We start from the raw sequence: 144,179 nt of genomic DNA on the forward strand, positions 1-144,179 counted from the left end.
GTATTATGTCTAACTGCTGAATGCAATGAAATTTCTTGGGGTTTCATCGTTTCACAGAGCTATGGGATTCCAGGAGGCAATGCCTATAAGGGGTTTCAGAGTCAGATATTAGATGAACCCGTCCGTTGTTCGGTTCTCTTACCTCATCTGAAGTAGGTAATTTTACTAATGATTTTATTGAGCATTCGCATTCAAAGGGATGAGAAAGCCAAGGCTGTAAGTGATTTCTACAAACCCCTGTCCGTTAATCAGTTCACTTGCCTCATTTGACATAATTCTATACTTGTGCATTGGGCAATATGTAGCTCAGAATGCAATTATGAAGATATAACTCATTGCAAAAAATCTGGTGTGAACATCACACGACTTTTCTTATCCTATTGAATGATGCTTATTTGGGTGTTGTTCTATTGTAACTTTTACAATATCTCTAACCGTTTAGTCAGTATCGAGGCAGTACGGAAGTGTCAGTCGACATCGATCGATGGCCGGTCGACTGTGAGTGGACACACCTTTATAGCAAAAATTTTCGGGCCTATATTTGTAGTGCCTCAGTGGTGTAGTGGTCATGGCGCTCGCCTGGTAAACAGGAGGGCGTGGGTTCAATCCGAGCCGAGGTATGGAATTTTATCCTCAATATAATTTGAGAATTTGACCACAATAATAGTAGTAGCCTACTGCTGGATTAAAGGGACTTTTCAGCCCTATGCGAGCAGTATAAATAAGCACTATTATAATTATTATTATTATATTTTTGAGATTTCGCCCGAATCCCGATTCCGAGTTACCAAGAAAAGCACACTCTTATTTCACCCCCACAGGGCTCCTCCACTGGTACGTTCTACTCTTAAACACGAGTATGGTAAGTGACCCATAACGTCGCCACTGCAGGCGGGGGAGGGGAGCAGACAAGCCAGCTGACAAAATGATTAATCCGTGCGAAATCGTTTCACGAAATCCGAAATAAATCTATTTGACTTCTGATTTCTGATGCTTAGTAAGTTAGTATACTGACCCATAGGTATTAGTTATTATAGGCACCAGGCCCGTTGCTTCTTCTTCCTCGCCTTTTCTCGTGTTCGGACGGTTTCGGCGTTTTTCATCAGCCTCTGACGAAGCCTTAGCTTAAGATGATTGCTCTGTGGCATGATATTTGATGGTTATGCTCCAAATTTTAGTCTCGCGTCTACGGTAAAGGAGAAAAATGAAGTTCGAGGGGGGGGGGGCAGGCCCCCTTGCCCTCTCCCCTAAATACGGCCTTAACTCTTAGGTACCTAATGAGCGCCGTTATGCCGTTGCGCCAAATCGGTTACTAAGCCGTGAAATCTATCAGCACCTACCTAGTTTTCTGAACAAAGTGAGTTATGGCTAAGTTTTAGTTTTAATAAATTATTATTAGCCTACGGCTGGGATAAAGGGACACTTCAGTGCTTCTGTCCCATCCAAGCAGCATACATTAATTGATTAAAGGAACTTTTTAACTGAATTAGGAATTTAGGGCACTTTTTTGGCTGCATTGGGGATAATGGGTGCTTTGAGCAACATCGGGGGGATTTAGGGCAGTTTTTTGTGCCAATTTGAAGGATATAGGGCACCTTTTTACAGATTCAGAGGATTTAGAAACATTTGAGCTGAAATGTGAATATTCTTTTTATAGATCATGTAAGGGTTACTACAGTGATGCCACGTTCGAATATTTGCACCGGAAATTTGCAATACCACAAGCGTTGCATTTGATTTCCCGTCCCTGCAACAAAAATTGCAACGTACAACCTAATCAGCGCCGTTATCCCGTTACGCCAAATCGGTTACTAAGCCGTGAAATCTATCAGCGCCTACCTAGTTTTCTGAACAAAGTGAGTTATGGCTAAGTTTTAATTTTAATTATTAGCCTACTGTTGGGATAAAAGAACACTTCAGTGCTTCTGTCCCATCCAAGCAGCATAAATTAATTGATTAAAGAAACTTTTTAACTGAATTAGGAATTTAGGGCACTTTTTTGGCTGTATTGGGGATAAAGGGTGCTTTCAGCAACATCGGGGGGGATTTAGGGCAGTTTTTTGTGCCAATTTGAAGGATATAGGGCACCTTTTTACAGATTCAGAGGATTTAGAAACATTTGAGCTAAAATGTGAATATTCTTTTTATAGATCATTTGTAAGGGTTATTACAGTGATGCCATCACGTTCGAATATTTGCACCGGAAATTTGCAATACCACAAGCGTTGCATTTGATTTCCCGTCCCTGCAACAAAAATTGCAACGTACAACTCCGGATTTGATAACAAAATAAATAAAGAACATGCACAGGAAACCAGGAGACGAGAGAGAGAGAGAGAGAGAGAGAGAAGACAAAGTCTCCAAATTAGAGGTCCGATTTATTTAACTTTATTTTTGAAAAGAAGAAGACGAACTGTTTAGAATTTTAGGATATTGTTAATATCGTGGTAATAGGTCCGATGTCGGGTATTGGCCGGATTTAGTATAAAGTCCCGAAACGAGAAGTCCGAGTTATTTTACATTCATGAAATAATGAAAAGAAGAGCTATGGCTGGCTGTATTTAGTACAGAGTCTGTACAGACGGCCAAAACTAGGAAGGTGAATTAAGCTGTTCCGGCCAAATTAGAACTTTGATGAGCCTAATCGTTTGCTAGGATTATTTTTTAGTCCAATATTGGGTGGTGGCCGAATTTCGTACAACGTTCCAAAAATTACACAGAAGTCCCACTTCTGTGTAATTTTTGGATTCTTCATTCATTGAATAGAAGAAGAACTATGGAGAATAATGTGGGTGTAATTGTGTCCAAATTTAGATGGAGTTATTATTTTGACGGACACAGGGAGACAGTCTGGGAAGTCCAAAATAAGTCCAAATTAGTCCGAAAATTAAGAGATCGTTTGGATTTATGAGGACAAAACAGTCCTGATGAGTTTGTTCCGGAAATGAATGAAAGGTGAACAAAAGAGACAAAAACCTAGTAGATTCGTAGGTAGGTAATTAACCCAACCTATAATAGGGCTGTTTGCCCCTTACACCTTACCCCGTATTATTGAATACCGCTGTGTACTACAATGTTGATGATGAGCCAGCCTAGTTAGCTTGGTTGGTATAGTGCGTCTTGTAAGCGCTAGGCCGCAGGTTCGATTCCCGCCCGGGGCGGATTTTATCCTGATGGGATAATGTTCGTTCTCGGAACGGCTGGCTTTCACTCACCAAATCATCAATGGTGGGAGTAGTATGACGTTCTCGCTTAATAGCTTTATTCGGAACTCTCATGTCAACACAGAGTCTAATAGCCTTCGGGTCGATTTCGGGACGATAAGGCCCTAGCAGTTACAGATCCCTCTGTTAAACCTCTTCAAAAAAGAAAAAAAAAATATATTTCTCCCTATACATATTAACACATTAACACACGAGCTTAGCGAACCTAACCTGCTATTAATTACGGTGAATCACGAATCACATTGCTGAGAAATCGCCTCTAGAATAGGAAGTTCTAAATCAGATTCATAATAAGTACTTAGGTAGGTATGTACTATGTAGGTAAGTAGCAATCTATACTGCAGCAACCTGTAATTTGATTATCTTGATCTGCAAGTATAGGTACTCTATGTACTCACCTACCTACACACTTTACCTATGTATGTCGCTAGGTACGTACAGCTATAGATTATGTAAATCTTTGCCCGTGAGCGTTAGATTTAAACCTAGGTTATACCTAGTAAGTACTACCTATGAGTATTCTCGATTAATCCTTGCAATTTGCAATGCAAGAATCAACTGTTAGCTAATCCAAATTAAGTCCAAGTGATTAAATTAAGAATTGAAGAATTTTATGCAAAAAGGACCCAGCCTCACTTGGCGGAAGAATGAGCTGGGAAATAATTATGTTGATATCTCCACTACTCATCAAGATACCTTCGTGTAGGATTCTGTTAAATCACCCCAATATTTTTCAATGGAAATCAAAGACTTTAGCTGCCAGAATAGTTAGTTAGCTTGGAGGTAGATCGTCTGCCTTGTGGGTAGCGGGTTCGATTCCGTTCTCTTCGCTTACGGGACGAGAAGATCTCAGCTCTCTCTATTGAACCTCAAAAAAAAAAAAAAAAAAAAAAAACGCAAATGTTTACTCAAAACTCGATTTTCGTGAGACCCTCTTGAATAGAACCTTTCAAGTCATGATAACGGTTATCATTCGTCTGTGTACTGCTTGTTGCATACCCGCCCACTATTTCTCATCCTTATCACAGTACCTATATCCGGTACACCCACTTTTTTTCTCAGACAAACTGATTTAAAGAAAAAAAAACCTTGTTGAAATTAAAACCATTACCTACAGATTACGGTGGAAGAGTCCCCCAGGAGAACCCTGCCACTCAAACCAAAGCCGTAAAAAAAAATAAAAAAAAAAACAGACTTTAAAGTCAAATCTTCAGAAAAAGAAAATACTTTCTTATTACCTTGTATAGGTTTCCTATACGTAAGGGTAATAGAAAGTAAAAATCTTCAGGAGTTGAAAAACTATGTCTCGGCCTTGGCGAGTGGCGACAAACGTTCAATATTTGCCGTCACAAATTTATATTTGTAAGACCATACAAACCGGCACCGAAAAACTAATTAGGTAACCCCCCTGTATTGTGCAAAATTCATAAATCTCAAAAAAAAAAGAAAAAAAAAAAAAACACGACGCTCTTAACACGAGTTTCGAAACTATTCAATTTTGTCGAATTCCAAAACAAACATTACGACGGACAAAAATTCTTTCAAACTTCTGAAACTTCAAACAGAAAATAATACTTCAAACAGACCTATTGATGATGTCCACGGAACTGTTTTTGTGGTCGAACCTGAAAAATTTCACCTGTAGCTAGAGGTAGGTAGGTATATTGAAAAAAAAAAAAAAAAAAAAAAAAAAAAAACTTCCCCAAATTTCAAAAATTAAACTTACTTCCCAAAATTTCAAAACTTACCATTAAACCATCTATAAATTTGTAACTAATACACCTAAATTTAATTTATTAAATCAAATTAATTGAATACCTTATTATTTATCCGGCCGGCCCCGACCAAGAAAAGTCCCACTATGCCCACAGAGTTACACGCGAATTTTCACCCCTCCAAAACATTTCAAACGATAATTTACACACTTCGGATTCACGATTCACTTTGAAAAAGTGAGCAAAAAATTAGCAAAAAATGATCAAAAAAGAAGCAAAAAATTGCACACGTTCACGTAGGCAGAACGCACACGATTTGAGAAATTATTTTAGACGTAGGATTAGTGTGAAGACTGGAAGAGTGAATGAATAACTCTGAGTTGCTTGAATTGCAGACTAGATGCTTTGTCTCTCCATGTCTCCAGAGGAACCAGAGGAAGGAGGAGGGGGAGGAGGGAGGGATAGGAAGAAAAAAAAGAAGAGAAAGAGGAGGATGTGGAAGGAGAAGAGGAGAAGGAGAAGATAGGAGGGAAGAAGAAGAAGTTATGGAGGAGGAAGAGGAGGAGAAGGAAAGGGAAGAAGAGGATGAAGATGTGGAAGAATAAGAAGACAGAAAGGAAGGAGAGAGGTGTGAGCAAAGGGGAGGGGGGAAGAGGAAGAAAAATAAGAGGAGGTGGAAGACTTTTTTTTTCAGCTCTTATGGTCAATTTTATTTTTCCCATATCATGTAAGTTGTAAGTGGCACTTTTAACTACAAGCTACTAGCCAATAGCATAGTCATTCACCCTGGTTCCGAGTTGTCTTAGATTAGTTTGAAGATATGCGTTTAAGCGTTTAAGGTAATGCGTTTAAGGTAGGTGAATAAGGATTCTATGCCATCAGGATCGTCACTCAGGTTCGGTCGAAGAAAGAGGGATGGGACGTACGAACAGGGGTTAATGTTGGGTATTAGAAGATGTGAACAACGGTAAAAACAATATTATATTTTTAATTTAAATTGACATGGCTTGTTCTTCTTCTTGCCTTTTATTTATTTGGTGGTTGGTGGGATTCTTACTTCTGTGAGCTCTTCCAGCCGACCACTTCTTCCTGGAAATTTGAACTGACCCAATGCCGCTTCCCCTTTCTTCCAGTGACAGAAACAGTAGACTATCTCCTGCCCGCCTGTTTCGACTTTATCCGAACTCTGCCGTAGATATAACCTAATTCTATCTATTCTAAATCACCAAACAAAATTATATCAATAAAGAGGTGCTCTCTCAAACTGTTAGTACAATGGAAAAACTTGTTTTGATAGTCTGAAAGAGGTACTAAATAAAGCACTACTATATTTATAGATCTGAACGCCAGTCCCCTTGTCTACGACGAAATAGACAACCTAGATCTACTCACGGAAAAGATCAACCAGTACATAGTTGACTACAACACTCAGAACTCGAACAAACCCATCGATATTGTCACCTTCCTGTATATTATACAACATATTTCCCGTCTTTGTCGGATTCTGCAACAACCTAAGGGCCATGCCATGCTCATCACTATAGGTACGTATTGGGTTGAGTGGAAGATTGCCCTCGGCAGGGTTTATTATTTAACAGTCCAATCATACTTATTTACAAGAAAATTTATAGGTACATATAATGTAAGAAATAACAAATCAGAAAACAAAGTTTGATCAGGGGTGGGGTTGATTCATTTCTTGAGATCTACTATCTACAGTAAACTTACGATGTCCTGATTGATTGTCCAGCCTTTGAACCTATCTCAAGAGCGCAATATTTTGGCCCGATGAAGGTTAGGTGGTACAAATAATATAAGATCTGTCGACAAAAAATAGTGATATCCCCCCAAAAAACATTTCGTGTAAAAGCTACTTCAATTTTGTAGGAGGCAGTGGTGCAGCGGAAGTCACCAAACTGGCGACCTTCATGAACGAGACATTTCGTGTAAAAGCTACTTCAATTTTGTAGGAGGCAGTGGTGCAGCGGAAGTCACCAAACTGGCGACCTTCATGAACGAGTACGTCCTGTTTGAGATTGAGATTCTGAAAACCTACGGACTGACGGATTGGCGTGACGATCTGTGCAGACTAATGAAGAAATCGGGGGGCAAAGACGCCAAACCGATGACATTCTTGTTTTCGGATACTCAGATTCAGAACGAGGTCTTTGTCGAACACATCAACATGCTGCTGAACACAGGTAAGGCCCCTCACTATCAGGTAGACCGGATCAGGTCCGCCTGTTAGGTCTACCTAATAGTGTGTGTGTGTGCTCATCAAGTAGACCTTACAGACGGACCTTTTCAGCCGTACCTGTTATGTCTACCTGGTAGTGAGTGGCTGGCCTAATATATTGAAGACCAAGTAGCACAAACAATAGCGATACATTCCTTCGCACCACGGGTGGTTTTTGAAAATACAAATACAAAGATTGGATGAACATGAAAAAATTTAATTATTTTTGTTTGTAATAAACTAGATGAAAGAGGGAATAAGAGGGAGTACCTCCGTGGTTTAACTTTCAGATGAATTCCCTATAATAGCCAGGTCAACCTCGGATTGAATTCAATCCTGACACAATCCACGGTGGAAAACCTGTAAGGTATCTCACGGTGGTGTAACCAACACCGTGAGATACCTTCCCCACGGACAAAGAAAGTAAGTAGGTGAGCAACAGTAACGGCCAGTCCTCTCTGACAGTAAAAATAAGATTCATTGACAGATAAGGTTTGTTCTTGGAACGGCTGCGTGTTGTGCACAGGTAGGTAATAAGTATTTTCGTTCTTAAATAGATGAGTGTTTTATCATTGTTTTTATTTTGTAGCACGGAAACGCTACAACATGGATCTAACGAAATCGTATGGTGTATGTCCTAGCATGTCCATTGTCCACCATTTGGAGGGTGCAGACTTGTGAAAACAACTCAAGTTCTGGATAAAATCCTAGCATACAGCGAGATATAATCTTGGTAGTCCAAAGGGTTATGCCTCAGATGACAAAATGAACGAATTTCTCGAACACCTAATTAACTCTTTAGGTAAGGAAAGTAGGTACCAAAGTTTTTCTATCTATGTTCTATTATTTTTAAGTGATGCTCATCAACACCTAGGTTATAAGCAGTATGCACTACAAAAGATTTTTACTTTAAAGAAAGATGACGTTCCATTTCAATCTACACATACAACCTAATTCTATCTATTCTAAATCACCAAACAAAATTATATCAATAAAGAGGTGCTCTCTTAAACTGTTGGTACAATGGAAAACTTGTTTTGATAGTCTGAAAGAGGTACTAAATAAAGCACTACTATACTTGTAGATCTGAACGCCAGTCCCCTTGTCTACGATGAAATAGACAACCTAGATCTACTCACGGAAAAGATCAACCAGTACATAGTCGACTACAACACTCAGAACTCGAACAAACCCATCGATATTGTCACCTTCCTGTATATTATACAACATATTTCCCGTCTGTGTCGGATTCTGCAACAACCTAAGGGCCATGCCATGCTCATCACTATAGGTACGTACCGGGTTGAGAGGAAGATTGCCCTCGGCAGGGTTTATTATTTAACAGTCCAATCATACTTATTTACAAGAAAATTTATAGGTACATATAATGTAAGAAATTATGTGTTCAATTTAAGGGACTTTGCTAAAGTCATCATGGGTAAGTTGTTTGTTAGTAATTGATCAATTATCACACTGGGCTTGCATACCGGAGGTCCTAGGTTTGATTCCCGACAGAGTCGAAGTTTTTACGGGTGTATACTTTGCCCAAAGAGTGGAACTTAGCCTCGTGAGGACAATTGAGTAGCTTCTTTGAATGAGCAGCTGAACATTGGTGGCATTATTTGGGTGTGGTTCTTTATTTACTGTACCTATACTCATTATTAATAATTAACCAAGTCTTTGTTTAGACCGCGAGAGGAAAAGGACTTTTCAGTCCATTGCTGTTAGTATAAACAAGGTATATTCTATTGTCTATTGATCTATTCTATTCTATCCTATTCGATTCTATTCTATTCCAATCTTTCAGTCGCACCGAGAAGGAAATCGACGATGCCCGCATGATGTACATCCCCGTGTCCAAACATTCCTCCGTTCTGTTCTTCTGCTGTGCCGAACTCTCCAACATCGACCCCATGTACCAGTATTCGCTCAACTGGTTCATCAACCTGTACGTCCAATCCATCGAAGGAAGCGAGAAGACAGATCAGCTGGATAAGAGACTGAAGATTCTGATGAATCACTTCACGTACAGCATTTATAAGAATATCTGCAGATCCCTGTTTGAGGATCACAAGCTGGTGTTCTCGTTTGTGTTGTGCACAGGTAGGTAATAAGTATTTTCGTTCTTAAATAGATGAAGTTTTATCATTGTTTTATTTTGTAGCACGAGATTGCACGCTACAACATTGATCTAACGGAAATCGTAATGGGTAATTTCCTAGCATGGTCATTGTCCATCCTACTGCACTATGCCCTCGTCCGAATCGCAGAGCAGAAGTCAAATAAGAACAAGCAATACGTTTTGAGCACAAATTTAGTTGCTGTGTGGTCAATACGAGAACACCGAGAAAGTAACTCATTGGAATCAAAATAATAGTTGAATTGATTCATTTTCTTTTTTTTTTTTTTTTGCTGATAACCGATGAACAATTGTCGTAACGCAAGCAAAGACATGGATTATGAGTTAAATCTTCATAGCTTAATCCATCACCCTGATGACTTTCCAGGAATCCGAATAGAATCAAACGAGATATCTGCACGCAAACCATGTTCAAATACTTCCTGAACGTAGCTGATACTCGACCTTGACGATGGACTCACGAAACGCATCACCCTCCTGTCCTTCGGCATCAAAACCTGTTCACCGACCATCATTCAAATCTCCAAATTGCCCTCAGCTCGGAGACTTTGAAGGCTTCGGTGAAAACGAAGAACTCCGAATGGAAGAAGTTACTACGACATTCGAAAACCCACCCCGAAAAGGAACGGAGTCAGCTACGTGCAGGACAAGTCGGACACATTTGTGTGCTGAATATTCTCAAGATTTATTCCGCCCCTGATAAAGTCATTTCAGGTACAGTTAGAACCCTAGATTATTTCCAACTCCAAAAATCCATTTGTTTTTTCTAATCTTTCAATATCTCTCATCTTATCAGAGGAAAAGATCTCAAATAAGAAAGTGATCATTTCAACTACCCCCCGGTCCCAATTAGTTTCCCCGCCCGCCCGGCAGCTGATTTTAATTTTATCCTACACCGGATGATGTTCGTCCTCGGAACAGGCTGCTTTCTCCTATCCTGTCCTTTCTTCTCTCTTCGATTTCGGGGGACGAAAAGACCTCCAGTCAGTGCAGTTCCCTACCATCAAATAATAAAAAAAGTTGACCTTGGAAAAGCTCATACTGGCATTACTGGATGATTTACGCAACCTCGTTTGCAAGTCAGGAATTCCAAGTCCTTTTCGCTTCGATTTCCGGAATTTCAGATCTAACGTTTTCCCAAGAACCCTGGGCGAGCAATACATCGTGTCCCCCTCCGTTCAGTCTAAAGCAATCCTACGACGGACAGCAACTGCCTGTAGGCCACCTGATTTTCATTCCTGTCCGCCGGGTCTGATCCGATGGACCTTCCTACTCAAGTTCAACTGGATCATGAACGCAGCGAAGCCGCTTGACTGTGTCTTTGGACAAGTAGTAGGACCTACAATATTATGAGAAAACTTTGAACTACATCTTTCTGACCCCCATGAGTTTACGGTAAAAGCCAGCAGGCCTAGCAGCGTACGATTGTTCAGATTGTCACCCATCAGGATACCGACCACGCGAGACACCCTTAACTTCAGTGACCCATCAGGAAATGTTGCATCAACGATCTATCGTCACACCGCTGGCTCCAACCTCTTCTATCCCCGACACCAAACGAATGCCCCTTGAATTGACTCGTTAAAACTCGTGTAATGTAAACCCATCTTTTTTGTTCCCTGGTTTAGGTCAAGGCGAGATTGCCAAAAATTACCTACAATATTATGAGAAAACTTTGAACTACATCTTTCTGACCCCCATGAGCTTACGGTAAAAGCCAGCAGGCCCAGCAGCATACGATAGTTCAGATGGTCACTCATCAGGATACCGACCACGCGAGACATTCCTTAACTTCAGTGACCCATCAGGAAATGTTGCATCAACGATCTATCGTCACACCGCTGGCTTCAATCTCTTCTATCCCCGACACCAAATGAATGCCCCTTGAATTGACTCGTTAAAACTCGTGTAATGTAAACCCATCTTTTTTGTTCCCTGGTTTAGGTCAAGGCGAGATTGCCAAATCGTACATAGACGAGGGCCTTAAGAAGGGACTCTGGATTGTGCTGCAGAATTGCCACGTTGCCAAGTCCTGGATGAAAGAGCTGGAGCGGATCTGCGCCGAAGTGATAGTTCCGGCGAATACTCACCAGGAGTTTCGACTTTGGCTGACCAGCTATCCGTCCACCACGTTCCCCGTGTCTGTTCTTGAGAACGGGATCAAAATGATCATAGAACCTCCCAAGGGTAAGGAAAACTTTTCGTTAGTTTTCTATGTCTGTTGTCCATACTAGGATTTCTCTCAATCCAGGGATCTTGTAAAGTTAATGACCAAATTTTCTCTTCCAATTAAAATAAATTGATCCCTAGGGCAAAGCTTGACAGATGGAGTGTGCCTCAAGGCATGTGATGTGTTCCAATCTACTTCGTACAAATACAAGACCATTTACTTCAAGTAATAAGAAGCAGTATACTAGTATTTTCAAAATCGTTTGAGATAACCAGGATTTCGTGTTTGAGCCTCTTTCAGTCTTTCCGAAACGCTCAATAAAATTTTCCATTTACATTTTAAGTTTATCAGGATAATTGTGTTTGAACCTTTGTCCACCGGAAGATCCCGTATTCTTTACCTTACGGAAGGGAATACCCTGTACCCTCCTTGATTTGTGGGAGAAAACAACAGTTTTCCCTGAAATTCTCTTTTACCCGATTCCAGGAATCAAAAACAACCTCCTCCGATCTTACACGAACGACCCGATCAATTCCGACGACTTCTACAACGACTCGAAAAACGTCGCAGCGTGGCACAAGCTCCTCTTTTCGTTGTGTTTGTTTCACGCCGTGGTCCAAGAACGTAAACAGTACGGCCCTCTAGGCTGGAACATACCGTATGAGTTCAACCTGAGTGATTTGAACATTAGTATGAAACAACTGCAGATGTTTCTCAACGATTATACGACCATACCGTTTGATGCTTTGATCTATTTGACTGGTAAGTATAATGGTTAATGGAGCTTATTTACGAGTCTTCTTCTTTTTCTTCGCCTTTTCCCGTGTACAGACGGGGTCGGCGTTTTTCGTCAGCCTCTCAATCAGCCCCAACTAGAGTGATTGCTTTGAGCTGACAATTGGTTTTGGCTACAACTTTTACGAGTGGATTACAAGTATACTTCTCAAATGAGACAAAAGAATCCGTTTACGCTGACAATAAGCAGAACTACTCAAATCATTGAGGATTTCATGCTTTGTATCAAGAAGGGACTCTGGATTGTGCTGCAGAATTGCCACGTTGCCAAATCCTGGATGAAAGAGCTGGAGCGGATCTGCGCCGAAGTGATAGTTCCGGCGAATACTCACCAGGAGTTTCGACTTTGGCTGACCAGCTATCCGTCCACCACGTTCCCCGTGTCTGTTCTTGAGAACGGGATCAAAATGATCATAGAACCTCCCAAGGGTAAGGAAAACTTTTCGTTAGTTTTCTATGTCTGTTGTCCATTCTGAGATTTCTCTCAATCCAGGGATCTTGTACAGTTAATGACCAAATTTTCTCTTCCAATTAAAATAAATTGATCCCTAGGGCAAAGCTTGACAGATGGAGTGTGCCTCAAGGCATGTGATGTGTTCCAATCTACTTCGTACAAATACAAGACCATTTACTTCAAGTAATAAGAAGCAGTATACTAGTATTTTCAAAATCGTTTGAGATAACCAGGATTTCGTGTTTGAGCCTCTTTCAGTCTTTCCGAAACGCTCAATAAAATTTTCCATTTACATTTTAAGTTTATCAGGATAATTGTGTTTGAACCTTTGTCCACCGGAAGATCCCGTATTCTTTACCTTACGGAAGGGAATACCCTGTACCCTCCTTGATTTGTGGGAGAAAACAACAGTTTTCCCTGAAATTCTCTTTTACCCGATTCCAGGAATCAAAAACAACCTCTTCCGATCTTACACGAACGACCCGATCAATTCCGACGACTTCTACAACGACTCGAAAAACGTCGCAGCGTGGCACAAGCTCCTCTTTTCGTTGTGTTTGTTTCACGCCGTGGTCCAAGAACGTAAACAGTACGGCCCTCTAGGCTGGAACATACCGTATGAGTTCAACCTGAGTGATTTGAACATTAGTATGAAACAACTGCAGATGTTTCTCAACGATTATACGACCATACCGTTTGATGCTTTGATCTATTTGACTGGTAAGTATAATGGTTAATGGAGCTTATTTACGAGTCTTCTTCTTTTTCTTCGCCTTTTCCCGTGTACAGACGGGGTCGGCGTTTTTCGTCAGCCTCTCAATCAGCCCCAAGTTTAACTTTTTCGTAAAATTCAAGTTTCCCTTAAGTTTGTACCAGCGTCCATTCCATTCCAGGTTCTCGCCATGGAGGTGTACGATCGGGTAATCAAAATCGTCGGCCCGAAGAAGGCCAAACTGGCGGAGGCCGAGGCGGACTACGCGGTTCAAATGGAGAAGCTCAACTCGAAGCGAGCGCAACTGGCCACCGTCCTCGGGAAACTGCAGGCGCTGCGCGACGAACTTGCGCAGAAGTCGAAGGACAAGAAAGAGCTCGAGGATCAGATTGAGCTGTGCAAGCAGAAGTTGGAGCGGGCGGAGAAACTGATTGGAGGGCTGGGAGGCGAGAAGACGCGATGGAGTGAAGCATCGGCGAACCTCTCCAAAGCCCTCGTCAACTGTATTGGAGACATTCTCATATGTGCAGGTAAAGTAAATTTTGATGGTGGTCCACCTTTGAATGTTAAATTTTGGACTTAAGAGGTAGACCTAAACCTTACGAGTGCAACCAATTATTCATAGTACAATAGTTTGTTTGATAATGGTAATCTCATGATAGATATAATGAGTCCTCCTTTTTGGCTTTGATTCGTCGCTTACTTTGAAACCACTTGTGTTGTTTCCAGGCATCATCACATACTTGGGCGCATTCACCGTTGACTTCCGCAACGATTTGATCGAGCAATGGAAATCGCTGAGCAGTCAAGAACAAATGCCGTTCACTCTATCCTTCTCCATGATCACCACACTGGGGGACGCCGTCAAAATCCGTTCCTGGAATATCAACGGCCTTCCGGTCGACAACTTCAGCATTGAAAACGGCATCATCCTCTTCAACAGCAACAAGTGGCCACTCCTGATCGACCCTCAAGGTCAGGCGAACAAATGGTTAAAGAACGTCGAGAAGGGGAACCTCTCCGTTGTCAAACTGACGGATGCAACTCTTCTGCGAACTCTGGAGAGAGCCATCCGCACGGGTACGGCTGTACTCTTGGAAAACATCCAGGAAACGATCGATAGCTCTCTAGAACCGGTTCTCCTTAAGAGCTACTATAAAATTCAGAACCAACTCATCATGACCTTGAACAACAAGGAGATTGAATACAACATTAAGTTTCGACTGTATATTACAACCCGGCTGAAGAATCCGCATTATATTCCGGAAATATTGACCAAGATTACGCTCATCAATTTTATGATCACACCACAAGGATTGCAGAATCAACTGCTGGGTAAGTTTGGCAGGAACATGGAAGACTTTTATTCTCAAATACTGTTGGTCACTTTTGGATTTACTCAGAATCTCGACAAGTGAGAAGCTTGTTTATCACTAAACGTATGAGTCCAGCCACTCACAATCAGGTACACCTGACACCTGATGAGCACACACACATACACACTATCAGGTAGAACTGTCGTCAAAGATTCAATCAGCTTACATATTACATTTATTACATGCTGGAAAATCTCTCCATTTGCAGGCATTGTCGTTGCCAAAGAGAAACCAGATCTAGAAACCAAGAAGAATGAACTCATCATCGAGAGCGCCAATAACAAGAAGATCCTGAAGGAAACTGAAGACAAGATCCTCGAAGTCCTCTCTTCCTCCCAGGGCAATATTCTGGAGGATGAATCTGCCGTTCAAATTTTAACCTCCAGCAAGGTTCTGTCCGCTGAGATTACTGCCAAGCAGGAGATTTCCAGGTAATTTCTAAGCAATCTCCGTAGCCAAGTGAGTATCACACTGGGCTTGCATACCGGAGGTCCTAGGTTTGATTCCCGACAGAGTCGAAGTTTTTACGGGTGTATACTTTGGCCAAAGAGTGGAACTTAGCCTCGTGAGGACAATTGAGTAGCTTCTTTGAATGAGCAGCTGAACATTGGTGGCATTATTTTCTTTATTTACTGTACCTAGATACTAATTATTAATAATTAACCAAGTCTTTGTTTAGACCGCGAGAGGAAAAGGTCTTTTCAGTCCATTGCTGTTAGTATAAACAAGGTATATTCTATTGTCTATTGATCTATTCTATTCTATCCTATCCTATTCGATTCTATTCTATTCCAATCTTTCAGTCGCACCGAGAAGGAAATCGACGATGCCCGCATGATGTACATCCCCGTGTCCAAACATTCCTCCGTTCTGTTCTTCTGCTGTGCCGAACTCTCCAACATCGACCCCATGTACCAGTATTCGCTCAACTGGTTCATCAACCTGTACGTCCAATCCATCGAAGGAAGCGAGAAGACAGATCAGCTGGATAAGAGACTGAAGATTCTGATGAATCACTTCACGTACAGCATTTATAAGAATATCTGCAGATCCCTGTTTGAGGATCACAAGCTGGTGTTCTCGTTCGTGTTGTGCACAGGTAGGTAATAAGTATTTTCGTTCTTAAATAGATGAGTGTTCTATCATTGGTTTTATTTTGTAGCACGGAAACGCAACAACATGGATCTAACGAAATCGTATGCATTGTTCTAGCATGTCCATTGTCCATCCTACACTATGCCCCTCGTCCCGCATCAGTAAAAAGACACAATACTTTTCAATTTAGTTGCTGGGTCATTTTTATTTTGTAGCACGGAAACGCTACAACATGGATCTAACGAAATCGTATGGTGTATGTCCTAGCATGTCCATTGTCCATCCTACACTATGCCCCTCGTCCCGCATCAGTAAAAAGACACAATACTTTTCAATTTAATTGCTGGGTCAATACGAGAACACCAGAAAGTAACTCATTGAAATATCAAAATTTGTAACTCATTGAAATATAATTGAAATCAAATATTGCAATTTTTTTGTCAAACCCGGAACATTCTGTAAGGCAAGCAAGAGCTGGCAAGTTCTTCATCCTTAATCCATCACCCTGTTGTTTCCAGGAATCCAAAGATCAAACGAGACCCTGGACGAAACCCTGTTCAAATACTTCCTAACGGGTAGCATCGACCTGACGATGGTGCTGGGTCAATACGAGAACACCAGAAAGTAACTCATTGAAATATCAAAATTTGTAACTCATTGAAATATCATTGAAATCAAATATTGCAATTTTTTTGTCAAACCCGGAACATTCTGTAAGGCAAACAAGAGCTGGCAAGTTCTTCATCCTTAATCCATCACCCTATTGTTTCCAGGAATCCAAAGATCAAACGAGACCCTGGACGAAACCCTGTTCAAATACTTCCTAACGGGTAGCATCGACCTGACGATGGACTCACCAAACCCATCACCCTCCTGGCTGAGCAACAAAACCTGGACCGACATCATTCAAATCTCCAAATTGCCTCAGCTCGGAGACTTGAAGGCTTCGGTGAAAACGAAGAACTCCGAATGGAAGAGTTACTACGATTCGAAAACACCCGAAAAGGAACGAGTCAGCTACGTGCAGGACAAGTCGGACATTTGTGTGCTGAATATTCTCAAGATTATTCGCCCTGATAAAGTCATTCAAGGTACAGTAGAACCTAGATTATTTCAACTCCAAAATCCATTGTTTTTTCTATCTTTCAAAGGGTATCTCATCTTATCAGAGGAAAAGATCATAGAAAGTGATCATTTCAACTACCCCCGGTCCCAATTAGTTTCCCGCCCGCCCGGAGCTGTATCTCATCTTATCAGAGGAAAAGATCATAGAAAGTGATCATTTCAACTACCCCCGGTCCCAATTAGTTTCCCGCCCGCCCGGAGCTGATTTAAATTTTATCCTACACGGATGATGTTCGTCCTCGGAACGGCTGGCTTTCTCCTATCCTGTCTTTCTTCTCTCTTCGATTTCGGGACGAAAAGACCTCCACAGTTGCAGTCCCCTCCATCAAATCTATTAAAAAAGGTTGACTTGGAAAAGCTCATACTGGATTACTGGATGATTTACGCAACTCGTTGCAGTCAGAATTCCAAGTCTTTCGCTTCGATTTCCAGGAATTCAGATCTACGTTTCCAAGAACCTGGGCGAGCAATACATCGTGTCCCCTCCGTTCAGTCTAAAGCAATCCTACGACGACAGCAACTGCTGTACGCCACTGATTTTCATTCTGTCCGCCGGGTCTGATCCGATGGACCTCCTACTCAAGTTCAACTCGGATATGAACGCTGCGAAGCCGCTGACTGTGTCTTTGGGACAAGGTAAAGTAGGACTACATAATTCTTAGACTTCCTAGTCAGGGGGTCAAAGAAGGACAAGGTACTTAAGGTAGTCATCGTGAGGGCAGTGTGGTTATCATGAACGAAATTACCTATGGACATGAACGCTGCGAAGCCGCTGACTGTGTCTTTGGGACAAGGTAAAGTAGGACTACATAATTCTTGGACTTCCTAGTCAGGGGGTCAAAGAAGGACAAGGTACTTAAGGTAGTCATCGTGAGGGCAGTGTGGTTATCATGAACGAAATTACCTAAGAATCTTCAGTCTCTTATCCAGCTGATCTGTCTTCTCGCTTCCTTCGATGGATTGGACGTACAGGTTGATGAACCAGTTGAGCGAATACTGGTACATGGGGTCGATGTTGGAGAGTTCGGCACAGCAGAAGAACAGAACGGAGGAATGTTTGGACACGGGGATGTACATCATGCGGGCATCGTCGATTTCCTTCTCGGTGCGACTGAAAGATTGGAATAGAATAGAATCGAATAGGATAGGATAGAATAGAATAGATCAATAGACAATAGAATATACCTTGTTTATACTAACAGCAATGGACTGAAAAGACCTTTTCCTCTCGCGGTCTAAACAAAGACTTGGTTAATTATTAATAATTAGTATCTAGGTACAGTAAATAAAGAACCACACCTAAATAATGTTCAGCTGCTCATTCAAAGAAGCTACTCAATTGTCATCACGAGGCTAAGTTCCACTCTTTGGCCAAAGTATACACCCGTAAAAACTTCGACTCTGTCGGGAATCAAACCTAGGACCTCCGGTATGTGTGTCCACACAGAGTCGACCGGCCGTCGATCGATGTCGACTGAACCGTCCACACTGCCTCGATAACATTGTTCTATGGTAGCAGCACGTCTGCAATTCTGCATTGTAAGATGCGGATTCGCTTCCCGCCGGGGCAGATTTTATCCTGAACGGATAGTGTTCGTTCTCGGAACGGCTGGCTTTCTCCTGTTCTGTCGTCCGTGTGTTGCAAGCTGGCAGAAAGGAATTTTTATGTCCTCAGGCACCATCTGAATTTAATATTCTCCTCTTTATTCAATCCCTACCCGTTAACAAAACACCCATGATTCCAGTAACCTTTTCTATTCTGCTCCTTCGCACACAGGTATTCAATCCTACAAGACGGCTGGCTTTCTCCTGTTCTGTCGTCCGTGTGTTGTAAGCTGGCAGAAAGGATTTTTTATGTCCTCAGGCACCATCTGAATTTAATATTCTCCTCTTTTGCAGGTATTCAATCCCTACCCGTTAACAAAACACCCATGATTCCAGTAACCTTTTCTATTCTGCTCCTTCGCACACAGGTATTCAATCCTACATTCAATCCCTACCGCTGAACAACACCCCGGAGATTTTCGGCCTCCACGAAAACGCCGACCTCACCAAGAATTTCAACGAAACCCGCCTAGTCCTCGGGAACATCCTTCTGTGCGCCCAACAGGGTTCAACCCCGGGGGCCCAACCTGGGGATGCCGAGGCTAAGAATGTACGAATCATCGATGAACTGCTGGGCAAATTCCCGGAGCAGTTTGACGAAGAAGCGGCGGGAAGGAAGTATCCTATCCTGTATAACCAGTCGATGAATACAGTGTTGAAACAGGTGAGAAGTCAAGAGCACTGCCTCTCAACCCGGAGGTACTAGGCTCGAATCCCGGTCAGGGCGGAAAATTTCTAACCAATTTTTGGCGTGATAGCGCCTGTACTAGACCATACGAAATATAAGATGGCGCCATCCGAAATCCAAGATTATAACACCTAAAGAAGTCAAAGAAATCAGTCCTAAAAGAACCCTGGCCTTCGTAAGAAGTCTAGGGCTCTTCTAGAAAAAATTTCGAGTCCCGGTCAGGGCGGAAAATTTCTAACCAATTTTTGGCGTGATAGCGCCTGTACTAGACAATACGAAGTATAAGATGGCGCCATACGAAATCCAAGATGGCGCCATCCGAAATCCAACATTATAACACCTAAAGAAGTCAAAGAAATCAGTCCTAAAAGAACCCTGGCCTTCGTAAGAAGTCTAGGGCTCTTCTAGAAAAAATAAAGGGAATGACACAAAAGATCGAACCAGGTCGCAGTGACCAAGGGCGTTTATTAAAGCCAATACCAATAACAAAGATTGCGCGCCATCGGAACGGGTAAAATACAACTAAAGTAACCCGTTGATTTTATGAAATCTGAATACGTGTGCCAATTTTATTTAATCTCTTTTCTTCAGGAACTCATTCGATACAATCGTCTCACTGTTATCATTAAGAAATCGCTCCAAGAAGTCCGCCAAGCAGTCAAGGGGTTAATTGTCATGTCTAAAGAACTAGAAGAGATCAATACGTCAATCATGTTTGCATTTTATTTGTTCTTTTTTCTTCAGGAACTCATTCGATACAATCGTCTCACCGTTATCATTAAGAAATCGCTCCAAGAAGTCCGCCAAGCAGTCAAGGGGTTGATTGTCATGTCTAAAGAACTAGAAGAGATCAATACGTCAATCATGTTTGGAAAAATACCGCAAGCTTGGGCATCCAAGTCTTACCCTTCTCTTAAACCACTGGGAAGCTACATAGTAGATCTACTGGCAAGGTAAAATAGATATTCAGGTGATGGACAAAAAGTAGAATCTGTAGACCAAAATCACAAACTCACTACTAAAATATGTACAGACTTTGGTACGTAGCTCAGTCAAAGTTAACCGCAACTTGGAACTATTCCAGGGATATAATACCATCCCCCCTATATTCTTCTCATTTTTTCTTCCTCTTCTTCACGCTTATCACGGTTGACATCGAATCTGGAGGTTGGTGTTTCGAGCCCAAATCAAGTAATAAAATTTATCCAAGTCTATTAATAGGAGTAAAATCTGTACACCAAAATCATAAACTCACTAAAATATGTACAGACTTTGGTACGTAGCTCAGTCAAAGTTAACCGCAACTTGGAACTATTACAGGGACATAATACCATCCCCCCTATATTCTTCTCATTTTTTCTACCTCTTCCTCACGCTTATCACGGTTGACATCGAATCTGGAGGTTGGTGTTTCGAGCCCAAATCAAGTAATAAAATTTATCCAAGTCTATTAATAGGGAAACGACATTTGTGACGATCAATTTAACAGGCTTGACACAGTCAAAATTCCTTTTCCCCCTCCTTTCTTTTCCAGATTGAACTTCTTCCAAGTCTGGATCGACACGGGTATCCCTCAGGTGTTCTGGCTATCCGGTTTCTACTTTACGCAGGGAGGAGATAAGAAAGGACAAGTTATAAGAATAAAGAAAAAAAAAAATAGAAGTTATAAAGAGGAGGAGACAAAAGGAATGGAAAGTTTTAAATAAAAGAGCAGAAGGAGGACGAAGATGAGGATAATGAAGCAGAAGAGAAGGAAGAGGTGAGAAGAAGAAGAAGAAGAAGAAGAAGAAGAAGAAGAAGAAGAAGAAGAAGAAGAAGAAGAAGAAGAAGAAGAAGAAGTACAAGAAGAAGAAGAAGAAGAAGAAGAAGAAGAAGAAGAAGAAGAAGAAGAAGAAGAAGAAGAAGAAGAAGAAGAAGAAGTACTCAAGAGAAGGAGGAGGAGGAGGAGAAAAAGAGCTTGTACAGAAAAACTGAGAGGGTAGACATCCTGTTCAATTCCCGACACAGGACACCACATGCAAAGGTAGGTCAGGAATTCAGGATGTCCGGCATTTGTACGTATACCGTACTCCGAAACCCAACACTCGTAATACGAGAAAAAGAAAAAGAATTGAAGTCTACGAACATAAAAATGAGAACATCACAACAAGAACAAGACTTTGTTCAGGGCAATCCTTTTGTTTCTCTATTTTCCAATTAGCATTGGAAGTAATTAGATTCCATTGTCTGCGCCAGAACATACAATCCTAAAATACCCCCCCTCTCCTTTGCTTGTTTATCCTTCTCTTACATTAGACATTGTGCTTTGTTTGTCCTTCTCACTCCTACTCCAGTTAAAGCACGAGCGAAGAGTGAAAAATCTGTGAGGTTTGCACTTTGAAACTTGACCATGATTGTTTCTTTTGTCTGTTTGTCTCAGAAAACCAGCCGTTCCGAGAACGAACATTACCTACCCGTTCAGGATGAAATTCGCCGTGGGCGGGAATCGAACCCACGCCCTAGCGCTTACAAGGCAGACGCTTTATCAACCAAGAACCAAGTTAGGCTGGCAGGTGGCAGTGTCTTTCTTGCTATGTTGGGATAATGTTCGTTCTCGGAACGGCTGGCTTTCTCCTATCCTGTCTTCCTTCTCTCTTCGATTTCGGGACGATAAGACCATAGCAGTTACAGTTCCCTCTGTCAAAGCTCTTAATAATAATAATAATAATAATAATAAAAATAATAAAAAAAAATAAAAAAAATTGCTGTTCTAGTAATCTAGTCGAAAATTAATACCTATATTTCGCCTTCAATAAAAATAGCAACAACTGTATGCAATATGCTCATATTGAAGGCGCAAGATAAGACTGTCTGCAACACTTGCTTTTCCCCCGCGAAAAATTCAAAACCGGTAGACCTAAATATTTTGGATTTTGAATGGGATTTGGTTTGGACTTTGGAGGACTTGGGTCATTTTTGTCTAGTTTTGCGGCACTTTGGGCTCTTTTGAAGCAGGATTGGATTTCTAGAGGCGTAGAGTATAGATTTTGTTCTTTCCTCAGTGTTTTCGTCAGGTAAGAAAAATCTCAGGATAAATCTTTTTGATTATAAATCTCTATCTTGAGGTGATCCAACTTGGTAGGTAAGCTGTGATCTGCCTTAGCCTTAGCTCAAGTTAACCCTTCTGTGGTCTGTAGATCCAGGACCAAGAGGTCTATCAGTATACCACTTAAATGAATCTGGATCTTGGTCCCTAGCTTTAATGATTGGATTGTTCTTTTAGTTTTCTGTACCTACTTGCCAAAATTGAAGCAAGAAAGAGGATAGGATAGGAGAAAGCAAGCTGTTTAAAGACCAAACCTTGTCTGATTAGGTCACAAAAACCTTTGTTTTATTCCTACAGATTTTAATAAAAATGAGGTAAAATTGTCTACTCCTCAGACTAAAAATTGAGAAATCATATCTCATAGATTTCAGGTACATTGTACAGAGTAATACAGTTAAAAAATTTATTCAGTCAACAAGAGCTATTTCTAGTCATTGAGTTGGCACAGAGCAGCCACTCCTCGGTTAATCCAATGTTCTTGTGGCAGACTCGTAGGAAATACAATCCACATGACAAAGTTGGTCGAGTGACCAGTAGTTGACAGGATGCCTCGTCTCTCACCAGTTTTGTAAATTGGGCAATCATAGGATGGTATCTTTTTGAATTCATTCTGAAAATTTGGAAGGAATATTGGGTATCAAATTTTGAGCCTAGTAATCTCAGAAGGTTGTGGGTTGATTCCTGCCGGGGCATTTTTTTTTTTTTTATTATTATTATTATTTTTAGTACTTGGAAATATCTTGGACTAAAATATTTACTTGAATATTCTTCAAGCTTTCTGACAGGCTCATTTTTAAACAAAACCATTCTTATTGTATTGTCCCGCCTCTGTGGCCGAGTGGTCAAGAGCACTGACTCTCAACCCAGAGGTGGTAGGTTCAAATCCTGGCCAGGGAGGAAATTTTCTAACCAGACTTTTCCATTCTTGGATAGGCATGGATGTAAATGTAAAAGAATATGCCTTAAAGTAATGTGAAAGCAGTACCAAGGTATATTTTTTTTTTTTTTTTTTTTTTTTTTTTTTTTTTTATTGAAAAAAAGCATGTTTCCTGTCTCGCAGTACTTACCTTCATTCCTGGTTTGAACCAAATGATTGGCACTTGATCATAGAGGATATTTGGCAAGGACTCCCCTAGCTCCCGAGTTACACGATCCCATCTGGCACCCTCTAGGAACAGGCCCTGAGGATTGTGGAAAGTGTAAGAGTATGAATACCTTCATATTTGTCAGGGATAGTATTTGAGGTTTCAAGCAAATAATGAATGAGACTTGATAAAAAAAAAAAAAAAACTCCAACAAAGGAGTAGAAAAAAAAGATCTGATAAACATAAACCAATGAAAAAATAAGAAAATTTCATTTAAAAAGAGTGTTCTAACCTTTAATTAATTTTTACCTTGATAATGGTGTGTGCTTTTTAGTCCGTCCTTCCTTTATTATTACTAATAATAAAAGGTATAGTGGACGGACTATTGTATTTGCTTCGTTAATACAATGTAGGTGTTTAAGGTGCATAAATATGGTAAAAGTTACCTCACAAAAAGCACTGCAATCTTCTTCCTTGAGTTTAGCCTTACGTTTGCAAGAAACATAAAAATAATCAGACACTTTTGAGTTGATTAAGAAATCCATAAAACCCACTTTCTTAAAAATACAGGTCGATAATTATTAAAATCGATAATTATTATCGATTCCCTTTTGTCATACTCTTATCTTACCATTCCTCAAAGTTGCCAAAATACCGACTGAATTGTTTACACAGGCATTTTCGTTGTCCCTTTTGTCATACTCTTATCTTACCATTCCTCAAAGTTGCCAAAATACCGACTGAATTGTTTACACAGGTATTTTCGTTGTTGATTATTTTCCAGGTATGATTATCCAGCTTTCCAGCTCAAAAACTGAATTGTTCCAGTCATCACATTGCAGCTCAACAACTACACACCATCTCCCAGAGTCCCAGATAATAGAAGCTACATATGCTACAGTATTGATAAAGGTATGTACTTTTAAGCGTGCTAAGGCAGTAAGGATTTCTTGAATTTAATGGAATAAATTAGACAGAAAAAAAAAAGAAAAAAAAAATAGGTACAGTAAACTCCATAGCAACATGATTGATACTCTGAAAGAAAGTAGATAAACTCTGTAGCTACATGATTGCTTTGCCGAGTAAACAGGTACATACTCTGAAAAATTAAACAAAAATATATTGAGTATCACAATTGGTCCTAGAAATGGACCTAATGGGATTTAGACCATGGAAGTCACTTTCTTACCGAGCAATAAACACCGATGTCCAGTTTGGTCTTAGGTTGATCCGTTATCTCATACAGAGTGACCTCAAACTCAAGGCCCACCTGGTCTATGGGTACTTTACGACGACGCGAGTAGTTCTGCAGAATACCGGTCAGAAAGGACTGCGTAAAGTAGAAACCGGATAGCCAGAACACCTGAGGGATACCCGTGTCGATCCAGACTTGGAAGAAGTTCAATCTAGAAAAGAAAGGGGGGGGAAAGGAATTTTGACTGTGTTAAGTCTGTTAAATTGATCATCACAAATGTAGTTTCCCTATTAATAGACTTGGATAAATTTTATTACTTGATTTGGGCTCGAAACACCAACCTCCAGATTCGATGTCAACCGTGATAAGTAGGGGGAAAGGGAATTTTGACTGTGTTAAGCCTGTTAAATTGATCGTCACAAATGTAGTTTCCCTATTAATAGACTTGGATAAATTTTATTACTTGATTTGGACTCGAAACACCAACCTCCAGATTCGATGTCAACCGTGATAAGCGTGAAGAAGAGGAAGAAAAAATTAGAAGAATATAGGGGGGATGGTATTATGTCCCTGTAATAGTTCCAAGTTGCGGTTAACTTTGACTGAGCTACTTAACAAAGTCTGTACATATTTTAGTGAGTTTATGATTTTGGTGTACAGATTCTACTTTTTTGACCATCACCTGAATATCTATTTTACCTTGCCAGTAGATCTACTATGTAGCTTCCCAGTGGTTTAAGAGAAGGGTAAGACTTGGATGCCCAGGCTTGCGGTATTTTTCCAAACATGATTGACGTATTGATCTCTTCTAGTTCTTTAGACATGACAATTAACCCCTTGACTGCTTGGCGGACTTCTTGGAGCGATTTTTTAATGATAACCGTGAGACGATTGTATCGAATGAGTTCCTGAAGAAAAGAGAAGAAATAAAATTGGCACACGTATTCAGATTTCATAAAATCAGCGGGTTACTTTAGTTGTATTTTACCCGTTCCGATGGCGCGCAATCTTTGTTATTGGTATTGGCTTTAATAAACGCCCTTGGTCACTGCGACCTGGTTAGATCTTTTGTGTCATTCCCTTTATTTTTTCTAGAAGAGCCCTAGACTTTTTACGAAGGCCAGGGTTCTTTTAGGACTGATTTCGTGATTTCTTTGACTTCTTTAGGTGTTATAATCTTGGATTTTGGATGGCGCCATCTTGGATTTCGTATGGCGCCATCTTATATTTCGTATGGTCTAGTACAGGCGCTATCACGCCAAAAATTGGTTAGAAATTTTCCGCCCTGACCGGGATTCGAACCTAGTACCTCCGGATTGAGAGGCAGTGCTCTTGACTTCTCACCTGTTTCAACACTGTATTCATCGACTGGTTATACAGGATAGGATACTTCTTTCCAGCCGCTTCTTCGTCAAACTGCTCCGGGAATTTGCCCAGCAGTTCATCGATGATTCGCACATTCTTAGCCTCGGCATCCCCAGGTTGGGCCCCCGGGGTTGAACCTTGTTGGGCGCACAGAAGGATGTTCCCGAGGACTAGGCGGGTTTCGTTGAAACTCTTGGCGAGGTCGGCGTGACACTCCCTTAGTCAACGTACGAGTATTAAAGTGCACTCACCCATTTGCACAATCCTTCACACGCCAGTGACACATTCTTAATCACTTCCGGATCAAACTCTCTATTGTTGGCGAATCTACTCCGTATTACTTTCATGATGGCAGGATCAATATTATCCTTGTTATACTCCTGCAATGATTGCAGGAATTTGGAATCTCCCAAAAGTTTCAACGAAGGCTCCCACCAGTCTTCAATCATTTTGCCGGAGCCACTCGGATCTGGCTTCTTAACAGACTTAACGCCTTTCATCACACAGATCGCCTCCAGCACGAGCTTGACAGCCGAGGGAGGGTTCTTCATGGACTTGACAATTGTAATGTCCGCTGCCTTCAACGTTCCCAAGGCACTTTCAGCAGCTTTTAACGCAGGAATGGCTTCAGCCAGGTCGCTTTCACAGTCATCCTTAATAGCTTGACTGGCGGCAGCTGCTTCATTGGCTAGTGCTTCATCAGCGCCCACAATCTCCTTGGTGGCTTCTACTTGCACCGTGTCTTGTTCTATCTTCACCATGAGCTTCTCAGTCTCCACAGACGTCACTTCAAGTTGTGGCTTCAACGCTGTGAGCTCCTCCGACATTTCGCTCACTTGGCCCGCAGCAAACTCTAGCTTTGTGAGTCCCACATTGTATCTTTCTTTGAGGAGCCTGATCTCATCCATCTTGTTTCCGTACAGTTGCTTGAACGTCTTCAGCAACTCCATGTAAGCGATCGGCGTAACGTAGTACTTCCGCTTGAGCCTTTCGTAGAATTCGTCAGCGCTCTCCTCGACCGTTTTGTGGAAGGATTTGCAAAGTGACACGCAACTTTGCTTCAGCATATCGTCGATAGGCATCGTGAGGAAGCTTTTTTGGGCAACTTTCTCGAGCGCATCTTCTGGCCAGGATGTGAACCAATCGATGGTGCTACAGTTGATGAGAGATGGAAACTGGCGCAGTCGGTTACGGAATGCTTCCCCTATCGGAGAGAAGATGAGAGCAACGTGCAGGTTGAGTTGAACCCTCTCGATGAAGAAGTTGTATAGGGCGAGAGGAGTGGTGTCGATTTTCTTCTCCGTCTTCCGAGCGACTTCGGCCATTTGATCTTGAATGGCGATCTTGTCTTCGGATGGCAACAGGTTGGGTATATCACCTGAAAAGTATTTCAATAGCATTCATGTGTTCGATTGCTTTAGAGATTTTGAAACAATCAATGATCAACTTATTTATAATTTTTAAATTGGTACATATGCGAATGTCTATGCTTAAATCCCCGAATGATTCGCGAAATGTTAGTTATAGATCTTTGTATTTGTATTTTCAAAAACCACCCGTGGTGCGAAGGAATGTATCGCTATTGTTTGTGCTACTTGGTCTTCAATATATTAGGTCAGCCACTCACTATCAGGTAGACATAACAGGTACGGCTGAAAAGGTCCGTCTGTAAGGTCTACTTGATGAGCACACACACACACTATTAGGTATGCAAGAACATGGGAATGTATTAATGGATACTGGATAACTATCATGCTTTCTTTGAAAAGTCTAAAGGTAGAAACACTACCATCACGTCACGTGAGCTCATTGGGATTCCGAAATATGTGCCCAGTTCAAAATTTTCCCAGAATATTGTAGGTAATCTCATTGAGGACAGTTACGTCACGTGACGTGATAGTACAGTTTTTCTACCTCAATATTCCAAAGATCCAAAACAGAAATCCAAGCTCGCTCTCTAGGCTAGAACTTCTAATTGACCTAGTTAGCTTTACGGTAGAACGGGTTCGATCCGTACCGGGGCGAACTCTATCCTAATCGGATGAGGTTCGTTCTCGGAACTGCTGGCTTTCTCCTATAGTTTCCTCCTCTCTTGGCTTTCGGGACGATAAGGCCTTAGCAGTTATAGTTCCTTCAATCAAACCTCTTCAAAAAACTTCGATTTTGCAACGATAAGATTTCCGTCGCGTTACAGTTCCCTCTATGAAAAAAGAAAAAAAAAAAAATACATAGATTTGATTTGATTAGTAAAAGATCCCAAACTTCCCAGCCTACCTGTAGGTCCTACAAACATCATGGGCACGTCGTTTTGCAAGTACAGGTTGATGAAGAAGTTCTGCATACACGTCACATTGGTCGGTATGATGAGGTCGCTCGGTCGCAGGTTGGGTGGAAAAGTTGGCCTCTCTACCGTTTCCAGCCAGGTCATCCATTGGCCGTTCTTGCGTTTGTCGTAGAAGTAGTCAAATATGGTGTAGGCGTCCGGATAGGATTGGTGTTTGGTGAATTTGAACTTGGCCGGCCTTGGGTATTGCTGGCCTACATCGTCCTCACCTGAAAAAGAACCCAAATCAATTGAGATATTATTGCTTTCTATTCATTATTATTGTCTTTATGGTGAAGTCATAAGAGCTTTTTAATCTTTGCAATTTTTGGAGATACTCGTATTGAAGACAAATATCCTATGATTTATTGGTATTCTGTGCTTTTATTTGGCAACCAGCCAGAGGCTGGCAGATTGTTTATGTATGTTTTTTAAAAATATATAATCTCTTCTTCTTCTTTTCTGTCTCAAGTGCAATTTTTCTCAACCCCTTGGAGGTCAAGTATTAGGTATGTGGCCTATTTCTGTTTGTGAATCAAACCCTCCTTCTGCCCGATTGCCGTCCAAGGATCTTCCCTTTTAGTCTTGACTTGAGAGTATTTCTATACCTTTAACAATATACCATGGTTACTATCTCAATAGCGAAGCGCTTGCACTCCGGTGTAGGATGTCTTCGGCCAGTCTTTCTTCCGACAGTATACACAGAAAAAGCATAGGAGACATACGAAAACTAGTCTTTAAATGGATCATATCTTAGTGGTGTTCAACAATAGCCAGTCGTCTTACCTAGAATCTGAAGACAAATATCCTATGATTTATTGGTATTCTGTGCTTTTATTTGGCAACCAGCCAGAGGCTGGCAGATTGTTTATGTATGTTTTTTAAAAATATATAATCTCTTCTTCTTCTTTTCTGTCTCAAGTGCAATTTTTCTCAACCCCTTGGAGGTCAAGTATTAGGTATGTGGCCTATTTCTGTTTGTGAATCAAACCCTCCTTCTGCCCGATTGCCGTCCAAGGAACTTCCCTTTTAGTCTTGACTTGAGAGTATTTCTATACCTTTAACAATATACCATGTTTACTATCTCAATAGCGAAGCGCTTGCACTCCGGTGTAGGATGTCTTCGGCCAGTCTTTCTTCCGACAGTATACACAGGAAAAGCATAGGAGACATACGAAAACTAGTCTTTAAATGGATCATATCTTAGTGGTGTTCAACAATAGCCAGTCGTCTTACCTAGAATCAGTTTCCGATAGAACACATCAAACCGTATCTTGGCCTCATCAGTCATCGTAGCTCCCATCGCCCAAGGTACACAAAACAGAAGCGTACATAGGAGCCAAATCCGGCTCACACTGGCCAACTGTTCCGACACGATCATACACGAGAAGAGCCGAACGAAATTCTGGAACAGGTGTATGTCGGAGGTGGCGACGAAGGTCGGCAGAGTTCGGATAAAGTCGAAACAGGCGGGCAGGAGATAGTCTACTGTTTCTGTCACTGGAAGAAAGGGGAAGCGGCATTGGGTCGGTTCAAATTTCCAGGAAGAAGTGGTCGGCTGGAAGAGCTCACAGAAGTAAGAATCCTACCACCAACCACCAAATAAATAAAAGGCAAAAGGAAGAACAAGCCATGTCAATTTAAATTAAAAATGTAATATTGTTTTTTACCGTTGTTCACATCTTTTATCACCCAACATTAACCCCTGTTCGTACGTCCCATCCCTCTTCCTTCGACCGAACCTGGGTAACGATCCTGATGGCATAGAATCCTTATTCACCTACCTTAAACGCATTGCCTTAAACGCATGTCTTCAAACTAATCTAAGACCAACCAGGAACCAGGGTGAATGACTATGCTATTGGCTAGTAGCTTGTAGTTAAAAATGCCACTTACTTACATGATATGGGAAAGATAAAATTGACCATAAGAGCTGAAAAAAAAGTTTCATCTCATTTCAAACTTACCCATCTCAAATTGCTCTTCATTTAACTTCTCCTTTAGTTCATTTTGATACGATAGGAAAAACGTAGTCCAGCTAATACACTTCAGTTCGAAATAGATCATACCCACTCGGGACACGGTGGCTGGAGAAGCAAACTCCAGGTTTTCACACTCGAATATCAAATTCATTGTGTTGGACATTTTGATGATCTCTCCGTTGATCAGGCACAGCTTCTTGTTGTTCCACCAACCACCAAATAAATAAAAGGCAAGAAGAAGAAGAACAAGCCATGTCAATTTAAATTAAAAATGTAATATTGTTTTACACTTGTTCACATCTTTTAATACCCAACATTAACCCCTGTTCGTACGTCCCATCCCTTTTTCTTCGACCGAACCTGAGTGACGATCCTGATGGCATAGAATCCTTATTCACCTACCTTAAACGCATTACCTTAAACGCTTAAACGCATGTCTTCAAACTAATCTAAGACCAACTCGGAACCAGGGTGAATGACTATGCTATTGGCTAGTAGCTTGTAAAAAATGCCACTTACATGATATGGGAAAAATAAAATTGACCATAAGAGCTGAAAAAAAAGCTTCATCTCATTTCAAACTTACCCATCTCAAATTGCTCTTCATTTAACTTCTCCTTCAGTTCATTCTGATACGATAGGAAAAACGTAGTCCAGCTAATACACTTCAGTTCGAAATAGATCATACCCACTCGGGACACGGTGGCTGGAGAAGCGAACTCCAGGTTTTCACACTCGAATATCAAATTCATTGTGTTGGACATTTTGATGATCTCTCCGTTGATCAGGCACAGCTTCTTGTTGTCATCGAGCACTTTGAGGATAGAATTACAAACATCGAATAGATTGAAATGGAACGTCATCTTTCTTTAAAGTAAAAATCTTTTGTAGTGCATACTGCTTATAACCTAGGTGTTGATGAGCATCACTCAAAAATAATAGAACATAGATAGAAAAACTTTGGTACCTACTTTCTTTACCTAAAGAGTTAATTAGGTGTTCGAGAAATTCGTTCATTTTGTCATCTGAGGCATACATAACCCTTTGGACTACCAAGATTATAAATCTCGCTTTATGCTAGGATTTTATCCAGAACTTGAGTTGTTTTCACAAGTCTGCACCCTCCAAATGGTCTTGTGTTGCCCTCTGAATAGTTAATCACTTCAGTGAAAAAGAACTTAGTTCGCTCAGTACTTCGCGCAGTAATGTATGAAAAGGTACCCTTTTTCAGGGACTTGAAATTACCTTCAATTCGGAGAAACCTCCGAAAATCAGTTTCGAAAGTCATACCTGTGTTCATATTCTCGATCCACACGGCATCTATGGGGCCGTCGAACATGATCCACTTCCTATCGGGCGTCGTGCTGACCGCCATCTCCCGGAACGTCTTAGCCAAAATGCCGTCTCTCCATTCGTGGGACGCCGAGTCGAATTCACCGTACAACTGGCCCATGGTGATCGATTTCGGGTTGATGATTTTGTACCCCGTTTTGAACTCTTTCATTGTGGCGGACTTTTTGGCGGCTATGTCGGTGAGAGAGTCGGCCAGGGTTTGGTAGGCAGTGGTCTTGCCGCCAAACGATTCGCCGACCACCATCAGACCGTGACGGACTGGGGAAGGTGGAAAACGATTGTAACGAAAAACAATGATTTTTTGGAAAGCTCTTGAAATTATACACTGCAAATTGACACTACTAAATTTTTATAACGCTACTGGGACCCAGAAATCATGGAATATTTACCCAATTTACCCGAAATAGAATATTAAGCCACACTCAAATTTTACCCTACCAAATCCGATCCTAGTCTTATTCACACGAATAGCCCACCTAGAGGCTTAGTTGTTGGGACCAAACACCAAGGATTGTAACGAAAAACAATGATTTGTTGGAAAGCTCTTGAAATTATACACTGCAAATTGACACTACTAAATTTTTATAACGATACTGGGACCCAAAACTCAGAAAACATAGAATATTTACCCAATTTACCCGAAATAGAATATTAAGCCAAACTCAAATTTTACCCTACCAAATCCGATCCTACAGAAAACATAGAATATTTACCCAATTTACCCGAAATAGAATATTAAGCCAAACTCAAATTTTACCCTACCAAATCCGATCCTACAGATACCTCAATACCCTTTACCATCCAACAAAGTTCAATACCTCCAACAAATTTAGAGTTGCTACGAGTCCTGAAATCAATTAGCCTTGGCAAGTTACCTTCGAATATTTTCTTCAAATGCGGCTGCACTCGGAGCGGATCCTTCGTTTCCGACAGGATCTCCAACAGTTCGTCATTCGACAGGAAGAAGAATCGCGGAAAGAAGAGCCTCTCACAAATTTAGAGTTGCTACGAGTCCTGAAATCAGCGCCATGGAAGCTGAAATCAATTAGCCTTGGCAAGTTACCTTCGAATATTTTCTTCAAATGCGGTTGCACTCGGAGCGGATCCTTCGTTTCCGACAGGATCTCCAACAGTTCGTCATTCGACAGGAAGAAGAATCGCGGAAAGAAGAGCCTCTTCTTCTCCAGATAATCGTTGAGGCCCTTCTGTATCAGCTCGAGCATTAGGTTGCACTTGTTGAAGTTCTTCAGCATGTCTTCCATTTCCGTGGCTTGGAGGATGTGTGGATCTTTGTTGACGAAGAGCATGATGGTCTTCCAGATTTGGTCGACGGTTTTGAAGTTGCGTGACTCCTCGGGCATCTGACGCATGATGTCTTCGGAGCTGAAGATTGGCTCGAGGTACATCCATGTGCCTTGGACCTGAAAGCAGAAAGGAGAATGTTTTGATATAATTTAAACCCGTTAGCTTAACTCCATACACAAAAAGCCCACTCTGAGGCTTAGGTGTTGGGACAATTTGCCCCAAGGGATAATTTAAGCTTATACAAATCTACAAATTTAAACCCGAGGGCATCTTACTTACTGACTTCCCCGGTTTTGTAGATGACCAAGGTCTTAACATTCAAAGTATAATCCCCTCCTATGATCTTACGTAATCTGCACCTGGTTACATCGTGCATGGTACTCTCATGGTACTTCCTTGTTTTCCCTGCTCTCTGTTTCAATATTGGAGACTTGATCCTTCATAGTAATCAATTTTATCCCAAGACTGGACACGTAGCTGTGAGAAATACCGCAAGTCCGCAACCTCAGCCTGAAATCTACCCTTAAATCAAATTGTCCTTAAGAAGTTCATCTCTAAAGCTGAAGACATCGGTTAAGTCGTCGACTCTGTGTGGGCACAGCTTTGATGATCGATCAACGGCCGTCGACTCTGTGGACACAGACTGCTTTACCAACCTGTAGCCAAATGTCCAATATATCCTGCATGTTGATGAGTTTAAAATGTAGTCCAGCTAATACACTTCAGTTCGAAATAGATCATACCCACTCGGGACACGGTGGCTGGAGAAGCGAACTCCAGGTTTTCACACTCGAATATCAAATTCATTGTGTTGGACATTTTGATGATCTCTCCGTTGATCAGGCACAGCTTCTTGTTGTCATCGAGCACTTTGAGGATAGAATTACAAACATCGAATAGATTGAAATGGAACGTCATCTTTCTTTAAAGTAAAAATCTTTTGTAGTGCATACTGCTTATAACCTAGGTGTTGATGAGCATCACTCAAAAATAATAGAACATAGATAGAAAAACTTTGGTACCTACTTTCTTTACCTAAAGAGTTAATTAGGTGTTCGAGAAATTCGTTCATTTTGTCATCTGAGGCATACATAACCCTTTGGACTACCAAGATTATAAATCTCGCTTTATGCTAGGATTTTATCCAGAACTTGAGTTGTTTTCACAAGTCTGCACCCTCCAAATGGTCTTGTGTTGCCCTCTGAATAGTTAATCACTTCAGTGAAAAAGAACTTAGTTCGCTCAGTACTTCGCGCAGTAATGTATGAAAAGGTACCCTTTTTCAGGGACTTGAAATTACCTTCAATTCGGAGAAACCTCCGAAAATCAGTTTCGAAAGTCATACCTGTGTTCATATTCTCGATCCACACGGCATCTATGGGGCCGTCGAACATGATCCACTTCCTATCGGGCGTCGTGCTGACCGCCATCTCCCGGAACGTCTTAGCCAAAATGCCGTCTCTCCATTCGTGGGACGCCGAGTCGAATTCACCGTACAACTGGCCCATGGTGATCGATTTCGGGTTGATGATTTTGTACCCCGTTTTGAACTCTTTCATTGTGGCGGACTTTTTGGCGGCTATGTCGGTGAGAGAGTCGGCCAGGGTTTGGTAGGCAGTGGTCTTGCCGCCAAACGATTCGCCGACCACCATCAGACCGTGACGGACTGGGGAAGGTGGAAAAGGATTGTAACGAAAAACAATGATTTGTTGGAAAGCTCTTGAAATTATACACTGCAAATTGACACTACTAAATTTTTATAACGCTACTGGGACCCAGAAATCATGGAATATTTACCCAATTTACCCGAAATAGAATATTAAGCCAAACTCAAATTTTACCCTACCAAATCCGATCCTACAGAAAACATAGAATATTTACCCAATTTACCCGAAATAGAATATTAAGCCAAACTCAAATTTTACCCTACCAAATCCGATCCTACAGAAAACATAGAATATTTACCCAATTTACCCGAAATAGAATATTAAGCCAAACTCAAATTTTACCCTACCAAATCCGATCCTACAGAAAACATAGAATATTTACCCAATTTACCCGAAATAGAATATTAAGCCAAACTCAAATTTTACCCTACCAAATCCGATCCTAGTCTTATTCACACGAATAGCCCACCTAGAGGCTTAGTTGTTGGGACCAAACACCAAAGATCGGTTCCATAGGTGTGCTAAGGTTCACGAATCTACGGTCCTAAAGAGAAAGTTGTTTTCTGTTGTAACAGCTTTCCTAAAACTCGAAAAAGAAACACTGGTAACAGCTTTCCAACTCGAAAAAAAAAATGCTTTCTTCTTTGAATACGAACCTAGAATCATCTCATAGACCTGAATAATCTTCTCAATATACCAATCCGTGGCCTGAGCATTGCGTTTGGCGAGGTTGATTTTGATTTGCTCTATCAGTTCATCTCGATCCGTGGGAGGTAGTTCGATACCTGTAAAAGTCATTGGTGAGCTTTATTTAGAATTTCAGTAGAATTTTATGAAAGTTGTCTTTCTCTTTATGTAGGATTTGGCTAATCTCAAGTTTAAGCAATTTCATGTTAGTTTACGGCTAAAGAAGTGGCCGTGGCCACGTACTGGAGACATAAGATCTGACAATATGGTGATCCGGACACGGAAAGTAACTAAGTACGGCTAATTTGATAGTGTTTACGTGAGTGCAAGCTCAGTACTGGTTTACCGGCATTCTTGTGAAACGCCAAACGATTGTGTCTTGCTGCGGTTGAGACTGAGGACACTCCGCGGTCGAAGTGAGGTCCTCAGCTGTCGATTCACCCGTACATTCCATTTACTTACCATTGACTCCAGGGAAGCGTAACTCCATACACAAAAAGTCCACTTTGAGGCTTAGAGGCAACTGCCCCAAAGGATTGGTTAAGCTTCTACGAATTTACAAGAAAACGTTAACAATTTGAAAATGTAACCAAAATAGTCGAGCTTCTTGCTGGAATGCGGATTGACGGATTTTTTAGTCGCATTCGAATCTACTTACCAGGGAACAGATCCTTATAAATCCCAATAAACAGGGGCAAATCCTGGACGAGAAACTTGGGCATATTTACATCGATGATCGCTCGCAGGACGATCACAAATTCGTCTTTCTCCGGATACTTGATCTTGAGGGATCCTGCTGCATTGAGAACACTCTTGACTGCCCGCATACCGTAATCGTAGTGACTCTGGGACGAGAGCTGTTCTGAGCATAACTTGTATGTGTAGACGATCTTTTCCGCCAGGATCTTGGCGTTCTGGAAGCCCATCGAGTACAGCGAGATTTCCCCTGGAAAAAATCGGTTGGAAAACAGTGGAATGACCAGTGGAAGCATTACCAGAGAAAAAAAAATAATAAATGTACCTAGATTTGACTGAATTAGTAAAAGAGGCTCTAAGTCATGCTGTGATAAAATCAGAATTAATCATGACACAAGTTTTCTAGTAGCAGGGAGTTGCGCGACTAGATAGCATCCAATATAAGATTTCTGTATCATTTTCTTTTCAATTAATAGACGGCGCGGTGTTACGTGACTCCTTGCTACTTTAAGTCGCGCGACTACACTCCCAATGTACGAGAGACCTTAATATCTTGTGATGCTCACCTATCATGGCGTAATCCGGTACCATCATCGCCACACTCCGGAAGAGGACTTTCAAATTATCCGGCAGCTCGGTCCGGCCTGCATAACCCGGATTCATCGTGATAAATATCATACTGGTCGGATTCAAGCTGATCTCGGTGCCTTCGAACATGAACTTCTTCAGCTTGGCAATGGTGGCCAGTTGTATGCTCTGCACTTGTTGCGCCACCACTGAGAGAACTTCGAGCTCGATCCGGTTGAATTCGTCGAAACAGGCCCACGCCCCTGGAAAAATAATGGTGCTTGAAAGTAAAAATTCCATGCCTGGGCGAAGATTGAACCCAAGTACTCCTGTTTACCAGTCGAACGTCTTAACCAAAATTAGGAACTGTAACTGATAATGTATTTTCGTCCCGAAATCGAAGAGAGAAGGAAGACAGGAGAAAGACAGCCGTTCCGAGAACGAACATTATCCGTTCATGGTAAAAACCGCTTTGGGCAAGAATCGCCCCCGGCCTAGCGCTTACAAGACAGACACGTTACCAACCAAGCTAACTAGGCTGACAGTTGACCTAAATGACAACCTAAATTTTGTATCCCTTGTGAGTCAAGAAACCAACTTTGTTCAGGCTTCTCTTGGACCTTCACTTTTCACTTGCCTAAGAAGTTTCCAAAGAAGAGCGACCTCAAATCGTCCGCGGAGATGGTCTTGTCGGTGATTTTGTTCTTGAGAAATTCGTCCATCTTGGTTCCGATAATATTCTGGCACGCGTATTTCATCATGTCCAGAAGACTCTGTTTGTCTGCCTCATCCACTAGGCGGTCACTGAATACGCGAAGAATTTCATGGGTCCATAGCTTGTACATTTTGTCCGGGGCTTTGCAGTGTGAAGCCGGTAACTGGGTTAAACCTAGAGGGAAAGAGGGAATTATGATGAATAGGGAGGGAACTGGAAATTATGATCAATAGATGCAGTATTTTGTGGGTCTAGAGAAAGGGAATTATGATGAAAAAGGGAATTATGATAAATAGAATAAACGTGGGATTTTGTGGGTCTGGATGGGCCTTTGGGAAAAGAACTTCAATTGAGCTATCGATCGCTTAATATTCGCAGGATCTTGTGGATTCCTAAATGTGTATTTTATAATGATCCAACTGAAGTTCGTTTGATCAATTACTAACAAACAACTTACCCATGATGACTTTAGCAAAGTCCCTTAAATTGAACACATAATGTGACTTGCTGGGGATAGGCAGAAACACCTTCGTACTCTCGCTGTACACATGAAAGGTGGCAGCCACTATATTCTTGCTCAGTTTGACAATGGAGTCGGCGAAACCTTTGCTGAAGTGCCAGTCCAGAACGGAGGTGAAGATTTTGGACAGGGTGGCCTCATTGAAGCTGTCGATGGAGATGATGTTCATGTGACGGAGGAGACGGCCTGTGGAGGTGTGGAAAATATGGTGGAGGAGAAGAGGCGAGATTTTTTTTGAGGTTTTACAGAGGGAACTCTAACTGCTAAGGCTAACTCTAACGCTCGCTTTCTAATCAGTCATTTACTATTCTGTATCATCAGGCACCTCACAGGTGGACCTCATCAGGTCTACCTGAGTGTGTGTGTGCTCATCAGGTAGACCTGACAGGCAGACCTGTTCAGTCATACCTGTCAGGTAGTGTCAGGTTTACCTGATAGTGAGTGGGCGCTCTTACCTGTTATAGTGTTCATAGTAGGTATCATAGCTGTAATGTAGATAATATCTACCAGGTCTACCCTGGTCACTGTTTGGAAATCGTAGAGATGCTTGTGGTCTATGATTTGGCGTAGGAGCTCCACCGCTGGTTGGGCCCCATAAGTTTCCTTTTGGGGCATGTTGAGATCATCTGGGAATGGATCGAAAGTAAAGATGTTTTGTTATCTCTCAGATCAACATTGTCAACAATCTTTACTTTCGGCGTCCGTGAGACAGACACCTGTCTTACAGTGATGGAAGGATAGGGAGTTTAAAACCCTTTTGACGTTCAGAAACAATGTCTGGCTCCACGAATATTTAGGTTTGATAGAGGGAACTGTAACAACGGAGACCGTATCGTCTCAAAATTTTTTGACGTTCAGAAACAATGTCTGGCTCCACGAATATTTAGGTTTGATAGAGGGAACTGTAACAACGGAGACCGTATCATCTCAAAATTGAAGAAGAAAAACAGGATACGTGAAAGCCAGCCGTTCCAAGAACGAACCTTATCTGTCAATGAATCTTATTTTTACTGTCAGAGAGGACTGGCCGTTACTGTTGCTCACCTACTTATTTTCTTTGTCCGTGGGGAAGGTATCTCACGGTGTTGGTTACACCACCGTGAGATACCTTACAGGTTGTTTTCCACCGTGGATTGTGTCAGGATTGAGTTCGATCCGAGGTTGACCTGGCTATTATAGGGAATTCATCTCGATCCCTAATCGGTAAACCCCAGCGATAAGTGTACCACTCACCAATGAAGACAATGTACTTCTTCCCCATAGCAGGTCCGTAGACGCCCTTCCGTCTCCCCTTTTGACGTTCAGAAACAATGTCTGGCTCTACGAATATTTAGGTTTGATAGAGGGAACTGTAACAACGGAGACCGTATCGTCTCAAAATCGAAGAAGAAAAACAGGATACGTGAAAGCCAGCCGTTCCAAGAACAAACCTTATCTGTCAATGAATCTTATTTTTACTGTCAGAGAGGACAAACACCAAAGATCGGTTCCATAGGTGTGCTAAGGTTCACGAATCTACGGTCCTAAAGAAAAAGTTGTTTTCTGTTGTAACAGCTTTCCTAAAACTCGAAAAAGAAACACTGGTAACAGCTTTCCAACTCGAGAAAAAAAATGCTTTCTTCTTTGAATACGAACCTAGAATCATCTCATAGACCTGAATAATCTTCTCAATATACCAATCCGTGGCCTGAGCATTGCGTTTGGCGAGGTTGATTTTGATTTGCTCTATCAGTTCATCTCGATCCGTAGGAGGTAGTTCGATTCCTGTAAAAGTCGTTAGTAGAGCTTTATTTAGAATTTAACATTTCATGAGATCCCCACGGATAATTTCAGAGAGATCCCCGAGAAACAATCATGAAAGTAGAAAACCTTGGTTTGACAACGGGATTAAAGGGACTTTTCAGTTCTATTCCAGCAGGATAAACAAGATATATCCTATCCTATTCTATTTACATTTTACAGCAATGTAAGCTCAGTACACTCCATTTACTTACCAGGGAACAGATCCTTGTAAATCCCAATAAACAAGGGCAAATCCTGGACGAGAAACTTGGGCATATTCACATCGATGATCGCTCGCAGGACGATCACAAATTCGTCTTTCTCCGGATACTTGATCTTGAGGGATCCTGCTGCATTGAGAACACTCTTGTCCACACATAGTCGACGGCCGTCTATCTATGTCGACTGAAACCGTCCACACTGCCTCAACAAGATAGATTCACCTCGTCCATCGACATCGGTCAAGTCGTCGACTCTGTGGACACAGACTGCTTTACCAACCTGTAGCCAAATGTCCAATATATCCTGCATGTTGATGAGTTTGCTTTCCCACGCGTTCAATCCGAGGTTGACCTGGCTATTATAGGGAAATCCTCGTTTCATCTCGATCCCGAATTGGTAAACCCCAGCGATAAGTGTACCACTCACCAATGAAGACAATGTACTTCTTCCCCATAGCAGGTCCGTAGACGCCCTTCCGTCTCCTGTCCAACTTAGCCATGATCATTTCCTGTGTAATATTGGACGAGGTTCGTGCTGAGAAGTTGATGATGTTGGGCAGATATTTGTCTTTGGATAGGTTGAGTAGAAGGTTGAGAACGATGGTAGATTTACCTGTTCCTGGAAATATGCAAGAACGTGGGAATGTATTAATGGATACTGGATAACTATCATGCTTTCTTTGAAGAGTCTAAAGGTAGAAACACTACCATCACCGCGTTGAGACCTTTGAAGGGGCCTTCCATCCTGAAGAAAAGATCATCGAGGTTCTTTATTCAATAGAATAGTTATTTTACTGTAGAAAATTACCCGAGGGTGTTTAAAATATAACTTAAGTCTAAATTGAAACCAATTCGGGGGAAAATTTGGCACCTTGTAATTGGATTTCGGGGTTCACTCAAACCGTGAATTCGAGGAATTTTGTTGGTACTTATATGAATTGCAGATCAATTACCAAGAAGTAATACAGGTCACTTATCAAGACCATAACGCTTTTAATGATTTGCCAACATCTGTATTGGAGCTAACCTTACTTGTTGCGCCACCACTGAGAGAACTTCGAGCTCGATCCGGTTGAATTCGTCGAAACAGGCCCACGCCCCTGGAAAATAATGGTGCTTGAAAGTAAAAATTCCATGCCTGGGCGAAGATTGAACCCAAGTACTCCTGTTTACCAGTCGAACGTCTTAACCACTACACTACCAAATCAGGTTTTGTCCTTCAAACGTAATATCGCATGAAATTGGGACTATCCCGGTGTCTATTAAGGGAGAGCTAACCTATTTCCTAAAAATCCTCACAATATTTCCCTCTGATAGTCAACTCTTCAAAAACACTACTAATCGATTTATTACATTACACTAACACATACAAATGCAGAAGGATCCCCAAATTCATTAAGGGAAAAGACTCTTCTATAGCATCAGCATTGTACTAATGCTTGTTCAATATGGGTATCGTGCCCTTACCTTATGGATGGCTAGAGTTTTTCTTAGCCAAGATTCTCTAGAGTAAAAATACATCTATTTTATGCGGAGTTTAAAAGTTCCGTCCATTTTTACTATTTACTAGTTCCGTTTTTAGTCGAAGGTCAAATTTAAGTTTTGTAAGTTTATCAGGAATCTGATGTGTACGTACTACCTTGTTTATACCTTGCGACCATATGTCCTTACCTGCTGAGGCCACGCCTTTGAAGAACTTGCCCATGGCCTTATAGTCAAGCGTATCCGAACAGCTCTCTTGGCTTTCGGGACGATAAGGCCTTAGCAGTTATAGTTCCTTCAATCAAACCTCTTCAAAAAACTTCGATTTCGCAACGATAAGATTTCCGTCGCGTTACAGTTCCCTCTATGAAAAAAGAAAAAAAAAATACATAGATTCGATTTGATTAGTAAAATATCCCAAACTTCCCAGCCTACCTGTAGGTCCTACAAACATCATGGGCACGTCGTTTTGCAAGTACAGGTTTATAAAGAAGTTCTGCATACACGTCACATTGGTCGGTATGATGAGGTCGCTCGGTCGCAGGTTGGGTGGAAAAGTTGGCCTCTCTACCGATCCGAACAGTTGAACACAATACACTGTTTCGCCACCGCCTTGGCCAAATCCTTGCTGGTCTCCGTCTTGCCTGTACCGGCCGGGCCTTCGGGAGCGCCCCCCAGGTGTAACTTGAGGGCGCTCATCAGCGTCCGGTAACAGCGGTCCGTGAGCGGCGTTATTACGAGGCGGTCCGAGTTACCTGAAGTAGATAGGAATTTTCATTGTGTTTCAAGCTGTGTCCACATATAGTCGACTCCGTCGATCGACGTCGGCTGAAACCGTACACAACATAAATTCACCTCGTCGATCGACGACGTCGACTATGTGTAGACAGAGCTTTAGAGAAACCGTGCACAGAGCTAGACCTTTTGCATATGACACGGCCATCCAGACCGCTCTTTTCTGGATGGACAAGATATGAGAGATAGGTATGCTGGACAGTAAGACCAGCCACTCACTCTAAGGTAGACCTGACGACAGATATACCTGATCAGGTCTACCTGATAGTGCGTGTGCTCATCAGGCATCAGGTAAACCTGACAGATGGACTTTTTCAGCTGTACCAGTCAGGTCTGCCAGATAGTGTGTGTGCTCATCAGGTATCAGGCAGAACCTGACAGACGGACCTTTTCAGCTATACCTGTCAAGTCTACCTGATAGTGGGTGGCTAGCCTAACGAAATTCCTTTGTGCAGAGTTAAGTACGTACGACTATTTCATCCCAATACGAGTAGTTACCTAAGTATTCGTAGCCGTATTGCACCGTGGTGGTAATCATACAGACGTTCACGAGGTTGTTGACACCTGACAGACGGACCTTTTCAGCTATACCTGTCAAGTCTACCTGATAGTGGGTGGCTGGCCTAACGAAATTCCTTTGTGCAGAGTTAAGTAGGTACGACTTTTTCATCCCAATACGAGTACTTACCTAAGTATTCGTAGCCGTATTGCACCGTGGTGGTAATCATACAGACGTTCACGAGGTTGTTGACATTGTAGTAGCGCAGTTGTGACATCCAGGCAAAGTCTTCTACTTGGGTGACTTTAGATTCGACGAGGGAGGCAACCACTTCCTTAGCGTGAACGTCGATGACTATGAGGGCGCAGATGGTAATGCGTTCACTCATGAGGAGCTTGCCACGGACCTGGAGGAACATGATGGGTTAAAAAATCACATAACTAACTTCAACTCTGACAGGTATGGCTGAAAAGGACCGAACGTCAGGTCTACCTAATGCCTGATATCTTACCTACTTTCCAAGCGTATGACTTGTTCTGCTGCTGTAGCTAAATGAACTTTGTGCAATATTTTCAGTACATACATCACTATTACATTTAGGGACCCCTAAATTTCCGGGGTTGGGGGGTCCCGGGCCTGATACCCCCCTAAATACGGGAGCATATGCCTTGTTCTGCTGCTGTAGCTAAATCAACTTTGTGCAATATTTTCAGTACATACATCACTATTACATTTAGGGACCCCTAAATTTCCGGGGTTGGGGGGTCTCGGGCCTGATACCCCCCTATTGTCAGATAATCACCTTGATAACCATGATGTCAATCTGCTTCACACTCTTGTCCAGCATTGCGTCCAGCTTCCTGCCTTGGATTCAATGAGGAACAGAACCTTTTCACCTGGGAAGGGAAGAAAACGCGATTATTAGATCCAGTTTTCAGATTAGGTTTAGTTTTATTTAATGGTTTTACAGCTCCTGAACTACTGAACAATCTGGATAGTACTATTAGTATTAGCACTATTAGCTGATGGCTTTAATCCTCAGTTATTCTTTGGATGATGACTCTATCCATTAATCAATCTATTCTTTGCTTGAATTAATCTCAGTGCATAAATATTTTGGACTAGAGACTAATCAACCATTACTATTTAAAAAATCACATTAAGTATTAAAAAAAAAAACTGAAGGTGTTTTCATCCGTCCTACTTTTTGACCAGATGCTTTTTACTCGAAATCTACCTTCAGCAATTTATCGAATTCTGCCACTCTCAGTTCGAGTGAAGTTTCGACGGACTCTCGTTTGGTGTTGATGGCGCGTATAGAGTCTTCCAGCATATCGCCAATCTTGGAGAGCCAGCGGAAGATTTTGCTGTTCATCTCGATGTCGGTGGGCTCCAGACGGGACTTCTCAATGAGGAACAGAACCTTTTCACCTGGGAAGGGAAGAAAACGCGATTATTAGATCCAGTTTTCAGATTGAGTTTAGTTTTATTTAATGGTTTTACAGCCTCTGAACTACTGGACAATCTGGATATAGTATTAGCACTATTAGCTGATGGCTTTAATCCTCAGTTTAAGCTTTGGATGATGACTCTATCCATTAATCAATCTATTCTTTGCTTGAATTAATCTCAGTGCATAAATATTTTGGACTAGAGACTAGTCACTAAATACGGCCCTATTGTCAGATAATCACCTTGATAACCATGATGTCAATCTGCTTCACACTCTTGTCCAGCATTGCGTCCAGCTTCCTGCCTTGGATAGCCTTCTCAACTTCTGCAGTCCAAGTGATGGAGGACACACATATGACAACCATTCCCGGCCATTTGGTCACCCAGACCACGCGCTCTGACTTGTAATAAGCGCCCAACGCCATCATGCAAATATCCTGCGGGAATTCAGAAAAGGAATAGTTGATTTGTTGAAGTAGAACTTTTAAAGTTGCCCCAAAAAAGTTATTACATAATTATTAATTTGTAGAAGTAAAACGTTTACAAAATTTGAATGTCGCTACTAATTCGAAATCTAAATCTTTGTCCAGATGAATGAATCCATGTCACTCGTGATCCTTTAACCACCTTGGAAAAAGGACACTTTGACACCGAACACAAAATGGTATCGGACCCCAAGTATCCATATTACAAGACCAACGATTTACCTGGAGGGATTTTATCATAAGGTCTTCCACCTGTTGGAGCCACTTCTCGACGAGACCTTTGGCATCGTTCGGCCGAATGAGGCCGCTCAGGGCGACCTTTTCACCCTCGAGCGATATCATGCCGATGATCTCCAAGCTGTCCGAGTATTCGAGTAAATTGATACCTGGAAATGAAATTAATGTGAGATTCGACCTCGTGCCTTCCTGATTTCCAGGTGAACAATTGGTCACTGAGATATTAAAGCGAGCATAGAACTGTAACTGCTAAGGTCTTTTCATCCCGAAAAGAGTAAAGCCAACTCTTTCGAAACCGAATATTATCTGTTTTGGATAAAACTGCCCCGGGTGGGACATCCAAGCTAACCAGGCTCACAAATCAAAGCACGGTAATAACGCTACTAAATTATCCCGAAAAGAGTAAAGCCAACTCTTTCGAAAACGAACATTATCTGTTTTGGATAAAACTGCCCCGGGTGGGACATCCAAGCTAACCAGGCTCACAAATCAAAGCACGGTAATAACGCTACTAAATTTCGCCATTGAGATTCGTACCTCAATACCCTTTACCATCCAACAAAGTTCAATACCTCCAACAAATTTAGAGTTGCTACGAGTCCTGAAATCAATTAGCCTTGGCAAGTTACCTTCGAATATTTTCTTCAAATGCGGCTGCACTCGGAGCGGATCCTTCGTTTCCGACAGGATCTCCAACAGTTCGTCATTCGACAGGAAGAAGAATCGCGGAAAGAAGAGCCTCTTCTTCTCCAGATAATCGTTGAGGCCCTTCTGTATCAGCTCGAGCATTAGGTTGCACTTGTTGAAGTTCTTCAGCATGTCTTCCATTTCCGTGGCTTGGAGGATGTGTGGATCTTTGTTGACGAAGAGCATGATGGTCTTCCAGATTTGGTCGACGGTTTTGAAGTTGCGTGACTCCTCGGGCATCTGACGCATGATGTCTTCGGAGCTGAAGATTGGCTCGAGGTACATCCATGTGCCTTGGACCTGAAAGCAGAAGGGAGAATGTTTTGATATAATTTAAACCAGATAGATTCACCTCGTCCATCGACATCGGTCAAGTCGTCGACTCTGTGTGGGCACAGCTTGAATGTCGATCAACGGCCGTCAACTCTGTGGACACAGACTGCTTTACCAACCTGTAGCCAAATGTCCAATATATCCTGCATGTTGATGAGTTTGCTTTCCCACGCCTCCATCTCGGTCTCGAAAGGTTTGATATAAGGGGAACCTCTCATGGTCTGCGCGCGCAGAATATGATCGTCCAGCATCACTTGGATTTCATCTGTGCCTTGGATGATGTAGGTGCCTGCCAACCAGAACAATAATAGAATACGTCATACCGAATACCACAAGATTTTGGTGGAATGAAAAAAAGTTTCAGAAGTGCTTCTGTCTTTTAAAAGTGTTTCAGTCAATATAAATCGAGGATTTTTTTTTTTTTTTAAGAATAGCCTTCGTAGCTTAAGGACAGAGTGGAGCAGAAAGCATCGAGCTTACGTGGAGAGTGCTCTCCGCTCCACTCTGTTACATTTAAGGTAGAAACCACTACTCTCACGTCACGCGACTTCATGGGGAGTCAGAAAGTTCAAAGTTTTCCCACAATATTGTAGGTAATTTCGTTCAGGACAGCTATCACGTCACGTCACGTGACTTAAGGTCACCTTTAGTTTACCTGTATCTCTATACGGCACAACGTCCAGTTTAATGTCCGACCATTCGGTGACCATTTTGTTCAGACTCTGGGACAGCTCTGCTTCCTTGCTCGCGGAGAGGCTGACCTCTTCCAGTTTGGGCAGGATGTTACGGATGCCCAGATCCAGCATGTTCTTCAAACTGGTCTGATCGTTGGGCGTTATATCCTGGCCCAGCTCGTCACTAAGAATCTTCCAATGCCTCTCTTCCATGCCTGTGGGGAAGAAGGAAAGTTATGTTGGCCATACCTAAGAAAATGATGTTGGGAACAGATAACAGAAGGGGAATTATAATTTGTTTGAAGCTGAAACCGTACCAAAGTTACTGCCCAAGGTATTTTAGTTGGAAAGGGCCTTAGGAAGGAGTACTACAGGTCATTAAGGATTTTTAAGGATAAAGATACCTCCAGATACTTTATAATGTGTGTCTAATGAGCTTAGAATGACTAGGATCATCCAAAATAACCACTTTTAGAGAACTTTTCTACGTATCAACAGATGCTTTGAAGATACCTCAAGACACTTAAAACTGTGTCCACGCAAAGTCGACCCCGTCGATCGACGAGGTGAAGAGGTGTTATCGAAGCAGTGTACGGTTTCAGTCGACGTCGATGGACGGCGTCGACTATGTGTCACTTTACCTCTAATGACGGCCACTCACGCTCAGACCTAAGTCTGACGGTCTTTCAGATCTCCTACGTATCAACAGATGCTTTAGACACTTAAAACTGTGTCCACACAAAGTCCACCCCGTCGATCGACGAGGTGAAGAGGTGTTATCGAAGCAGTGTACGGTTTCAGTCGTCGATGGACGGCGTCGACTATGTGTCACTTTACCTCTAATGACGGCCACTCACGCTCAGACCTAAGTCTGACGGTCTTTCAGATCTGAGTCTGACGGTCTTTCAGACCTGGGTGGAACGGTCTGAGCGTGAGAGCCCGGCATAAACGTACCTGGATTACTAATACATTGCAGTATGGGCACTTCCTTCCTAAAGCTCTGCCACTTGATACCTAACTTACAAACATACCTGGTGATCCCTAACTTACAAACGTACCTGGATTACTAATACATTGCAATATCGGCACTTCCTTCCTAAACCTGGGTGGAACGGTCTGAGCGTGAGAGGCCGGCATAAACGTACCTGGATTACTAATACATTGCAGTATGGGCACCTCCTTCCTAAAGCTCTGCCACTTGATCCCTAACTTACAAACATACCTGGATTACTTGGTGATCCCAAACTTACAAACGTACCTGGATTACTAATACATTGCAATATCGGCACTTCCTTCCTAAAGCTCTCCAGTTTGCTTCTCGTCAGATCGTTCACCATTTTGCATCCAGGAGCTCTCGTCATTTTCCTGGCCAGCTGATTGAGTTCTCGGAACATGAAATCCGTTTTGTCTTTGATTTCGTCCGCGTTGAGACCTTTGAAGGGGCCTTCCATCCTGAAGAAAAGATCATCGAGGTTTTTTATTCAATAGAATAGTTATTTTACTGTAGAAAATTACCCGAGGGTGTTTACAATATAACTTAAGTCTAAAGTGAAACCAATTCGGGGGGAAAATTTGGCACCTTGCAATTGGATTTCGGGGTTCACTCAATCCGTGAATTCGAGGAATTTTGTTGGTACTTATATGAATTACAGATCAATTACCAAGAAGTAATACAGGTCACTTATCAAGACCATAACGCTTTTAATGATTTGCCAACATCTGTATTGGAGCTAACCTATTTCCTAAAAATCCTCACAATATTTCCCTCTGATAGTCAACTCTTCAAAAACACTACTAATCGATTTATTACATTACACTAACACATACAAATGCAGAAGGATCCCCAAATTCCTCTGACTTGCCATTTTCGTAATGATGGAAGAAGGGCCATCGGCTACCTAAGCCCTACTTCACTGCCACCTGGTGAGACCTTTTGTGGCTTTCCCTTTTGTAAACTACTTTCCTCTGACTCACCATAAATCTGACGACTCCCGGAACTCCAAAATAATACTCCACAGCCCCCAAATTCCTCTGACTTGCCATTAATGATGGAAGAAGAGCCATCGGCTACCTAAGCCCTACTTCACTGCCACCTGGTGAGATCTTTTGTGGCTTTCCCTTTTGTAAACTACTTTCCTCTGACTCACCATAAATCTGACGACTCCCGGAACTCCAAAATAATACTCCACAGCTGATCAAACGGTTCTAATCGTTCCAACATTTCGTCCACCGTTTCATAGTTGGTTCGCACCATCTTGAGGAGCTCTTGTTCTTCGTTTATTTGTCTGGCCGTGGTGCGATCTTTCTGTAGTAGGTCCAACAGGGTGAGCACCTCTTTGTGAGCCTTCTTGAACTCTTCCGTCGTGTTGCCCGTCACGCTCTTTTCGATGGCGGTCAGCATTTTCGAGTGCTCCTGTGAATAGGGAATTGAAAATTTCGCGATCTTTCTGTAGTAGGTCCAACAGGGTGAGCACCTCTTTGTGAGCCTTCTTGAACTCTTCGGTCGTGTTGCCCGTCACGCTCTTTTCGATGGCGGTCAGCATTTTCGAGTGCTCCTGTGAATAGGGAATTGAAAATTTGTTAAGTTTTTACTTTCCAGGTACGGGAAATGTTCATTTTCCAATGGTTTGCAATGTTTAGGTACATCGGATATGGCTTTGTCATCATGGCAAAATATCAAAAATATTAAAGGTACCAGTAAGTAAAGATGGAGGGGTGTCCGGCAAAAGGTCACACAAGCCCTTTTTCTGTCAAAATCGAGTGGTAAGGAACTCAAATTTAAAATAAAACCATTACTAAGAGACAGAAGAACTGGAAAAGAGGTAACGTACAGCACCACAGACAGAACGGGGAACAGGACGTTTCAAGGAGGGAAAAACAGAAGGATGGAGGGAGGGAAAAACTGAGGAGGGAAATTATCAGGAAGATAGATGTCGAGGGAAAAGGTTTATGAGGCAAAAAAAGATTTTTTTAAAAAATGTGTCTGTTTTGAAATATGGAAAAGTGTGCTTGCTCTCTTGTTGCAACTTTTTTTCTGCAATTTTCAGATTTTCCTCTCTCTTCTTTTTTTCATTTCCTATTTTTTTTAATGGATTTGTGAATTATGGCCGATTTTTTTTTTCGCAATTTTTATCGGTCTAATAGTTTTGTAGTGGAGGGGGAGGGGATGTCGTCTACAATTTATTATGAGTTAGCAACATTTTCATTGCCAATATTGCCATTTAAAAACAAGGGAAAAGGAGTTGTCAGTGTTGTCACACATGGGACTTCGAGTGAAGGTTTTCTGAAAAACAGCTTTAGAAGTTTTTGCAAAATTTTCATTTTCCAATTTTCCATTGAAAAGTTTTGGGAGTATTTTACAAAAACTGGTGTATCTTTGTGAATAATCGAGATACCAACATGATTCTTTTTGGGGCTGATTTGGAACAACATTCGGCATTAATTTTACCCGAAATATGGTCCAAGCAATGTCCTTCACATAACCTTTATCCCAGTGGCGTAGCGTGGTCTAAAGTCAAGTGTAAGGCGTGTAGGGCACTAATTTCCATCACCATGCACATTACTACATATATCTACAGATCATCATCAATGAAATTCTATGCTTCATCGCAAAGGAATTTTTCATCGGAAATAACGCTGGTATGGTATGAGAAATGGCCAAGTACCAAGTACCTATTCCCCGCACCACACACACTCTTAATATAAGCATGAAGTTAATTTCAATAGACAGCCAGAGGGCAGTCTGAGAAGAAGTAGAAGACAAAGAAGAAGAGAGGAAAAAAAATCACCAAATTGTATTATGTCTGGGTCTGGACTAGTGCTGATTTGAATTGTTCTTTTTGGGGCTGATTTGGAACAACATTCGGCATTAATTTTACCCGAAATATGGTCCAAGCAAGGTCCTTCACATAACCTTCATCCTGCTTAAAGCCTCCCCCCACGCCAACCTCTCAATAGCTAATTAACTCTCCAATAAAAACAATCTCATCACTGTCAATGATGTGACTTCAAACGAATATTATCTACAAATCATCACTGTCAATGATGTGACTTCAAACGAATATTATCTACAAATCATCATCAATGAAATTCTATGCTTCATCGCAAAGGAATTTTTCATCGGAAATAACGCTGGTATGAGAAATGGCCAAGTACCAAGTACCTATTCCTCGCACCACACACTCTTAATATAAGCATGAAGTTAATTTCAATAGACAGCCCAGAGGGCAGTCTGAGAAGAAGTAGAAGACGAAGAAGAAAAAGAAGAAGAGAGGAAAAAAAATCATCAAATTGTATTATGTCTGGGTCTGGACTAGTGCTGATTTGAATTTTGAATAGCTATTTCTGGTTTTTGCAAGTGACCGGGGGATAGGATAATCACTAGAGGAATTACAGATCACTGTCATTTAAATGTGATTCTCCCGAAATGATATAGAAAAGAATAGAATATACCCTGTTTATACTGCAAGAATGAGACTGAAAAGTCCCTTTACTCCCGCAGTCTAAACAAAGTCTAAGGAGACATAGGTAGTAGGAAAGCAAAGAAATCGTTATGAGTTACCTATCTCCCCGATCTGCTGCCGTTTCTCATCCAGTATAGTATCCTTGCATTCCTGAATATAATTAATCATATTCACCATAAAGTCTAAGGAGACATAGGTAGTAGGAAAGCAAAGAAATCGCTATGAGTTACCTATCTCCCCGATCTGCTGCCGTTTCTCATCCAGTATAGTATCCTTGCATTCCTGAATATAATTAATCATATTCACCAGCTCCACCGTAGTATCCGGAATCTCCGAAACCCTCGTCTTCATATCCTCAAACTCATTGAGAATGATTCTATTCTGATTCCTCACATCGTCCAGGAAATGCCCCGTGATTCTCTCCTTGTATCCGTCCAGAATCCCAAACATGGTCTCGTTGAAACTGTTGACATAAATTTCGAACAGATTCAGCGGAATGATTCGCTTCATTTGTCCGATCTGCGTTTTGAAGTACTTGTACGAGTCGATCATCTTGTCGAATTGTTCCAACTCGGGTAGCTGCGCCAGTTCTAGCACTTTGTTCAGCTTGCTCTCAGCTTCCCCGTTGACAATGAAGAGGAACTTGTTATACACGGTCAGATACTTGCTCGGCCCTGGCATGTTTGCCTCGACAATGCGTTCCGCTTCTTCCAGGATGCTTTTGACATGGTCTTCCCTCGCGTTCACGCTTTGTAGACACAGGTCCATGTTTTCCATGTTGGGCATGGCAATGACTTCCACGCGGGGAATGGCAGGGGATAGGAATGCGTCACCGGGGCGAAATTTGCATTAGGACAAAGATTTGGTTTACACATACTTCCCAGAATATTTTGAATTAATTTTAATTTATTGAAATAAAATAAATAGCCTGGGACCTGTAGATTTTTATCGATCTTGATTAAATTTAACAAAACATTTGCTCCTTGGTAAGAAAATACTCGTACACTGTTTTAAGTGGCTTACGTAATGAGTAGCATTGGAATTTGGAATACATTCCACAATGAATTATTTTCACAAAAATTGCCAAACACTAGTGACATTGTGAAAAATTACCATACTGGAGCAAAAAAAACTTCACGGAGATAACGCCCTACAATGATATTAGGGAGACCTATAGTTTTTAGAAAAAATCGCTCAAAAGAGTTGACAAGGATCTTTTGGAAAAAACGAAAGAACAGAAAATCTTTGAACTGTCTAAACTACACGAAAAATCATGGTTGAAATATGTTTTGTGATTTGAGAAGATATTATAAACCTGTAGAACACACATGGAAATGAGAATCCTGATGATAATAAAAACAAGCTCATCAATAATACACTGTCTAGAGATATGAGATTTTCAAATTCAAGAAGTTTTTTTTTTAAGAAGTAGAAAAAAAATCGGAAATTCCGCATTAAAACGGTTCTTTTCCCATCTCCGCTATTATGGATGTGATCTTCATCACAGATATCACAAGATGAGAAAACACCGATAAGAAAGAATATTAAACGAATTTACGAGATGTTTTTTATGCTCCAAACATCAGGAGAATTCATAACGAAAATGTGTACACTGGGAAGTAGGTTAAACATACTCGTACTCGTAGTTTGTATGTAGAACCCGGTGCTAATACAAGGAATAAGATATATCCCCCAACTGTGGTAGTCCAACCTAGTCTTTCGTTCCATGGTGTCCAATTAACAGATTGTCTTCCAACATTTTTAATTTTTCTTTGAACAGATCGTCGGGTTTGTACATGATATTTGCGCGAATTTCAGGTCTAAACCGTGGAGAGCACTCAATGAAAGTCGAAAAATCAGGTTGGGGAAAAAAAGGTGGGAGACATGTTGTCCGGGCAAGGAAACTCGATATACCTGAGCAATCTACATAGTCTATTTACTAGCTTCTGAAGATGTGGTTTTTTCATTCATTTTCCCCAACCCGACTTCAATATAGGTACCAATAAAAATATGAACACAAGAGGAACAACGATAAAAAATCTGGTGTGAACATCACACGACTTTCCTTATCCTATTGAATGATGCTTATTTGAGTGTTCTTTTACCCTAACTTTTACAATATCCTTAACCGTTTTGTCGCTATAGCTGAAAACCGCCAAAAAACGGTCGAAATCTGTCCAAAAGCGGTCAAAATACCACCAAGCGCAGCAACCATCTCAACCAAACGTTTTGTGTTGCATCTTTGTCACATTTGTAAACTACATACCAAATTTCAAGTCTCTAGCTTATACCGTTCCCGAGATATTGTTAAATTACACCGAAAACCGCCAAAAAGCAGTAAAATGCCGCCAAGCGTTACACCGGTCTTAACCAAAAGTTTCGTGTCGCATCCTTGTCACATTTGACAGCTACATACCAAATTTCAAGTCTCTAGCTATTACCGTTCTCGAGATATTTTGTTTACAGACAGACACACAGACAGACACACACACGGACCAACAGACAGACACACAGACACACGGACAGACAGACACACACACGGACCAATGGCTGAAACTTTGGATTTAGGCTCTAGGGACCTCAAAACGTGTTTTGACACTAAAAACTGACCATCGAAATTTTGACCCGATTACATTACTTTCCTTCCTATAGGATAAGGAAAGTAAAAATCCAATCGAAAACTCTCTGTCACACAACATAACGACACTATCACGGGTTTATGACTTTATGAGATTTTTTGTAGTTTTTGATGTTACCTAGACGCTAGAATCGACTGAAGTCTGTAGCTACATATTACCTATTTGCTACACTGATGTTCCAGCTTCAATCTCGCTGTGACGAGAAATCAAACCATAAAAATTGATGTGTTTTCAGTTTTCACTAATAAAAATCCAAACACGAATCCACAAACTTGAAAGCATTTTTCCATAGAGTTTTTTACTTTTACATTACCCTATATGAGTTTCGTCTATTTGAATAACAACTTAAAAGCAGGTCGACTTATCTCAAATCCGCGGTTTGTTCGCGGTATCCGCGGTTTGTTCGCGGTATCCGCGGTTTGTTCGCGGTATCCGCGTTTGTTCGCGATATCCGCGGTTTGTTCGCGATATCCGCGATTTGTTCGCGGTATCCGCGGTTTGTTCGTGGTATCCGCGGTATCTTTCATGTAATAATTTAAAATCAAGACTAGAGCCCGTTCTTCCTTTATTCCTTTTAATTTTCCTAATAACTACCAATATAATGTTTAAGTCACCCATCCATTTATTGGCCTTGCTCGGCGTAGCTTACCATGGATGACGCTAAAACCGTTCTCAAATTAACGATAGGTCGTTCATAGGTCGTCGCGACAAATATCAAGATCAGAGCTCATTTGTGTGAGAAAATGTGAAAAATCCCCCAAAAACCAGTTTTTCTTTTTTTTTTTTTTTTTTTTTTTTTTTTTTTTTTTTTTTTTGTTCTCTGGACAAAATTTGCACCACCATTTTCGTGTTCCTGGTAAAAAGACCTTTAATTTGATATATAGGTCGACTAGGTTAGGATAAGTCCTTCTATGGGGACAGACAGACACCAAAGCGAATGCTCCTAGACTTTGTGAGTTCCTTATATTCCTATGGAGAGAATTCCATAGTCTAACTGCGGGTGGTAATAGTTACCATACACCTGAGTCCTATGCCTTGCAATTTTCAGGCCAGATTATGTGCTCTGGTGTTGTACTGCGGTATGTCTTGCAGATTAACTCGCGAGCATGACTTGTCAATGCTTACCTGTTTGTACGATGGATTGTTCGCGCTCAATGGCACCAGATGTTTCCAAGCGTCTGCATGTTCCACCAGAAGCTCGCAACATTTCGACAGCCACTCTTCCGTCAGGTAGGTTCGGTTTTGATCGCACAACTCCGTCGTGATGGATTCGAGTTGTGTGGACAGCAGTGGCATGGACACCTTGAAAAAAGTTTGGATGAATTGCCAATGGTTAATTAAAAAAGTCTATTTCCCAACTTATTGTTTTATTACAAATTTTCATCAGTAAATGCTTTGTTTAAATTGACCCAAAGGCAAGGTAAACCTAGACTGTTGACCAGATGGAGTGTACTTGACCCCTGAAAGTCATTGCCTGTGTAAAATCAACCGATTCTGGAGTCAGAAAATACAAACAAAAAATGAGTTCAAAGAGCTAAGAAGCCTATTTCCCAACTTATTGTTTTATTGCAAATTTTCATCAGTAAATGGTTTGTTTAAATTGACCCAAAGGCAAGGTAAACCTAGACTGTTGACCAGATGGAGTATACTTGACCCCTGAAAGTCATTGCCTGTGTAAAATCAACCGATTCTGGAGTCAGGAAATACAAACAAAAAATGAGTTCAAAGAGCTAAAATTTCATATGAAGATGGCGTCCAGATTTCAAATGCTTTGACAACGATTGTTGTTTGATTATGAAAGTTACCTTATCGTTGTTTCCTTGGACCAGCCACTCACCATCAGGTAGGCCTGACAGGTACGTGAGGTACGACTGAAAAGGTTCGCCTGTCATATCTACCTGATAGAATAGAATAGAATATACCTTGTTTATCCTGCCCGAATAGGACTGAAAAGTCCCTTTACCCCAGCAGTCTAAACAAGGTCTCCCGCCTGTCATGTCTACCTGATAGTGAGTGACTGACCTCATTTAGTTTCCTTACCTTCTCCAGCGCCTCCCGCGGTACGATAAACTTATCCCTGAACTCATCTACACACAGTTGGTTCAGTTTCACTATGACCTGATTCAGAATGAACAGGTTATGGTCCAAATTATGTTTGGCCAGCTGTACGTTGGTGTGCCAGGAGATTGGACCTCGAATGACCAAGGCCGGGAAGGATCTGGGGCAGGTTAGGATGTTGAGGCGGACTTGCTCAGCGGGGGCGGACAGTTTGGCGTAGATGGGCACCATACAATACATACAAAGAATAATACATACAAAAGTGATAGTGAGTGACTGACCTCATTTAGTTTCCTTACCTTCTCCAGCGCCTCCCGCGGTACGATAAACTTATTCCTGAACTCATCCACACACAGTTGATTCAGTTTCACTATGACCTGATTCAGAGTGAACAGGTTATGGTCTAAATTATGTTTGGCCAGCTGTACGTTGGTGTGCCAGGAGATTGGACCGCGAATGACCAAGGCCGGGAAGGATCTGGGGCAGGTTAGGATGTTGAGGCGGACTTGCTCAGCGGGGGCGGACAGTTTGGCGTAGATGGCAGCCTTCTTCATGGCGGTCTCGTAGTCGGATTGGACCTCGGAGATGACTTGCTGAAGGGCACGTGGGAATCTGGGGAATGATGAATGGAATGTTGACCGTGATAAATACTATGGATGTTCAAATTCAAGTGTGGGGCGTCTTCGGAAGGTTGGGCCATATTTTTCCAACAGGATTTTGAATTTTAAAACTCCCAACTGTGGAATTTCAACTGTGTTCACGATGAACAGATGAATGCTTGTCGAAAATGTCGTCCCCCAATTATATAAATTTCATGATTCGTCACAACACTGAGGATGATTTGAAATGTTGAGAATTTTCTATAAATTTGTACTTACCTTAATACTATGGATGTTCAAATTCAAGTGTGGGGCGTCTTCGGAAGGTTGGGCCATATTTTTCCAACAGGATTTTGAATTTTAAAATTCCCAGCTGTGGAATTTCAACTGTGTTCACGATGAACAGATGAATGCTTGTCGAAAATGTCGTTCCCCCAATTATATAAATTTCATGATTCGTCACAACACTGAGGATGATTTGAAATGTTGAGAATTTTCTATAAATTTGTACTTACCTTCCAAATTCTTTTTCCACCTTTTTCGCTCTGGCAAACATGTTGATTTTGGCTTCGGAATATGGAGGAATCAGACGGCAGGGGAATCCCTGAAACACACGAAATAATAACGTACCTGAAATAAACCTTTATACATATTGACTTACCTATCTAACGCTGGGTCCATACATAGCCGACGCTGTCGATCGACGAGGCGAGTCTATGTTGTCGAGGCAGTGTACGGTTTCAGGCGACATCGACCATGTGCGGCTTAACACAGCTTAACATATCTGTCTTCATAATCTAGTAATGATTAGTTGTTAGATCCTATCTAACACCTGATCAAAAGCCTCTTTTATTTAGACTGTTGAAGTCGTATACCTGCCTCGTTGGCGTAGTGGTCAAGACGCTCGCTTGGTACCTCCGGCGCGCAAAGCCACCTGGCGGTTTTTGGTGTAATTTAACAATATCTCGGGAACGGTATAAGCTAGAGACTTGAAATTTGGTATGTAGTTCACAGTCGAGGTGGCGTGGTATCCCGCCATTTGGATTTGGGCTGCGGATTTTGAGCTGCCCTATACCAGCGGCTCTGAAATGAAGAGAAAAGAATAATATTCGTTGGATAATTCGTTTCCTTTCGCAAGTTGCATGGTTGTAATGGTGGGAACTAGAACGACCATAGGAGCACGGTTCGTTCGGATGTAACGTGGTGTTTGCTATCTAGAAGGTCCCGGATTTGATTTCTAGATCTAGAGTATGCCATAAATTGCTCTTGAAGTCCATTTATATATTTTTTTTTTTAAAAAAGATGAGTGTTTCACCGCCGTTTTTATTTCGTAGCGATGAAACAACTGCTACATTGGACGCTTGTGGTCTGTGTCGGAAAAATGTACTTAAACTAACTTGATATCTTGTTTAATTTATATCTAAAAGGGAGGGAGGAAAAATTTGCCTGATTTTTGTGCATATCCTTTATCTACTAAGTCTATGTTTTCTATAAGTTTTCTTTTTACTCAGGTATTGCCGCCAGTAGTCGTCACTCATTCATAGAAGCTACTGAATTATCCTCACCAGGCTAAGTGCACGTATTCCAAGCACAGAGCCGAAATCTTCGATTCTGTCTGGAATCAAACCTGGAACCTCCGGTCTGCAAGCCTGGTGTGATACCCACTCGGGACATTTTCAAAGTCTTCTCTTCATTGATATTTCGACATCCCATTTCTTCATCAGGCCACGCCAAATCGTGTCCAGCGGTCAAACCTCATCTTTGGACAGACCGTTTTTTGTGTTCAAGCTATTTGAGCAAATTTCAGGTCTGAACGAATGAAATTTTTGTACAAATATCGCGTTAAGAAACCTTCGCTTAACGCCCTAAACTTTTACTTACCGCCCAAGTCACAGTGTCAGCTTTGGCCCTCTCCTCCAAATACTCGCGTTTCTCCTTCCTCAATTGCTCCTCCAAGATGTCATCCTAACCTCATCTTTGGACAGACCGTTTTTTGTGTTCAAACTATTTGAGCAAATTTCAGGTCTAAACGAATGAAATTTTTGCACAAATATCGCGTTAAGAAACCTTCGCTTAACGCCCTAAACTTTTACGTACCGCCCAAGTCACAGTGTCAGCTTTGGCCCTCTCCTCCAAATACTCGCGTTTCTCCTTCCTCAATTGCTCCTCCAAGATGTCATCCACTTCCAGTTTGGGTATCTTTATGTTGCCATGTTCATCAATAAGGTTGAAGTCTTCATTCCTGTATCGCGCCTTCATCAGTTTGAGTCGAGGTGGGGTGGTATCCCGCCATTTGGATTTGGGCTGCGGGTTTTGAGCTGCCCTATACCAGCGGCTCTGAAATGAAGAAAAAAGAATAATATTCGTTGGATAATTCGTTTCCTTTCGCAAGTTGCATGGTTGTAAAGGTGGGAACTAGGGAAATAGAACGCTAGAGTATGCCATAAATTGCTCTTGAAGTCCATTTATATTGAAAGTAACCTTTTCATAAGTCTTGTATTGTCTTTTCTCGTCCATTTGAGTTGATAGCAACTGATTCACTCAAGAACGGAAGGGTTGAAATACCAGTGCTTGGAGCAAAAAGAGGCTTATGTCATGAGCCATCCCTGAAATACCTGCCCCTCTTTACCTTATAAACGACGGGTTTCTTCAGGGGCGGTCGCTCCTCAAACAGGGGCGGAAAGCTAATCTTATGCACCAGGGTCTTTTCCATGTCTGACATCTCCGCATCCCCCACTGGCCCCCTGCCCAGGGGCGGCATCTCCCGATATTTACTCGGGATGACTATTCGCTCTTCAAACGGGGCTTCGGGAAGAGTCGGCTGGTCTCGGGTTTGAATGGGGGCTTCCGTGCCTGGGGCGTTTAATAGCTGCCAGAGGAGACTTTGTTGAGGGTCTAACGGGGGTTGGAGTAAGGGTCGCTTCGATTTGTACTTGGTAGGGATGATGATTTTGTCCGAGCCTGGCAGAAAAATTGAAAAAGTTTATGTATTTCTCCATCGCATAATCATACAGAATACTCTATATCAGGGGTTCTCAAACTTTATGGGCCGCGGTGCCTTAAATGACCGTTCAAAGTTGTGCGGTGCCCCTACAATGCCTAACCCATATGTGACCTGGGGTGGGGCGGGGGGACGCTACTAATTCACTCCCCTCCCCCCTATTATCTCAAGGTCCACACTTTGAGAAACCCTGCTCTATATGTATAACTGTTAATGTTTTTAGTGACAGCTGTTTTACCCTTCATTCGGTGACAAGCTATCCGCCTACTCACCCAGATTGAGTGGGACTGGTAAAAACCATCACGGGATTCCTGGTCACCCATTTTTTTTTTTTTTTTTTTTTTTTTTTTTTCCTTTTTTTTTTTTTTTAAAAAAAAAACCAAAAAAATATTTTTTTTTAAAAATGAAATTTTTTTTTAGTTTCCATTTATATTTGATTGACAAAAAAACCCAGAACATAATTTTTCTTATAAATGGTATACCCACCCGTATAAGCAGAGCTTGTGCCACGGATGGGGGAACTTGTGCCACGGATGGGGAAAAACCAAGATACCAAGCACGGGTAACGTTGCTTAAACTGAGTCATTCAGTGAGAACTGCATTTAGAGTTCTTTTGCTGCTGACTATATGAGGAACTATGCAGGCATGGACACCGACCTCTTTGATATAGTTCAGTCTTTTTCATGCTACCTAACTCATACGTTCTTTGCGACTTGGGAGTAAACTCACCACTTCCCATTTACCTACCCTTTCAATTAACCAGGATCTGTCAACTCACCTTCAGTTCTGAGGTATCACATGGCTGAGTGCACCGATTATTCATTAAACTTACCATAGTTAGGAGGCGCACTCTGGTTCGGATCCAATCCCTTGTATTTGCTAGGAATGATAATTGTTTCATCAGGGTCCGCTTGTGACGAACTACTCGCTGCATCTTGGCGTTGAGGTTTCCCGCGAGAGTTTTTGTTGGTCTTGTACTTGGTTGGGATTATGATTTTCTCCCTCGCCGGCGGTTGTGGTTGTGGCCCTTGTTGGGACATTACCGAAAGGGGACTTGTTGAAAGCGATAGAGTAGATTTAAGATCTATTTACCATCCATATCTGCCAAGGCAATTTGGGTCTTTGGGTGCTACAAGAAACATTTTATATTAATATTTACGTTCACAGTGGTGTGTGAAAACTTGGTACTAGGACTAAGAATCCAAAAAACTTTTTCTTGGAACTATGAAGTTTTTCAAAGAAACTTTTTCTGCGTTGATAAGGTGGTGTGAAACGTCGAAAAACTTCGAAGAGAGACTTAAAACGAATAGTACTTTACGAGTATGGGGGAAAAATAGTAAAAAAAAAGAACGAACTGAAAATAAAGCTTAGGAAACAATGAACTTTTTGAAGGTATCACAGCCCTTTGATAATGTGGAAACCGTGAAATCTCGTTCGGGTTACTATCGGTTACCATAGTAACGAGAAGTGTTTATGTAAACAGATTTGTGTGAGGGGGGCTCATCGTGTTAGTGGCGTAGCTGTAACCTCGTAAAGTCATAAAATTAATGCAATAGAAGAAAAGTAGACAATATCAAAAACACATCCGCCAGCCTAGCCTAGTTAGCTTGGAGGGTTACGCGTCTGCCTTGCAAGCGCTAGGCCGCGGGTTCGATTCCCGCCCGGGGCGAACTTTATCATACACAGATAAGGATCGTCCTCGGAATGGCTAGCTTTCTCCTGTCCTGCCTTCCTTGTCTCTTCGATTTCGGGACGATAAGACCAATGTTATAGTTCCCTCTATCAAACATCTTCAAATATTTAAGACATCTAGAAATAATTTTCCCTCTTTGCCTTTTGTTCTTCTTTCAGGTCCTCGAGTCAACTTTACTCGAGTGAGTAATTCTCAATTCGGTCACCAGATTTCAGCACAAGAGAAGCAATCATGAGTTTAGGCAACACTGTGCATCATCTGTCAGGCAAGATCCTATGTCCCGCCATAGAGCTTAGTTTGACCTTGACTCTACTGGGAGGCCAAAGCTTCAGATGGAAACAGCTGACGAGTGACGAGAAGAAGCTAGGCAACAGGTATGTGTAACAACACTGTATAGAAGAAATTTATCAGCCGGCGGATGTGATATATTGGCAACACTGTTTTTAATTTTCTAAAATGACTTTTTTTTAATTTAATGGTGATTTTTTTGAAGAGGTTTAATGGAGGGAACTGTAACTGCTAAGGTCTTATCGGCCCGAAATCGACGAAAGAAGGAAGACAGGATAGAAGAAAGTCAGTCGTTTCGGGAACGAATCTTATCCGTTCAAGATAAAATCCGCCCCGGGCGGGAATCGAACCCGCGCTTACAAGGCAGACTCACTTACCTCCAAGCTAACTAGGCTGGCTTTTCCAAGTTTCAAACCTAATGGATTCCATATCCACTACCATCCTGTTTAGATTTCAAGGCGTATTCAAGGAGTGTGTGTGGACTCTGTGGGCAGATCCCAGCTATCTCCACTACCAAGTGTTTTCTCAACATAAACTGAACGCTAACAGTGTGGAGACAATGTTAAAGGAGTATTTTAGACTGGATGAGAACTTACCAGAGCTATATGCTGAGTGGAGCAACCGGGATGCGTTCTTCAGACAGACATGTGGGGACTTTGTGGGTGAGTGTGTTTAAGGATAGAATAGAATAGAATATACGTTGTATTTAAAGAGTGTGGAGACAATGTTGAAGGAGTATTTCACACTGGATGAGAACTTATTAGAGTTATATGCTGATTGGAGCAACCGGGATGGGTTCTTCAGACAGACATGTGGGGACTTTGTGGGTGAGTATGTTTAAGGATAGAATAGAATAGAATATACGTTGTATTTAAAGAGTGTGGAGACAATGTTGAAGGAGTATTTCACACTGGATGAGAACTTATTAGAGTTATATGCTGAGTGGAGCAACCGGGATGCGTTCTTCAGACGGACATGTGGGAAATTTGTGGGTGAGTGTCGCCACTTAGTCGTTGTGTGGAAGAGCTCAAGTGAGAACCATGCCACTCAAAATAGACTTATAGAGTAAATAAGAGAAAGAACCAAATGTAGATATAGTATATTGTAACTCTTTTGGGTGCAATAGTCCTACATACTGGACTCCGCACACAGGAATTTCGTCAGAAAAGACCCCCATTTCAACGGAGCGGTGATAGCACGTTGAAAACATCAATACCCAATAGATCACTGAAGTTAAGTACCACTGAGCGAGGTTAGTAAGAACTTTTCAGTCCTATTCGGACAGGATAAACAAGACATTAAGGAGCTTGGTAGCGCTCCGCCCTGCCAAGTCAAAGTTTGACCGCACTACTAAGAGATATTGTACGCCACAGAAAAAGTAGCTGTTTCAAGTAGCTGTAGAGGACAAGCTACATTCTATTTTATTATTTCCTTTATCATTCCCAGGTATTCGAATGTTAAACCAGGACCTCACGGAAAATATCTTCTCCTTCCTCTGTTCTTCTAACAACAACATCGCCCGAATCTCAGGCATGATAGACAAAATGTGCAAGGAATACGGGACTCTGATTTGTACTCTGGATAGTGATGGGAATCTAGTCGGTGACTGTGAGAAGGGGCGGAGTAACAGAACGGGAGCTAAGAACGGACTGAAAACTGCCGCCAATGGTTTGGACAAAGGTAAATTCTGCTAGAATGAGACTGAAAAGTCTCTTTACTTCGGAATTCCAGACAAAGTCTTCTTTTATATTTCGTAGAAAAAGTTTAAAGGAAAAAAATGTACTTAAACTAACTTGATATCTTTAATTTATATCTAAAAGGGAGGGAGGAAAAATACTGCACGATTTTTGTGTATCTCCTTTATCTACTAAGTCTAAGTTTTCTATAAATTTTCTTTTTACTCTAGTAATGCCGACACTGGTCGCTACTCATTCATAGAAGCCATTGAATTGTCCTCACGAGGCTGAGTGTACCCCGTATTTCAACCACAGAACTGTAAAAACTTCAGCTCTGTCGGGAATCGAACCCGGAACCTTCGGTGTACAAGCCTCGTGTGATATTCACTCGGGACATTTTCAAAGTCTTCTCTTCATTGATATTTCGACATCCCATTTCTTCATCAGGCCACGCCAAATCGTGTCCAGCGGTCACCAAATTCTTCGCCTTTCCCTCCATCGACGCCTTGGCCCGGCCAGCGGTAGAGGCCAAATTGAGACAACTTGGCTTTGGCTACCGGGCCAAGTTCATACAGAAATCGGCCGAGTATATTATACAGGGGGGAGGAGAGAGTTGGTTGGAGAGATTGGGAGGGAAGAGCTATGAGGAGGCCCGAGAGGAGCTGCAACGACTACCCGGTATAGGAGCTAAGGTGGGTGATGGTTTGTAGGGTGATAAAGTTTCTATTAGGCAGTAATGATGAGACAAAAAAAAATATATTATATAACTCAACTCTTTTCCCTACATAGGGAAAAGATTTGAGAGGATAGAAGTGGGGGGGGGAGAAAAGGGCGAGGGAGACCGAAGAAAAGGTTGAAACATTGTGTAAACCTAGACTTGAGTGAGAAAAATTTATTAGGACACGAGGTACACAATACGGCTGCCTTGAAGAGACTGTCAAGAAACGCCGACCCTGTTTAAATAGGAAGAGGATAAGAAAAAGATAGGGCTTTAACGTGACCGTATTAACAGAACTGCTATTCAGCGTCAAGGTCCCCGAATAGTCGTCCATTAACGTCACCCAGATGGTCTTTCATCCGGATCCAAATACCAACCACGCATATTGTTGCTTCTTGTCTTCATATGCTCTTTTTTTTTCAAGCTAGATTTCCTACTTGAAAGAAAAGGTCAGCTCCCATGGCGTAGTGGTCACTGCGCTCGCCTTGCACGCGGGAGACCCGGGTTCGATTCCCGGCGGGGTGCTGCCTCAGCTGGAATGAAAACAGAAACACATGCATCAGAAATATCAGAATAAAGATCGTTTTACCTCTTGAAAATTTGAACCGATTGCAATTCTTTCTCATTATTAGTATAGCGAAGCGAAGTGAGAAAAATTTATTAGGACACGAGGTACACAACACGGCTGCCTTGAAGAGACTGTCAAGAAACGCCGACCCTGTATAAATAGGAAAAGGATAAGAAAAAGATAGGGCTTTAACGTGACCGTATTAACAGAACTGCTATTCAGCGTCAAGGTCCCTGAATAGTCGCATACCCACATTATCGTCACCCAGATGGTCTTCCTTCCGGATCTGAATACCAACCACGCATAATTATTGTTGCTTTTTGTCTTCATATGCAGATATGCACTTTTTTTTTTTTTTTTTTTTTTTCAAGCTAGATTTCCTACTTGAAAGAAAAGAGAGAAAAATTCAACTTTAGTATCATGAGAAGGGCTTTTAATGGTTTCCACTGTTCTGATTCTACCTAATACCTACGTAGTGTTTCAAAGGGGTGACTTACCTGGTGGCAAACATTGGATCTTCTTGTCATCATACACCGTTCCATTGGTACAGGTGAGTATCCATCTTTGATTACAACAAGTGAACTTTTTCTAGGGCCATGAAGAAAGCTCTTGATATTTCCTACTGTTTCTATTCATCTTAACACAGTGTTCCCGTTCCCTATGTTCCAATACACCATCTCTGATTACAATGGTTTCCACTGTTCTGATTCTACCTTATACGTAGTGTTTCAAAGGGGTGACTTACCTGGTGGCAAACATTGGATCTTCTTGTCATCATACACCGTTCCATTGGTACAGGTGAGTAGGTACCGAAAGGGGCCTTGTTGAAAGCGATAGAGTAGATTTAAGATCTATTTACCATCCATACCTGCCTAGGCAATTTGGGTCTTTGGGTGCTACAAGAAACATTTTATATTAATATTTACGTTCACAGTGTGGTGTGAAAACTTGGTACTAGGACTAAGAATCCAAAAAAACTTTTTCTTGGAACTATGAAGTTTTTCAAAGAAACTTTTTCTGCGTTGATAAGGTGGTGTGAAACGTCGAAAAACTTCGAAGAGAGACTTAAAACGAATAGTACTTTATGGGGGAAAAATAGTAAAAAAAAAGAACGAACTGAAAATAAAGCTTTGGAAACAATGAACTTTTTGAAGATATCACAGCCCTTTGATAATGTGGAAACTGTGAAATCTCGTTCGGGTTACTATCGGTTACCATAGTAACGAGAAGTGTTTATGTAAACAGAATTGTGCGAGGGGGTTTACCTTGTTAGTGGCGTAGCTGTAACGTCGTAAAGGCATAAAGTTAATGTAATAGTACAATAGTAGACAATATCAAAAACACATCCGCCAGCCTGGCCTAGTTAGCTTGGAGGGTGGCGCGTCTGCCTTGTAAGCGCTAGGTCGAGAGTTGTATTCCCACTTGGGACAAACTTTAACATACACAGATAAGGATCTTCCTCGGAATGGCTAGCTTTCTCCTGTCCTGCCTTCCTTGTCTCTTCGATTTCGGGACGATAAGACCAATGTTATAGTTCCCTCTATCAAACATCTTCAAATATTTAAGACATCTAGAAATAATTTTCCCTCTTTGCCTTTTGTTCTTCTTTCAGGTCCTCGAGTCAACTTTACTCGAGTGAGTAATTCTCAATTCGGTCACCAGATTTCAGCACAAGAGAAGCAATCATGAGTTTAGGCAACACTGTGCATCATCTGTCAGGCAAGATCCTATGTCCCGCCATAGAGCTTAGTTTGACCTTGACTCTACTGGGAGGCCAAAGCTTCAGATGGAAACAGCTGACGAGTGACGAGAAGAAACTTGGCAACAGGTATGTGTGACAACACTGTATAGAAGAAATTTATCAGCCGGCGGATGTGATATATTGGCAACACTGTTTTTAATTTTCTAAATGACTTTTTTTTAATTTAATGGTGATTTTTTTAAAGAGGTTTAATGGAGGCTAAGGTCTTATCGTAACTGCTAAGGTCTTATCGGCCCGAAATCGACGAAAGAAGGAAGACAGGATAGAAGAAAGTCAGTCGTTTTGGGAACGAATCTTATCCGTTCAAGATAAAATCCGCCCCGGGCGGGACTCGAACCCGCGCTTACAAGGCAAACGCACTTACCTCCAAGCTAACTAGGCTGGCTTTTCCAAGTTTTAAACCCAATGGATTCCATATCCACTACCATCCTGTTTAGATTTCAAGGCGTATTCAAGGAGCATGTGTGGACTCTGTGGGCAGATCCCAGCTATCTCCACTACCAAGTGTATTCTCAACATAAACTGAACACTAACAGTGTGGAGACAATGTTAAAGGAGTATTTCAGACTGGATGAGAACTTACCAGAGCTATATGCTGAGTGGAGCAACCGAGATGCGTTCTTCAGGCAGACATGTGGGGACTTTGTGGGTGAGTGTCGCCACTTAGTCGTTGGGTGGAAGAGCTCAAGTGAGAACCATGCCACTCAAAATAGACTAATAGAGCAAATAAGAGAAAGAAACAATAATAAACTGAACGCTAACAGTGTGGAGACAATGTTAAAGGAGTATTTCAGACTGGATCAGAACTTACCAGAGTTATATGCTGAGTGGAGCAACCGAGATGCGTTCTTCAGACGGACATGTGGGGAATTTGTGGGTGAGTGTCGCCACTTAGTCGTTGTGTGGAAGAGCTCAAGTGAGAACCACGCCACTCAAAATAGACTAATAGAGCAAATAAGAGAAAGAAACAGATGTAGATATAGTAAATAGTAACTCTTTTGGGTGCAATAGTCCTATATACTGGACTTCGCACACAGGAATTTCGTCAGAAAAGACCCCCATTTCAACGGAGCGGTGATAGCACGTTGAAAACATCACCCAATAGATCACTGAAGTTAAGTACCACTGAGCGAGGTTATTAAGAACTTTTCAGTCCTATTCGGACAGGATAAACAAGATATTAAGGAGCGTGGTAGCGCTTCGCCCCGCCAAGTTTGACCGCACTACTAAGAGATATTGTACGCCACAGAAAAAGTAGCCGTTTTCAGGTAGCTGTAGAGGACAAACTACATTCTATTTTATTATTTTCTTTATCATTCCCAGGTATTCGAATGCTAAACCAGGACCTCACGGAAAATATCTTCTCCTTCCTCTGTTCTTCTAACAACAACATCGCCCGAATCTCAGGCATGATAGACAAAATGTGAGTCGAAAGTTTATTTCAATTATTGGCGATAAAGGACTACCCAGTCCCAGCCTGTAGTATAAAGGTGTGTCAATAATGGTCGATCAACGAGGTGAGTCCATGTTGTCGAGGTAGTGTGTGCGGTTCAGTCGACATCGATCGATGGCCGGTCGACTATGTGTGGACACACCTTAACAGAGGTACCTACATAATTCTTATTAAAGGGAAGAAAATAAATCCACACTTAAGTTCAATAACAAAACGGTCTAAAAGGGTTTATTGAAAAGGTCATCGTCTGAATTTGATCTTGTCTTACCTTGCATCTTGCCGGATGCAGTGCGTTTACATTTGTAGAATGTCTGACAGTCATTTTCATACGGGAAGACTCCAGATTTGGGACACAGCTTCTTTGTTGTACTAACGGGTACCTGGAATTGAGAAAAATGTTCCATTGAATTTGTCTGATAACTTCATTTTATAGAGAAAAAATGAGTTTATTATTCAACAATCCTTAGCTGAGCCCAGTTTAACCTTCTATGAATTCCCTCATGTCCTTTATTTATAAAAACCTTTTTCACGAGGTCTTTTTGGAAACAATACTGTCTGTGAAGCTTGGCCCTTATATCCGTTATTTACCCTTTTAACGATTTCAAGTCTGATAACTTCATTTTATAGAGAAAAAATGAGTTTTTATTCAACAATCCTTAGCTGAGCCCAGTTTAACCTTCTATGAATTCCCTCATGTCCTTTATTTATAAAAAACCTTTTTCACGAGGTCTTTTTGGAAACAATACTGTCTGTGAAGCTTGGCCCTTATATCCGTTATTTACCCTTTTAACGATTTCTCTTTAGAAACTTGTCTATTATTTGTAAAGCTTGGACTCCAATTCGGAGCAAATCGCCACTCCGTCATAATATTTTTGCCTCTGAAGAATAGAAATAGCTTACTGAAATAGCCTTTGGAGAATAGAAATAGCTGTGGGAGAAATGGATAATATGGAAATAGGTTCCCAAACACTATTAGGGTAAGTTCAGATTTAAATTAGTCTCTAAAGCTCTATTGTTTATACTTACTGGAGGAACTGATCCATCATCAGTCATTCTTTTCTTTCTGCCTTCATCTCGTAACAGTTTCAAATCACCGCACGGTGCTGCCTCAACTGGAATGAAAACAGAAACACATACATCAGAAATATCAGAATAAAGATCGTTTTACCTCTTGAAAATTTGAACCGATTGCAATTCTTTCTCATTATTAGTATAGCGAAGCGAAGTAGAAAGTGAAAAGAGGGTAAAAGATTGCCGATGTGTAATCGCCCTGGAGCTTGAAAATTGGCCTAAAAAATTCCACCCTAAATTGCACCATCTTTGATTACAACAAGTGAACTTTTTCTAGGGCCATGAAGAAGGCTCTTGATATTTCCTACTGTTTCTATTCATCTTAACACAGTGTTCCCGTTCCCTATGTTCCAATACACCATCTCTGATTACAATGGTACCCTCTGGACATTGGTAGAGTTCACCTGGGAATGAAGAGGTAGATATGAGTCGAAAGTTTATTTCAATTATTGGCGATAAAGGACTACCCAGTCCCAGCCTGTAGTATAAAGGTGTGTCAATAATGGTCGATCAACGAGGTGAGTCCATGTTGTCGAGGTAGTGTGTGCGGTTCAGTCGACATCGATCGATGGCCGGTCGACTATGTGTGGACACACCTTAACAGAGGTACCTACATAATTCTTATTAAAGGGAAGAAAATAAATCCACACTTAAGTTCAATAACAAAACGGTCTAAAAAAAGTTTATTGAAAAGGTCATCGTCTGAATTTGATCTGGTCTTACCTTGCATCTTGCCGGATGCAGTGCGTTTACATTTGTAGAATGTCTGACAGTCATTTTCATACGGGAAGACTCCAGATTTGGATGAAATATTTGTTTTAATCTTTTAAATACTCGTATTTAAATCATGATCTCATTTAAAACCAAATTACGTACAAAATGAATTTTGCTGAAGCACAATCAAAGTGATAAACCGAAAAACGTTGTCCTTTGTCGCCATCCCAATCGACACATCTATAAAACTTGGCACAGTTGTCTGCATTTTGACTTTGATTCAAGCGTCATCTTCGTGAGGTCTCGTTCATAGTCGTGGATCATCGGGAACTAATATTGATGACGTCATCGAATCGGTCGGCGTAGGGTACCAGCGAGCTTTTCCAGAGATCCGTCAGATGACCGCGTTTACACGTCTTGGGTAAGTTCTTGGTGACTTCACAACTGCTGGTGGACTCCCAGAAGGTCGTGCCCTCTGGACATTGGTAGAGTTCACCTAGGAATGAAGAGGTAGATATGAGTCGAAAGTTTATTTCAATTATTGGCGAAAAAGGACTACCCAGTCCCAGCCTGTAGTATAAAGGTGTGTCAATAATGGTCGATCAACGAGGTGAATCCATGTTGTCGAGGTAGTGTGTGCGGTTCAGTCGACATCGATCGATGGCCGGTCGACTATGTGTGGACACACCTTAACAGAGGTACCTACATAATTCTTATTAAAGGGACTTGAAAGAAAAACCTACTTGAAAAAAATAGAAAAAAAATACGGATTTCACACAATCATATCGATTTCTATTCCAGGTGGCAGACTGCATCTGTCTCATGTCCCTCTCTCACCTGCAAGCAGTACCGGTGGACACCCACGTCTATCAGATCGCCTGCAACCATTACCACTTCCAAAAGTCCACGTCCAAAACCCTCACGCCCGCTGTGTACAATCAGATACGCGCCTTTTTCGCCGACAAATTCGGTAAGTATGCAGGCTGGGCCCATTCCATACTGTTCTGTGCGGATTTGAAGAAGTTTCAGGCGAAACCAGGGGAAGAGAAGGTGGGAAAACGGGAATCTGGTACGATAACCGAGACACCCGGTGCGGTAATTGAAAAATCTGGTAAGGTAATTGAGGCCAAGCCAAAAATTGATGAGGATAAAAGAAAATCAGGTACGATATTTGACGGAAAATCTGGTACGGCAATTAAGCCCAAGACAGAAATTAATGAAAAATGTCAAGCCAAAAAAGGAAATGGAACCCGGAATGGAAGAAAGGTGAAAATTGAATTGGGGACAGAACAAAATGAAATAAACAATAAAGTGAAGAAACGGAAATCAGGTACGGTGATTGAGATTAAGGGAGAAGTTGATGAAGAGGAAATACCAAGTAAAAAGGTGAAAGACATTGAGAATAAGGTCAACAAAAGGAAATGGAACCCGGAATGGAAGAAAGGTGAAAATTGAATTGGGGACAGAACAAAATGAAATAAACAATAAGGTGAAGAAACGGAAATCTGGTACCGTGATTGAGATTAAGGGAGAAGTTGATGAAGAGGAAATACCAAGTAAAAAGGTGAAAGACATTGAGAATAAGGTCAACAAAAATCTCAATAAGGTGGTCAAAAAGAAATCTGGTATAGTAAGTGAGGTCAAGACAGAAACTGACGAAGAATGTCAAAGGAAAAAGGTGAAAGGGACCCAGAATGGAAGTGAGGTAAAAATGGAAGTTGACAATGACGAAATACCGAATAAGAAGGGAAAAGACATTGAAGATAATGGGGAAAAACGGGGTAAGACATCAAACACCCAAAGTAGTAGTCTGATTAAAAACGAAATGAACGGTGAAAGTCAGACCAAAAGAAGTAGGAGGCAAAAGAAGTAGGATTGTCCAGGTGGTCACCCATCCGAATAATAGTCAAGCTCAACGTTGCTTAATTTCAGTGATCCATCGGTGACGAAATACCAAATAAGAAGGGAAAAGACATTGAAGATAATGGGAAAAGACGGGGTAAGACATCAAACACCCAAAGTAGTGGTCTGATTAAAAACGAAATGAACGGTGAAAGTCAGACCAAAAGAAGGAGGAGGCAAAAGAAGTAGGATTGTCCAGGTGGTCACCCATCCGAATAATAGTCAAGCTCAACGTTGCTTAATTTCAGTGATCCATCGGGGGCTGGTGCAGCGAGCTGCGAGCTATCACCATTGGCTCATACTTGTGAAATATTTGTTTTAATCTTTTAAATACTCGTAAATCATGATCTCATTTAAAACCAAATTTCCTACAAAATGAATTTTGCTGAAAGTATTTTTCCTTCTTTTAACCTTTCTTGTTCTTTCGATAACCTAGTTTGAAGAAATAAACACAAACGAAAAACACTGTTGAATATTTTTTTTAATTCGTATTTTTTCGTTTTATTTTATGTACAGAAATTATTTTACAGTCTAAAAACTAATCGGAAGACCTACTGAACAGTCATATTTTAAACTTTGTTTAAGTTAAACTGGATTAAGCAATTTGATTGGTCGATTTTGGAAAATCACCCAATCAGAAACAAGTTCAACTTAAGCCAAGTTTAAACATGTACAATATGGCAGCTTAAATATATTTTGCTGAATGTATTTTTCCTTTTTTTAACCTTTCTTGTTCTTTCGATAACCTAGTTTGAAGAAATAAACACAAACGAAAAACACTGTTGAATATTTTTTTAATTCGTATTTTTTCGTTTTATTTTATGTACAGAAATTATTTTACAGTCTAAAAGCTAATGGGAAGACCTACTGAACAGTCATATTTTAAACTTTGTTTAAGTTAAACTGGATTAAGCAATCTGATTGGTCGATTTTGGAAAATCACCCAATCAGAAACAAGTTCAACTTAAGCCAAGTTTAAACATGTACAATATGGCAGCTTAAATATTAAGGTATTGATATTGATGGTTGCGAAAAAGCACTTTCAAGTACAAAGTGTGGACTTGAAAGTAAGTTTTCTTTCACAACCTACTCGTACTTTCAATGCAGCTCAAAGTTTATGGAAGACAAATGACTTGAAAGAATTAACTCCCAATTTGTATGCTCACAAAGTAAGGGAAATTTTCCCATATTTTGTATGCCAACAATGTAAGTGGGGCCATGAGTAATTCACAGAATTACGTAATTTTATAATCATTTGTAAATAAATAAAATAAATAATCCTTACAATTTATTAGATGCTAATAAGTTACTCGCTACTTAAATATTAAACATAAATAGATTTACCCTAAATTAAACAACAAATGAGGAGATCTATTAAACAAGGGCCATTTGGTATGGAAACCAGAAAATGGCACTTCTTCCATAGATCTCCTCAAGTACTTTTGACAACCCCGCCTTTTCTCTCTCTCCCTCTCTCTCCCTCTCTCTCTCTCTCCCTCCCTCTCCCTCTCTCTCCCTCTCTCCTCTCTCTCCCTATCTCTCAAAAGACGGAATTTTCAAAATAATCGGTAGTGGGGTATCATTTAAACGATTTGGTTGAAAATTTCAGACAAGAAGGAAAATGGAGTTATGGCCAAGAGGCTTCACCCCTTTGTAGTACATTATGTAGGTATGGATTTTTCAACGCAAAAATTAAACGAAATTCCAGTACAAGCTTATTGTTATTTATTTTGATTTGATACAAAAACTTTTCAAGGGTCACTTTCAACGTACTTGATTTTCAGGAAAACTAGCCCTCAAGTGAACACTAACCTTTAAGGGAAATTCAATAATACCAACCTCAACTAGAGTGAGTACTCTTTAAGCCTAGTACACACCAGTAATATTTTCATTGGAAACATTGTTTCTCAACAATCCAGAAATGTTTCTGCAACAATGCAGCTACTATTTACTCACCAGACTTGTTTATGAAACATTTTTATCTTCTTAGTGTGTACAAAGTTTTATCTTTAAAAGTTGCTCAACGTTCCGAAACATTTGTTTCGCAACATATGCGCAACTGTTCACAACTATTGCGAAACAAATATTTCCGGTGTTGTACTCTTTAGAATCATTAGAAAGTGGCTGTCGAAAAGTCTTTGAACACAGAGTGCCGAGGCACGCTGTGATATGTGTTAGTTTTATGTATATGTACAGAAAATGGGCACTTAGAAAGTGACTCATTCAAAACTGAGCACAATGGCTCATTAAAAAATTGAGCAGCCTTAATTGGCAGTTTAACATAATTGTGACTATTAATTATTACCAATTTGGTAAATTCCTTGAAAAGAGGTTTCGTTGTCGTTCGAAAGCAAAGTTATCTTTCAGAATTGACTAAACTCAACAGTCGATACTAAGTAATTTACTCAAAACAAAGCTTTAAAATAGTAAACATTGCACATTGTGGTAATTTTTAGCTGAATCTCCTTTAGGGATGAGCTGGGTATTCATTTCTTGGCAAAGTCAGGGTTGTTTTCAATGAAAATCGACTATTCTCAGTTTCATGTCAGAGAGATTCACGATTTTTGCAAGAAAATGTATTATTTTCAAAAGATGTTCTCAAAGGATCACCATGGAGTGATGGCGAGACCACACTTTGATATATGTATATGATGATTATATACATATTGTTACAATCTTACAGTTCATAAAAAACTTTCAATACTTTGATATAATTCATGGTTAAAATTAATCAACCAATCAGAATGCAATATTTTAAACTTTGAACAAAAACTCCACTTTGATTGGTTGATTAACTTTAACAAAATTGATTACCTCAAAGTGTACTTTTTATTAAGACCTTAAAGGTCTTAGAGAAGACCTTAGGGGTCTTGGAGAACCAAAATCTTTCTATCACCAAAATTTACCCCACTTTGAGAGCTGGGACTGACTCGATTTTGACTTTGATTCAAGCGTCATCTTCGTGAGGTCTCGTTCATAGTCGTGGATCATCGGGAACTAATATTGATGACTCTCCTCTCTCTCCCTATCTCTCAAAAGACGGAATTTTCAAAATAATCGGTGGTGGGGTATCATTTAAACGATTTGGTTGAAAATTTCAGACAAGAAGGAAAATGGAGTTAGATGCTTCACCCCTTTGTAGTACATTATGTAGGTATGAATTTTTCAACGCAAAAATTAAACGAAATTCCAGTACAAGCTTATTGTTATTTATTTTGATTTGATACAAAAACTTTTCAAGGGGCACTTTCAACGTACTTGATTTTCAGGGAAACTAGTCCTGAAGGGAACACTAACTTTTAAGGGAAGTTAGGAATTTCAATAATACCAGCCTCAACTAAGGGCGAGTATACTCTAATGCTTAGTACACACCAGCAACACTTTTAACAGAAAAATTGTTTCTCAACAATCTAGAAATGTTTCTGCAGCAATGCAGCAACTTTACGCACCAGACTTGTTTTTGAAACATTTTCCTTGTCTCTTAGTGTGTATTAGGTTTTATCTTGAAAGTTGCTCAACATTCCGAAACATTTGTTTCGCAACATTTTTGCAATTGTTGCGCAACAAATGTTTCCGGTGTGTAGGTACTACTCCTTAGAATCATTAGAAAGTGGCTGTCGAAAAGTCTTTGAACACAGAGTACCGAGGCACCCTGTGATGCGTGTTAGTTTTTATGTACAGAAAATGAGCACTTAGAAAGTGACTCATTCAAAACTGAGCACAATGGCTCATTAAAAATTGAGCAGCCTTAATTGGCAGTTTAACATAATTGTGAGTATTAATTATTACCAATTTGGTAAATTTCTTGAAAAGAGGTTTCGTTGTCGTTCGAAAGCAAAGTTATCTTTTAGAATTGCGTAAACTCAATAGTTGACCCTGTGTAATTTACCCTGAACAAAGCTTTAAAATAGTAAACATTAGTCAGAGAGATTCACGATTTTTGCAAGAAAATGTATTATTTTCAAAAGGTGTGTCCACACATATTCGACGACCGTCGATCGATGTGGATCGACGCCGGTTGACGGCCGGTCGACTATGTGTGGACAACTGGACACACCTTAAGACCTTACCATGCGCGAATTCTCAAAGGATCACCATGGAGTGATGGCGAGACCACACTTTGAGATAATCAATGGTTAAAATTAATCAACCAATCAGAATGCAGCATAAACTTTGATCAAAAATGCTTCACTTTGATTGGTCAATAAACTTTAATAAAATTGATCATCTCGAAGTGTGCTCCTGGGCCTTGGAGTTCCAAAAGATCTCGATCATCAAAATCTACCCCGATTTGAGAGCTCAGACTGACTCGATTTTGACTTTGATTCAAGCGTCATCTTCGTGAGGTCTCGTTCATAGTCGTGGATCATCGGGAACTAATATTGATGACGGCTGGACTAGGGTAGCTTGGGTTGTTGGGGTAGGTGAGTGGTCTGTCGGGTTCGCCGGGGTTGTACACAGGTTGGGGTTGACTAGGGGGTTGAGGGTTGCTTGGGTAGGGTGCCCCGGCGCCGTTTGAATCAGATGGGATCTCGTTTGAACCTGAGAGAAAAATGGAATGTTATCAACATTTACAATATACTATTTAGCAGACATAATTATGAAAAACTTAACCTCAGTCCAATAGCTCAAAGGAAGAATTTTAGACTCGTTATCCCCGGGGCTAAGATTCGAGTCCCAGTAATATGAAAACTTGAGTGTCAAATTCTGTATTTACTCAAACTATTTAGTTTTCACGAGGTTTTTCTATAGGCAAAAAGCAAGACATTGGGAATATTGGGATTGATTTTCAAGGGTCTAGGCATTACCTTGCCCTTGGGATCAATTTAATTTCTAGAAACCATTTACTGATTAATAGAATCTAATTTCAAATGATCCTAGCCCAAATTTACCTTGATCAGGGCTGGGCTCAGGCTCGGGTTCTATTTAGCAGATATAATTATGAAAAACTTAACCACAGTCCAATAGCTCAAAGGAAGAATTTTAGACTCGTTATCCCCGGGGCTAAAATTCGAGTCCCAGTAATATGAAAACTTGAGTGTCAAATTCTGTATTTACTCAAACTATTTGGTTTTCATGAGGTTTTTCGAAAGGCAAAAAGCAAGACATTGGGAATATTGGGATTGATTGTCAAGGGTCTAGGCATTACCTTGCCCTTGGGATCAATTTAATTTGTAGAAACCATTTACTGATTAATAGAATCTAATTTCAAATGATCCTAGCCCAAATTTACCTTGATCAGGGCTGGGCTCAGGCTCGGGTTCCGGGCCGGCCGTCTTGCAATCTGGTCGGCTCACAGCCCAGGGGTGGTTACACGCGTTATTAACAGTATCCCACACCGTACCCGGGCTACACCGGAAGTTATACTTCTGGAACTGTCCCGAACCGGAGCTTACACACCGGTAGAATGCTTGGCACTCGTTCGGGATGCCAAAGAACCCTTCTGCGGAGCAAGGAGGGGAGGGCGGGGCGGGAGGAGCGTTGGGTTCCGGGTTCGAGTCCTCACCGTGGTAGGAACCGTCGTCTCCGTTGTTTTCGTTGTAAGAGCCGTCATCTGAAATCATAGTGTTAAGAGTTGATTATTATCAATTTTATCATTGACAAAATAAAAATGTGAGTATTGCATCGATTGTGGCTACAAAATGGGAAGTTTGACCTTAAAACTAGCTTTTTTTCTTGAGGAGCTTTAACTCTAGCGTTTTGAATTTCAACAGTGTTAAGAGTTGATTATTATCAATTTTATCATTGACGAAATAAAAATGTGAGTATTGCATCGATTGTGGCTACAAAATGGGAAGTTTGACCTTAAAACTAGCTTTTTTCTTGAGGAGCTTTAACTCTAGCGTTTTGAATTTCAACGAAATGGCAAGATATTGCTTTGACTTTAAACTCAATTAGCTTGTGTTTAAGAGTTGATTATTATCAATTTTATTTTTGACGAAATAAAAATGTGAGTATTGTATCGATTGTGGCTACAAAATGGGAAGTTTGACCTTAAAACTAGCTTTTTTTCTTGAGGAGCTTTAACTCTAGCGTTTTGAATTTCAACGAAATGGCAAGATATTGCTTTGACTTTAAACTCAATTAGCTTTTGTTCTTTTGTAGCTTAAGGTCGGTGCCATAGTGAAAAAAAAGCTTATATCAACAATCAGCTTTCTTTTCTCACCCATGTGAATTCGGCCCATAGTTCCGAGTGTCTTCTCTGTCATCCGACTGTCTCTCACCTCTTTGATATCAACTCTTATTGTCTGGAATTTTCCGAGGACGACGTCGAAGGAGATTCGTAATACTTGAGTGTCCCCTTGGACTTCAATTTCGGATCGGACACACAGGGTCGATCTTGAGATTTTGGAACCCCCTTTGACGACTCCCTTTTGGCCTCTTTTGCCCTCCTCAATTCCCGGAGCCCTTTTTCGGCCGTCGCGAAACACTTGTTGAAAAGTTTCTCCAGTTTTTCGTCGGACATGACTAGCAAGTGCAACTTTAACTAGAAAAATGGCCCAATAGTCAAAAATTCCGACATTTGTTAGAACAAAAATACAACTTTTACTGATGAAATTTGTAGACTGTTATTTAAATGAGCGGTGAGTCATTGAAAGTTCTTCGAATGACTATTTTGCCGCTTCAGCGAAAACACTATCAGTCACTGGCACGCAAGAACATGCAAATTTTTTTGATGAGATAAGCTAAAAACTACATATTTCCTTTATGATTATTTAATTATCAACATTTATTACGTTTGCTTGGAGCTTTTGTCCTTTATAATAAAGAGAAAGAAGAAAGGTAGTGTTTCAAAGGAGTGACTTACCTGGTGGCAAACATTGGATCTTCTTGTCATCATACACCGTTCCATTGGTACAGGTGAGTACCACAACCTTCATGTCCTTGTTACTGGCCACGGTACATTGGTAGAACAAGTTGCAGTACTTGGGATGTCTTCGGAATCCTGTTGGACACACGATGGCCATCTGGTCTGGTTCTAGTTCCGGACAGTTAGATGAGACAGGCCTGGCTCCTGCTGGCGTTGTTGAGTCCGTGGCGCCATCAGTGGTCATTTCATTGGTTGTTTCTGGCAGTGTTGTTTCGGGATTTGTCGTTTGAGGGACAGTTGTCTCAGGGTTTGTGGTTTGGGGTACAGTTGTCTCAGGGTTTGTGGTTTGGGGTACAGTTGTCTCAGGGTTTGTGGTTTGAGGAACAGTTGTTTCAGGGTTTGTCGTTTGGGGTACTGTTGTCTCAGGGTTTGTCGTTTGGGGTACGGTAGTTTCAGGGTTAGTGGTTTGAATTTCTGTCTGTGTGGTTTGCATGAGTTCACTGCTGGTGGTCATAGCGTTTGTTGATTCCGTCTCGGATTGAGTTGTCTGCGTTTGCTCACTGATCGTTGTTTGAGGCTGTGTTGTTTCGGTGGGTGGGTTCGTTGTCTCTGTTTGGGGATTTGTCGTTTGAGTGATGGCACTTGTCGTTTCTGTTTGAATTGTCGTTTGGGAATCCGTCGTCTGGGTTTGCATTTGGGCATTCGTTGTTTCCGTCTGAATGATTGTTGTTTCAGTTTGTGGTTGTGTGTTTGTCGTTTGTACGTTTGTTGTGCCCGTTTGGGAATCCGTCGTCTGCGTTTGCATTTGGGCATTCGTTGTTTCCGTCTGAATGATTGTTGTTTCAGTTTGTGGTTGTGTGTTTGTCGTTTGTACGTTTGTTGTGCCTTCAGTAGTTTGAGTGACTTCCTCTGTGGTCTGAGTTAGGGATTCTGTGACAGTCTCGGTTTGAGTAATACTCTCTGTCGTTGAGTCAGTAAATTGAGCACCAGAGGGCGTTGTTGCTTCTGGGTATGGTGTTGGTTCTTCTGGTGAAGATGGTTCTTGTGTTTGTCCACTACCACCACCACAGTCTCTTGGTGGGTAAACAGAGTCGGCGTGATTACATGTTTCTAGTGCTGGATCGAATATAGTTCCAGGAGCACAATCAGGTCGTTGCTTCAGTAAATTGAGCACCAGGTGGTGTTGTTGCTTCGGGGTACGGTTGTGGTTCTTCTGGTGAAGTTGGTTCTTGTGTTTGTCCACTACCACCACAGTCTCTTGGTGGGTAAACAGAGTCGGCGTGATTACATGTTTCTAGTGCTGGATCGAATATAGTTCCTGGAGCACAATCAAAGTGATAAACCGAAAAACGTTGTCCTTTGTCGCCATCCCAATCGACACATCTATAAAACTTGGCACAGTTGTCTGGATGAGGGTAGAAGCCTGCCTTTTCACATTTGATCTTTGATGGTTTCTTTGTTGTTTGAGCGCATGGCTGTTCGGAAGATCCTGAAGGGCCAGGGCCGCTAGCTGTGGTTCCAGTTGTTCCTTCACTTGTGCTTGGTGGTAAATATGTTGGAGATGGTTTTGCTGCACTTGTGCTTGGTGGTAGATAGGTTGAAGCTGGAGTTGATGGAGGTTTGGTAGATGGTTTACCAGAAGGTTTTGGAGTTTGTGTAGGTTTACGAGTTGTTGAAGGTGGAGTTGACGGTTTAGTAGATGGGTAACCGGATGGTTTTGGAGTCTGTCCTCCTGAAGGTTTTCGTGTTGTTGATGATGGTCCAGGTTTAGTGGATGGGTAGCCAGCTGGTTTGGTCGTTTGGGTAGGTTTCCGAGTTGTTGAAGGTGGTAAGTAAGTTGATGCTGGTCTTGTTGAAGGATACGCTGGCTGACTGGTGGCTTTCGTGTTGTTGAAGATGGTCCAGGTTTAGTGGATGGGTAGCCAGCTGGCTTGGTCGTTTGGGTAGGTTTCCGAGTTGTTGAAGGTGGTAAGTAAGTTGATGCTGGTCTTGTTGAAGGATACGCTGGCTGACTGGTGGATGGGTATTGTTCCTCTGGTTGTGATGTCGAGTAGTCCACTTCATTTTCATTGGGACTTGCAGAGCAATCAGTTCGTTTCACTGCCCAAGGATGATTACATCCTGTAATGGTTGGGTCATAAACTGTTCCAGGTCCACAATCAAAGTTGTATTTTATTCCTCCTGCGCATCTGTAGAACTTAGTGCAGTCACCATGAACAGGATAGAAACCATCTGATGTACATGCTTCTCCTTGTGATGGTTGAGATGGTCCAGAGTTTTCTTGTCCTTCAGCAGGAGGTAAATATTCTGAGGATGGCGTAGTGGGTGGTAGATAAGTTGATGCTGGTGTGCTTGGTGGTAAGTATGTTGCTGCTGGCCTTGTTGTTTGGATAGGTTTGGCCGATGTAGGTCTTTGTGTTTGAGGTTTTGAAGTTGGTTTGTTAGTGGGTTTCTGAGTTGCCACGGGCTTTTGAGTGGTTGTTGGTTTCTTTGTTGTTGTAGAAGTTGCTGTTGGTTTTTTAGTAGTTGTCGTAGACGTTGGTGTTGGTTTTTTAGTTGTAGTTGTCGCTGTAGAGGTTACTGTTGGTTTTTTAGTTGTAGTTGTCGAGGTTACCGTTGGTTTTTTAGTTGTTGTAGGACTTGGTCTTTTAGTTGTAGTGGCCGTTGGCTTCTGAGGCTTAGTTGTTGGCTTTTGAGGTCTAGGTGTGGTCGGACGTTGGTTTGATTGCTGGGCAGTGGTTTGTTGGAAGCCTGAAGCTGTTGTTTGACTAGCACCAGAGGCAGTTGTTTGAGAAATCGTACCAGGTGCGAAGGTCGAACCCGAACCTGTGGTTTGTTGATTCGATTCAGAATCTGTGGTTTGTTGATTCGATTCAGAAGCTGTAGTTTGTTGATTTGACCCGGAAGCTGTAGTTTGTTGATTGGACCCGGAAGCTGTAGTTTGTTGATTTGACCCGGAAGCTGTGGTTTGCTGATTAGACCCGGAACCAGTCGATTGGTTGGTTAGATGCTGAACTTGGTCTGCTGATTGGCTCCTGAAGCAGTAGTTTGTTGATTAGACCCCGAAGCTGTTGTTTGTTGATTCGATCCAGAAGCAGTAGTTTGTTGATTTGACCCCGAAGCAGTCGATTGTTGATTGGATTGTGACCCGGACGTTTGTTGGTTAGAACCGAACGCTGTCGTCTGCTGATTGGATCCGGACTGAGAAGATTGTTGGTTACTTCCTGATGCCGTTGTGAATTGGTTACTGCCACCACTCTGTTGATTTGAACCCGAAGCCGTTGTAAATTGATTGTTGTTATTGTTGAATCCTTGTTGGTTGTTATTGTTGTTGAATGTCGATGTGGAACTTGATGTGAAGGAGCTGCTTGAACTACTTTGAGAACTCATTGAACTCTGAGAACTGTTGGAGAATTGGGTGAACGTGGTACCTTGTTGAGCAATGGTTGAATCAGACTGAATAGTTGATGGTGTAGCCGTGCTGCCACCACATTCTGGCCTGTACGTTTCACTTGGATGGTTGCATGTCTCTTTGTCCGTGTCCCACACCGTTCCTGGACCGCAAGAGAAGGAATATTCCGTGTACCCTCCGGCGCCATTGCTGACACATCGGATGAATTTATTGCAGTCGTTTTCAACCGGGAAGAATCCTTCAGAGTGGCAGCCATCTTGATCGTATGGTTGTTTGTTTCCGCTGTCACTTGTGTCTTCTGGGCCTGACTCTTCAGGATAACCTTCAGGTGATTCTTCAGGTGGCAGTAATCCTTCAGATGTGCCTGTTTGTGGGTATGGCGTTGTGGGTGGTAAATATTCTGGAGCTACTGTGGAAGGATATTGAGGGCCACTTGGTCTGTTATTATTTGGGTATCCCTGAGAAGGTGGCTGACTAGGGTATCCTTGAGAGGGTTTAGGTGGTTGTTGACTAGGGTATCCCTGAGGTTTAGATGGTTGTTGACTGGGGTATCCTTGAGAAGGTTTGGGTGGTTGTTGACTGGGGTATCCTTGAGGTTTAGGTGGTTGTTGACTGGGGTATCCTTGAGGTTTAGGTGGCTGCTGACTGGGGTATCCTTGAGGTTTGGCAGGCTGGCTTGGCTTACTGGGAGCTGGAGGTCTCTGAGTCGGGTAGCCAGATGCAGGAGGCCTGTTTGTTTGGGTAGGTGGCCGATAGGTGGATCCAGCTACTGGGGGTCTATTAGTTTGGCTGGGTGGGAGGTACGTCGTTGCTGTGCTTGGGTAGTTCGGGTTTTGGCTGCCTTGGGGAGGCAGGTAGTTGCTTGGAGGGTTGGCTGGACTATGGGTATCCTTGAGGTTTAGGAGCTACTGTGGAAGGATATTGAGGGCCACTTGGTCTGTTGTTATTTGGGTATCCTTGAGAAGGTTTGGGTGGTTGTTGACTGGGGTATCCTTGAGGTTTAGGTGGCTGCTGACTGGGGTATCCTTGAGGTTTGGCAGGCTGGCTTGGCTTACTGGTGACCCCGAAGCAGTCGATTGTTGATTGGATTGTGACCCGGACGTTTGTTGGTTAGAACCGAACGCTGTCGTCTGCTGATTGGATCCGGACTGAGAAGATTGTTGGTTACTTCCCGATGCCGTTGTGAATTGGTTACTGCCACCACTCTGTTGATTTGAACCCGAAGCCGTTGTAAACTGATTGTTGTTATTGTTGAATCCTTGTTGGTTGTTATTGTTGTTGAATGTCGATGTGGAACTTGATGTGAAGGAGCTGCTTGAACTACTTTGAGAACTCATTGAACTCTGAGAACTGTTGGAGAATTGGGTGAACGTGGTACCTTGTTGAGCAATGGTTGAATCAGACTGAATAGTTGATGGTGTAGCCGTGCTGCCACCACATTCTGGCCTGTACGTTTCACTTGGATGGTTGCATGTCTCTTTGTCCGTGTCCCACACCGTTCCTGGGCCGCAAGAGAAGGAATATTCCGTGTACCCTCCGGCGCCATTGCTGACACATCGGATAAATTTGTTGCAGTCGTTTTCAACCGGGAAGAATCCTTCAGAGTGACAGCCATCTTGATCGTATGGTTGTTTGTTTCCGCTGTCACTTGTGTCTTCTGGGCCTGACTCTTCAGGATAACCTTCAGGTGATTCTTTGTTGTTGTAGAAGTTGCTGTTGGTTTTTTAGTAGTTGTCGTAGACGTTGGTGTTGGTTTTTTAGTTGTAGTTGTCGCTGTAGAGGTTACTGTTGGTTTTTTAGTTGTAGTTTTCGAGGTTACCGTTGGTTTTTTAGTTGTTGTAGGACTTGGTCTTTTAGTTGTAGTGGCCGTTGGCTTCTGAGGCTTAGTTGTTGGCTTATTGGTTTCTTAGTTGTTGTAGAAGTTGCTGTTGGTTTTTTTGTAGTTGTCGTAGACGTTGGTGTTGGTTTTTTAGTTGTAGTTGTCGTTGTAGAGGTTACTGTTGGTTTTTTAGTTGTAGTTGTCGAGGTTACCGTTGGTTTTTTAGTTGTTGTAGGACTTGGTCTTTTAGTTGTAGTGGCCGTTGGCTTCTGAGGCTTAGTTGTTGGCTTTTGAGGTCTAGGTGTGGTCGGACGTTGGTTTGATTGCTGGGCAGTGGTTTGTTGGAAGCCTGAAGCTGTTGTTTGACTAGCACCAGAGGCAGTTGTTTGAGAAATCGTACCAGGTGCGAAGGTCGAACCCGAACCTGTGGTTTGTTGATTCGATTCAGAATCTGTGGTTTGTTGATGCCATGCCAAAAAGGTGCAGTACTTGTCAATACTTTTTAATACTATCCACACTCTATCAATAGGTACGTATATTTTTACAGTATTTGCATTTGCCAATATCTAGTATTTTGATTGTCTGCGGATGGCATAATATTGCAAATCATCAAGAATTCTAAACACACATGAAATATATTTCAAGAACATCGTATTGCATACTTACTATTTAACAGGGGCTTTTATTCCACTCGTTTGGATATTCTCTCTCAAGTTCTCAATATTCATTCTTTTTACAATTTGTTGATTCGATTCAGAAGCTGTAGTTTGTTGATTTGACCCGGAAGCTGTAGTTTGTTGATTGGACCCGGAAGCTGTAGTTTGTTGATTTGACCCGGAAGCTGTGGTTTGCTGATTAGACCCGGAACCAGTCGATTGTTGGTTAGATGCTGAACTTGTCTGCTGATTGGCTCCTGAAGCAGTAGTTTGTTGATTAGACCCCGAAGCTGTTGTTTGTCTGTGGTTTGTTGATTCGATTCAGAAGCTGTAGTTTGTTGATTTGACCCGGAAGCTGTGGTTTGTTGATTAGACCCAGAAGCTGTGGACTGTTGGTTAGATGCTGAACTTGTCTGTTGATTAGACCCGGAAGCAGTTGTTTGTTGATTGGACCCCGAAGCAGTTGTTTGTTGATTAGACCCCGAAGCAGTTGTTTGTTGATTAGACCCGGAAGCAGTTGATTGTTGATTCGACCCAGAAGCTGTGGATTGTTGATTAGATTGAGACCCAGATGTTTGTTGGTTAGAACCGAACGCTGTTGTCTGCTGATTGGATCCGGACTGAGAAGATTGTTGGTTACTTCCTGATGCCGTTGTGAATTGGTTACTGCCACCACTCTGTTGATTTGAACCCGAAGCCGTTGTAAATTGATTGTTGTTATTGTTGAATCCTTGTTGGTTGTTATTGTTGTTGAATGTCGATGTGGAACTTGATGTGAAGGAGCTGCTTGAACTACGCACTTGTCCTGAGTTTCATCCGATTTTTTTCCGAATGTCCTCCAGGCAATGTAATTTAAATGAGAGTGTTCCCACTACAAAAAACACGATTTTTTCCGAAAGACACAAGATGTTCTTGTAGACAATGTAATTTAAATGAGTGTTCCTTCTACACGCGACACGATTTTTTTCCGAACAAGTGGAACGGGCCTTAAGGTGCATCTACGCCAATGATGCCTTATCTCGATTGCGTATTAGCCGAGGCGTTCGCCTGACGCCTGGTAAACAGGAAGGCTCGGGATCAATCTGAGAAGAAGGATGGAATTTTATCCTTATTTTATTCGAAAATTTGTAAGGACGATCAATCCTGATCTACATGACGCACTGTTTGAAACTTGACTGATATCAAATTGAAAATTTAAAAGACAATTAAGATTCGACTTTCAACAATTGAAATTTGGTGAGCTTTCGAGAATACTCAGATTCTCATCATCTGAAAGTCGAATCTTAACTGTCTTTTAAATTTTTAATTTGATTTCTTAAAAATTCTTTTTTAAATAATTATTTTCAATAATTATTTCAATTTTATTTTGACTGATATCAAGATCAACTGAAAAAGCTTTTAAGACTGCCTCTAGAAAACTTGCGTCCTGGTGGCCTGAAACACTTAACCTTTTGCGGACAGATTCATGTGTCACATGAAATCATGGTTCCGCCATTATGGTAGGAGAAATATAACTTAAATCTGGCGATACCATCTGATGTACATGCTTCTCCTTGTGATGGTTGAGATGGTCCAGAGTTTTCTTGTCCTTCAGCAGGAGGTAAATATTCTGAGGATGGCGTAGTGGGTGGTAGATAAGTTGATGCTGGTGTGCTTGGTGGTAAGTATGTTGCTGCTGGCCTTGTTGTTTGGATAGGTTTGGCCGATGTAGGTCTTTGTGTTTGAGGTTTTGAAGTTGGTTTGTTAGTGGGTTTCTAAGAAGAAAGTTTTATGCTTTACAGGCGTTTTGCCAAAGTTTTCTAGCGACAATAATGGTTATAAAAGAAGAAATGCTTAGTGGCATAAGCACGATTAGCTTGTTGAATTTACCAGTTTCACTTAAGTTAAGCAATGTTGTGCGTGGTTGGTATCCGGATGGGTAATCATATGGGCTATCGCGTACTGCTTTTTTTTTGAACCCGTTCAAAATTTATTTATTTATTATTTATTTGTTTACACGCTAAACATCAAGGCCATGTGTGACGTTCAAAATTGAATTACCACTTTTGTAAACAAATTTGTGAAAAATTGATCAATTTAGTAACTATTTTTTCAACGCGTAAAACACAAAATTTCACTCGATAGGTAATTTCTACGATCAAACCAGTTCGAAGTTGATGAGTTGCTAACTGACGGACTGTGGAATGAGCAAAATCAGACCCTTCTGTGCAATCAGCAAAAATAGATCCTCTGCAGTAGTCTAGTGTCTAGTCATAGGAAATGGTCAGCATAATAACGAGATAAGATGATTCACAACACACGAGTATCTCTACCTATACAGGGGGGGACGATAATTTCTACGATCAAACCAGTGCGAGGTTGATGAGTTGCTAACTGACGGACTAGAATGAGCAAAATCAGACCCTTCTGTGCAATCAGCAAAAATAGATCCTCTGCAGTAGTCCAGTGTCTAGTCATAGGAAATGGTCAGCATAATAACGAGATAAGATGATTCACAACACACGAGTATCTCTACCTATACAGGGGGGGACGTGAAGTTATGTGTGAATTTTCCGAGGGGGGGGGGGCAAACAAACATTATTAGGTAGTTTGTTTGTTTGTTTGTTTGTTTGTTTGTTTGTTTCGGCATACCTGACTTTAGAAAAATCTTGGAGGGATGCAATCAGGTTCAAGGTAGTTTGTTTGTTTGTTTGTTTGTTTGTTTGTTTGTTTGTTTGTTTGTTTGTTTGTTTGTTTGTTTGTTTGTTTGTTTGTGGGATGCAATGAACGACGTAGAACCCAAGTTCCATGGACAAGTTTGAAAGAATACGAAGAACTTTCTGCAAATTTGCATAGGTGACCTGAGCTTACATATTTGCATAGGTGGCCTGAGCTTACAAAATAATACAGCTAATTATTTGAGATACCATGTCGATTCCTAGATTATCAACCGAGAAATAGTTGTAAACATGAAAATTACCTTAACATGTGCAAATCCTTGGTTAATAAACAACACCTCCTAAGAACCTATTTGCATATTATTATTATTTGTAAGTTTTTCAATTTCAATAGGCGCTGTTGTTTTTCAAGCACCAATATCTCGAAGTTGCATCTGCAAAGCCCCTGCAGCTTTGTTTGCCAAAGCTCCAAAGTTAAACTGCGTGTTAATTTCCGTGTTTTTGGCGCTGCGAAGAATGTAAATTGTCCAATTGCCTGACGCCAATGGGTTTCAGGCATAGGTATTGAAAAAAAAACCTAAAACCGTTAGAATTATACTTATTTGTGATACCTACCTACAACTTACATGATTTGTGTCAACTATCCACACTCTATCTGGGCACATGAAAGATTAATGATAAATGAGAAATAACAGTAAAGGAGGCACTTGATAATGCTGTGATTCCCACATAAGTTGAAGAAGCTCTCTGCTTTACAACAAAGAATTAATGATTTGGTATCTATCAACGCTTACCTGGTGATTGGGGCTGTGGGGCGGGGGTGAACGAAGGTGGTTGGGCTCCCGGATATTGATTGGGCTCATTAGGGGCCGGATATTCATAGGCCGGATAACCGTTTTCTCCGTCCTCGTTTTCGCCGGCTTCGGCAGGGGGTTGTGGATAGCCGGCAGCATCTCGTCGGTACAGGAAATTGGAGGCCGGAACATAGTTACCAGTGTGGCCTGGAATAGACGGATTTTTGTTAACACTTTGAGTGGCCACGCAAAAAAGGTTCTTCTTGTTATTACTGACTTCATTACCTACTATCCACACTCTATCAATAGGTACGTATATTTTTACAGTATATTTGCATTTGCCAATATCCAGTATTGATTGTCTGCGGATGGTGTAATGTTGCAAATCATCAAGAATTCTTAACACACATGAAATATATTTCAAGAACACCGTATTGCATACTTACTATTTAACAGGGGCTTTTCTTCCACTCGTTTGGATATTCTCTCTCAAATTCTCAATATTCATTCTTTTTACACGGGCTATAGTTTATGCTCTTACGAGTATCTACATCCATGCCTATCAAAAAACGGAAAAGTTCGGTCAGAAAATTTCCGCCCTGGCCGGGATTTGAACCCACCACCTCCAGGTTGAGAGTCAGTGCTCTTGAACACTCGGCCACAACCACTTACCATTCCAAGCGTAGTTCTGTTGGCGACATTCGGGGCGGGTGCTCCGCGCGGTCTGCACACAAGTGCCCGTGGTCGGCTCGAACACCATGCCGATGTTACACGAGTACTTGATCGGCTGATATCGGCCGCTGATCGTGTTGTCCCGAGAAAAGCCGAGGTCGATGCATTTGTAGAAGGAGCGGCAATCAGACTCGTCGGCCTGGACACCTTCAGAGTAACACTCGATGTTGGTGCTGTATGACTCGAGCGTGGCCAGACCTGAGAACAGGGGATGGAGTTGGAGTTGAATTACAGAGTTAAAGGATAATATTAAAGGCCCTTTTGCACTTGTCCTGAGTTTCATCCGATTTTTTTCCGAACGTCCTCCAGGTAATGTAATTTAAATGAGAGTGTTCCCACTACAAACAACACGATTTTTTCCGAAAGACACAAAATGTTCTTGTAGACAATGTAATTTAAATGAGTGTTCCTACTACACGCGACACGATTTTTTTCCGAACAAGTGGAAAGTGGAAACGGTGCATCTACGCCAATGATGCCTTATCTCGATTGCGTATTAGCCGAGGCGTTTGCCTGGTAAACAGGAGGGCACGGGACTCGGGATCAATCTGAGAAGGATGGAATTTTATCCTTATTTTATTCGAAAATTTGTAAGGACGATCAATCCTGATCCACATGACGCACTGTTTGAAACTTGACTGATACCAAATTGAAAATTTAAAAGACAATTAAGATTCGACTTTCAACAATTGAAATTTGGTGAGCTTTCGAGAATACTCAGATTCTCATCATCATCAAGAAACACTCGGTTCAATTTATTAATCGATAAATTTATTCAAAATTCCATTCAGTTTCTAGATCAACTTATTTCGGGGGTAAAGATCGGAATCTTCCCAACAGTGAAAGTCCAACAGTCCTACAATGCCAACAACAACAACAACAAATTAATCGCTTCAAACTAATTCAAACAACGCGTTCTACAGCACAGAGAATGAATACAAAATTCAAACCGATTAACAACGATTGTTTATTCAACTCTCATTGTTAAACCGCATATGGAATTCACTTCGCCGCACCGGATCGATTAAAACAATTTAAAAGTCTCAAATCTATGTCATTTCATCTGTGTCATTTTCGTGTTGACATAGTGTCCTCATAACTTTGAATGTCATGACATTCGTTTTCAATCTAGTACATTTCCGGCTAAATCATCTGTGTCATTTTCGTGTTGACATAGTGTCCTCATAACTTTGAATGTCATGACATTCGTTTTCAATCTAGTACATTTCCGGCTAATGTTAAAGACATTCGTGGACTACGATTAGGTATTTGATACGATGTTTATGGACTTCGTCTAGGCATGTGATATGGTCGTATGCCTCTCACGTTATTTGTACACTTTGTATCACATGTGTGAGAGTGGTTTTATTGGCACTACTGTGGATTTTGTTTTCACTAATGTTTCGATTTCGGTGACTTCCTCTCCAATTTTCGCTTTCAAAAGGATCGCTATCGGAATATTATTTGGAATAGGTATGTATGGGACTGATAGGAGGGGCGATTCTTGAGTCTTTTCTCGCATGCCTCTCACGTTATTTGTACACTTTGTATCACATGTATTGTGTGAGAGTGGTTTTATTGGCACTACTGTGGATTTTGTTTTCACTAATGTTTCGATTTCGGTGAGTTCCTCTCCGATTTTCGCTTTCAAAAGGATCGCTATCGGAATATTATTTGGAATAGGTATGTATGGGACTGATAGGAGGGGCGATTCTTGATTTGTTCTCTTATGCACCCATTTGGTCATTAACTTTAAATAGTTCAGCATCAGAGCAAATCCCATTGGACTAGATGAACAACGCTAGTCCCCTCAAGTCCCATTCGTATGATAAATTAATAGGAAATAACATAGTCTTGATTAGGCTACCTGGAAAACCATAGCAGGCCGATTTGGGTGGTTTGGAAAACTACACCATCTTCTTGGCAAAGGTCAAATTATTAACCATCTCTTGGGTTAAATGCATTTTAAGGAACTACCTACGTTCAATTGGATCAAAGGGACTTTTCAGCCTAGCTTGGACTTCTTGGACTTGGACTAAAGAATCCTACCCGGGATAAACAAGGAGTAATCTATGAAAAAAAAGCTTATATCAACAATCAGCTTCCTTTTCTCACCCATGTGAATTCGGCCCATAGTTCCGAGTGTCTTCTCTGTCATCCGACTGTCTCTCACCCTCACCTCTTTGATACCAACTCTTATTGTCTGGAATTCTCCGAGGACGACGTCGAAGGGGATTCGTAATACTTGAGTGTCCCCTTGGACTTCAATTTCGGATCGGACACACAGGGTCGATCTTGAGATTTCGGAGCCCCCTTTGACGACTCCCTTTTGGCCTCTTTTGCCCTCCTCAATTCCCGGAGCCCTTTTTCGGCCGTCGCGAAACACTTGTTGAAAAGCTTTGATATCAACTCTTATTGTCTGGAATTCTCCGAGGACGACGTCGAAGGGGATTCGTAATACTTGAGTGTCCCCTTGGACTTCAATTTCGGATCGGGAAAAGGTCAAATTATTAACCATCTCTTGGGTTAAATGCATTTTAAGGAACTACCTACGTTCTATTGGATCAAAGGGACTTTTCAGCCTAGCTTGGACTTCTTGGACTTGGACTAAAGAATCCTACCCGGGATAAACAAGGAGTAATCTATCGCGGACAAAACCCACGAGCACCCTTCTCAATCACCGCGCAAGTAATGAGCTACGCCACAACACTCGCCAAACATGTGAAAACATAAATAAAACCATCAAATCGGTTGAATCATACATAATTTATGTGGACTATGTATAACTTCTCGCTCTTATGTACCTACAAACTATGTATAACTTCTTAGCGGACGTTCACTAGAAAAATGACCCAATAGTAAAAAATTCCGACATTTGTTAGAACAAAAATACAACTTTTACTGATGAAATTTGTAGACTGTTATTTAAATAAGCGGTGAGTCATTGAAAGTTCTTCGAATGACTATTTTGCCGCTTCAGCGAAAACACTATCAGTCACTGGCACGCAAGAACATGCAAATTGTGCTCGGCTGGTACCTTGGTTGGGACGATCAGAGCAGAGATATCTCTCTTTTGGTCGAGTGGGTCAGACTAGGCACTTTAGATCCACTTCTTTTTCTTCGCCTTTCCCCGTGTACAGACGGGGTCGGCGTTTTTCGTCAGCCTCTCAATCAGCCCTAACTAGGGTGATTGCTTTGGGCTGACATTTAATTTTGGCTACAATGGCTACAACAACAATGGAGTATCCACTGATTGATAAATATTGAAGTTCTTCTTTCCTTATGCCTTTTGCACAATTTCATTTAGAATGCTTACCTTTTTTTACTTTCATACCCTCCTATTTCCTATCTAATGCCTCCTCCCTATTCCATCCCTTTTATCTCGGCTCTTCCTCAACCTTGTCTCTCCACCACACTTTGGGTCTTCCTCTCTTATTGAAATAGCAGGGTAAAAGGAAGATCCTTTTTGTGTTTAACCTAACCCTATAATAACACTGGTCAGTGCTCAAATTGTGACAGCTCCTTTTTGTAGCAAGTTTCCATTGACGTTACTTCTGAACAAGTACCAACGTAGCCTATCAAGAATAATCCACGCGTCCCAAACATGTGCCACTCTATTTATGCTGGGTTCAAATCCAAGTTCTAGATCATGAACACTGTGTGATTTATGTTAACGTCTTCTTAGCGGACACTCCTATGTACTTTCTCCAGCGTGAGTCAAATTCAAGGAAGTCTTGTGGGTTCTCTCTGATGTTGAGCATAATCGCGACATTAGACCAAGGCCGTTCAATGAACTACATTCTCGAGAGGTGTGCTCGGCTGGTGCCTTGGTTGGGACGATCAGAGCAGAGATATCTCTCTTGTGGTCGAGTGGCTCAGACTAGGCACTTTGGATCCACTTCTTTTTCTTCGCCTTTCCCCGTGTACAGACGGGGTCGGCGTTTTTCGTCAGCCTCTCAATCAGCCCTAACTCGGCTGGTACCTTGGTTGGGACGATCAGAGCAGAGATATCTCTCTTGTGGTCGAGTGGGTCAGACTAGGCACTTTGGATCCACTTCTTTTTCTTCGCCTCTCCCCGTGTACAAACGGGGTCGGCGTTTTTCGTCAGCCTCTCAATCAGCCCTATTATTATGTTAAGGCGGTCTCTTCCTGATCCCTTGTGTGCCGCGTCCATTTTAATTTAGGACTATTGCACTGCTGCAGACAGTCAATCAGCCCTAACTAGGGTGATTGCTTTGGGCTGACATTTGATTTTGGCTACAATGGCTACAACAACAATGGAGTAGGTATCCACTGATTGATAAATATTGAAGTTCTTCTTTCCTTGTGCCTTTTGCACAATTTCATTTAGAATGCTTACCTTCTTTATTTTCATACCCTCCTATTTCCTATTTAAAGCCTCCTCCCTATTCCATCCCTTTTATCTCGGCTCTTCCTCAACCTTGTCTCTCCACCTCACTTTGGGTCTTCCTCTCTTATTGAAATAGCAGGGTAAGAGAAAGATCCTTTTTGTGTTTAACCTAACCCTATAATAACACTGGTCACTGCTCAAATTGTGACAGCTCCTTTTTGTAGCAAGTTTCCATTGACGTTACTTCTGAACAAGTACCAACATAGCCTATCAAGATTAATCCGCGCGTCCCAAACATGTGCCACTCTATTTATGCTGGGTTCAAATCCAAGTTCTAGATCATGAACACTGTGTGATTTATGTTAACGTCTTCATTTATTTCATTATCTATCGCTTTTATTCTATTATTTATAGGATTTATTCCATTATGTATCACTTTAATTCAACAATTCAAACAACGCGTTCTACAGCACAGAGAATGAATACAAAATTCAAACCGATTAACAACGATTGTTTATTCAACTCTCATTGTTAAACCGCATATGGAATTCACTTCGCCGCACCGGATCGATTAAAACGATTTAAAAGTCTCAAATCTATGTCATTTCATCTGTGTCATTTTCGTGTTGACATAGTATCTCATAACTTTGAATGTCATGACATTCGTTTTCAATCTAGTACATTTCCGGCTAATGTTAAAGACATTCGTGGACTACGATTAGGTATTTGATACGATGTTTATGGACTTCGTCTAGGCATGTGATATGGTCGTATGCCTCTCACGTTATTTGTACACTTTGTATCACATGTGTGAGAGTGGTTTTATTGGCACTACTGTGGATTTTGTTTTCACTAATGTTTCGATTTCGGTGACTTCCTCTCCGATTTTTGCTTTCAAAAGGATCGCTATCGGAATATTATTTGAAATAGGTATGTATGGGACTAATAGGAGGGGCGATTCTTGAGTCTTTTTGTTCTCTTATGCACCCATTTGGTCATTAACTTCTCAATCACCGCGCAAGTAATGTGCTACACCGCAACACTCGCCAAACATGTGAAAACATAAATAAAACCATCAGATCGGTTGAATCATACATAATTTATGTGGACTATGTATAACTTCTCGCTCTTATGTACCTACAAACTATGTATAACTTCTTAGCGGACCGTACTCTTTTCGCGTTTCATTGTAAGTTCCATATCGGATTGTAGGTAATAGTATCAGTAGAACCTAGATTCTCAGAACATCATATCTTCGGTTCGCAAGAACAAATCTCAGGTGGTATAGCTAGGTTTATTTATCACCAATAGAATACTATTTTTAATTTATGCAAAAATGTGTTCTGGAGTATTGGACGGAACCAATTTATCACTTTGGAAACAGATTTCAGTAATCTCTCTCTCAATTGTAAGTTCGATATCGGATTGTAGGTAATAGTATCAGTAGAACCTAGATTCTCAGACCATCATATCTTCGGTTCGCAAGAACAAATCACAGGTGGTAGCTAGGTTTATTTATCACCAATAGAATACTGTTTTTAATTTATGCAAAAATGTGTTCTGGAGTATTGGACGGAACCAATTTATCACTTTGGAAACAGATTTCAGTAATCTCTCTCTCAACAACTTTACACTAGGAGAATGTATTTTCACATTTGGCTGAGCACCGGGCATAAATCTGGGTTTTCTCTGACGTTTAAGATGACTCAGACGCGATCTGCTGGCATAATCTAGCATATTCCGGCTTTTCAGATCCTTGATAGTATCGGTAATCGAGTTTTGTTATTCACGCGTATTTCTGTTGCATGCTTTATGACTTGTGTGGTTTTGTGCAATGGCTCGTTTTCATTTGCGGCATGCCAAATTGTATGTAAAATTGTATAAAGGCACATATGTGTGGTGTTCAAATAGATTCGTGAGATCTGTGTTCTCATGTTGCAGTCAACCCTTATAAAAGAAGGTGATTTCTCAAAATACCTAATTACAATTTTGGCCAAATCGGTAAAGTGTTGACTCAGCTATAGAAGTAAATAACGTTTAAAATAACTCCTTCTATGATCAAGTTTGAATAAATCCTCGTGTAAACCCGACCTAAAACGTCAATATCAAAAGATAAATAATAAAGTCACGAACTTTGTCCAATACGAATGTAATACAACTCTGCAAGACATAAGAATGGCTTCCAGATATGTTAGGAAGTTCTTAATACAAGTTTATAGGCTGGCATGTACCTGCTCGTATTTCTATAGGTATATGAATAGGCGTATTGAAGCCGTATGGATATGTCTATAGGCACATGGAAGTTGATTTCTATAGGTATATGAATAGGCGTATTGAAGCCGTATGGATATGTCTATAGGCACATGGAAGTTGTAATACGTATTAAAAGGTATTACATTGATTAGAAGATAAACCAGTTGTTTGCAGAAGAGGTCATTGACCTCTCGAGAGGTCACTCTCGCGACCTTGACGTAATCCTATGGACATTTGTCGTCGGATTGGTGACTCTAGGCTCGTCTATTGATGACCTGCGTAGTGTAGTGGTCATGGTCTTGCAAGCAGAAGGTCCGGGTTCAATTCCTGGTGAAGTTGTGCTTTGGAATTTGGGTAGACGACTTGGTATTGTGAGTTCTATGATTCTTTCTACGAGTATGCTTAGTCGCTTAAAACGAAAAGCTGAAAAGCTTAGCCGAGAATTGATGTGACTCCTTTTAAAAAGTAATTATTTTATTTAATTACTTGGTTTGTGGCATTACAAGACCATTGCATTGGTATTTGGAGTCTTTGTTTCTTCATTTGTAAGTCCGAAATTTTGATCCTGGGAAGTTTTTCAGTTAGATAGGCTCTTCACTTCTTCAGTTTGAGTTTTATTATTTTTTCATATCAACAGAAAAAAAAATATACCTCCATATAAGAATAGGGTATTAGAAAGTTAGTCGTTCCGAGAACAAACGTCATCTAATCAGAATTTAACCCACCCGCGACCTAGTTCTTTCAAAGCAGATACCTACGCTACCCTTCTAACTAGGCTGGCGAACTTCTATCCTCCCCCCCTTAAGAAGTATCCGTTCAAATTTCCCAAAGATTTCATAAAAAATACACCGTACTCTTTTCGCGTTTCATTGTAAGTTCAATATCGGATGGTAGGTAATAGTAGTATCAGTAGAACCTAGATTCTCAGAACATCATATCTTCGGTTCGCAAGAACAAATCTCAGGTGGTAGCTAGCTTTATTTATCACCAATAGAATACTGTTTTTAATTTATGCAAAAATGTGTTCTGGAGTATTGGACGGAACCAATTTATCACTTTGGAAACAGATTTCAGTAATCTCTCTCTCAACAACTTTACACTAGGAGAATGTATTTTCACATTTGGCTGAGCACCGGGCATAAATCTGGGTTTTCTCTGACGTTTAATAGCGTAGGTTATAACTGTGCTTTTCGACATGTGGTTGTTGCTAAAGGAATACAAAAATTTAGTAATGAGAGGCTTGAAATGGAATCCAAATATTTTGGTTTTGAATCTAACGGAGCTACGGAGCTGTCAAAAAGGATTTTTATTAAAAAAGAAGTAGGTATAGCGTAACTTGACCCAAAACGGCTTCTGAACTTGTTTAACCTACTTAGTTCACGTGCTTTTTTTTCTACCCAGTGAACTTGAATAAAACTTGGGGGAAAACAACAAAAACAATTTGGTAGTTCCTTCAGTATATTAAAACGTTCCTTCTCTTTTCGCTTTCGGGACAATAAGACCTCTCTATCCTATATCTGCGAGAGTAAAGGGGCTTTTCAGTCTCATTCTGGTAGTATAAGCAGAGTATACGAGTATTCTATTCTATTCTATTGCAAGTGAGAAATGTGCTGTTGCTCCATTCTCATCTGCATGTAAGTTTTGTACACTTAAGTGCGGGCTTGAGTAATGTGATTATTTGCTGTGGCATGTCTAACTTGTTCGCTAATGATGGGCGATACTCAAAACGGAGGAAAAATTCGAGAATAAATACTCGTCTTCCCATTTTGCCTGGATCTCAAATTTCCAAGATCGTCAAAATAGTTATTTATCTTCTGCTGAAGTTTGTTTAATGAGTATGACGATTATCTTAGTTAAAAAAAAAAAATATTAAAAAATTTGTTTTTGGGAAACGCGGAAGACATTTTCAGAATAAGTGCGTGTCTACAAAATTAATCAATATTGACCTATGAGAAGAAAAAATAGGTCCTCTTTTAAGGTGTGTCCACACATAGTCAACTGGCCATCGATCGAACGTCGACTGAAACGTCCACACTGCCTCGACAACATAGTTTTATCTCGTCGTTCGACGGCGACGGACGGTTGACTATGTTTAGACACACCTTTATTACGAGATTTTAGATATATCATAGGTTTGGCTTGGTTTGGCTACTTGTTTCTTTTGATTTATCTTTGAATGATCTACTAGAAAACCAAAGACGATGTCTTGACAATAACATAAAGGTGGAACAAACAAAGCCTCACGGACACGAAAAGAAAGAAGAAGATCTGTACAAAAAACATTGAGAAATATTCTCAAAACATTCAGAAAAGTTATTTAGACTAAACTTAATAAAGAAGAGAATTTAAATTCAAACTGTCCCTAATTTTTCGCACTCAAGTGTATGTTCGCGACTATCGAGAACTTATTGTCTGCAAACAGAGGAAACATTGTACAAAGTTTTGAGTGCTCGACAGGTTTTATGGTTTCAATCTTTTTATAATATGTACTTGTGAATTTTTCCATTTGGGTTTTTTTATAGGATTTTAAATAGAGGTATTTCAGTCTTCTCATCGCTTTTAAAGAAGGGATCCAGCTCGTAATATGGAGAGACGAAAGCTACTTCTCCATATAAACACCGAGGAGGACGAGGACGACTCCCCTCCATCATCCGCCAGCAAGTTACTCATCGAATGCCCTCGCGTTGTCTACACAGCCTTCTGTTTCATCATCTTCCTCACGACGTGTCTCTTTCTACTCATCCTGTTCGTGTTTCTTTTCCTACTAAATGATATAAATCGTCACAGTGCAACAGATAGGCCTAGTCACGTGACCACAGTGAAACCCGTCACCACCACCATCTATCGGAACAAACAGTCCATGTTCGAGTATCTAAGAGGATTACATCGGAAGAAAAACAAAACAAAGTCAAAATATTGGAGTAAGAACCTCACGGAAACTTGTTTGGAGATGATCCAGCATGATGAATTTGACTTGAACAACGCTACAAGGAAAAGTCAAAATATTGGAGTAAGAACCTCACAGAAACTTGTTTGGATATGATCCAGCATGATGAATTTGACTTCAACAATGTCACAAGAAACAATGTCTTCTTCACCAAAGCTGCCAATGAAGTCATCGATGAGAAATTTGCCTGCTGTATCGAGTCGACCTTGTATTTGAACCCTTACAAGACCGTGTTCCTACTGAATGTTGCTGTTGAGGGGAATGACAATGCTGAGGTCACTCAACCTGTCAATGACACAAAAGCCGCGTACCAGACACATTTCAACTACTTGAAATCCTTCTACAAGAATCTCAAACTGAAAGACATCAACACGGATAACTTCTTCGCCAGAACACCGTTTGAAAGACTCGACAAGTCTGGCAATGAGAAACTCTTGATGACAATGGTCAAACTCATAACCCTGTGGAAGTACTCCGGGTTGGTCAACTCCAAAGGGAACCTACTCCTCTCTAACTTGTTCTACAATCAGTCGACGATCCTGTTGGAAAAATCCGTGATGTATTCATCATACTCCCAAATATGCTCTCCTGTTATTGAGAAACTCCTGTTGAATTTCAAAACGCTGTCGAACGAACCTCACGAAACCATTGAACAACTGATGAACACTGCGATTGATAATGTCACCAATGAATGTGGTCAATGTGACGTCAAAAAGTTGACCCAGTTTGAAGTGTGCAAGATTTTAAAACCATCCTGCTACTTTATCAATATTGATTCTGTCTGGAAGTCGAATGTTAACATGTCGACGTACTGTCCGAAAATGTACGCTCTGATGTCCAAAGTGTCGGACACAAGCGGTACTGAGAAGAAACCACCTATCCTTGTATCGCTCTGATCTGTCTTAAGAAAAGTGGACACATGAGGTCTATTCCTCAACAACAACAACATTGAGTAATTATTCAGAAGATCAGAAGCCATGACAATGAAAATAAAGCTCCTTTTTGTGTTTAACCTAACCCTATAATAACACCTGTCACTGCTCATTTGGACAGCTTCTTTTTGTAGCAATTTTCCATTAACGTGACTTCTCAACAAGTACCGTATCTTACAACCTACTAATTCGTTAGTTGTGTACCAAAATCCTAAAATGAGTGCCACATTCGGTTGTCAAGGTACTCGTACAAGAACACAACGTTCAGAAATTGTGCACCGGTTGATTGGCGTAAAGGGCCATCAAAGTGTTGTTTTGTTGATGTCTTGATGAGTAGCAATAAAGAAATCAACACGCACAACTGTTGGGACTAATATAGCTCTGCTGCATTTTACGCATTAATTATATCATTAATTTTGTCGAAAATTCAAAATGTTATGTTTAGGTTAACTTTCTGTCGGTTTAATCGTCAAATTACAGGGATTTTAGTCTTGTCGAAAAGTTGTGTTTGTTATGTTTAACTTGAATTTCCGATTTAATCGTCGGATTACGGGTTTTATACTACAGTGACCCGACCATCTTTCAAAAACCCATGTCAATGTCCTCACTATACTCATGATGATGCATAGACTATAAATCTATCAAAATCTCACACTTTGCTACATATAAGATCAAAACTTTGACACCTTAGTGCTCTTAAGGCTCAATTTGGCTTAGTGTGTTATAGTGTTTGACATGAGAGTGTAAATATTTAAATTCAATTCCCCTTTATCTTGTCATCTTGACGTGGCTTCTTGAAAGCCTGTATGAGTTAAGTGCTCTCTTCAGATCTTGATGAAAGCAAAAGAATTAGATATGTTTTATTGATTTTGACAAATTGGCCTTGGACTTCTATTATTGCGGTCAAAGTCTCAAATAAATGAGGACAAAATTCCATGCCTCAGCTGATAAATAACACGCGCCCTCCTGTTTATCAGGTGTTGACTCAGCTATACGAGTAAATAACGTTTAAAATAACTCCTTCTATGATCAAGTTTGAATATGTCCTCGTGTAAACCCGACCTTTTTAAACGTCAATATAAAAGATAAGTAATAAAGTCACGAACTTTGTCCAATACAAATGTATTAATGTAATACAGCTTTGCAAGACATAAGAATGGTTTCCAGATATGTTAGGAAGTTCTTAATACAAGTTTACAGGCATGTAATCGTATTTCTATAGATATACGGGATCAATACATCTTCTTAGGCGTATTGCAGCTGGATTTGTCTATAAGTCTATAGCTATAGGCACATGGAAGTGTAATACGTATTAAAAGGTATTACATTGATTAGAAGCCAAACCAGTTGCAAAAAAGTTCATTGACCTCTCGCGACCTTGACGTAATCTTAGGGGCATTTATCGTCGGATTGGCGACTCTAGGCTCGGTTATCGATGACCTTAGTAGTGTAGTGGTCATGGCCTTGCAAGCAGGAGGTCTGAATTCAATTCCTGGCTAGGTTCTGATTGGGATCTGGGTAGACCACTTTTAACTTTGTATTGTGTGTTCTGTGATTCTTTCTACAAGCATGCGTGAGCTCACGTGATATGAAGTCGTTCCGAGAACAAATCAGGATAAAACCTGCCCGCGACCTATTTCTTACAAAGCAGATACGCTACCGCTACCCTTCTAACTAGGCTAGCGAACTTCTATCCCCCCCTCCCCCCCTTAAGAAGTATCCGTTCAAATTTCCCAAAGATTTCATAAAAAATACACCGTACTCTTTTCGCGTTTCATTGTAAGTTCCATATCGGATTGTAGGTAATAGTATCAGTAGAACCTAGATTCTCAGACCATCATATCTTCGGTTCGCAAGAACAAATCACAGGTGGTAGCTAGGTTTATTTATCACCAATAGAATACTGTTTTTAATTTATGCAAAAATGTGTTCTGGAGTATTGGACGGAACCAATTTATCACTTTGGAAACAGATTTCAGTAATCTCTCTCTCAACAACTTTACACTAGGAGAATGTATTTTCACATTTGGCTGAGCACCGGGCATAAATCTGGGTTTTCTCTGACGTTTAATAGCGTAGGTTATAACTGTGCTTTTCGACATGTGGTTGTTGCTAAAGGAATACAAAAATTTAGTAATGAGAGGCTTGAAATGGAATCCAAATATTTTGGTTTTGAATCTAACGGAGCTACGGAGCTGTCAAAAAGGATTTTTATTAAAAAAGAAGTAGGTATAGCGTAACTTGACCCAAAACGGCTTCTGAACTTGTTTAACCTACTTAGTTCACGTGCTTTTTTTTCTACCCAGTGAACTTGAATAAAACTTGGGGGAAAACAACAAAAACAATTTGGTAGTTCCTTCAGTATATTAAAACGTTCCTTCTCTTTTCGCTTTCGGGACAATAAGACCTCAGAAGCAGAAGTGCCCGCTATCAAATCCGGCCCGATGGACCAAAAATAAAACCGTTACGTGATTCCCGTAATTAACGAACTATAACACTAATTAATGTCTACAAGAAAGGGTCCAGTATGTTGTATTGTTGACATTGACCATGTACTTTGCCTCGTGCTTGCTTGTCAAGTTTATGTACGAGATACCTATTTACATAATATCTATTTCCATAGTAAATATCTATTTACATAGTACATAATGACTATTTACATAGTACATATTAATATCTATTTGCATAGTACATCGGAATCAGGTGCATAAATCAGCTTACGTACAATCTACTGATTAAAACGAGAACTTGGCTCACCTGTTCAGAACTTCAGAATCCAGATGATCTCTTCTGTAATATTCTCTAATCAAATGATTCAGCAAATTCATGACGCATGGAATCGTGCGGATAATGTCATAAAAATCGTATAAAACTAAATGCAATCGTATAAAATAGTATAAATGCAATATTGATCAACGGATTTACAAAGACATAGCTGTCACAAAACACTTCATTGCGTGAACGGTCTAAATGCATCCGTTGTCGGATATACACAGTCATACCTGTCATAAAACGCATCAATGCGTGAATGATCTTTTGTGCGTAGAGGTCTCACGATGCGTTTTCAAAAAGGGGTCAGACCTCTACGTCTGATTGGAGCTATTGTAATCTGAAAGTTGGTAAAGTTCGCTGACATGGGACTGATTCGGAAATCAAAACTGATTTTTGATCGTACAATACTACCTATCTCCTATGCACCTATGCTTATGCAGTCTAGGTATGCCTAAGAGCAACTGTGGAAAATCCCGTTAAGTTGGGTGCCATTAATAATTTTGTAAAGCCATTGCTCATGGCTCAGTAAAGCCATTAATAATTTTGAGGAAACCAGTCGGCTCAACAGCTGAAAATGTCGGAAATTTTTCGGTGTTTTCCGAGTGCTCGACAGGTTTTATGGTTTCAATCTTTTTATAATATGTACTTGTGAAATTTTCCATTTGGGTTTTTTTGTAGGATTTTAAATAGAGGTATTTCAGTCTTCTCATCGCTTTTAAAGAAGAGATCCAGCTCGTAATATGGAGAGACGAAAGCTACTTCTCCATATAAACACCGAGGAGGACGAGGAAGACCCACCCTCATCATCCGCCAGCAAGTTACTCATCGAATGCCCTCGCGTTGTCTACACAGCCTTCTGTTTCATCATCTTCCTCACGACGTGTCTCTTTCTACTCATCCTGTTCGTGTTTCTTTTCCTACTAAATGATATAAATCATTATAAATAACTTGCATCATTTCGGTATATTGGCAGCTTTTTTTACGGGAATGGAATGCTCTTTGACATCTTCCGTGAAGACAAAAATGGACAATTAATTCATGTCGGATGGCAATTAGCATCAATGTTGTTATATTGTTGTTGACCTGAGTCTAAAAATAAACAATCAGGTTTGTACAGTTTTGTAGAGTTGGTTAAACTGGACAATTTAAAACGGTGCTTCCGATGCCATATGCCAAGTCAAAATATTGGAGTAAGAACCTCACGGAAACTTGTTTGGAGATGATCCAGCATGATGAATTTGACTTGAACAACGCTACAAGGAACAATGTCTTCTTCACCAAAGCTGCCAATGAAGTCATCGATGAGAAATCTGCCTGCTGTATTGAGTCCACCTTGTACTTGAACCCTTACAAGACCGTGTTCCTACTGAATGTTGCTGTTGAGGGCAATGACAATGCTGAGGTCACTCAACCTGTCAATGACACAAAAGCCGTGTACCAGACACATTTCAACTATTTGAAATCCTTCTACAAGAATCTCAAACTGAAAGATATCAACACGGACATCTTCTTCGCTAAAACGCCGTTTGAAAGGCTCGACAAAGCTGGCAATAAGAAACTCTTGATGACAATGGTCAAACTCATAACCCTGTGGAAGTACTCCGGTTTGGTCAACTCCAAAGGGAACCTACTCCTCTCCAACTTGTTCTACAACCAGTCGACAATCCTGCTGGAGAGATCCGTCCTCTATTCATCACACTCCCAAATATGCTCACCGGTTATTGAGAAACTCCTGTTGAATTTCAAAACGCTGTCGAACGAACCTCACGAAACCGTTGAGCAACTGATGAACACTGCGATTGATAATGTCACCAATGAATGTGGTCAATGTGACGTCAAAAAGTTGACCCAGTTTGAAGTGTGCAAGATTTTAAAACCGTCCTGCTACTTTATCAATATTGATTCTGTCTGGAAGTCGAATGTTAACATGTCGACGTATTGTCCGAAAATGTACGCTCTGATGTCCAAAGTGTCGGACACAAGTGGTACTGAGAACAAACCACCTATCTTTGTATCACTCTGATCTGGCTCAACAAATGTTTACACATGGGGTACATTCCTCAACAACGACTAACTTGGATAATTATTTAGAAGCCAAGACAATGAAAAAGAAAGCTCCTTTTTGTGTTTAACCTAACCCTATAACCTGACACTTTACGACAGCTTATGCGGAAGTAGCTAAACAAATTGCGCGCAAAAAAGCTCTTTAGAAATAGAAAATTGTTTCGTTCACGTTTGAGACCTCTTGGATTCATGTGATTTCATGTAGTGAGGAGCTTTTACTCGTGAAACTGATGGTAGAAACTCACTACCATCACGTCACACGTCACGTGAAGTCATGAGGAGTGAGAAAGATGTAGTTCAAAGTTTTGCCATGATATTATTGAATATTATTCACCGGACGTTTCTACCTTTACACTGAGGACATTTTTTTCTGTATGTATGAGCGTATATCTGTTTCTTATTCTATGGGCTGATTTCGATGTAATTTTGAAAAAAATGTCCCACACAGAAAGGAAAATTCCCGTATTTTTGGCTACATTGGATCTTTGTAGCGTTTACGCTACAATTGAAGAAACTAATAAAGGTTATTGGAACTTACCCTTCTGGAAAAACAGAGAGGCCAAAAGGCATAACGACGTCCCCAGAGACGACGTCATAGTTACGATGAAACCGTCACGTCAGGTGTGCCAGGCGTTAAGTTCTTGGAACTCTGAAACATTAGATAATAAAAGTGTTTGTAAGAAACGTGCAGGATAACGGTACATTTTTCTATTTCGGGAAACTTTCGAAAACGGAACCGATTCCGATGGCGCACCATCTTCGTTTTCTTATGTTCAGTATAGGTGTTCTTTCAGTTTCCTAGAGGGAACCATTTCTGTTTCCCAAAGTTTCCCGAAAGGAAAGTGCGTGAAAGTGACGAGATTTCAGAGGATCACTGTCCGAACTAAATCCGGACACTTTTGGATGGAGGAACCCTTTCAGAAGAACCCTGCCACCTAAAAGAAAGGCGAAATTTCATGAATTATGACGTCACAAGAAGGCCAAAGACATTCCATCATCCGGTTTGGACAAGAAGAAGACATCCCCGTTAGCATCAGCATCAGTACCACTGGGTCACGGTCGTTTCAACTTGTTTCCGAATAAATTACATGGGAATTCTCCAGGGGACAAAATTGGCAAGCGTCCCAAAATACAATCGAGATAACGGGTCCAGAGCGAGGCAGGCCCAAAACAAGATCATCTTTGGATGGAGGAACTCTTTCAGAAGAACTCTGCCACCTAAAAGAAAGGCGAAATTTCATGAATTATGCCGTCACAAAAAGGCCAAAGACATTCCATCATCCGGTTTGGACAAGAAGAAGACATCTCCGTTAGCATCAGTACCACTGGGTCACGGTCGTTTCAACTTGTTTCCGAATAAATTACATGGGAATTCTTCAGGGGACAAAATTGGCAAGCGTCCCAAAATACAATCGAGATAACGGGTCCAGAGTGAGGCAGGTCCAAAACAAGATCATGTATCTTGGTGATATTTCAGGAGACTGTTTGTAGTGGCGTGTCATCCATAGGAGCTAAGGAAGCGCGTTTTTTGCGCCCACCAGCCGAGTTAGCTTCCACCCGGGGCGGATTTTATCCTGAACGGATAATGTTCGTTCTCGGAACGGCTGGCTTTCTCCTATCCTGTCTTCCTTCTTCGATTTCTCCTTTATGACTTGTGTGGTTTTGTGCAATGGCTCGTTTTCATATGAGGCATGCCAAATTGTATGTAAAATTGTATAAAGGCACATAATATGTGTGGTGTTCAAATAGATTCGTGAGATCTGTGTTCTCATGTTGAAATTTGTTTGAAACCCCCTCTATCATATTTTCATGTAGAAAGAAGGAGATCAAGCAATCCCAAAATTATGCAAGGGAAGGTTCAGAGGCCCTTGTCAACGAAAAAATTGCATCAGTAATTCCAAAAACTTGAGCCCAATTTTAACCTTGTTGCAATTAGGTATAACGTTGAACAATAACGAAATTCTAAACTGCCAAAAACTCACTATTACACAAATGAGCATCTTCATTTAGCAGCTCACTGATTAGACAAACCTAACGAACAATTCCTACCTGGCTTAGACGGCAAGCTTTTTATCATGCGGATCTGTACATAAGTTACAACCATGATTAAGCTCTGCCATTGTTCTTCTCTAGCGACCAGAAATCACACAAACTTAGCCATCCATGTTCTTTCAATTTTTCAATTTGTTGGAATCCTTCAGAATCTTCAGATTGGCAAAAACAAAAGGCTTCACAATCTTCCAGTGACTTCCGGATGAGGATTAGTAATTTGAATAGGTATTTCCTATCTGGCTTAGTTACCTGGGGATCTTTTCCTAAGATAAATATTAATTAGTTAATCCTTGGTGGCATCATCAGCATCAATCTCGTCAGGGAATTAGTCAAACCTCTTCGAAAAAAAAAAATATAATAATAATAATAATAATAATAAGAAGAAGAAGAAGAAGAAGAAGAAGAAGAAGAAGAAGAAGAAGAACTCTGTAGGCCCGGCCATAAGACAATGGATTTATAGCTTCCGCTTTTGAAAATCCCACAACACACCACTACGTCTAATGACTGTTTTGGTTTCAGAGTATCGCTTTGATATTGAGACTAGCTTGTAAACTGCGATAACATCTCAATCGGGTGTCTTGAACTTTGTTAGTAGGTCTGTAGGTACTTGGAGGAGGTTCAAATATTGAAAATAATAATAATAATAAGAAGAAGAAGAACTCTGTAGGCCCGGCCATAAGACAATGGATTTATAGCTTCCGCTTTTGAAAATCCCACACCACACCACTACGTCTAATGACTGTCTTGGTTTCAGAGTATCGCTTTGATACTGATACTAGCTTGTAAACTGCGATAACATCTCAATCGGGTGTCTTGAACTTTGTTAGTAGGTCTGTAGGTACTTGGAGGAGGTTCAAATATTCTGCGATTAGAGCATTTGGAGTTGAAAGTATGATTAGAGCTTTGGAGTTATGTAGAAGTGGGATTGATTTGTCACTGTCTGTTTGCTGTCATTGGTTCCTGTACATGTCGTTCGCTAGTAAGTTTATAGTGATGTTGCAGACTTGATCTTTTTTTTTACTACACCTTTGATAAGCAAACATTGAAAAGATTTATACAAAGGTATGCTGGATTAAAATCAGATTAATCCCGGATGTGTGCCCTGCCGGATTTTAGAGGAAGGTAGAAGATGTAAGCGCATGGATAAAGTTTCCTAAACATGGATAAGGATTCCAAAGCAGTTAAAAATGCACTGGTTATAGGTATATTCAGTAAAAACTTCGAACTTAGAATTTACTAATGACTTGGGTAAACTACAACCAATTCCGCTATTTCTGTTTACTTCCAGTAAGAATCCACAAAATGCACTCTGCAAAGCTCCAATCCTCCATCTGTGTCAGCAATGCAAAGACCATCACTCCAGCACGTGGCTTAGGTAAGAATATTCCTCCCAACAATCAAAGAAGGCTCATGACAATAAGATTCGATGGGCTCCAATCCTCCATCTGTGTCAGTAATGCAAAGACCATCACTCCAGCACGTGGCTTAGGTAAGAATATTCCTCCCAACAATCAAAGAAGGCTCATGACAATAAGATTCGATGACTCCATAGCTCCATATTTTGAAAAGCATTTGATATTGTTAACAATTAAGAATAGCTTCTTATTTTCAGGTACCAAAAGTACTTGATATTATTTAACACCTATATTCCTATGTAGCATGTGAAGACACTGTGTGTGTGTACACGTCAGGTAATTATATTGGTACCCAGCAGGGCCGTATTTAAGGTGGGGGGCCTCAGGGCTTTTCTTTCTCCCCTCACTGTTTGTTTACCGTGCCCCCCTCACTAAAATCCTGGATACCGACCTTGGCCGTTCATGGGGGGGGGTTCCTGTAAACGTGTAAACACAACACATTAGGACCTTTAATTTCTCTCTCTCTCTCTCTCTCTCTCTCTCTCTCTCTCTCTCTCTCTCTCTCTCTTTTTTTTTTTTTTTTTTTTTTTAGAAACAAACAAACTAACAGACAAACACAACAAAGTACTCCAGATAAGAAAACCCAGTACATTCCGAGTTGTGATTTATTCATTCAATCTGTGAATGCTTTTATCATATTTAAAGGATTTTTCCTGAAGGGGCCAATTGTTGGACTCAGCCCCAAGGTCCGGTAGGCCCTGAGACTCCCCTGGTACCCAGAACTGCAGTTTGGTATTGACTATTAACCATACTGTCCTTCAAAACGGACATGTGGGACAATGGACCTGGCCTTGATCAGGAAATTGATCTACAGGTTGCTCAGAAAGGACAATACTCGTAATAATTGTTATTAGACATCTTGATCATCAGATCGTTATACCTTATACCTACATCTTGATCATCGCGTTGAATAGAGACCATTGGACTTACTGAAGCTTTAGAATTTTTTTTATATATTTATACTTTTTATTAGGTGTAGAATACCTACTAGTACGTAGTCATGAAACGTAAATCAAGAATTGAGCCTGCGGGTGGATTTGTTTCAAGATTGCATTTAGTTTCGGGCATTTGTTTGCCGTATGTGGCATGGCTTTGTTTATCGACTGGGGTCCTCTCAAAAAATGGCTGTGAGCACTTTATCTAATGTCCCGAATGAATGAATGACTTATTTACAAATCGATCACTATTGATGACCCTCAATCGAGGTCTTAGCAAGATCAACTCTAAAACAAAAGATTAATTAGATTAACATGTTGGTTCGGGGCAACATGGTCAACAGCCAGTGGCAATAACACGTTGAACCAGTTTCCAATTGATCACTGAAGCAACGCTGCGCGTGGTTAGTATCCGGCAATCGCTTCCTGGCTTTTCCCGGCCCCACTCAGGTTTTGTTAGATTAATGTGAGGCGGGCAGCTTGTCGCCGAATGAAGGAAAACTCCCGTCACTAAAGATTAAATTTAGCTGTTCTACAGTGACGATAATCTTCTATCTAAAAATGTCTCATAGGTATGTTTCGGCAATATAGGGTATATCCGTCAACCCGTCAAATCTATAACGATTTTTCTGATTCCTACCTCCAATCAGCCGGTCCGAAAAGTGGGAGTCAAATCTTGTGAACATCAAAACATAAATGAATCAGACGGGAGACCCATAACGTCCATACAAGAATAGCCATAGCGCCATTGTTGCAGAAAACATAATTCAATATTGTACCCCCCAAAAAATACCACTTCGTGGCATAAAAAAGACCCCGCCAAGTCGTTCCTCCCAAAATAAATCAAGTGCCCACAAAAAACTGTCCCTAATTTTTCGCACTCAAGTGTATGTTCGCGACTATCGAGTACCTGATGTTGTCTGCAAACAGAGGAAACATTGTACAAAGTTGTCATGATATATGTAGAACCAAAGAGTTGTCAACACATCAATCATGACAAACATGAAACACGTCTAAAATCAACAAAAAGTTCAACGAGCAAAAAAGTCATTAGTTAAAGCCAAAATAGCAACATTGATCTACAGAAAGACAGAAACCCCTACTGAGAACAACTTTGACGGAGGAAAATTCTAAAGCCTTCAGATTTTCTTCAAAGAAAAAACCCTGTAAAAGGAAGTTGTACAGAAATACCTGAAGATATGATGTTCATGATGAAGACTTCACTGAAGTTCATTATGGAACACGCACAACTGTAATAGCACGAGTCAAAAGTCAAGAGGAAGGTTGCCATTTTTAATAGCATTTTCATCCTCAATTATGGACCACTCTAAATTTTGAATCCAATAAGTAACATACAGGGTTCGCAGAAATATCTGTGACGAAGATGAGTCAGAGGAAGATTATGATAAACGTAGGTAGGTAGCAGCTACTTTTGATTAAGGCAAACGTAACCTTGAGGGAAATGCTTTACGAATACGACATGATTTGTACTCGAACCAACATCCTTCAGGACTCGAATCAACACCAATCTCTGCAGGTAGGGCATTTACTAACCACATTTTACACTATGGACTTGGAGGTCTTTATTTTGAAGAAAAGAAGCTCTTGGAAATCAAGACCTGATATGTAAGTATAAGATCTAAAAAGAAGACGAATTCTTTGGAAACATTGCCCTCAAAGTGAACCGATTATTTATCAAACCAATTAGAAATCTTCTGGAAACCAATTAGAAGCAAAAGATGTACATGCTTTCTCAAGAGAAATAGGAAAACAGTGGACATGCAGACATGTCCACTGTTTTCTTAGGTGATTAATTCATGAGGCAATTTTTAAATTGTAAAAAACTTGTTCAGGAATTCAGTGCAGATAGGTTAAAAGCACTAGAGAAGATAGAAAAACGTGTAGGAGATAGGTTTGTAATGTTATGAAATATTGATCTATTAGAAGGAAAAATAAAAACAACAAAAAGAAAAGAAACAAACTAACAGACGAACACAACAAAGTACTCCAGATAAGAAAACCCAGTACATTCCGAGTTGTGATTTATTCATTCAATCTGTGAATGCTTTTATCATATTTATCATCAGATCGTTATAGCTACATCTTGATCATCGCGTTGAATAGAGACCATTGGACTTACTGAAGCTTTAGAATTTTATGTTTATACTTTTTATCAGGAGTAGAATACCTACTAGTACGTAGTCATGAAACGTAAATCAAGTATTGAGCCTGCGGGTGGATTTGTTTCAAGATTGCCTTTAGTTTCGGGCATTTGTTTGCCCGTAAATGCAGTTTCTTTGTGTTATTATGTCACAACTCACAACTTTGGTGCTCACTGCAGCATTGTAGGATTTTCCCAATATCTCAATAAACCTATCATCCAATGTTTACCTACCATGCTGGCACCGGTCGCTATGCGCATTTATATGTCATAGCTACTCATTTTCCTCTGGGGCATTTTGGCCCACCGACCTACATATTAAATAGAAAGGTGAAAGTGGCCCAGTCATGAAAACCCCACATTCTCTGAAAAGGGAACGCTGATTGCAATCATTTATCAAATTCGTAAGTCCCACACAATAGAAACAAAATTGAGCATACAACAACATAGGTCGAGGAACTTGGAGAATGTACGAATGTGTTCCTAGCGAAGCTCCAAGTTCTGGGTCAATACCATGTGAATATTAATGATGACAAATTAAACAAATATGGAGAAGACAAACATGGTTAGAGAATGGCAGAATGGGACTTGAAATCAGAATACGGGATTTAACGGAAGATCTAATAGTGGCACGACAATATGACAAATGGAAAGGGATTTTTCCCTCCTTCTGGGTATTAAAAAGTAGTGTGGACTAGAAAATCATACCTGAAATTCTACCCTCTGGCCGGGGGACTATAAATTGAGATGGTCCTCAAGATGGTTGATCTTGAGAACCGATTCATCCTGTGGGTCAGGACGAGATCAAAATATAGCACCAACAAAAGTAAGAAAACAACAGGAGCAACACCAACATCAAAACCACCACCAACAACAACAATAACAACAACAGCGAAAAAAATATCACTACCACTAACAACGTCGACAAAGACATCAACAAAAACTACCAATAACGTCGACAGTCACCTGAGGACTCAGTATAAAGAGACACTTCAGATTCACACTCAGGTCACAGTCCAAATAATTGATGTAAACCCTCCAGCCATCCACACCCACATAACAAGTGTTGTTGGGATTAGTGAAACCATCTAACGTTTCTTGTTAGATGAATCATTTAGGGGCTAGGTCACGGATAAATCTGTGTGCCAAATGATGATAGTAAGATACCGTGTTTTTATTTATGTGGTCGATCCGTGGTTCAAATCTTTGAATTATAATGGATATTTTTTGATTTATCTTAATATATAAATGAGAAAATAAGTGATATTTTACTTTTTGATTTAACAATGGGTGATACAGAATTCTTGTCACTCCCAATGTACTTCTCGTTGTGTCATTCCGAATAATGGTGCCTCCATCATATCTATTGGTGGAGATGACACATTTACAAATTATGCCCTCTATCAATACCTATTAGTGGAGATGGCAAAGTTACTAATTGATAACTCGGTTAACCTGCCTCGGTGGCGTAGTGGTTAAGATGCCTGGTAAACAGGAAGGCATGGGTTCAATCGCAGAAGAGACACGGAACATTTTCATGTACGAGTAGTACATCTTCATCCAAATGTTGTAACATGAAATACGACCACGGTTTGGTTATTGTTGATTTTCAGTACTTACGAAGTTTTAAAATGATTCTTTCTGTTCTTTTATTCAGAGTTCAGAGGTAGGTAATTGAGACTCAAAAAACTTTAACCAAAAACACTTTCTTCAAATTGACCTGACCCAGAACCTCTCTGTTGGTAACTGGATCAAACTTCAAAACAACATTGTTAAGGTTATTCACGTGGAAATGCAATGCCTCCAATCAAAGCTCAAAACAATCATTTCTAGCAGTCCTATACTGAAATAGGTAAAAAGGACAACAACTAGAAAAAATTCACCAACAAAACAATATCATCAATATCATTACCACCAGCATCAACTACAACAACAACAACAACAACAACAACAGTGTAACAGTAACGACAGTAATAATGATGATAATAATAATTTCTAGTAATACATCTTACAAACCTATCCAAAAGAAACAATCACAACAATGGCAACAACAAAAACAATAGTAACAGTAATAACAATAGCAGTAACAACAAATCTAATGCATCTTTTTTTGGCCAAAAACAATCATATCTTCCAATGCATCTCAAAACCAATCCACAATACAGTTTCTCTAGCGCCTATGCCTGAAAATAATGGTTTGTGGAGTTGTATCGTCAGAGTGGACAAACATAACTTTAGCATGTTTGTTGGTAATGTATCTAGGTATGGTTTCTCACATGGATGATGAGTTGATGAGGTGTTCAATATAATTGTTATACAATTCAAGTTCATAGTCATAGTCATATTGGTAGTATTTATTGAAGACAATGTCAAAAGCACACATATCTTCAGAGTGTACAACTCCATGTTTGTAGGTATGTTTTCTAGGATGATTAGATGTTCAATATAATTGTTACCTAATTCAAGTTCATAGTCATATTGGAAATATTCATTGCAGACAATGACAAGAAGAAGAGTCATAGTCATAGGTAGTGGACAAAATTACCTTTAGAATATTCGTTGGTATGTGTGTGGGTATATTCAATATATATTATAATTTATTGTTATCTAATTCAAGTTCATAGCCATTGGTTAATTCTCATTTTTAATAGCATTTTCATCCTCAATTATGGACCACTCTAAATTTTGAATCCAATAAGTAACATACAGGGTTCACAGAAATATCTGTGACGAAGATGAGTCAAAGGAAGATCATGTAGGTACTCAGGTTAGGTACTTTTGTAGGTACGTAGGTTAGGTACTTTTGATTTGATTTGGCTGAGGTGTAAAGCAAAACCTAACCTTGAGGGAATAAAATTGGTATAAGTAGGGCCATCGGCTTTAATAAACGCCCTTGGTCACTGCGACCTGGTTAGATCTTTTGTGACAAATTTGAGGGAAATGTAAAGCATTTACGACTTGACTTGGACTCGAACCAACATTCTCCAGATCCAAAGCTCACTGTGCTAACTAACCAATTTAACCATGCACGAATAATCTATGGATGTAGGGCATTTACTAACCACATTTTTTACACTATGGACTTGGAGGTCTTTATTTTGAAGAAAAGAAGCTCTTGGAAATCAAGTAAGTAAGATCTAAAAAGAAGACGAATTCTTTGAAAATATTGCCCTCAAAGGGAACCGATTATTTATCAAACCAATTAGAATTCTTCTGGAAACCAACTAGAAACAAAAGATGTACATGCTTTCTCATGAGAAATAGGAAAACAGTGGACAGACATGCAGACATGTCATTCTTAGGTGATTAATTCATGAGGCAATTTTTAAATTGTAGAAAACTTGTTCAGGAATTTAGTGCAGATAGGTTAAAAGCACTAGAGAAGATAGAAAAACGTGTAGGAGATAGGTTTGTAATGTTATGAAATATTGATCTATTAGAAGAGGAAGGTTGAAGGTTGCATGGAGATCTTCATTGGAGATTCGTGAGGATATATTATGAGTTGTATCGTCAGAGTGGACAAAGATAACTTCAGCATGTTTGTAGGTATGGTTTCTGACATGGATGATGAGGTGTTCAATATAATTGTTATACAATTCAAGTTCATAGTCATATTGGTAGTATTTATTGAAGACAATGTCAAAAGCACACTTATCTTCAGAGTGTACAAAGATAACTCCATGTTTGTAGGTATGTTTTCTAGAATGATTGGATGTTCAATATAATTTTTACCTAATTCAAGTTCATAGTCATATTGGAAATATTCATTGCAGACAATGACAAGAAGAGAAGAAGAGTCACAGTGGAGAAAGTTACCTTTAGAATATTCGTTGGTATGTGTGTGGGTGTATTCAATATACGTACATATAATTGTTATCTAATTCAAGTTCATAGCCATTGGTTAATTCGTGGTATTCATTGTCAGATCTTGGGTCTTCAAGTCTGCGATGATGTCATTTATAGCTTCGTTACGAATCGTACTTGCTGTAAGTTAGGTATAAAATGTGTAGATAAAAGTGCGGTTTAGTTGGAGTAAGTAAGGTCCAAAGCCAAACAAACCCAAATTTTTCGCATGTGAGTGTATTTGCAAACTCAAACCCATGTTCTAACTCTGTTTGAAGCGTCTCCTTTCTGTGTTATTGATGGTACTTCGTCAAACATATTTCTAAGGTCTTTAAAGTCTCCGATGATCTCATGAAGACAGTGTACTAGGCACCTGAGCACATACTGAACAAATTAAGTCATCAAGGAATTTATCTTCGGCTCTAAAGCTGATGCCAAAATCTGGCCATTATGGAGAATAATTATCCTGACACTTTACGACAGCCTATGCGGAAGTAGCTGAACAAATTGCGCGCAAAAAAGCTCTTTGGAAATAGAAAATTGTTTCGTTCACGTTTGAGACCTCTTGGATTCATGTGATTTTATGTAGTGAGGAGCTTTTACTCGTGAAACTCGAGGTAGAAACTCACTACCATCACGTCACACGTCACGTGAAGTCATGAGGAGTGAGAAAGATGTAGTTCAAAGTTTTGCCATTGATGAATGTAATCACGTCACCGGACGTTTCTACCTTTACACTGAGGACATTTTTTTCTGTATGTATGAGCGTATATCCGTTTCTTATTCTATGGGCTGATTTCGATTTAATTTTGAAAAAATGTCCCACACAGAAAGGAAAATTCCCGTATTTTTGGCTACATTGGATCTTCGTAGCGTTTACGCTACAATTGATGGAACTAATAAAGGTTATTGAAACTTACCCTTCTGGAAAAACAGGGAGGCCAAAAGGCATAACGACGTCCCCAGAGACGACGTCATAGTTACGATGAAACCGTCACGTCAGGTGTGCCAGGCGTTACTGGTATGCTGTATGTACCACTAATTTTATTATTAAAGCTTGAGATGCACTAACGGACTTCATTAAACATGGTTCTAACTTCTTATGGGTACGTAAGATGTTATTAAATTATCATTGATGAGATAATCCAGTCTTGCAGGGTAGCGCGTCTGCCTTGCAACCGCTATGTTCCGTGTTCAATTCCCGCTCGAGACGAACTTTATCCCAAAACAAGTAAGACTCGTCCTCGAAACTGCTGGCTTTCTCCTATAGTGATCTCCCTTTGATTTTGGGAAACCTTGTAAAACCAGTGCCCTCTATCACACCTCCTAAAAAAGTGATGTGAGAATTTTTTCTATTTCTTAACGGGGAGAGTAATTTTCCATAGGAATTGTCCTAGATCAAGTTGCCTAGACACCGTACATACATTACGAGCACCTTGAATCTGACTCCGAAATTTTCCGTCAAATTTTGACCCAGTAGTTTGACACGATTCGGCCAAGGATGTCCCGAAATGACCCAGTTTCTGAAAAATGACGCGTCAAAAGACAGGTGTAACCCAGATCCCCGTTCAATGTCATCCTTGATACGCCTCAAACTGAGGATAGGAAACCTACCAACCCAAATCCTGCGAACCCGATCCTTGTTGAATATTCAATAAGGAATCAATTTATTCAAGCTCATGAATCACAGAGATTCTCATTGTAAATAAAAACAGATCCTTTCTAATCACGCTCATTAGTTTGGTTGTAAGTGCCGGTGTAAAAAGAGTTCCCAGTGATCTTTTAGAAATAACGAAAAGTCTTTGTGTTTATCTTCTAATTTATCAACAAGTGAGAAATGTTCAGTTTGAAAATGTATTTCGCTGTGTTTCTATGTTTTCTAACAGCATCTTCAACGTTTTCTTCACCTTTGAAGGGAAAACAAAAGTTCCACGCCATTCCCCCCGGTACGGACCGAGGTCTTTACAACAAAGGATTGCACGAGGGTGACATCCTGCTTGTCAATCGAACGAAGAAGCCTCACATCAGCCTCGGCAGAAATGCCATCAACGATCCTGATATGCTATGGCCACACGCCGCCGTTGTTTACAAAACGGAAGATAGTGTTGGATGTCCTGAATCTCCGCAGTGTGCCCTTCTTATGAAAGCAATGGAGGAGTATCACAACAAGTCCTGTATCCGATTCAAAGAGTGGACAGGCGAGGATGACTATGTCTCTGTCTTCTTCATTCATTATAAAACCATACTCGTAATTGTTATTATTCCATATGGTTGGATCACGATCGATCTCTTTGGGATCATCACAATTATCGGATTAATTCGAATTAACCGTTAGTGTACGCTACACGCCGTACGAAATTTAATGGAAAATATCAGGAGGTTTAGGAATCGGATGGGAGTATATCTTCAAATATTTCAAACAGTTCAAATGTACATATCTGAGATTAATCTGATGTATCCAATAGAAAATATCCTGTTCAGAGGTTTAGGAACGGATTGGGGATATCTTGAAATGAAGAGACACTGTTGGGATTGTTGGTTCTGTTTCCTAGTTTCCATTTGCTTAAAGAGGTTTGGAAACTTTTTTAATTATTGAATTTGAACTCTACGAACATAATAAAACCATATTGAAATTTCTATGTAGGTTTATATGTAGATTTGCACATAAAGGCGGGTCCAGGGCTTCATTTAGTCGGGTCCAAGACTATATGAAACCGCTACATGTGTTGTGGATGTGGAATTGCGTACCCTGCCTAATTGGTATTGAAACTGATGTGCCAAATTTTCGCTACATGTGTCGTGGATGTGGAATTGCGTACCCTGCCTAATAGGTATTGAAACTGTGTGTCAAATTTTCTAATACATACATATGTACATACATAATTATGTACCTACCTAGATACAATATTGACATACTAGATATCAACGTCATACCAGTAGGTAATATGAATCATGCACGGATCACGTGAAATTACACGTGGAGTTTTCTCCCAAGACACGTGTATGTGAGCATGGAGATGTGAAAACAGGGACAGGGACATGTTTAGAACCACCCTAAGATCCCTAAGACACCAAGCAAAATCGGGTCCAATTTGAGTTTTTGAGAGAAGATTCAAAACAATATGAAAAGAAAGGGACCAAAATTCAAAAAGAAAAAAAAGAACGCATCTGTCAAAATTTATCGAAATCGGAATGGCCGTCCGAAAGTTTTGGTAAAATAGACAAGCAAACCGACAAAAACGAGTACCTAGTAGGAAAAATGGTTAAGTTGAAACTTGGAACGTATCGAAACTTGGAACGAATGAACGTGCATCGTTCATTACACTTTAAATTTCAACTCACCAAAGGGATTGATAAGTCTGAGAGGTAATCCTTTTTTAAACCTGAGGTAGGTACCTACATAGAAAGGTAGGTACTTTATTTTCATCATAATCGGTAGATAGGTACAGATTTATATGTAGGTATTGCAGGTAGGTACTTTCAATAGAAAGGTCCTCAATATCACGTAATCAAAGAAATAGCACCTGATGTGTGTAAGTATGTGTGTGGATCTGTTTTCTACCACTATATGCTATATGGTGATACATATTGGTGATATGCTGATATAATGTTAGTAGGTACATAATCTCCGTGCCATGTAAGTTACATAGTACGGAGTACATAATGTGAGTACATTGTACAATATACAAATCTCTACATGGTAGTACGCACGTTCAATTAGAGTATAACACACATGATGAGTAGGTATGTGTAGTAAATTGAACAAGCGGGGCCCGTCCCTCCGGGAATTTTTTGATCTTGGTTAAAGGAAATCAGTATTTATGTACCTACCTATTTTATTTAATATTCAGTTTATTATTATTCTTGATTTGATTTTTTGATTTTACTTTCATGTAATGATTTAAAATCAAGACTAGAGCCCGTTCTCCCTTTATTCCCAATATAAGGTTCAAGTCACTACCTAGGTACAGATGTTTACTATTGTTTACAAGAGCTGCATTATGTTTCTACCGAAGCCTTGTTTACAAATCTTATTCCTAATTTATTAGCTAAGGTCAGATGTTAATTTTTTGAGGAAATTAAAAATGATCGAAATTACATTTTGTCAGGATAAAGTCTGGCGCGCTATTATCTGATTCCAGACTAGATTGTTTACGGCGACTGATTCTGCCAAATTGTTCAATGTTGACCTTTAGGAATCTTCATCCAGATCTTGTTCCTTATCCGGTTTCAACTTCATTGGAACTGGGAGTACTGGAACTGCTGTGATATTGTGAAGCTCCTCTATGAAGTCTGTCGAGCTTGGGTCTACTGTTAGCTTTACTGGTTTCTTGGGTATGCCTCTGGTGATGTTGTTGCAAGGTCCATTGTACAGAATCTCGATCTCAGTGATGGCTATCAGTCCGCCGTCAGAGATATCCGAATAGAACTGGGACTGGAAGGTCAGTCTGAAAGGTTGGGTCACATCTATTGTGATGCGTTGATGTGTCCAATTTTTGCTCACCTCTTTTGTCGACCAAACTGTCTCGGTTTTGTTATCGTTGAAAGAGAGTTTTATCTACCTGTAGGAAAAGAGATAGATTAAAGGTCACAAATGCAATCGTTGATAAGAGCGAGTTAGGAGGAGCACGTTGTATGAAAAGAGGAAAGATTTTTTTTTCTTTCTTAGGGGTATGTTATATAAAATAGAGACACGATGACTTTTTCCTTACTCACCTCTCGCGGACCACCTGAAACCTTCTCGCGGACCACTAGTGGTCCACGGACCATAGGTTAAGAATGGCTGGTCTAAAGGATGTGGAATGTGGATGTTCAAAAAACGGAACTCTGATAGCTGGATATAATATATGGGCAAAAAAAGCACGATCGTATTCTATCAACAGTTGGATTTATCGGCAAAAGAAGTAGGTACGAACACATGCCCATCAACATATTGTATTCTGATTCTGACCTATGCTCCTACTTCTAACCCAGGAACCCGTAGGTCCGTCCCATGTGGAATGTGGATGTTCAAAAAACGGAACTCTGATAGCTGGATATAATATATGGGCAAAAAAAGCACGATCGTATTCTATCAACAGTTGGATTTATCGGCAAAAGAAGTAGGTACGAACACATGCCCATCAACATATTGTATTCTGATTCTGACCTATGCTCCTACTTCTAACCCAGGAACCCGTAGGTCCGTCCCATGTTTCATTAAAAAAATTGATAAATGATCTGAGAAGTAATTAAATTGGCAATAAATTAATTATAAACATAGCGGTCCAACTCAGATGGTCAGGGTTTTATCAGGCAGAGCCAGTTACCACATGGCTGTTGCCTCAGAGCTAAAAACCTGTTTCGCACGGGTAAAAATATTGCCTTACTTCATTTGCTGGCAGGCCTGCCGCACATTGGAAGCGTAGTCGCGCGACTTTTAGTAGTGCTGAATCGCGCGATTCCGCCAAAGAGCCACCAAACTAGGGGTTTATCATCTTGACTTCCCACGCATATGAATATGTATTGATATGCGTGGCAACTGTATTGGGGGATCGTAATGTTTTGAAAGATCGTAACGGGGGGCCCGTTCAACTTTGGGGCCCCAAATTTCAAGGATTCAATGAAGATGTGTACTAAATTTCATCAAAATCAGACCAGGCAATCGGGAGTTATAGCGGAACATACAAACAAATAGACAAACAAACATCTAAAACCAAATGCAAAATGGTCGAGTTAAAACATAGACCTCACTATCGTTCGGTCAAAAATGATCGCTCTACTAACAGTGCCACTTCTGCGCTTGCAATGTGAGATGGGCCTAAAAGTCGCGCGTCTACGCTTCCAATGTGCAGCAGGCCCAAGTTGTATGTTGTATTACGAGTTGTTCTATGGATTATATACACAGTAGTTTTTATATGTATTTACTAATGCCTCAGAGCTAAAAACCTGTGTTCGCACGGGTAAAAATATTGCCTTACTTCATTTGCTAGTAGGCCTGCCGCACATTGGAAGCGTAGTCGCGCGACTTTTAGTAGTGCTGAATCGCGCGATTCCGCCAAAAAGCCACCAAACTAGGGGTTTATCATCTTGACTTCCCACGCATATGAATATGTATTGATATGCGTGGCAACTGTATTGGGGGATCTTAATGTTTTGAAAGATCGTAACGGGGAGCCCCTTCAACGCCCACAGTGGCGTAGCGTGGTCTAAAGTCAAGTGTAAGGCGTGTAGGGCACTAATTTCCATCACCATGTACATTACTACATAAGTTATGCACATGCTTCTTCATAAATATTTAAAGTCAATATTTAAGGGTATTTGAGTAAATTTAGAGTGTATGGCCGCCATACACGCCCTACATGGACGCTACGCCACTGTTTGGGGCCCCAAATTTCAAGGATTCAATGAAGATGTATACTAAATTTCATCAAAATCAGACCAGGCAATCGGGAGTTATAGCGGAACATACAAACAAATAAACAAACATCTAAACCAAATGCAAAATGGTTGAGTTAAAACATAGACCTCACTATCGTTCGGTCAAAAATAATCGCTCTACTAACAGTGCGACTTCTGCGCTTGCAATGTGAGATGGGCCTAAAAGTCGCGCGTCTACGCTTCCAATGTGCAGCAGGCCTAAGTTGTATGTTGTATTACGAGTTGTTCTATGGATTATATATACATAGTAGTTTTTATATGTATTTACTTGTATGTATTGTACTTTGTGACAATGTTAGCTACTGAGGTTATTACTCTCGCGAGTTTCATGCACGTCTTGTGAAGTCTTGCTAGAAGAGCTTCGGGGATAAAAGTTCGAACGTAAGTTGAGCTAAATCCCCTTTGTGGGTGAGCTGTTCTTTAAGTATTGTCAGAAATTTTGAAAGGATAAGTAAGTGACTTTGGACTCTGACACTACTCGTACATCTCTATTACAAAGGACATTAATGAAGTTATTAAAAATGCTGCCTCAGGAGAACGAAAGAAAAAGGAACGAAAGTCTCCAATGAGGAATCTCATTGGACTATTTAGAAATCTAATCCTCCATTCCTTGAAAAGAGACACGGAAATAAGCCGAAGGACTTTCAAAGTCCTACAAGAAACAAAAGATCATAACAAAATAACTTAACAGCCATTTTCAAGTCATGCATACCAAAATTATACGAGTATTAATGACAATAAATTTGAAATTAAAAGTTCTGCAAGAGCATCACCGAACGAATACCACCATGACCAAACACCACAAAGCGGGTTGACCTCAAAAATCATCCCCGAAAAAGATTCTCTCATAGGAAAATCTGGTGTGAACATCACATGACTTTCCTTATCGTATTGCATGATGCTTACTGATGGTGGTCTTCTACCGTAACTTTTACAATATCTCTAACTTTTCTTAAAGGATAAGGAAAGTAAAAAGCAATGATATAGAAGTCCTGCAAGAAACATCTTTATTACAATGACAAGGAACATCCCAAGGTCACAATGATAAAAGATAAGAGAATCCACCGTAACCAAACAATCCAGCGTGCAAATCTCGTTCAAATAATGCAGGCTGAAAAAGTGCAAGTGCAAATTTTACGAGTCCAGATCGTAAAACTTGCTTTTTACGAGCAACGTATGCGTGGTGAATTCGACCTAATGACTGTCTATTATTAGACGTACGAGTGAATTACTATTCCATATGTAATCAGGGCCGGCCACAGGGGGATTCATCCGGTACCAGTTTGTGCTTGCTGATTTTGCTGAAGTTTGTCTGAGTTCTGTGACGGGCTTATGTCTGACAGGTTTTTCAGTTGGTAATTAAACAGGCAGACACATTTGCAGCAAAAATTGCACAGTGTAAAAACAATTCAAGTTGAATTGTTTATTCAAGAGTCGACCTCCAAGATCAAAAAGAATCTGTCCAAATGTCTGACAAAGAATTGCAGTCCAAAAGTTATGTATTCATCTAAGTTTGACGTCACTGCTAAGGTCTTTATTGACGGAGGTTCAGCACGGTTTCAGCTACCCGACTCCTCACATTAACTTCACCCAGCCTGTGAGGGGAAAGGCCAGCAGCACGGGATAGCCCAGCCGATCTTTACAAATACCAGCCATGCGCAAAGTTGCTTAACTTCAGTAATCTTTTGGAAACTCATACATTCAACATACCTACAGACTATTGGGCTTCTTAAGAGGGGTAATCATGGCTAAACTTCCATAAGGAAAAATGTACTACCAAGAAATACATAGTGTTTTCTTTGATTCGGCACTGGGGGGCACAAGGCATTCAACATAACTACATACTTATTGGGCTTCTTAAGAAGGGTAATCATGGCTAAACTTCCATAAGGAAAAATGTACTACCAAGAAATACATAGTGTTTTCTTTGATTCGGCACTGGGGGGCACAAGCTTCCGATTATCAGATCATAAAATATCAATTTAAAATCCGATCATCATCATAATTTCCATCTCATTGTCTGATTTATGATTATCATGATATCTTGTATCATGTGTAACAGTTTATGTGCTACACATGATGGTTTATGTTTGTAACAGGTGATGGTTTATGCGTGTAACTGGTGTAATCATATGTTTGTGACGCGCTTCTCCCGTAGTTCTAGTCTCCCTGACCATATTACATCAGATTTGGGTTTACCCCTGTCCAACAGACTACTTTATTGATAGGTAAATCAATAAATTTATTCAATAAATAACTCATTAAACTTTTCAATACCTCATTTTTCCAATCATTAACTCATTGATCAATACCTTAATTACATATGAGTCATAAAGGTACATCTTTTTGATCAATGCCTCAATTACATATGAGTTAAGAGATTCTGTTGTTTCCTTTGGACAGATTTGATGTCAGAATAATAAAAGTAAAGTCATGAGGTAAGGTGTTTGAGGTTTTGGCACTGTTCCCTCCAAGAAGTGTAAAGATGTGTCCACACGTCGACGAGGTGAATCTATGTTGTCGAGGTAGTGTGGACGATCCAGTCAATGTCAATAAACGGCCGTCAACTGTGTGGACCCAGCCTCAGACTACAATGAAACCTTGTGAATTTAGGAGCTACAGAGGTTTTGACTGTTCATATATTTTTTACTGTACCTTTGAAAGGTTCGAAAATTTTGAAGCTGCTTTGGAAGAAAGGAATCAAAATCCCTTCTTAGCATCAATTCTAAAAGTACTAATTTGTTAATGATAACAAAGGAAGCTTCAATTTATCTTCACATTACTGTGAGCTCGAACAATAACTAATCACAATAATTATGCTAAACCGAAAACACTAGCAGCATGCGCCTGCTTGAAGGTCTTCATGAGGTGATTACCAACATTATTACTGCACTGATAGGGTCGGTTGCACGGTTTAAATATATATGATTAAAACTGGAATGGATCAATGAAGTATTTGTATAAGGTAACAAAAAAGGTATTGATAGATTCTGACGTAACTTTGTGAAGATTCATCTTGAAAAGAAGAACACAATAGCTTTTACTCTTCACAGTTGGTGAAGAGTAAAAGCTATTGTGTTCTTCTTAACAAATAAGGGTCAAAATCTTGTTGGATATAGGGAACTAACTGTAAATGCTTTGGTAGAGGGAGCTGTAACCGCTTTGATAGAGGGAACTGTAACAGCTAAGGTCTTATCTTCCCGAAAGCAAAACGAGAAATAACACAGGAGAAAACCAGACTTTCCGAGAAGGAACCTTATCTGTTTAGGATAAAATCCGTCCCAGGCTGGAGACGAAATATTGACCCAGCGTTTACAAGGCAGACACGCTGCCCTCCATGGTAACTAGGCTGGCAATCTTTATCTAAGTGGACGTGCTACTTTAAAAGCTAACTACCTAACTAGACTGGCAAAGTGGAAAACTTTAAAGATGGAAAAATAAAACTGCCAGCCTAGTTAGCTTAGTTGGTAGTTCGTCTGCCTTGTAAGCGCTAGGCCGCGGGTTCGATTCCCGCCCGAGGCGGATTTTATTCTGATGGGATAATGTTCGTTCTCGGAACGGCTGGCTTTCTCCTATCCTATCTTCCTTCTCTCTTCGATTTCGGGAGATGTAGCGTGGATTCACCAGATTCTTGTCAATGTTTGTCAGACCAGAGAGTAGTGATTCGTATAAGCTTAACCCATCCTTCAGGGCTGTTGTCCCCTACACCTAAGCCTCGGAGTGGGCTTTTTGTGCATGGAGTTAAGCTGTTTGTCAATGTTTGTCCGACCAGAGAGTAGTGAAGTAGAGGTCTATTTTTCTTTCGGAAACTGACCATTAGAAAATTGACCACTGCTTCAATATAAATTGAATGGAGCAGTGGTCAGTTTCCTGAAAGGAGAATATACCTTTGATTTGCAAAATTTGACATGCTGATGGGCTGGTTTACCTTCAGGATCTAAATCTTCTCCCGAGACTCCTGGATAGCACGCACGCCCATTAACCCAGAACCCGGAGGGTCAGGGTCAACCTTAATCACCTCTGATGAAACAACTCACCGCACTCCTATATCAATAGAAGACATCAATAAACCTCACAACTCACCGCTGTTACATCAATAGAAGTGACGACACGCGTATCCCATTACCACATCGTCAGGATTTCCCTGTCAATAAATTTTCACTTGTTATGACGGCCTGCATGACGTCACCAAAGCAGTGACCCAAACGACCCCAATTTGTACCCGTGGATCGTTTTTGCTGAAGTTTGTCTGAGTTCTGTGACGGGCTTATGTCTGACAGGTTTTTCAGTTGGTAATTAAACAGGCTGGGCAGACACATTTGCAGCAAAAATTGCATAGTGTAAAAACAATTCAAGTTGAATTGCTTGTTCAAGTCGACCTCCAAGATCAAAAAGAATCTGTCCAAATGTCTGACAAAAAATTGAGGAGCTGGGTGCAAAAAGGGAAATATTGATTTTTTGCCCTTTTTGCGTAAAACGGTTTTTTGAATAGAACGTGGTGCGCTCTATCTTCCAGCGTTTGAACTGCAGGTGATAACTTTTTTTTTCGATGAGTTAACAGCGTTTTTTGAAAACATACTTTTCAAGGATTTTGATGAAAAATGAAAACTTTAAAGTTAAATATCTCAGTTTGATGATTTTCATTCATTGCCCTTTTTGCACCCAGCTCCTCAATTACAGTCCAAAAGTTATGTATTCATCCAAAAGTTATGACGTCACTGCTAAGGTCTTTATTGACGGAGGTTTCACGCTCCATTTGGCGACAAGCTACCCGACTCCTCACATTAACCTTACCCAGCCTGAGGGGAAAGGCCAGCAGCACGGGATAGCCCAGCCGATCTTTACAAATACCAGCCATGCGCAAAGTTGCTTAACTTCAGTAATCTTTTGGAAACTCATACATTCAATACCTACTGAGCAGTACAATATCGAACAGTAGGGGTCGCACAGAAGATCTTGACTTCTATTTAACAGATCAAACAAGCTTAGGATTGACTAGATCATGACACGTACGGTGGATTTCACCAATATGTTTTCAGCTCCTAGAAGGCCTGTTAAGCTAACAACCTGTCAAGTTCCATTTGATTTGTATAGGCTTAACAGGGTTGTTAAGCTAACAGGCTGTTAAGAACTAAAAAGAAGGTTGGTGAAACTCACCCGTACTGTAATATAATGTTGCTGTTGTCATTTGCAGCTAGAAATAGTTTCAAGTAGGAATTATTGTTCGTGTTCTCTTTTCAAATTTTGATCGGTCATACGCACTAATCTTGCATGATTTCAAAGACGCTAGACGGTGTGTATTAAGTTAAGTTCAAAAGCATTTTGTGCCTCCAGTCTTACTACTTTACATATTATGTGTCTGACTCTATAGACATCTTATTACTCTTCATACTTCTGTGTCTAGTCCATTTAGTAAGTACTCGGCTAGCCAGCCAAACAAGACGTCCGAGACAGGTACTAAACTGAGATCATCCTAGGGCTGATTAAGGGCTGACGAAAAATGCCGACCCCGTCTAAACACGGGACAAGGCGAAGAAGAAGAGGAAGTAGAATATGCACTAATCTTTCATAATTTTAAAGACAGTGTGTATTTACTAAGTTCAAAGGCATTGTGTGCCTACAATCTCACTGTTGTCTTTACGAGTGTGTCTTTAAAAGACATCGTATTACTCTTCATACTTCTGTGTCTAGTCCATTTAGTAAGTACTCGGCTAGCCAGCCAAACAAGACGTCCGAGACAGGTACTAAACTGTGATAATGATAAATATGTAGGTAGATCAAAAGAATAGATCCCTTTGTTTTTAACACCGAGTATTGGGGTATTAGAGTGCTAACACCCTAATCCGACCATAATCCCAATCCTACAGGCTCTAATTACAGGAATATGCAGTCGTAAAACTTAATCTGTGTCGAACAAAAGCAGAATTCCAAAGTGTCCTCACCGAACATCATAACTCACAAGTGACTAGTGAGGAGTATTCACAAGACGTGACTCTGTCCTTCATGTTCTAATACTGGAGTTACTATATGGAAGATTGGTAGAATTGTTAGTAGTAAGGTATTCAATAGTGGCACAAGTTCATTGCTCAGATCGTGACAATCGGAACTGAAATGATACATTATCGAACAGTAGGGGTCGCACAGAAGATCTTGACTTCTATTTAACAGATCAAACAAGCTTATGATTTACGAGATCATAACACGAACACGTATACTGTAATGTAATGTTGCTGTCATTTGCAGCTGGAAATAGTTGCAATTTGGAATTGTTCGTGTTCTTTTTGCCGACCGTTGTCCTTCTTCTTTGGGGTGGGTGTGAAGTGTGAAGTATGGTGTGGTGAAAACTTGAGTATGTTTGCATTGATGATGCGTACAGTCATAGTGGCACTTAGGAACTGTCTTTTGCAGCTAGAAATAGTTTCAAGTTGAAATTGTTCGTGTTCTCTTTCAAAATTTGATTGTTCATATGCACTCTAGCTGGGGGACTTTAAACAGGGAGTAGACCAGCCTGAAATTTCCCTTGCTAAAGAATTAGCAAAGGTTGAGTGCGAAGGGCATCCACTCGTAAAATTTTGTAGCCAAAACCAAATGTCAGCCTAAAAGAGATCATCCTAGGGCTGATTAAGGGCTGACGAAAAATGCCGACCCCGTCTAAACACGGGACAAGGCGAAGAAGAAGAGGAAGTAGAATATGCACTAATCTTTCATAATTTTAAAGACAGTGTGTATTTACTAAGTTCAAAGGCATTGTGTGCCTACAATCTCACTGTTGTCTTTACGAGTGTGTCTTTAAAAGACATCGTATTACTCTTCATACTTCTGTGTCTAGTCCATTTAGTAAGTACTCGGCTAGCCAGCCAAACAAGACGTCCGAGACAGGTACTAAACTGTGATAATGATAAATATGTAGGTAGATCAAAAGAATAGATCCCTTTGTTTTTAACACCGAGTATTGGGGTATTAGAGTGCTAATATCCCAATCCGACCATAATCCCAATCCTACAGGCCCTAATTACAGGAATTTGCAGTCGTAAAACTTAATCTGTGTCGAACAAAAGCAGAATTCCAAAGTGTCCTCACCGAACGTCATAACTCACAAGTGACTAGTGAGGAGTATTCACAAGACGTGACTCTGTCCTTCATGTTCTAATACTGGAGTTACTAGATGGTAGATTGGTAGAATTGTTAGTAGTAAGGTATTCAAGAGTGGCACAAGTTCATTGCTCAGATCGTGACAATCGGAACTGAAATGAACATCAGGAAGTTCTGTGTTCTGTGTGGTTAGGATCTTCCTCAGTTCTGTTTCCATATTACTCATCTTCACCTCCGAATCATGATTACACCTCAGGTATTGATAGGTCTAATTATAGGTTGAGTATACGCTTCGATATTGGTTATAGGTTGGGTGTTGGTTATTGGTTTCGATGTGGACATGTTAAGGACTTGGGAATTGTTCTCTAGGTCAGGTAATCGATAATCATATTCATCATGTTTTTGTTCCGCTCTTGACGGAAATTTTGGTTACCGACCGCATGGGAGATCAAGAACAAACTTGGGTTCAAATTTATAAGCCGCAAAGTCAAATTCTTTTGATTACAGGAACCTAATACTTACTTATGTACATACCTCTAAATGTTTACAAAATCTATTGACCTCTCTAACACTCTTTATTGGAGAATTTACAAATTTTCAGGTACCTACAATCTACAATACCTTGTAATTTGACCCCGGATTCAAAGCAATAGCCGTGGACAAGTTCTTTCAAAAAGTCATGTGGCTGATTAAACAAAACAACCGACCATAAAGTAAAAGAACAGTCAACCAAAAACTCCCTCTAATCATAACTAAACAATCGACCAAAATGTCAACAATTAAACGATACATCCAACCAAATACCAAAAACTCGTCTAATCAAAAGAAAGAAGCTCGCGTGAGGACATTCCTCCAAGGACAATTAAAATTTCCCAACATCAAGATCAATTAAAAGGTCATCCATCATTGGCTCTATTCTTTTCATTATCATCCTTAGTTTGAATTGTAGTTCTTCTTTTTATCAATTTCATTTTTGTTTTTTCATCAATAGGAAATGTTTCATCCATTATTTTTCCAACTGGACTAGAATGTCACTGAACGCCAGTGGTGTTTACACGTTAGTTTTTCTGGACTGTCTACTAGCCTCGTTTAATCCAGCTGTTAGGGCACAAGTGGCAAAAGATGGTCCCTTTGTTCTTTTGAACTTACTTTCTGTGTCCCCTTCTTTCTTATCAAATCTTTCTTCCCCAGAAATTTGAAACTTAGATGATCCGGACTAGGAAAGTAAGTAAGTAGTAATTTTTGATGTATGTACTGGCGTCCAGTAACATTCCAGTCCAGTAATCCAGTTGGGCAGGCCTTGTGTAATCCAGCCATTAAGGAACAAAATTTTTTTCGAAAATCTTGTCGATTTGCGAAGATCTCGTAGATTTTCCTCTGACTCCTCCGGCGCGAAGATTGAACCCTGAGGCACGCTTGGTAGGGACAATACCTTGATCGCACGCTGGTGATAAATCGTTAATTGCTGTTCGCACAAGATTGGGTTTTGTGATAAGATTGTGCGCGACGTTCCAAGTCAGCTGCCAGAATATTCACGGTCATATTATTAGGATAAGTATCAGGTTGAATCTTCTTCGCGGTACTTCCTCAGAGTCATGTAGGATTACGGTTTAAATATATATATGATTAAAACTGGAATGGATCAATGAAGTCTTTGTATAAGGTAACAAATAAGGGTCAAAATCTTGTTGGATAGAGGGAACTAACTGTAAATGCTTTGGTAGAGGGAACTGTAACTGCTTTGGTAGAGGGAGCTGTAACTGCTTTGGTAGAGGGAGCTGTGACTGCTTTGATAGAGGGAACTGTAACAGCTAAGGTCTTATCGTCCCGAAAGCAAAACGAGAAATAAGACAGGAGAACACCAGACTTTCCGAGAAGGAACCTTATTTGTTTAGGATAAAATCCGTCCCAGGCTGGAGACGAAATATTGACCTAGCGTTTACAAGGCAGACACGCTGCCCTCCAAGGTAACTAGGCTGGCAATCTTTATCTAAGTGGACATGCTACTCTAAAAGCTAACTAAGTAACTACCTATCTAAGTGGACGTGCTACTCTAAAAGCTAACTACCTAACTAGACTGGCAAAGTGGCAAACTTTAAAGATTGAAAAATAAAACTAACTCGGAAGAAAATTCTACAACAGTCTCATCCAATTTCTTATCTCTGCTTTGAAGCTCCTGTCTGAAGTCTTCTTCAATCTTCGCTATTAGGCTAGTTTATAGCTTTACATTTTCTTCATAAGCCTGTTCATAATCATTATCATCTATTAGGTCTTCATTACATATCTCTATTTCCGCTCTACAGTTCCAATATAGTTCCTTCCATACTCGTCTTCCACATAAAACTCATTCCATACTCTTTCCATACTCCACCAAACTCTATTCTTTCACATAAAACCCATTTTCACAGCCCATTATACATTCCTACCGAATTGTGTGGTTAATAGCGAAAAATTCCGCCTGGAAAACCCTCTGGCTGGCCCGTGAGTGTGATTAGGTAATTACTTAATTGAGTAATGAATGATGATGTCGAATAGATTGGTAGAATTGTTAGTAGTAAGGTATTCAAGAGTGGCACAAGTTCATTGCTCAGATCGTGACAATCGGAACTGAAATGAACATCAGGAAGTTCTGTGTTCTGTGTGGTTAGGATCTTCCTCAGTTCTGTTTCCATATTACTCATCTTCACCTCCGAATCATGATTACACCTCAGGTATTGATAGGTCTAATTATAGGTTGAGTATACGCTTCGATATTGGTTATAGGTTGGGTGTTGGTTATTGGTTTCGATGTGGACATGTTAAGGACTTGGGAATTGTTCTCTAGGTCAGGTAATCGATAATCATATTCATCATGTTTTTGTTCCGCTCTTGACGGAAATTTTGGTTACCGACCGCATGGGAGATCAAGAACAAACTTGGTTTCGAATTTTTAAGCCGCGAAGTCAAATTCTTTTGATTACAGGAACCTAATACTTACTTATGTACATACCTCTAAATGTTTACAAAATCTATTGACCTCTCTAACACTCTTTATTGGAGAATTTACAAATTTTCAGGTACCTACAATCTACAATACCTTGTAATTTGACCCCGGATTCAAAGCAAATTATTTGTCTTCTAATAGACTGCCTATTCTTAGCATGAAAAGAAATTTTCCTTCATCTTCGATGGTACAGTTGGAATCTACCTATGTGAGTGTAGTTCAAGTGTTCTGAAGGCGAAAATTTCCTATGGAAAGCCAAGAAAGGCTGCAGACTTTCAAATCTTTAAAAACAAGATATCCAATCCACAGAAACCAGAAATTCTGTTCCACCAGAAAAGATTTCTGGTCTCGGGTCAAAAGGTTGTGACTCTTATTTTAAGGATGACTAGAATGAGTCAATAATCTCATCTTCTTTTCAAAGATGAGTCATAGACAGCGCGGGAAATGTGATTTGAAAAATGCAAGTGAAATAAATCAGAGAAAAAAATCTCATTATAATTTCTTTCAAATAAAATCTCTGACAAATTGGCATATTGCGTCGATTTAAGCAGACAGCCAGGTGCCTATAATGGGATGTGATGTAATTTTCAGCAAACTTTTTGTAGTTCTTTTTTCTTTGTCGTCTTCTTTCTCTTCTTCTTCTTTTTCTTCTTCTTCTTCTTCTTCTTCTTCTTCTTCTTCTTCTTCTTCTTCTTCCTCTTCATATTCTTGTTTTTCTTCTTTTTCGTCATAATCTTTTTCTTTTTTCTTTCATTTCTAGTTAGACAGTGAGTAATGTTTCCTGACCTGGCTCAACATTCTATTTAAATTTTAACAAGAGGCTTCACTTAATTCCTGAATAACTGCACATTTATTATGACTTTTGATTTTCTCTTTTTCGAATTTTTCGATCACATCCATGTTATTGTTATTGTTTTGCCCATTACCTTTGCCAATATCATTATTAACCTCCTCAATACCCAGCGGGACACGTATATACCAAAGCCCCCTAGAGTAACTTAATGTCCGTTTCAAAGAACAATGTGAAATATTTAAAAGTGTTTCCATTGAGAGTCCTATGCTTGCTAACATCCATGATAGCACATCTTTTTAATGTAATAGTTTGCTAGGTATATCTAAGAGCATAACTTTTTAATATAAGTTAATAATATTGAAGGTAGGTAGGTAATATTGTTTCCTTAACTCCCATTAGGTCCTTTTATATGTAGCTTTTGTAGCCATTTGTAATGGGTTTAAGCCTTGTAAATTACAACTTGTATGATAAATCGTTAATAATTGCTGTTCGCACAAGATTGGGTTTTGTGATAAGATTGTGCGCGACGTTCCAAGTCAGCTGCCAGAATATTCACGGTCATATTATTAGGATAAGTATCAGGTTGAATCTTCTTCGCGGTACTTCCTCAGAGTCATGTAGGATGTAGCGTGGATTCACCAGATTCTTGTCAATGTTTGTCAGACCAGAGAGTAGTGATTCGTATAAGCTTAACCCATCCTTTAGGGCTGTTGTCCCCTATACCTAAGCCTCGGAGTGGGCTTTTTGTGCATGGAGTTAAGCTGTGTTGTCAATGTTTGTCAGACCAGAGAGTAGTGAAGTAGAGGTCTATTTTTCTTTCGGAAACTGACCATTAGAAAACTGACCACTGCTCCAATATAAATTGAATGGAGCAATGGTCAGTTTCCTGAAATGAGAATATACCTTTGATTTGCAAAATTTGACATGCTGATGGGCTGGTTGACTGTTCTAAAATATCTAGACATTCTAGATCTAGACGAACAATCAGAGAGGTAATATATATTAGTTTTTTGCGATAAAATATGAACACTTTCAATGAAACTATCACCAAAGCAATGTGCTGTACGTTCGCTCCAATATCCAAACCTATCTCATCTCGCTCGTCATATGATTTGAATAAGTCAACAATCTGATTGATGGAACCTCCCAGTCTACGAAGATCGCAATCGCTGACTTCCAACCGATGGATGGTTCCCAATCAACCATTCAGCCGTCATTTCCTCTAATTAATTCATTCCTTGACATCTGATCGGAGATTAATTGAATGGGATTTTGCTTTATTCTGCCATGTGGTAGTTCCAATATTGCTGATAGTTCGCACAGGTCACTGTCAGTTGAATGCTTTGGTAGAATGTAGCGTGGATTCACCAGATTCTTGTCAATGTTTGTCAGACCAGAGAGTAGTTATTCGTATAAGTTTAACCCATCCTTTAGGGCTGTTGTCCCGTATACCTAAGCCTCGGAGTGGGCTTTTTGTGCATGGAGTTAAGCTGTGTTGTCAATGTTTGTCCGACCAGAGAGTAGTGAAGTAGAGGTCTATTTTTCCTTCGGAAACTGACCATTAGAAAATTGACCACTGCTCCAATATAAATTGAATGGAGCAGTGGTCAGTTTCCTGAAAGGAGAATATACCTTTGATTTGCAAAATTTGACATGCTGATGGGCTGGTTGACTGTTCTAAAATATCTAGACGAACAATCAGAGAGGTAATATTAGTTTTTTTGCGATAAAATATGAACACTTTCAATGAAACTATCACCAAAGCAATGTGCTGTACGTTCGCTCCAATATCCAAACCTATCTCATCTCGCTCGTCATATGATTTGAATAAGTCAACAATCTGATTGATGGAACCTCCCAGTCTACGAAGATCGCAATCGCTGACTTCCAACCGATGGATGGTTCCCAATCAACCATTCAGCCGTCATTTCCTCTAATTAATTCATTCCTTGACATCTGATCGGAGATTAATTGAATGGGATTTTGCTTTATTCTGCCATGTGGTAGTTCCAATATTGCTGATAGTTCGCACAGGTCACTGTCAGTTGAATGCTTTGGTACCTAGTGATGGATGGCAAGTGAGGATCATTATGTGGAGATGCTTTGATAGACCATGTGTGGATCTTTATGTAGATTGACTGTTTTTGCGGTTTGGTGTTTCATGTTTATGTACAAAGTTTTGACTGTTCTAAAATATCTAGACGAACAATCAGAGAGGTAATATTAGTTTTTTTGCGATAAAATATGAACACTTTCAATGAAACTATCACCAAAGCAATGTGCTGTACGTTCGCTCCAATATCCAAACCTATCTCAACTTCTTAACCGCATGTGTTTTAAATTGTAAGTCGCAGTCTGCAGTAAGTCACACATGGCTCAGAACTCTTAAATACAGAAGTCAATCGAAGCCGCGACCTAGCGCTTACAAGGTAGACGTGCTACTCTTCAAGGCAATGTTGGCACACTCTAATAAATATTAATAAAAAATACTCTTCAAGTTTAACTAGGCTGGCTATGATAGCTTTACAATCTGTGTGTAAAATGCCTAGAACTTCAGAACACTACCTAGGAATTCTTAACTTGGAGTTTGGAGTGCTGAGTTCCTAATACTCAAGAGTCTCAAGACTCTATTTGATCAGATAACGAAATCCAATAGAAGAAACAATAGGAGTAGCAAAGATCAAGACCAGACGCAACACAAACAATACAGAATAAACAACGAGGACATGGACCTGAAATAGCACATTGCTGCTCACAGCTAGAAGAGAGACCTAAAACAGAACATATAGCTACTCCGACAAGTGATTAAAAACATGGATATGGCCATAAGTTCACTCACTCATCAAGTAAATTATGCAAATTTTTGATAGAATCTATTATTGTCAAATTGTCATCCAAGATACACAAGTGTACCAAGTTTCAAGCCAATGGGCCCAGGAAAACTGGCTCAAAAACTAGTTACATTATGTGACCCATACAAACAAAGATCTCAAGTTAAAGAAAAGCATGGAATAACAGAGATTTCAAATTCAATAAAAGCATGGAACAACAGAGATCTGCATTAAATGAAAGCACATAAAAAACAGTGCTCCCCTTGATAAATCGCAATTCAAAGCACCTGGGACAAAACCCTATGACAATGTCGTTCATAGACTCCCTGAGACGTTTCAAGTGGCTCTGACAAAACAAACAAAGTCGCTGAACATATCAGCAGCCACTGTGAAGAGAGATCTGCATTAAATAAAAGCACATAAAAAACAGTGCTCCCCTTGATAAATCGCAAATCAAAGCACCTGGGACAAAACCCTATGACAATGTCGTTCATAGACTCCCTGAGACGTTTCAAGTGGCTCTGACAAAACAAACAAAGTCGCTGAACATATCAGCAGCCACTGTGAAGATCTATGTAGATCACACAACTATACCTACTGAGCAGTACAATATCGAACAGTAGGGGTCGCACAGAAGATCTTGACTTCTATTTAACAGATCAAACAAGCTTATGATTGACTAGATCATAACACGTACGGTGGATTTCACCAATATGTTTTCAGCTCCTAGAAGGCCTGTTAAGCTAACAACCTGTCAAGTTCCATTTGATTTGTATAGGCTTAACAGGGTTGTTAAGCTAACAGGCTGTTAAGAACTAAAAAGAAGGTTGGTGAAACTCACCCGTACTGTAATATAATGTTGCTGTTGTCATTTGCAGCTAGAAATAGTTTCAAGTAGGAATTATTGTTCGTGTTCTCTTTTCAAATTTTGATCGGTCATACGCACTAATCTTGCATGATTTCAAAGACGCTAGACGGTGTGTATTAAGTTAAGTTCAAAAGCATTTTGTGCCTCCAGTCTTACTACTTTACATATTATGTGTCTGACTCTATAGACATCTTATTACTCTTCATACTTCTGTGTCTAGTCCATTTAGTAAGTACTCGGCTAGCCAGCCAAACAAGACGTCCGAGACAGGTACTAAACTGTGATAATGATAAATATGTAGGTAGATCAAAAGAATAGATCCCTTTGTTTTTAACACCGAGTATTGGGGTATTAGAGTGCTAATATCCCAATCCGACCATAATCCCAATCCTACAGGCCCTAATTACAGGAATTTGCAGTCGTAAAACTTAATCTGTGTCGAACAAAAGCAGAATTCCAAAGTGTCCTCACCGAACGTCATAACTCACAAGTGACTAGTGAGGAGTATTCACAAGACGTGACTCTGTCCTTCATGTTCTAATACTGGAGTTACTAGATGGTAGATTGGTAGAATTGTTAGTAGTAAGGTATTCAAGAGTGGCACAAGTTCATTGCTCAGATCGTGACAATCGGAACTGAAATGAACATCAGGAAGTTCTGTGTTCTGTGTGGTTAGGATCTTCCTCAGTTCTGTTTCCATATTACTCATCTTCACCTCCGAATCATGATTACACCTCAGGTATTGATAGGTCTAATTATAGGTTGAGTATACGCTTCGATATTGGTTTTGATGTGGACATGTTAAGGACTTGGGAATTGTTCTCTAGGTCAGGTAATCGATAATCATATTCAGCATGTTTTTGTTCCGCTCTTGACGGAAATTTTGGTTACCGACCGCATGGGAGATCAAGAACAAACTTGGGTTCAAATTTATAAGCCGCAAAGTCAAATTCTTTTGATTACAGGAACCTAATACTTACTTATGTAGATGTACATACCTCTAAATGTTTACAAAATCTATTGACCTCTCTATCTCTAACACTCTTTATTGGAGAATTTACAAATTTTCAGGTACCTACACTAATACTTACTTATGTAGATGTACTTACATACCTCTAAATGTTTACAAAATCTATTGACCTCTCTATCTCTAACACTCTTTATTGGAGAATTTACAAATTTTCAGGTACCTACAATCTACAATACCTTGTAATTTGACCCCGGATTCAAAGCAATAGCCGTGGACAAGTTCTTTCAAAAAGTCATGTGGCTGATTAAACAAAACAACCGACCATAAAGTAAAAGAACAGTCAACCAAAAACTCCCTCTAATCATAACTAAACAATCGACCAAAATGTCAAAAATTAAACGATACATCCAACCAAAAACTCGTCTAATTAAAATAAAGAAGCTCGCGTGAGGACATTCCTCCGAGAGCAATTAAAATTTCCCAACATCAAGATCAATTAAAAGGTCATCCATCATTGGCTCTATTCTTTTCATTATATCATCCTTAGTTTGAATAATTGTAGTTTTTCTTTTTATCAATTTCATTTTTGTTTTTTCATCAATAGGAAATGTTTCATCCATTATTTTTCCAACTGGACTAGAATGTCACTGAACGGCAGTGGTGTTTACACGTTAGTTTTTCTGGACTGTCTACTAGCCTCTTTTAATCCAGCTGTTGGGGCACAAGTGGCAAAATATGGTCCCTTTGTTCTTTTGAACTTACTTTCTGTGTCCCCTTCTTTCTTATCAAATCTTTCTTCCCCAGAAGTTTGAAACTTAGATTTCCCTCTTATTTGCCACAAGGATAGTTCTTTGGTAATTTGATCCGGACTAGGAAAGTAAGTAAGTAGTAATTTGATGTATGTATGTACTGGCGTCCAGTAACATTCCAATCCAGTTGGAAGAGATCGTCAAAAAAAAAATTATCAAAAGCCAGTCCAACAAATTTTACAAAAGATCGAATAATCAATCGAATGAAGTAAAAGATCGATGTTTAATTGGTTCTTTTCGTCAACACTTGGATCTTACTTCCGATGCGATCATTCTCGGAACTTCGCGATGGTTACTATCTTCTAGTAGTTCTTCAGGATACCTGGCACTCTCGTGGAGATCGTCAAAAAAAAATTATCAAAAGCCAGTCCAACAAACTTTACAAAAGATCGAATAATCAATCGAATGAAGTAAAAGATCGATGTTTAATTAGTTCTTTTCGTCAACTCTTGGATCTTACTTCCGATGCGATCATTCTCGGAACTTCGCGATGGTTACTATCTTCTAGTAGTTCTTCAGGATACCTGGCACTCTCGCGGATTGAAATCGGACAAATATTTGAAGGTCTAGGTTGCATCTCGGTTTTATACTTGTTGACACCAGATTTCTTGTCTCGGGTCAAAAGGTTGTGACTAGAATGAGTCAATAATCTCATCTTCTTTTCAAAGATGAGTCATAGACAGCGCGGGAAATGTGATTTGAAAAATGCAAGTGAAACTAGAATGTCTAGATATTTTAGAACGTCTAGAATCTAGACGAACAATCAGAGAGGTAATATTACTTTTTTGCGATAAAATATGAACACTTTCAATGAAACCATCACCAAAGCAATGTGCTGTACGTTCCCTCCAATATCCAAAACTATCTCATCTCGCTTGTCATATGATTTGAATAAGTCAACAATCTGATTGATGGAACCTCCCAGTCTACGAAGATCGCAATCGCTGACTTCCAACCGATGGATGACACAGCAATTTGGCAACATCTAAAGTCCGAAGTTCGAGTCTAAACACTTCTAGTTCCAACTATAGCTCAATATGTCAGATAGAAATCAGAACAACACTACAAGATCCATAAAAATCTGAACTCCAAAGTAGTAAAAAATGATTTATAATTTTCGGAAGTTGGCATAGATGGACACCTGAAGATGGTGGATGGTTCCCAATCAACCATTCAGCCGTCATTTCCTCTAATTAATTCATTCCTTGACATCTGATCGGAGATTAATCGAATGGGATTTTGCTTTATTCTGCCATGTGGTAGTTCCAATATTGCTGATAGTTCGCACAGGTCACTGTCAGTTGAATGCTTTGGTAGTGATGGATGGCAAGAATGTGGTAGTTCCAATATTGCTGATAGTTCGCACAGGTCACTGTCAGTTGAATGCTTTGGTAGTGATGGATGGCAAGTGGAGATGCTTTGATAGACCATGTGTGGATCTTTATGTAGATTGACTGTTTTTGCGGTTTGGTGTTTCATGTTTATGTACAAAGTTTTTAATGACTCTTATAAATAGGCATGCGCTAATATTGATGTGTGCTTCTTCCTGTTTTATTGTGGAATTGAATAAAATTATGTACTGTAAAATTGTATGAATGGTTTGTATTTGTAAACACCACCGGAACATTGTTTACAGAGGTTTCCCTTCTTCAAGACAACTTAGACAATTCCCTTCTTCAGAGGTTTTCCAACATATGAATTTTCCAACGTCTATGCAAGTGCAAATCCTTTGAAAACAAATAGCTACAGCCTTTTTGAAATTCGAACAGCATTTTCTCTCAAGGTTAAGCACTTTGGGCTTTTTGTGGACTTTTTGAAGGACTCCTAAATAAATAAATACTTGGTCCACCATTGAAACTTTGGTTCAAAGGAAATCGACGTAACTGTGCAAGTGGTAAATAAAAAGTAAAATCAGTAAAATGGCATAATTAAATAATCAAGCATGATGATTTTTTCCCTGATCAATAACTTTTATACGAACGGAACTACGATCATATCTAATAATAGCTTTCCAGTTTCCATGTGTGTCATCAGTAGTAACTGGCATTGTGGTTTGTTTTGCTATAATTTCCTAATGTTTACAGAGGTTTCCCTTCTTCAAGACAACTTAGACAACGTATGCCTTTGACATATGAATTTTCCAACGTCTATGCAAGTGCAAATCCTTTGAAAACAAATAGCTACAGCCTTTTTGAAATTCGAACAGCATTTTCTCTCGAGGTTAAGGTTACCTTACACCTCTGCCACTTTGGGCTTTTTGTGGACTTTTTGAAGGACTCCTAAATAAATAAATACTTGGTCCACCATTGGAACTTTGGCTCTGACATGAGTTTTAGGCTCGTTCTCTTGGTTCAAAGGAAATTGACGTAACTGTGCAAGTGGTAATAAAAAGTGAAATCAGTAAAATGGTATAATTAAATAATCAAGCATGATGATTTTTCCCTGATCAATAACTTTTATATGAACGGAACTAGGTACGATCATATCTAATAATAGCTTTCCAGTTTCCATGTGTGTCATCAGTAGTAACTGGCATTGTGGTTTGTTTTGCTATAATTTCCTATCCTCGAACAGCACAATTTTATGATTGGTCCAATTGGTCCATTTAACCAATTACAAACTCTTATGAAAATTCCCGTTTTTCTTTATCTTCTTTTGTGCAGTAGTGTGGATGAAAAACCTATTATGTCATTAAATATTTCCCATAAAGCTTGAGTATTTCAAATAGGTAGTTGATTTTTAAATCTTTCATTATCTCCAATGACTCTTCGACATCGACTAATGAGAATGCATTTCAGAAGTAAGGATTCTGTCTTTTAAAATTATTCCATTACCTACATATTGTTAAGAAGACTGAAATTCACCACTAGCGCCTTGTCATGGATTGACAGTTATCTGAGAGGTCGAAGACAACGTGTGAAGCAACAGAACACTGCACTGAAAGCACCTACTCTAAACTCGAAAAGTCTAAAGTACCCAATCTACAGAATCAGCTCCTTAGAAAACATCCTTTGAGCATCCTTAAAATTCAATGACTTTTCCTTGGCTTTTAATTATCTATTTATTTACATAAATTTATTTTATTAAAATTGAATATCCTGTTCAAGAAGGATTATAAAAAAAAAAAAAAAAAAAAAAAAAAAAAAAAAAACCCGGGCGGGAATCGAACCCGCGGCCTAGCGCTTACAAGGCAGACGCACTACCAACTAAGCTAACTAGGCTGGCTAGGAATTCTTAACTTGGAGTTTGGAGTGCTGAGTTCCTAATACTCAAGAGTCTATTTGATCAGATAACGAAATCCAATAGAAGAAACAATAGGAGTAGCAAAGATCAAGACCAGACGCAACACAAACAATACAGAATACGAATTTCAAAAAGGCTGTAGCTTCTCTCAAGGTTAAGCTTACCTTACACCTCAGCCACTTTGGGCTTTTTGTACACTTTTTGAAGGACTCCTAAATAAATAAATACTTGGTCCACCATTGGAACTTTGGCTCTGACATGAGTTTTGGGCTCGTTCTCTTGGTTCAAAGGAAATTGACGTAACTGTGCAAGTGGTAATAAAAAGTAAAATCAGTAAAATGGCATAATTAAATATTCAAGCATGATGATTTTTTTTCCCTGATCAATAACTTTTATATGAACGGAACTACGATCATATCTAATATGTAATAGCTTTCCAGTTTCCATGTGTGTCGTCAGTAGTAACTGGCATTGTGGTTTGTTTTGCTATAATTTCCTATCCTGGAATAGCACAATTTTATGATTGGTCCAGCACATTGCTGCTCACAGCTCACAGCTAGAAGAGAGACCTAAAACAGAACATAGCTGCTCAGACAAGTGATTAAAAACATGGATATGGCCATAAGTTCGCTCACTCATGAAGTAAATTATGCAAATTTTAGATAGAATCTATTATTGTCAAATTGTCATCCAAGATACACAAGTGTACCAAGTTTCAAGCCAATGGGCCCAGGAAAGCTGGCTCAAAAACTAGTTACATTATGTGACCCATACAAACAAAGATCTCAAGTTAAAGAAAAGCATGGAATAACTGAGATTTCAAATTCAATAAAAGCATGGAACAACAGAGATCTGCATTAAATAAAAGCACATAAAAAACAGTGCTCCCCTTGATAAATCGCAAATCAAAGCACCTGGGACAAAACCCTATGGCAATGTCGTTCATAGACTCCCTGAGACGTTTCAAGTGGCTCTGACAAAACAAACAAAGTCGCTGAACATATCAGCAGCCACTGTGAAGATCTATGTAGATCACACAACTACCTACTGAGCAGCACAATATCGAACAGTAGGGGTCGCACAGAAGATCTTGACTTCTATTTAACAGATCAAACAAGCTTATGATTGACTAGATCATAACACGTACGGTGGATTTCACCAATATGTTTTCAGCTCCTAGAAGGCCTGTTAAGCTCACAACCTGTCAAGTTCGATTTGATTTGTATAGGCTTAACAGGGTTGTTAAGCTAACAGGCTGTTAACTAAAAAGAAGGTTGGTGAAACCCACCCGTACTGTAATAGGTATAATGTTGCTGTTGTCATTTGCAGCTAGAAATAGTTTCAAGTAGGAATTATTGTTCGTGTTCTCTTTCCAAATTTTGATCGATCATACGCACTAATCTTGCATGATTTCAAAGACGCTAGACGGTGTGTATTAAGTTAAGTTCAAAAGCATTTTGTGCCTACAATCTTACTACTTTACATATTATGTGTCTGACTCTATAGACATCGTATTACTCTTCATACTTGTGTGTCTAGTCCATTTAGTAAGTACTCGGCTAGCCAACAAAACAAGATGCTCGAGACAGGTACTAAACTGTAATACAACAAGATCAAAATAATAGATCCCTTTGTTTTTAACACCGAGTATTGGGGTATTAGAGTGCTAATATCCCAATCCGACCATAATCCCAATCCTACAGGCCCTAATTACAGGAATTTGCAGTCGTAAAACTTAATCTGTGTCGAACAAAAGCAGAATTCCAAAGTGTCCTCACCGAACGTCATAACTCACAAGTGACTAGTGAGGAGTATTCACAAGACGTGACTCTGTCCTTCATGTTCTAATACTGGAGTTACTAGATGGTAGATTGGTAGCAAGTGAAATAAATCAGAGAAAAAAATCTCATTATAATTTCTTTCAAATAAAATCTCTGACAAATTGGCATATTGCGTCGATTTAAGCAGACAGCCAGGTGCCTATAATGGGATGTGATGTAATTTTCAGCAAACTTTTTTTAGTTCTTTTTTCTTTGTCGTCTTCTTTCTCTTCTTCTTGTTCTTCTTCTTCCTCTTCATATTCTTGTTTTTCTTCTTTTTCGTCATAATCTTTTTCTTTTTTCTTTCATTTCTAGTTAGACAGTGAGTAATGTTTCCTGACCTGGCTCAACATTCTATTTAAATTTTAACGTAGTTCTTTTTTCTTTGTCGTCTTCTTTCTCTTCTTCTTCTTTTTCTTCTTCTTCTTCTTCTTCTTCTTCTTCTTCTTCTTCTTCTTCTTCTTCCTCTTCATATTCTTGTTTTCTTCTTTTTCATCATAATCTTTTTCTTTTTTCTTTCATTTCTAGTTAGACAGTGAGTAATGTTTCCTGACCTGGCTCAACATTCTATTTAAATTTTAACAAGAGGCTTCACTTAATTCCTGAATAACTGCACATTTATTATGACTTTTGATTTTCTCATTTTCGATCACATCTATGTTATTGTTATTGTTTTGCCCATTACCTTTGCCAATATCATTATTAACCTCCTCAATACCCAGCGGGACACGTATATACCAAAGCCCCCTAGAGTAACTTAATGTCCGTTTCAAAGAACAATGTGAAATATTTAAAAGTGTTTCCTTTGAGAGTCCCATGCTTGCTACCATCCATCATAGCACATCTTTTTAACGTAATAGTTTGCTAGGTATATCTAACAGCATAACTTTTTATTATTAGTTAATAATATTGAAGGTAGGTGGGTAATATTGTTTCCTTAACTCCCATTAGGTCCTTTTATATGTAGCTTTTGTAGCCATTTGTAATGGGTTTAAGCCTTGTAAATTACAACACTTGTAATAGCAAAGAACTTGCAATAGTTGTAATCTATGTAAATATAGAGACGTATATCAATATTATCAATATCAGTAATAGACTTCCTAATAGCTTATTGAACTTTCAATTCAATCTTTGCACGACAATGACTCATTATTGTTTCAATTTCTTTTTTTGGTGTGGGCTGTTTCTGTGTTCCAGATTTTTTAATTCCTCTAGCTTCGGCACATGTGTGGGGGGATTGGCCTAGTATTTAGAAATGGTATGAGTCAATCCAGCTGAGATAACAGAGAGGGAAATTAGTTCTGTGAACTATTAAGGGGATTAGGTTATTGAGATTTAGAAAGTTAACTCAAATGACCTTGATCTCGGGTTAGCACAATTTTTTTTTGCCAAATTCTTGAATAAATTAAAGTTGTTTTTTCAACAATTAAAGTGGAGACTTCTTTTCCTTGTTTTTTTTTTCTGTTTTGTGTAACCCATCGTAATGGTGTATTGAACTAACGAGTTAATGACCTAAAGACTGAGGAATATGTATAGTGGTTCATTTTGTACCCAATTAGGTCAACGAAAGACCAAAATGACCCATAAAACTTGATATTGACAAGACTCCAAATTTGGATATCTTTATGCCGTTTGGGTAATTTGACCAATAAATTTTAATCCAGCTGTTAGGGCACAAGTGGCAAAAGATGAACCTACTTTCTATGTCCTCTTCTTTCTTATTAAATCTTTCTTCCCCAGAAATTTGAAACTTAGATTGCCCTCTAATTTGCCACAAGGATAGTTCTTTAGTAATTTGATCCGTCTGGACTAGGAAAGTAAGTAAGTAGTAATTTGATGTATGTACTGGGGTCCAGTAACATTCCAGTCCAGTTGGGCAGGCCTCGTGTAATCCAGCCATTAAGGCACAAAAAATTTTGCGAAAATCTTGCCGATTTGCGAAGATCTCGTAGATTTTCCTCTGACTCCTCCGGCGCGAAGATTGAACCCTGAGGCACGCTTGGTAGGGACAATACCTTGATCGCACGTCGCACGCTGGTGATAAATCGTTAATTGCTGTTCGCACAAGATTGGGTTTTGTGATAAGATTCAGCTGCCAGAATATTCACGGTCATATTATTAGGATAAGTATCAGGTTGAATCTTCTTCGCGGTACTTCCTCAGAGTCATGTAGAATGTACTTCATGTATTGTAATGATTTTTAGTTCGTAAAGCCCAAACTCGCGACCTTTTTAAAAAGCCCAACTAATTTAAGTATTCATTAAAAGATGTGTGTGTCCGCCTTTAAGACTTCAATGGAAATCGAGAAGCTTGATTTTTTAAGAAATGTCCTAGAATGCCTTGGCAATCAGGGGTGCTTTTTAGTCCGTCCTTCCTTTATTATTACTAATAATAAAAGGTATAGGGGACGGACTATTGTATTCGCTTCGGTGTCGTCTGTCTGTCGGTCGGTCGGTCGGTCTGTCTGTCTGTCCCCATAGAAGGACTTATCCAAACCTAGTCGACCTATATATCAAATTAAAGGTCTTTTTACCAGGAACACGAAAATGGTGGTGCAAATTTTGTCCAGAAAACCATAAAGCCAAAAAAACTGGTTTTTGGGGGATTTTTTT

At 40.2% G+C, this 144,179-nt stretch overlaps 7 protein-coding genes across 7 annotated transcripts; 4 read left to right on the top strand and 3 right to left on the bottom strand.

Annotated features, from left to right (window-relative positions):
- Positions 1 to 12,177: 12,177 nt before the first annotated feature.
- On the top strand, positions 12,178 to 17,704 carry LOC103506303 (dynein heavy chain 3, axonemal-like). Its single transcript, XM_026821387.1, has 9 exons — positions 12,178 to 12,247; positions 12,410 to 12,709; positions 13,179 to 13,454; positions 13,611 to 13,976; positions 14,176 to 14,781; positions 15,031 to 15,253; positions 15,626 to 15,921; positions 16,691 to 17,008; positions 17,475 to 17,704. Exons 1-9 carry the CDS (start codon positions 12,178 to 12,180, stop codon positions 17,702 to 17,704), a joined length of 2,685 nt encoding a protein of 894 aa, XP_026677188.1.
- A 238-nt stretch (positions 17,705 to 17,942) lies between these two features.
- On the bottom strand, positions 17,943 to 48,898 carry LOC103506306 (dynein heavy chain 3, axonemal-like). The gene is given in 28 exon segments (XM_026821388.1): positions 17,943 to 18,153; positions 22,867 to 23,030; positions 23,488 to 23,601; positions 24,695 to 24,911; positions 25,400 to 25,608; positions 26,045 to 26,278; positions 26,317 to 27,443; positions 28,340 to 28,618; positions 29,625 to 29,888; positions 30,957 to 31,184; positions 31,661 to 31,981; positions 32,599 to 32,708; positions 32,774 to 33,144; positions 33,737 to 33,897; positions 34,374 to 34,694; positions 35,352 to 35,480; positions 36,041 to 36,328; positions 36,645 to 36,908; positions 41,555 to 41,620; positions 41,947 to 42,120; positions 42,849 to 43,065; positions 44,354 to 44,548; positions 44,819 to 44,982; positions 45,463 to 45,820; positions 45,973 to 46,142; positions 46,509 to 46,742; positions 47,786 to 47,979; positions 48,675 to 48,898. Coding segments are annotated over 28 exon segments (6,891 nt in total). The 5' UTR covers positions 48,782 to 48,898.
- A 5,775-nt stretch (positions 48,899 to 54,673) lies between these two features.
- On the bottom strand, positions 54,674 to 60,327 carry LOC113466198. The gene is made up of 9 exons (XM_026821389.1): positions 60,120 to 60,327; positions 58,916 to 59,247; positions 58,380 to 58,623; positions 57,914 to 58,040; positions 57,366 to 57,369; positions 56,802 to 56,890; positions 55,987 to 56,299; positions 55,670 to 55,879; positions 54,674 to 54,931 (listed from the first exon to the last, which is right to left on the bottom strand). The coding sequence occupies exons 1-9, from the start codon at positions 60,325 to 60,327 to the stop codon at positions 54,674 to 54,676; spliced, it is 1,785 nt and encodes a 594-aa protein (XP_026677190.1).
- A 1,665-nt stretch (positions 60,328 to 61,992) lies between these two features.
- On the top strand, positions 61,993 to 65,869 carry LOC103506308 (N-glycosylase/DNA lyase-like). Its single transcript, XM_008470692.1, has 4 exons — positions 61,993 to 62,095; positions 62,715 to 62,948; positions 63,392 to 63,636; positions 65,843 to 65,869. Exons 1-4 carry the CDS (start codon positions 61,993 to 61,995, stop codon positions 65,867 to 65,869), a joined length of 609 nt encoding a protein of 202 aa, XP_008468914.1.
- On the top strand, positions 65,845 to 67,427 carry LOC103506309 (N-glycosylase/DNA lyase-like). Its single transcript, XM_026821394.1, has 4 exons — positions 65,845 to 66,058; positions 66,430 to 66,514; positions 66,743 to 66,869; positions 67,316 to 67,427. Exons 1-4 carry the CDS (start codon positions 65,916 to 65,918, stop codon positions 67,417 to 67,419), a joined length of 459 nt encoding a protein of 152 aa, XP_026677195.1. The 5' UTR covers positions 65,845 to 65,915; the 3' UTR covers positions 67,420 to 67,427.
- A 43-nt stretch (positions 67,428 to 67,470) lies between these two features.
- LOC103506310 (mucin-2-like) lies at positions 67,471 to 90,549 on the bottom strand. Its single transcript, XM_026821390.1, is given in 13 exon segments — positions 67,471 to 67,825; positions 68,472 to 68,557; positions 77,941 to 79,090; positions 79,092 to 79,826; positions 79,829 to 80,952; positions 80,955 to 82,260; positions 82,411 to 83,068; positions 83,175 to 83,632; positions 83,915 to 84,131; positions 84,179 to 84,635; positions 87,282 to 87,488; positions 87,954 to 88,211; positions 90,129 to 90,549. Coding segments are annotated over 13 exon segments (7,239 nt in total). The 3' UTR covers positions 67,471 to 67,663.
- Positions 90,550 to 97,068: 6,519 nt separating this feature from the next.
- LOC113466199 lies at positions 97,069 to 98,569 on the top strand. Its single transcript, XM_026821393.1, has 2 exons — positions 97,069 to 97,530; positions 97,620 to 98,569. The coding sequence occupies exons 1-2, from the start codon at positions 97,202 to 97,204 to the stop codon at positions 98,458 to 98,460; spliced, it is 1,170 nt and encodes a 389-aa protein (XP_026677194.1). The 5' UTR covers positions 97,069 to 97,201; the 3' UTR covers positions 98,461 to 98,569.
- Positions 98,570 to 144,179: the final 45,610 nt, after the last annotated feature.

This window comes from Diaphorina citri, unplaced genomic scaffold, assembly GCF_000475195.1.
Source record: "Diaphorina citri unplaced genomic scaffold, Diaci psyllid genome assembly version 1.1 scaffold226, whole genome shotgun sequence".
NCBI classification, from domain to species: Eukaryota; Metazoa; Arthropoda; class Insecta; order Hemiptera; family Psyllidae; genus Diaphorina; species Diaphorina citri.

What these genes read in the sequence shown, in the direction of transcription:
- LOC103506308 (XM_008470692.1), top strand. Translation starts at nt 61,993, where the DNA reads ATGTTGAAGGAGTATTTCACACTGGATGAGAACTTATTAGAGTTATAT. An exon ending in GACATGTGGGGACTTTGTGG is followed by an intron (nt 62,096 to 62,714) that starts GTGAGTATGTTT and finishes TATCATTCCCAG; the next exon opens with GTATTCGAATGTTAAACCAG. An exon ending in CGCCAATGGTTTGGACAAAG is followed by an intron (nt 62,949 to 63,391) that starts GTAAATTCTGCT and finishes TTTCTTCATCAG; the next exon opens with GCCACGCCAAATCGTGTCCA.
- LOC103506309 (XM_026821394.1), top strand. Translation starts at nt 65,916, where the DNA reads ATGAGTTTAGGCAACACTGTGCATCATCTGTCAGGCAAGATCCTATGT. An exon ending in GAGAAGAAACTTGGCAACAG is followed by an intron (nt 66,059 to 66,429) that starts GTATGTGTGACA and finishes CATCCTGTTTAG; the next exon opens with ATTTCAAGGCGTATTCAAGG. An exon ending in AAGTGTATTCTCAACATAAA is followed by an intron (nt 66,515 to 66,742) that starts CTGAACACTAAC and finishes AACAATAATAAA; the next exon opens with CTGAACGCTAACAGTGTGGA.
- LOC103506303 (XM_026821387.1), top strand. Translation starts at nt 12,178, where the DNA reads ATGAAACAACTGCAGATGTTTCTCAACGATTATACGACCATACCGTTT. An exon ending in TGCTTTGATCTATTTGACTG is followed by an intron (nt 13,455 to 13,610) that starts GTAAGTATAATG and finishes AGTTTGTACCAG; the next exon opens with CGTCCATTCCATTCCAGGTT. An exon ending in CTCGTTCGTGTTGTGCACAG is followed by an intron (nt 15,922 to 16,690) that starts GTAGGTAATAAG and finishes TATTGTTTCCAG; the next exon opens with GAATCCAAAGATCAAACGAG.
- LOC113466198 (XM_026821389.1), bottom strand. Translation starts at nt 60,327, where the DNA reads ATGTCCCAACAAGGGCCACAACCACAACCGCCGGCGAGGGAGAAAATC. An exon ending in GTGGAAAAAGAATTTGGAAG is followed by an intron (nt 56,300 to 56,801) that starts GTAAGTACAAAT and finishes ATCATTCCCCAG; the next exon opens with ATTCCCACGTGCCCTTCAGC. An exon ending in CGCGGGAGGCGCTGGAGAAG is followed by an intron (nt 55,880 to 55,986) that starts GTAAGGAAACTA and finishes GCCCCCGCTGAG; the next exon opens with CAAGTCCGCCTCAACATCCT.
- LOC113466199 (XM_026821393.1), top strand. Translation starts at nt 97,202, where the DNA reads ATGGAGAGACGAAAGCTACTTCTCCATATAAACACCGAGGAGGACGAG. An exon ending in AAAAACAAAACAAAGTCAAA is followed by an intron (nt 97,531 to 97,619) that starts ATATTGGAGTAA and finishes GGAAAAGTCAAA; the next exon opens with ATATTGGAGTAAGAACCTCA.